Genomic DNA, 144,179 nt, shown 5'->3' with positions numbered 1-144,179 from the left:
ATTGAGGGATAAATATTGGCCAGGACACCAGGGAAAACTCCCCTGCTCTTCGTCGAAATAGCGCCATGGGATCTTTCAGGTTCACCTGAGAGCGCAAACAGGACCTCAGTTTAACATCTCATACAAAATACGGCACCTCCAACAATGCAGCACTCCCTCAGTACATCACAGGGAGTGCCAGCCTAGATTTTTGAACTCAAGCCTCTGGAATGGGATTTGAAACCCACAGAGGTGAGAGTATTACTCACTGAACAACAGCCTGACTGCAGAAGTTAGTTACAAGATCTGGTTTTAAAAACAGAATTGCTCAGTAAAATGAGTCCAATAATTTCCACTAGTCACTGGCAGTTTAAAAACCTATTGTGTAGTTGGGTTCGGATGTGCATTAAACTAATGTCATGAAGTTTGACTTACGTAGGTTTTAAGCCTCTGTCTTGTTTGTTGCCTTGAAAGTCTTTTTTATATATCTTCGCCTGTTATCTCCAAAAGTGTGGTGGCATTTCTTTGTAAATATTGCATTCTCATTGAGTTTTAAACTTCCCATTCGTTGTGTTATTAGATGTGTTTTTCCACTGACGTGTACTGCACTGGGAAAAGAGTGAGACACTGGAGGCGGGATAACCAAGACAGAAAGCAGGAAGGCTAAGGCAAAGGGGGAGATATAAAGAGGATGCAGTTGAGAAGAAAGAGTTATTCATCGCAAACCAAATAGATTGGAATTATTAATCAGCAATAGCTCTGCAAACAGAAGATCAGAATGAAGGGATGCTCGCATCCGATAGGAGTGGTGTAGAAATTACCACCCCCCCCATCATCACCACCCTCCTTCACCTATTCCCATTGCTTGTTGGTTGGGAGCTGTGAGTCAGGCTAACAAGCTGTCCATGTACGTCTTTGTTACAGTAACAACCCCAGGGTATGTTGAATGTGAAACCAGTGGGTGATCTTGGGTACGGCTAGTCATGGAAGAGAAAGAATTGTAAAAAAGCAGCAACAGATTGGGGCCTGGTCCTGGACCTGGATTAAACAATAATTTAATGGCAGATAGGTGAAAGGACTCCGTTACCAGCATGTGCTTCTCCCCTGCTCGATTTTCCTCTATGAGCTGGGCCCAGACAATCCAATACACTCAGACACCAGAAAGGGAAAATCTGCCCTGTGATCTGGTTCAGTTTCACGTTGGCTGAGTTGTGCTTCTGTGCGCCCACCTTGTTTCACATTTCCTGCCCTATCCTCAATCTCACTCAGCTTCACCGTCAGCTCCTCCCCCACTCTACCTCCAGCAACCTTGATCTTCAGAACTTTTATATTCATCGACCTTTCATGTCCTCTATGGTGTCATTGAATAAGTGGATGGTCTGCATCAACTGGACATTGCTTTCTCCTTCAGCGACCCCTCGGCACAGCACTTAAGTGAATCACATTATGAACTTACACTCACTGGGGTCGATTTTGTGGGTCCTCGCCTGGTATTACTGGGGCGGTGATGGCTTCAGAAAGTGGTCGGTAGCCTTACCACCCCATTTAGCACTGGCAATGCAGCTAGCTCCATTTTGACCTGCAAGATCCCACTAAAGATGAACGACTAGTTAATCTGTTTTTTTTTGTTGAAGGGGGAATGTTGGCCAGGGCACCAGATGATCTCTTGAAAATGCTGGGGAAACCTTAACTGTGGACTGACTAGCCATGAGATGATCATCACTGCACCTGATTCTGGGCAGGTCCAACACCCAAACACCTCAAGAGGGGTTACTCAGTAATCATCAGCATCAGAAACGTTGTCCAATTCTTTCTCTCCTCCTTGGCCTGGGACGCTGAGGCCAATTTTAAGACAGCTTCCCCCAGTGGATGTCAACCGCGGTCCTTTGTGATGCGTATGGCTCAAAAGCCCACCATGTTAGTAAATTACATAGTGTGTTCTGTCCAACAAAATGTTTGAATCATAGGGCAGGTGATTTGAAATGGCCTTGTCACAAATTCCCTGAGCCTCTAAATTACTCGTGTGCGGGGTGGTGTGAACAGATTCAATAGTAACTTTCAACAGGGAATTGGATATATACCTGAAAAGGAAAAAAATTGCAGGGCAATGGGGAAAAAGCAGGGGACTGGGACTAATTGAATAGCTTTTTCAAGGTGGAATCTTCCTGATTCTAGGGAGGCGGGTTTGAAGGTGGGACCAGGAGGAAAGTCTGAAATATTAGCGTTGGATCAGCAGGCCGGTGCGTTCCTGCCTCCAGGTGTTCTTCACGGAGGCGGGTCATCATTGGTAGAGGCTACCCACCCAGCAGTGGCAGGAAGCCAACCTGCATAATTAACTATATAATAAAAACAAGAAATGCTGGAAATACTCAGTAGGTCTGGCAGCATCTGTGGAGAGAGAAGCAGAGTTAACGTTTCGGGTCAGTGACCCTTCTTCAGAACTAGCAGATATTAGAAATGTGAAAGGTTATAAGCAAGTAAAGCAGGGGTGGGGCAAGAGATAGCAAAGGAGAAGGTGTAGATAGGACAAGGTCACAGAGAATAACCGACCAGAAGGTCGTGGAGCAAAGGCAAACAATATGTTAATGGTGTGTTGAAAGACAAAGCATTAGTACAGATAGGGTGTTAATGGACTGAAAATTGAACAGCCGCAAGTACAAACATGAAAAAAAAGTGGGTAGGCAAACTGAACAAACTAAGATAGTCCCCTCTGACAGTGGCAGCGCCCACCTCTGCCAGTGAGGGTGCCATCCTTCCAAGGCTGCAGGCCCTCTGATTGGAACTGCAGTCTCAGGAACCCGCCCACTGTCCTTAATTGGACGGTGGGCCCAGAGGCAGCCAAGAGACAGTGTGGGGTCCAGACTGGGAAATGGTCCCGACCTTTGATTATTTCTTAAAGTGCACAGGATTCTGCCCTCAAAGATTCGGCACAGGCACGATGGACCAAATGGCCTCCATCTATACTGTAAGGTTGTAAGACCCTACGGAAATATGTTTACCACTTAGTTCAGCCTTATTGAAGTTTGATTCACTTTCAAGTGGTTGATTAGTATCATGATTCTGTTCTGTGGATGCATATCTATGTCTTCAATTGAGAATTTACTATTTCCTGAGCAGGACAGTTGGTTATTTTTGGTGGAGGAATATTCAATCTGTGTAGAGATAGTATTGAACCAGCTCGGTTTCTCATTTCCTGTGTCCACGTCTCATATCAGACAGACCCTCGAGCCAAATTTTCATGACCACAGGTGCATGTGCACATTTGGACGCCATGTGGAAGAGGTCCTGGCCTGGATCCATGTGTGAAATTAGAATTTTCAGGTTGAGTGTATGGAAATAGCATATTAAGGCACTCCAGCCAAGGCAATGATATGTGTAGACAGATGGGTCAAATTATTCCATGAACAACCTTCCCTTGTAATTTAGCATTCCCGCTGCAGTAGTTTTTTATATTTATCTTAAAAAAAACAGTTCTTTAACTAGAATCCCTCACCTCCCCTCTCCTTAGCTGAGATCTTAACCCGGCGACGGGGATCGTGGTGACAGGCCAGAAGGTGAGGCGAGACTCCGCCTCAGCCGTCTGTTGGACCCCCCGTGGAATTCCACAGCGGGCATCCAATTAACTGCCTGCTGTTGGGGACACCGCCCCTTTAAGGGACAAACTCCCGCCTCCAGAGGAGCCGGCCAATCGAACTCAGCAGTATCAGCAGCACCACCAGAGTGGTGGCCACTGCCGGTATTGCGGGTGGCCTGCAGTGGACAAGATGTCGGAGACCCTGGGACACAGGTAAGTGGGGTCGGTGTTGCTGTGGCCAGTCAAGCAGGCCCCAGCAAGGGTACTGGGGGTTGGCGAGGCCAGAGGGAGTCTTTCTGGAGGGGTGCCCATCGCGGCTGAGGGCGCCTTCCAGGGGCCATGGATTGTCCCCAGAGGAGGGATTTTCCCCCCACTCCGAGCCCACTAGGAAGCCGCCAGGTCTCACCTGGTGGTGTCTCCACGTGGTGACAGGCCTCTCTGACTTCAGTAAAATCAGACCAGAGGTGGGAGGCTGCCCTTAAGTAGCCATTAATTGGCTACAAGGGCCTCAATTGGCCTGGGGTGAGAAGATTGTCCTCAGCCTGGACAGAATGGCAAGTGGGCAGGCCAACATCAGGCACACAGTCTGACGCCACCCCTTGCCATTTTGTGTGCCCCCCACTTCCGTCCCTGTCTCTAAGGACAGGATAAAATCCTACCCTTTATCTGTGTAACCTCCTCCAGCTCTACAAATCTCTGAGATCTCTGCACTCCCCCAATTCTGGCCTCTTGTGCATCCATGATTTTCCTTACTTCACTGTTGGTGGCTGTGCCTTCAGCTGCCTGAGCCCTAAACTCTGGAATTCCCTCCCTAAACCTCTCCACCTCTCCACCCTTCTCACCTCCTTTACAACGCTCTTTAAAATCTACTTCTTTGACCAAGCTTCTGGTCACTTATCCTAATGTCTCCTTATGAAACTTGATGTCAAATTTTGTTTGATAATGCTCCTGCGAAGCATCTTCGGACATTTTACTACATTAAGACGTGCTATGTAAATACAAGTTGTTGTTGTGCACTGGACTGTTCGTTTGCCTCCAGTTGGAAAGTGCTGGGTTAAGACATTCACTCCAAAAGTTATACACATAAATTAGGACACTGCTCCGCTGGAGTACACATGGAACCTGCATTGTTGGAGGCGCCAGCTTCACATGAGGTGTTAAATTGAGGGCCTATCTACCTGTTCTGGTGGTTCAGTGGATGGTAGAGAACAGGGAGTTCTCCAGATGTCCTGGCCAACATTCCTCCCTCAATCAACACCACAAAAATGAAATGGCTATTCATCTCACTGATGACTGGTGGCTGTAATGTATTTGTTTAATATGTTAATGACATAATGAGGCAAATAAACACTTCCTTGAAGTGACCATGCTTGGTCTCCATTTTCTCTGCTCGTACCACCTGAATATATTGCAGAAAATAGTGACGAGGATGTGATCAAAGTCTGTAAATATAGGCAGCAAACAGCAACAGGGAATGCGGTGAACATGATCAATCAGCTCCCAGTGACCTACCTGCTCGGATAGCGTAGATTTTGGCTGGGACTGTGCGAAGCCTGAGCCTCAAACTGTCTCCTGAGTTGAATGGGATGCTGCAGGGTCCTAATATGCATTGGATTCAAATTGCTCATTTGGGTAAGAGAATATTTTCAACCACCGACTAGCCTGGTTTTAGGTATCACTGTTACGGACAGGCGCAGTAAAGTGTTTACTGGCTTACTGTGAATTTGGAAATGGGTCAATATGACTGTGCCCATGGGATATATCGGAAGGCGAGGAACATATGAGAGGGCTTTTTTTTTTTTAGAATTAGAATTAGAACATTACAGCGCAGTACAGGCCCTTCGGCCCTCGATGTTGCGCTGACCTGTGAAACCATCTGACCTACACTATTCCATTTTCATCCATATGTCTATCCAATGACCACTTAAATGCCCTTAAAGTTGGCGAGTCTACTACTGTTGCAGGCAGGGCGTTCCACGCCCCTACTACTCTCTGCGTAAAGAAACTACCTCTGACATCTGTCCTATATCTTTCACCCCTCAACTTAAAGCTATGTCCCCTCGTGTTTGCCATCATCATCCGAGGAAAACGACTCTCACTATCCACCCTATCTAACCCTCTGATTATCTTGTATGTCTCTATTAAGTCACCTCTCCTCCTCCTTCTCTCTAACGAAAACAACCCCAAGTCCCTCAGCCTTTCCTCGTAAGACCTTCCCTCCATACCAGGCAACATCCTAGTAAATCTCCTCTGCACCCTTTCCAAAGCTTGCACATCCTTCCTATAATGCGGTGACCAGAACTGCACGCAATACTCAAGGTGCGGCCTCACCAGAGTTTTGTACAGCTGCATCATGACCTCGTGGCTCCGAAACTCGATCCCCCTACTAATAAAAGCTAACACACCATATGCCTTCTTAACAGACCTATTAACCTGGGTAGCAACTTTCAGGGATTTGTGTACCTGGACACCAAGATCTCTCTCACACAAAAACAAGAAATGCTGGATTCACTCAGCAGGTCTGGCAGCATCTGTGGAAAGAGAAGCAGAGTTAACGTTTCGGGTCAGTGACCCTTCTTCGGAACCAAGATCTCTCTGCTCATCTACACTACCAAGAATCTTCCCATTAGCCCAGTACTCTGCATTGCTGTTACTCCTTCCAAAGTGAATCACCTCACACTTCTCCGCATTAAACTCCATTTGCCATCTCTCAGCCCAGCTCTGCAGCCTATCTATGTCCCTCTGTACCCTACAACACCCTTCGACACTATCCACAACTCCACCGACCTTTGTGTCATCCGCAAATTTACTAACCCACCCTTCTACACCCTCATCCAGGTCATTTATAAAAATGACAAACAGCAGTGGCCCCAAAACAGAACCTTGCGGTACACCACTAGTAACTAAACTCCAGGATGAACATTTGCCATCAACCACCACCCTCTGTCTTCTTTCAGCTAGCCAATTTCTGATCCAAAGCTCTAAATCACCTTCAACCCCATATTTCCGTATTTTCTGCAATAGCCTACCATGGGGAACCTTATCAAACGCCTTACTGAAATCCATATACACCACATCCACGGCTTTACCCTCATCCACTTGTTTGGTCACCTTCTCGAAAATCTCAATAAGGTTTGTGAGGCACGAACCTGGCCCAGGGGACTTATCTATTTTCACACTTTCCAAAATTGCTAACACCTCCTCCTTGTGAATCTCAATCCCATCTAGCCTAGTAGGCTGTATCTCAGTAATCTCTTCGACAACATTTTCTTTCTCTACTGTAAATACTGACGAAAAATATTCATTTAACGCTTCCCCTATCTCCTCTGATTCCACACACAACTTCCCACTACTATCCTTGATTGGCCCTAATCTAACTCTAGTCATTCTTTTATTCCTGATATACCTATAGAAAGCCTTAGGGTTTTCCCTGATCCTATCCGCCAATGACTTCTCGTGTCCTCTCCTTGCTCTTCTTAGCCCTCCCTTTAGATCCTTCCTGGCTAGCTTGTAACTCTCAAGCGCCCTAACTGAGCCTTCACGTCTCATCCTAACATAAGCCGCCTTCTTCCTTTTGACAAGCGCTTCAACTTCTTTAGTAAACCACGGCTCCCTCGCTCGACAACTTCCTCCCTGCCTGACAGGTACATACTTATCAAGGACACGCAGTAGCTGCTCCTTGAATAAGCTCCACATTTCGTTTGTGCCCATCCCCTGCAGTTTCCTTCCCCATCCTACACATCCTAAATCTTGCCTAATCGCGTCATAATTTCCTTTCCCCCAGCTATAATTCTTGCCCTGCGGTATATACCTGTCCCTGCCCATCGCTAAGGTAAACCTAACCGAATTGTGATCACTATCTTGAGAAGCATTCAGTTCATTTATTGAAAGAATGGACATATTTTTCAGAGCTAACAACATTTTGGAACTTGAAGGTGAAAGTGAAGAGGCCCAGACTCAGAATAAGACAATTCTTGAGTGCAAGAAAGCAATTTTGCTAACCGACATTGACCTGGAAGTGTATGGCACACTAACAAACCTTCTTGCCCCCTACAAGGCGAAAGATGTGCCATTCAAAACAATCATCACCAAGTTGGAGAAACATTTCAAGCCTAAGCCACTAGAGATAGTGTAAAGCTACAAATTTGGAACCAGATATTAGAAAAGAATTGAAACGGTTGGCACTGAAGAATTTATCATTACATTACAACTTTGGTACATTCTTGGACTGTGCATCATGAGACAGATTAGTGAGTGGATTGGTGGACAAAAGAATCCAATCAAAGTTACTAAGAACACAAAGTCTTACATTTAAGACAGGGTGTGAGATTGCTTTTTCTAAAGAGAAGGCATGGAAGAATGCTTGGGAATTTCGTCCTCTGCCAGTGACTAATACAGCATCTGTCCACTGTCAGAAATCTTCAGCCAAGCCTAAAGTGGAGAGACCTAGTCAGAAGGGTGCTGGTGATAGCGTTTTCCTGTATCGTTATGCTGTAAGGGCAACCACAAGTCACGAGCATGTCAGTACAGAAATACCAAGTGCTTTAATTGTCAAAACCCTCCATGGCCTCGCCCCTCCCTATCTCTGTAATCTCCTCCAGCTCCACAACCCTCCGAGATCTCTGCGCTCCTCTAATTCTGGCCTTTTGTGCATCTCCAGGAACATATGAGAGGGCTTGAGAACCATTCAGTTCGGATATTGAAAGAATGGGCTTGTATTTCAGAGCTAACAACATTTTGGAACTTGAAGGTGAAAGTGAAGAGGCCCAGACTCAGAATAAGACAATTCTTCAGTGCAAGAAAGCAATTTTGCTAACGGACATTGACCCGGAAGTGTATGGCACAGTATCAAACCTTCTTGCCCCCAACAAGCCAAAAGATGTGCCATTCAAAACAATCATCACCAAATTGGAGAAACATTTCAACCCTAAGCCACAGAGATAGTGTAAAGCTACAAATTTGGAACAAAAAATCAAAAAAGTAGTGAAACAAATTTTAAACGCTCGACCATTGGTGGCTGTGCCTTCAGTTGGTCCCAAGCTCTGGAATTCCCTCCCTAAACCTCTCCGCCTCTACACCTCACTTTCCTCCTTTAAGACATGCCTTAAAACCTACCTGTTTAATCAAGCTTTTGGTCATCTGACCTAATATCTCCTTTTGTGGTTTGGTGTCATACTTAGTTTTATAATGCTCCTGTGAAGTGCCTTGGGATGTTTTATTATGTTAAAGGTGCTATATAAATGTAAGTTGTTGTTGTTGTTGCTCAAAAGAAAGGCCATATTGCGACTGCTTGCTGAGCAAAGGCCAAAGCAGGAAAAGGGAACTCATTCCAGTGGAATGGTAAGCAGTGATATTACAAGGGTGCAGTTCACAATCTTGAAGTGAATCCAGAGTAAGCGAAGAGGAGCTCGGGTTGTACAGTATTTATGCCACTGGCAATCACTCAAATGTCAGACACTTTTGTACAAAGGTATTTGTAAATCAACAGTAAATCAACAAGCGCATCGATACGACTGCGGATTGCTTCATTATGAATAGAGATATGTTCAAGAGCAAATTCAATGACTAACCTTTAACTGAGAGCACAGTTCAGTTGAAAACCTACTCTGGTGAGGTGTTAGAAAAGTGTGGACAAATGGAGTGCAATGTCTAATATAAGGGAAAGTCCCTTAAGTTACCCATTGTTGTCACAAGATATGTCAACAAGCCAACATTAATGGGCAAAAACTGGCTTTGCAAGCTAAAGCTACACCGGAAGCATGTTTTCCAAGTTGAGATGATCAAGAAACTTGATATTGAACAGCTGCAGCAACATTTTCAAGGACGGTATTGAAGGCATAATAGGTGTGAAAGTGCACATCCAAATTAGGCCTGATGCAAAACCAGTATATTGCAAGGCTCGGCCGGTTCCTTACGCTTTCAAAACCCAGGTTGAAGAGGAACTAAAGAAGCTAAGAGAAATTGTGTGCTAGTGAAAACTGATCACAGTGAGTGGGCAACCCCAATTGTTGTAGTGCCCAAGTCAGACAAAACCGTAAGACTGTGCAGGGGCTACAAAGTCACAATCAACCAGGCAGTGGATGATGAGCAATATCCACAAGCGATCTCTCAAGATTTGTATGCAGAATTTTTTTTTAAAAAGTTCATTCATGGGATGTAAGGCACGCTGGCCAGGCCAGCATTTATTGCCCATCCCTAATTGCTCTTGCGAAGGTGGTGGTGAGCTGCCTTCTTGAACCGCTGCAGTCCATTTGGGGTAGGTATACCAACAGTGCTGTTAGGATTTTGACCCAGCAACAGTGAAGGAACGGCGATATAGTTCCAAGTCAGGATGGTGTGTGACTTGGAGGGGAACTTGTAGGTGGTAGTGTTCCCATGTATTTGCTGTCCTTGTCCTTCTAGTTGGTAGAGGTCGCAAGTTAGGAAGGTGCTGTCTAAGGAGCCTTGGTGCATTGCTGCAGTGCATCTTGTAGATGGTACACACTGCTGCCAGTGTGCGTCGGTGGTGGAAGGAGTGAATGTTTGTAGATGGGGTGCCAATCAAGCGGGCTGCTTTGTCCTGTATGGTGTCGAGCTTCTTAAGTGTTGTTGGAGCTGCACCCATCCAGACAAGTGGACAGTATTCCATCACACTCCTGACTTGTGCCTTATTGATGGTGGACAGGCTTTGGGGGTTCAAGAGGTGAGTTACTTGCCTCAGGAGTCTTAGCCTCTGACCTGCTCTTGTAGCCACGGTATTTATATGGCTACTCCAGTTCAGTTTCTGGTCAATGGTAGCCCCTAGGATGTTGATAGTGGGGGATTCAGCGATGGTAATGCTGTTGAATGTCAAGGGGAGATGGTTAGATTCTCTCTTGTTGGAGATGATCATTGCCTGGCACTTGTGTGGCACGAACGTTACTTGCCACTTATCAGCCCAAGCCTGGATATTGTCCAGGTCTTGTTGCATTTCGACACGGACTGCTTCAGTATCTGAGGAGTGACGAATGGTGCTGAACATTGTGCAATCATCAGCGAACATCCCCACTTCGGAACTTATGATTGAAGGAAGGTCATTGATGAAGCAGCTGAAGATGGTTGGGCCTAGGACACTACCCTGAGGAACTCCTGCAGTGATGTCCTGGAGCTGAGATTATTGACCTCCAACAACCACAACCATCTTCCTTTGTGCTAGATATGACTCCAGCCAGCGGAGGGTTTTCCCCCTGATTCCCATTGACCTCAGTTTTGCTCGGGCTCCTTGATGCCATATTTGGTCAAATGCTGCCTTGATGTCAAGGGCAGTCACTCTCATCTCATCTCTTGAGTTCAGCTCTTTTGTCCATGTTTGAACCAAGGCTGTAATGAGGTCAGGAGCTGAGTGGCCCTGGCGGAACCCAAACTGAGCGTCACTGAGCAGGTTATTGCTAAGCAAGTGCCGCTTGATGGCACTGTTGATGACACCTTCCATCACTTTACTGATGATTGAGAGTAGGCTGATGGGGCGGTAATTGGCCGGGTTGAACTTGTCCTGCTTTTTGTGTACAGGACATACCTGGGCAATTTTCCACATTGCTGGGTAGATGCCAGTGTTGTAGCTGTACTGGAACAGCTTGGCTAGGGGCGCGGCAAGTTCTGGAGCACAGGTCTTCAGTACTATTGCCGGAATATTGTCAGGGCCCATAACTTTTGCAGTATCCAGTGCCTTCAGTCGTTTCATGATATCATGCGGAATGAATCGAATTGGCTGAAGTCTGGCATCTGTGATGCTGGGGACTTCAGGAGGAGGCCAAGATGGATCATCAACACGGCACTTCTGGCTGAAGATTGTTGCAAATGCTTCAGCTTTATCTTTCGCACTGATGTGCTGGGCTCCCCCATCATTGAGAATGGGGATATTTGTGGAGCCGCTTCCTCCAGTTCGTTGTTTAATAGTCCACCACCATTCACGGCTGGATGTGGCAGGACTGCAGAGCTTCGATCTGATCTGTTGTTATGGGATCGCTTAGCTCTGTCTATCGCATGCTGCTTACGCAGTTTGGCACGCAGATAGTCCTGTGTTGTAGCTTCACCAGGTTGACACCTCATTTTGAGGTATGCCTGGTGCTGCTCCTGGCATGCCCTCCTGCACTCTTCATTGAACCAGGGTTGGTCTCCTGGCTTGATGGTAATGGTAGAGTGGGGGATATGCCGGGCCATGAGCTTACAGATTGTGGTTCAGTCCAATTCTGCTGCTGCTGATGGCCCACAGCGCCTCATGGATGCCCAGTTTTGCATTGCTAGATCTGTTTGAAATCTATCTCATTTAGCACGGTGATAGTGCCACACAACACGACGGGGGGTATGCTCAATGTGAAGGCGGGTCTTCGTCTCCACAGGGACTGTGCGGTGGTCACTCCTACCAATACAGTCATGGACAGAAGCATCTGCAGCAGGCAGATTGGTGAGGACAAGGTCAAGTATGTTTTTCCCTCGTGTTGATTCTCCCACCACCTGCCGCAGACCCAGTCTAGCAGCTATGTCCTTTAGGAGTCGGCCAGCTCGTTCAGTAGTGGTGCTACCGAGCCACTCTTGGTGATGGACATTGAAGTCCCCCACCCAGAGTACATTTTGTGCCCTTGCCACCCTCAGTGCTTTCTCCAAATGGTGTTCAACATGGTGGCGTACTGAGTCATCAGCTGAGGGAGGGCAGTAGGTGGTAATCAGTAGGAGGTTACCTTGCCCATGTTTGACCTGATGCCATGAGACTTCATGGGGTCCAGAGTCGATGTTGAGGACTCCCAGGGCAACTCCCTCCCTACCGTATACCACTGTCCCGCCACCTCTGGTGGGTCTGTCCTGCCGGTGGGATAGGACTTACCCGGGGATGGTGATGGCAGTGTCTGGGATGTTGTCTGTAAGGTATGATTCCGTGAGTATGACTATGTCAGGCTGTTGCTTGACTAGTCTGTGGGACAGCTCTCCCAACTTTGGCACAAGCCCCCAGATGTTAGTAAGGAGGACTTTGCAGGGTCGACAGGGCTGGGTCTGCCGTTGTTGTGTCCGGTGCCTAAGTCGATGTTGGGTGGTCCGTCCGGTTTCATTCCTTTTTATTGATTTTGTAGCGGGATCCAAGCTATTCACAAAGTTGGATTTATCCCATGCTATGCACAGCTCAATGTGGATTGAGAGAGTCAGCAATATCTCATGATGAACACGCACATGGGGTTATACTCGTACACAGAGCTATCCTATGGTGTGAAGTCTTCTCCAAAACCTTCCAAACTACATTGGATAAGATTTTGCAAGGAGTGCCGCATTGCTTGTGCAATCAGGATGATGTGTTGATCGTGACTGCCACAGAGGAATAGAAAATCTAGTGTTGGATGAAGTGTTAAAAAGGCTCAGTGATCACCATGTGAAGTTGACATGGTGTAGCTTGGCCTAAAGATCATGTTAAAAGGACTACAGACAGTGAAAGAGAAGATAGAGACAATAGTTAATGCCCCAAAGCCAAAAGATGTATCTGAGCTTTGATCTTTTCCAGGCATGGGCCAATACTACTCACGAGTCCTGCCTGAGCTTGCAACGGTGTTAGCTCTGTTACATGAGTTGCTGAAGAAAGATGTGAAATGGGAATGGTCTAAATCACAACAAGATGCTTATGATGCATGTAAGAGAAGCTTGACCAGTGATGCATTACTCATCCATTTTGACATAAATCATGACCTGAAGCTAGCATCTGATGCTTCAAACCGTGGAATTGGTTCAGTGAGCAGTCATGTCACAGATGACGGTCAAGAGAAGCCCATAGCATTCACGTCACGTACCCTGGGCAAGGGTGAACGCCAACTATGCTCAGATAGAAATGATAGTACTTGGAATCATCTTCAGAATCAAAAAGCTTCACCAGTTTTTGTTGGGTAGAAACCTTAGGCTTGTAGCAGATCACAAACCCCTAGTAGTTATTCTGGGACCAAAGTACCGACAATGGCAGTGTCAAGGATCCAGTGGTGGGCCATACATCTCTCACAGTACAACTGCAACATCGAATATTGCCATTCGAAAGAGAATGCTGTCACTGATGCACTGTTGTGTTTGCTGCATGAGAACTCAGAAGTAGGCAGTGTAGGTGCAAGCCTCACAATAGGAGTAATAAATGATAACTTTCCAATCAATGCAACTGAAATTGCAGCTGAAACCCAGAAAGACTCAGTGTTGAAAAGAGTCGATGAGCAGACATTGAATGGATGGACAGAATTTGACCAGTGTACAGAAGAGGAACTGAAACTATTCCACAATCGTCACAATGAGTTGTCAAGTGAACAGGGCTGCATTAAGTTGGGTCACAAAGTCATGGTACCTAGTTCTTTGAGAGATAGGATTCTGGCAGAACTCCATACTGAACACACAGGAATAGCCAGCGTGAAATCCATAGCAAGAGGTTTTGTTTATTGACCCGGTCTAGACAGCTATCTAAAATCATTGGTTAGCAAATGTACTATCTGCCAAAACTGTGGAAACAAGCCTCCTATAACTTCTTTGCAATAGTGACCATGACTGATGTGACCATTTCAAAGAGTTCATGTAGACTTTTGTGAGAAGGAAAATGATAATTTCTTAGTCCTCATCGATAGCCACTCGAAGTGGATCAAAGTCAAACACATGGGTCAAAACACCAATGCTCAATGGACAACAGATGAGTTATGGTCTATTTTTGGTTGTCATGGTTTACCAGAGGAGCTTGTCTCATAGAAATATAGAAAATAGGAGCAGGAGTAGGCCATTCGGCCCTTCGAGGCTGCTCCGCCATTCATTATGATCATGGCTGATCATCCAACTCAGTAGCCTGTTCTGGCTTTCGCCCCATACCCTTTGGTCCCTTTAGACCCAAGAGCTATATCTAACTCCTTTTTGAAAACATTCAATGTTTTGGCCTCAACTGCTTTCTGTGGTAGAGAATTCCACAGGCTCACCACTCTCTGGGTGAAGATATTTCTCCTCATCTCAGTCCTGAAAGGTTTACCCTGTTTCCTTAGAATATGACCCCTGGTTCTGGACTCCCCCACCATCGGGAACATCTTTCCTGCATCTACCCTGTCAAGTCCTGTTAGAATTTTATAGGTTTCTCTGAGATCCCCCCTCACTCTTCTGAACTCCAGCGAATATAATCCTAACCGACTCAATCTTTCCTCATACATCAGTCCCGCCATCCCAGGAATCAGTCTGGTAAACCTTCGCTGCAATCCCTCTATAAGCAAGAACATCCTTCCTCAGATAAGGAGACCAAAACTGTACACAATATTCCAGGTGTGGCCTCACCCTGTATAATTGCAGTAAGACACCCCTGCTTCTGTACTTGAATCCTCTCGCTATGAAGGCAAACATACCATTTGCTTTTTTTACCACCTGTTGCACCTGCATACTTACCTTCAGCAACTGGTATACGAGAACACCCATTTCTTGCTGCATATTCCCCTCTCTCAGTTTATAGCCGTTCAGATAATAATCTGCCTTCCTGTTTTTGCTACCAAAGTGGATAACCTCACATTTATCCACATTATACTGCATCTGCCATGCATTAGCCCACTCACTCAACTCGTCCAAATCACCCTGAAGCCTTTCTGCATCCTCCTCACAACTCACCCTCCCACCCAGTTTTGTGTCATCTGCAAATTTGGAGATATTACATTTAGTTCCCTCATCTAAACCATTAATGTATATTGTGAATATCTGGGGTCCTAGCACCAATCCCTGTGGTACCCCACTAGTCACTGCCTGCCATTCAGAAAAAGACCCATTTATCCCTACTCTTTGTTTCCTGTCTGCCAACCAATTTTCTATCCAGCGCAACACACTACCCCCAATCCCATGCGCTTTAATTTTACATGCTAATCTCTTATGTGGGACTTTGTTGAAAGCCTTCTGAAAGTCCAAATAAACCACATCCACTGGTTCCCCAGCATCAACTCTACTAGTCACATCCTCGAAGAATTCTAATAGATTTGTCAAGCATGATTTCCCTTTCGTAAATCCTGTCCGATTCTACCACGGTTCTCTAAGTGCTCTGCTATAAAATCTTTGGTAATGGACTCTAGAATTTTCCCCACTACCAACGTCAGGCTGACAGGTCTATAATCCCCTATTTTCTCTCTACCTCCCTTTTTAAATAGTGGGGTTACATTAGCTACCCTCCAATCTGTAGGAACTGTTCCAGAGTCTATAGAATCTTGGAAGATGACCACCAATGCATCCACTATTTCTAGGGCCACTTCCCTAAGTACTCTGGGATGCATACCATCAGGCCCTGGAGATTTATCGGCCTTCAATCCCATCAATTTCCCCAACACCATTTCTCTACTAATACTGATTTCTTTCAGTTCCTCTCTCTCACTAAGCCTGTGTTGCCCAACATTTCTGATATGATATTTGTGTCCTCCTTTGTGAAGACAGAACCAAAGTATGCATTTAGTTGGTCAGCCATTTCTTTATTTCCCATAGTAAATTCCCCTGTTTCTGACTGTAAGGGACCTACATTTGTCTTTACCAATCTTTTTCTCTTCACATACCTATAGAAACTTTTACAGTCAGTTTTTATGTTCCCCGCAAGCTTGCTCCCGTACTCTATTTTCGCCTTCTTAATCAATCCCTTGGTCCTCCTTTGCTGAATTCTAAACTGCTCCCAATCCTCAGGTCTGTTGTTTTTCCTGGCAAATTTATATGCCTCTTCCTTGGATCTAATGCTGTCTCTAATTTCCCTTGTAAGCCATGGTTTGTCTACCAGATAATGATCCTCAATCTCATGCTGCTCTGTTCCAAAATTTAATGAAGCAAAACATTATCAAGCATACCCTCACTCCTCCTTACCATCCCGCATCAAATGCAGCAGCTGAAAAATCCATGAGGATAGTTAAAGAAGCACTCAAGAAACAAGTGCTGTTTGGTGTTCAAGGTTCGGTATGAAACAGTGGCTGGCTAATTTCCTGCTGAAGTATAGATCAATGCACACTCCACGACAGGGTTTACAACTCCTTGATGAGGAGAAAGTTAAAGACACGTTTGAGTCTGGTTCTACCAAACTTGACTGCTAAAGTTGAACACAAACTCTTCAGTCAAAAATGTCAGTATGACACAAACAAGAGAGAGCGCAGTTTCAGGCAAAATGAGCCTGTTTGTATTTTGAGTCCCCCTCACAGGTTAAACAAGCGGGATGTGGGAAATGCAATAGAAATGTGTGGACCCAAAAGATACTTGTTTGAAATTGATGGAAAGGTGAGCAATGTTCATATAGATGCATGATCCCAGCAAAGAATGAACCAAAACCAAGCAGCTCAAAACCTGACTCTACACCAAAACCTGTAAGATCAGAAAGACTTTGTGAACCAGTTATTAAACTTGATTTGTAGATATAGTTCTTTGCATAGAAACAAAAAGAAAAATACTTTTCTCTTGAAAGAGGAGGCAATGCAATTTATTTGCATATTATGCTAATGACGTAATGATGTAAATAAACACTTCCTTGATCTGGCCATGCTTGGTGTCCATTTTCTCTGCTAGTGCTACCCGAATATATTACAGTGATATTGCTGCATGCCAAGTTGCAGCTCCCTTGGCTTACACAGAAAAAGTGACAAAGTAATCCATTATTTGTGAAATGCTTTAAGATGTTTCTGAGATAGTATTGCACCCTTTATCAATGCAACCCTTTCCTTTTTTCCCGATAAGGTTACGAATAAACAACCAGATACAAACATGAGGTTTTGGTTGATGGAGATCAATCATCTCAGCCCCAAAATATTGCTGGAGTGACTTCGGGCAGTGTCCTAGACTCAACTATTTTCAGCTGCTTCATCAATGATCTCCCCTCCATCATAAAGTCAGAAGTAAAGCTGTTCGCTGATGTTTACATACTGTTTGGCTCAATTCATAATTCCTAAGATATTGAAGCAGTCTGTGTCCACATGCAGCAAGACCTGGACAACACTCAGGCATGGGTTGATAGCTGGCAAGTAACATTCGTGCCACACAATTGCCAGGCAATAACGATCTCCAACAAGAGAGAGCCTAACCCCTTCTCCTTGACATTCAATAGCATGACCATTGCCAAATCAACATCTTGGACCGGAAACTCTTGACCAGCCACATAAATGCTGTGGCTGCCACAACAGGACAAAATCTGGGAATTCTGTGGCAGGTGGCTCATCGCTTGACTTCCCAAATCATCTCCACAAGGCACAAGTCAGAAGTGTGATGGAATGCTCCCCTCATGCAACGGCATTCAAGAAACTCAACACCATCCACAACAAAGCAGTGCTCCTGATCAGCATACCATTCACCAGCTTAAGCATACACACTCTTCACAAGAGGCACACTGTGGCTACATTGTGAAATATCTAAGATGCACTACAGCAATTTGCCAAGACTTCTTCATCACCAGCAAGTCCCCCTTCAACTTACTGCCTGAAAGGGTAGTTAAGGCAGAAACCCTCAACTCATTAAAAAGGAGTCTGGATATGCACCTCAAGTGCTGTAATCTGCAGGGCTACAGACCAAATACTAGAAGTTGGGATTAGAATGGGTGGATCGTTTTTTGGCCAGCACATACACAATGGGCCAAGTGGCCTCTTTTATTTATTTAGAGATACAGCACTGAAACAGGCCCTTTGGCCCACCGAGTCTGTGCCGACCAGCAACCACCCATTTATACTAATCCTACATTTATCCCATATTCCCTACCACATCCCCACCATTCTCCTACCACCTACCTACACTAGGGGCAATTTACAATGGCCAATTTACCTATCAACCTGCAAGTCTTTGGCTGTGGGAGGAAACTGGAGCACCCGACAGAAACCCACGCAGTCACAGGGAGAACTTGCAAACTCCGCACAAGCAGGAGCCAGAACTGAACCCAGGTTACTGGAGCTGTGAGGCTGCAGTGCTAACCACTGTGTCGCTGTACTTTCTGTGCCTTAAACTTTCTATGATTCTAACTTAATGCTCCATCCCGACTTGGACATATATCACCATTCCTTCATTGTCACTGGGTCAAAATCCTGGAACTCATTATCCAACAAGATATATCAATCATCCACTACCTTAAACATTCACTCCCTCCACCACCAGCACACAGTGGCAGCAATATGTATCATCTACAAGATGCACTGCAGCAACTCACCAAGCCTCCTTCGACAGCATCTTCCAAACTCCTTCTACTGCCTAGACTTCTACCACCTAGAGGACAAGGGCAGCAGATGCATGGGAACACCACCACCTGCAAGTTCCCCTGCAAGTCACGCACCATCCTGACTCTGAACTATATCGCTGTTCCTTCACTGGCGCTGGATCAAAATCCTGGAACTCCCTCTCCAACAGCACTGTGGGTGTACCTACACCACATGGACTGCAGCTGTTCAAGATGGCAGCTCACCACCACCTTCTCAAGGACAACTAGGGATGGTAATATATGTCAGACTTGCTTGTGACACCCATTGCCCAAGAAAAAAAAGAGATGGAGGGGGATAACAGTTATTTGAGACAGGCAAGGCCTAGGTGAAGTTTAAATGGAGTTGGGATACAGATTAGCCATGATCTAATTGAATGGTGGAACAGACTTGAGTTGCTGAAGGGCCTCCTCCTGTTCCTAATATTCCTATATTCCTAAGAAAATAACTCCAAGTTTCTACTTCCTATAGAGAGCCTCCAACAACAAGAGCATGTGTTGGAAATTCGACATCCAAGATATCTCATCCATTAAATTTGGTGGATGGAAAGTTAAAGAAAGCCTGCCCTAGAATTTCCGATGAGCTCCCAGTGAATGAAATTCTCCACCTCGAGCGCAATCCTGAACATTTACCCCCAGCTACTAGTAAGACACAACAGTCTTCCTGCATCCAGGCAAAGGAATGTTCATGCCTCTTTCTGCAGGTAAGGTAATATCTCGGTCCATTGTGAATGGGGAGTAGGCAATCAGACAGAGTATAACTGAACTCATCGGCTCAGTAAACACGTACTGAACGAAAGTCACTTTACAGATGTGCACTGTTGGAAATATCCTGCTACATTGTTAAAACTGGTAAAACTGCTGATCATTGTAAAGTTCCTGTAAAATGGTCAAACTGTGCCAAGACATATTTGGGCCAGTCTAATTGAGTGTGTTTAGTATTCAATGAGCGTGAGCCTGGCAACAGCATCATTAAATGAATATTGTTAAACTAGCAGTCACTGTGAGGACCAGAACATCTGTGTGGGGACTACCTTGTTTTTAAGTGGACTTGGATCTGCTGTCTTGTATTTTTTTTTATTGTTTTCTGGATGTGGATGATGCAGATTTATTCCTCATTGCTAGTTGCCCTGAGAAGGTGATCATGGGCCTTCTCCTTGAACCACTGCAGTCTTTATGGTGATGGTGCTCCCACAATAGGTGGGGAATCCCAGGATTGATGATGTACTTCCAAACCAGAATAGTGAGTGATTTGGATGGGAACTTAGACATTGTTGGTCTTGTCTTTCTTGATGGCAGAGGTCATGGGGCTGGGAGGTGGTGTAATGCATTTTTTCTTAATTGCCATAGATTTAATACAAGTAAGTGAGATCGCTCTATCAGCGCACTTTACCAGGAAAGAAACGTTAATTGTGTGTTCCGATTGTTACTCGTCTAGTTCTCTGCCTTTTAAATAGCTTAACCTCTCAGGTAGAGGTAAAAGATCCCATGCCACTATTTGAGGAAGAATAGGGGAGTTCTGCTCTGTGTCCTTGCCAACATTTATCCCTCAACCAAAACCTAAAACATTTATGGGATCTTGCTGTGCACACATTGGCTGCTGCTCTTCCTATGTTACAAGAGACCACACTTCAAAAGTACTTAATTGGCTGTGAAGCACTTTGGAACATCCTGAGGTTGTGAAAGGCACTATATAAATGTGGGCAGGCTGTGGCATAGTGGCAGTATCACTGGACTAGTAATCCAGAGCCCCAGGCAATGCTCTGGAGATATGGCTTCAAATCCCACCATGGCAGATGGTGAAATTTGAACTCAATTAATAAATCTGGAATTAAAAGCTAGTCTAATGGCGACCATTGTCGATTGTTCACTAATGTCCTTTTGGGAAGGAAATCTGCTGTTCTCACCTGTCTGACCTACATGTGTCTCCAGACCCACAGCAATGTGGTTGACTCTTAAATGCCCTCTGAAATGGCCTAGTAAGCCATTCAATTCAAGGGCAATTAGGGATGGTCAACAAATGCTGGCCTAGTTATCAATGCCCATGTCCCATAAAAGAATAAATAAAAATCTAAGTTCTTTATCTTTTTAAGGTTAACATGCTGCCTTTTTATTTGAATGGTCAGATGCCTCAATATGTTACAGATGGTGGCTTATGACAGACTTCATTTAGATTCCATTAGCTGATTCTCTTTCCTCTTCCAGACAATCATGTCTGGTCTGTAGTCACGACACTGAAATCTCCAGCTGTAGATCTTTGACCTTGTTTTCAGGTTCTGGCTGGCTCCACGGATTATTGTACATCTGTGATTAATAAGCAACACATTCTTAACCACACTTCAATTTCAAGCCAGGCAAATGTTTGAATTCTAGCTTGTTCTGCATTCATTAATACTTTCATTTTGGGTCCCTATTCATAACAGGAATGCTATTATGCTGGAAATGTAATTTGCCTTGCTATACATTTAATGAAAATACTAAACCTTTTACACAGTTTATGCAAGATCTTCGAAGTAGAGCTGTTGCATTTGCTTGCCTATGGCAGATTAGATACTAATGTTAGAGATTATGCTTCATGTTTAACATATTGTCAAGACTGGTTTTCACACTATGAGTACTGATAAGTAAGAAGATCAATGACCCAAATCCACTTACTCTTTTACAGTCCATTTATTGTCAAGTGTTTGCACTACACTGAAATTTGAACATCTTCGCTGTGGAAGAAAAGGGTTTGTGGTTGTCACAGCTCAGTTCTGACTGAAAACATTTGCTTCACAGACGGTTTCCCCCTTTATTATCCAGGCAATCGTCTCAAGCAGTATGTGAGATTTTATCGAGCATGAATTCAAAGCAAAGAGAACAAGAGGGGAAGGCAGCACAAAACAGAAACCACTGTTAAAGAACCACTTATGATTATGTGGCAGTGCTGCTGGAAGCTGAAAGGAGGCAAAGGACACTGAGGAGGAAGTGTACTTCGTGTGTCTTTGAGGTTCAATGGGTGGCAACATTTCACAGGTCAGAAACCTTGGTCCTCCAATGGATCTATTTGTTCTCACAAAGTGAGGTAGTGCCGATACTGGAAATCTGAAATAAATTCAGAACAGTGCAGGAAACACACAACAGGTCAGATAGCCTCCACGGAGAGTGACAGATAGGGTTAATGTTTCAGGTCGATGACCTTTCACATGACCTGGAACGTTAACTCTACCGGACTCTGTCCACAGTTGCTATTTGCTGTCAACTCTTTTTCAGAATGTGAAGAATTTACAGACAGCTGTGAAGTTGCCTTTCAGTAAGCCCATACTGTCCATTACTTGTTAGATATAGTAAAACCAATCAGAGCAGAACATGCATATCATAGCACCTTAACAAGCAGGAAGTTACCCTGTGGATCCTGTTAAGAAGCAATCATTTCACCAATATCAATGTGCTGGAGATCAGGAAAAGCTTATAGAGATTCAGAAAGAAAAGCACAAACATAATAGAGGTCTTTAAAATTATGAAAGGGTTTGATAGGCTAGACGTGGAGAAGATATTTCCACATGTCGGGGGAAGACCAAAACTCGGGGCCATAAATATTAGATAGTCACTAATAAATCTAATAGGGAATTCAGGAGAAACTTCTTTACCCAGAGATTGGTTAAAATATGGAACTTGCTCCCAAGGAGGAGTAGTTGAGGCGAATAGTGGAGATGCATTCAAGGAGTAGTTAAATAAGTACATGAGGGGAAAGGAATAGAATGATATGATGATAGGGCAAGATGAAGTAGGGTGGAAGGAGTCTCATGTAGGGCATAGACACTGGCATGGACCAGTTGGGCCGAATGGCCTGTTTCACTTCTGTAAACCCTATGTAATTCAGTTGACGGGCATGGCGAATCACTGATGACCAACGGAGGTTGCCCATGGAATTCTTTGGTCTTGAACATCTGAAGTGAGTGACAGAATTGAAAGGGATGAATTTGCCGGTGATTTCAACAAGTGTACTTCATACCTTATATTTTTCCATGCAGCTTCGGAGTGTAGCTTCCATACAGGATTTGACCTTCTGCGTGCCTAATGACATCTGTGTTGCACTAAGCGCACATCATTAACACTTGCGACTCACACATTGTACCTGTACGGAGACCAAATCTTATTTAACCTTATGTTCAATTCAACTAGACTGTCCAGACTTCAAAGCACACCTCCATCACACACTGCATCACATTACACTTTTCACTACTGCACCAGAGGTTCAGTTTCCTGTCACTGTAATCTCCTCCAGCCTTGTAGCCTCCGAGATATCTGCACTCTGTTGTGTCAATACACCTTTAAGAGGTGTGGCTACAAGATCATGTTAGTCATGTAAGAGCTATGATATTCTGAGTGTTAAGCAGTCTTGAAGATACACCTGTACAGTCAACACTTCCATGTGTAGCTGCTTTCTCAGTATTCAATAAAGAACCCACAATATTGCATTACTGATCCCACCTGGAGTGGTCAGTCTTTGTGTGCAATCTATAGTAGCACAGAGGTTCAAGGAACACGCAACACACTTCTCTAATTTTGGCTTTTTGAGCATCCCTGATTTTAACTGCTCCACCATTGGTGGCCATGCCTTCATCTGCCAAGGCCCTAAGCTCTGGAATTTCCTCCCTAAACCTCTCTGCTTCTCTACCTCATTTTTCTCCTCTAAGACACTCCTTAACACCTACCTCTTTGACCAAGCTTTTGGTCATCTGCCCTAATATCTCCTTATGTGCCTCAGTGTCAAATTTTGTCTTCTAACACTTCTGTGAAATGCATTGAGATGTTTTATTATGGTAAAGGCACTATATAAATACAATTTGTTATTGTTGTTGAGTCACCTGCACCTTGACAAACTAGTGAGCCACCAGCACAGGAGCACTCATGGAGCATGAGAGAAGTAGAACTAGCTAAAGGTGGTTTGGAGAGTGGTTGCCGAGATCCTAGCTCGGAAACTAAAAATGAGCTCCTTCAGGTGAGATGTTAACCCAAGGCCTCATCTGCCTGTTTAGGTGGATATTAATGATCCAACGAAACCAAACAAAGAAGATGGAGGAATTCTCCTGGTATCCTGGACCACCTTCTTCTCTCAACAAGCAACGATAAAAACCGGGATTTGATTTTTCTGCTCAAGTCTCTGGAGTGGGACTATGAGCCTACAGCTGTCTGCCTCAGAGATGAGAGTGTTATCCTCTGAGAAAAGGCTCTTAACACATTAAAGGGAGCAGAGGAGTAGAGACACTTAGGAATTCGGGTACCAAGTATTTAAAAGTGATAAAGTTGATTAAGTGGCAAGTTGATAAAGCTGTTTAAAAAAAAAAGCATTTGGGATTCTAGTTTTATAAATAAGGATATTGAGTAAAAAAGAAGCAATTTTTACCGGGTACAAATCATTGGTTAGGTTGCAGTTATGATACAGAGGAAAAAGCTCCCTAGGCCTTTGATTTCAGCATAAATGCTGGAATCAGCCCATCAGGAACCAATCTTGTAGACTTTGCTGGACTTTCTGGGTTCAGGGAGGGATTCCCTCATCTACATAATGCTGACGAGCACCTGAGCCACTAACAGCACATCTTGGATGCCAATGTCTGATATGACCTCCTTTTTCCTCAACCGAGGATTTCCCCCCACTGTGGTTGACAGGGCCCTCAACCGTGTCCGACCCATTCCCCGCACCTCTACCCTCACCCCTTCCCCTCCCTCCCAGAACCGTGACAGGGTTCCCCTTGTCCTCACTTTTCATCCCACCACCCTCCATATCCAAAGGATGATCCTCCGCCATTTTCGCCACCTCCAGCGTGATGCCACTACCAGTCGCATCTTCCCCTCCCTTCCCCTGTCAGCATTCCAAAGGGATTGTTCCCTCCGCGACACCCTGGTCCACTCCTCCATTACCCCCACCACCTCGTCCCCATCCCAGGGCACCTTCCCCTGCAATCGCAGGAGGTGTAATACCTGCCCATTTACCTCCCCTCTCCTCACTATCCCAGGCCCCAAACACTCCTTTCATTTGAAGCAGCGATTTACTTGAACTTCTTTCAATGTAGTATACTGTATTCGCTGCTCACAGTGTGGTCTCCTCTACATTGGGGAGACCAAGCGCAGACTGGGTGACCGCTTTGCGGAACATCTCCGCTCAGTCCGCAAGCAGGACCCTGAGCTTCTGGTTGCTTGCCATTTCAACACTCCCCCCCTGCTCTCATGCTCACATCTCTGTCCTGGGATTGCTGCAGTGTTCCAGTGAACATCAACGCAAGCTCGAGGAACAGCATCTCATCTACCGATTAGGCACACTACAGCCTGCCGGACTGAACATTGAGTTCAATAATTTCAGAGCATGACAGCCCCCCATTTTACTTTCATTTTTAGTTATTTTTTCTTCCTTTTTTTTACATTCCTTTTTACATTTTTTACTATCTTTTTTTGCATTTATTTCATTTCATCTTAGTTTGTTCAGTTTGCTTACCCACTGTTTTTTTCAGGTTTTTTTTCAGGTTTGCACTTGCTGCTGTTCAATATTCAGTGTATTCACACCTAATCTGTACTAATGCTTTGTCTTTCAACACATCATTAACATATTGTTTTCCTTTGCTCCGTGACCTTTTGGTCAGCTATGTGGCCTGGTCCAATCTGCACCTTCTCCTTTGTTATCTCTTGCCCCACCCCCACCTCACTTGCTTATAATCTGTGACTTTTCTAATATTTGTCAGTTCCGAAGAAGGGTCACTGACCCGAAACGTTAACTCTGCTTCTCTTTCCACAGATGCTGCCAGACCTGCTGAGTGATTCCAGCATTTCTTGTTTTTGTTTTGGATGCCAACTAGTCTGGAGAGGCCCCAAAATGTGGTGACGCTTGGCTGACCTTGGGGCGGAGGATTACCAACCCTCCCCAGGATATCTCTGGAGTCTCCAGGAATTAAAGATTGATCTCTAGGACACTGTTGTGAGCAACTCGGAAGAAAAATCACATGGGCATTAAAAAATGTTTTTTGTTTTCTTTGAATACTTTTGTTTATTAGTTATAAAAATGTTGAAAATGGGAAATAATTTACAGTCAAGAATCATGTTCACTTTCCAATTGGCGTGGAAAGGTGGTGCATCAGAAGAATAGATGTGTGGGGTGGCCAATGATGGGAGAGCAGGGGTGGAGAAGTTGGAGGTCAGAGGCCATGCAATGAAACCTCCAGGAAAACATCCAACCAGAGTTGGCAATGCTAGATAGGGGGAGAAGACTGGACCAGCCTACAACAAAAAGCTTCTTTCAGTGTAACTCTCGTATCCTTTTCTTTGAGTGTCCAGTTCATGACTCTGAACCAGATAGGTCCCATTTGCACCCCCTCCAGCTGGGGTACACCTCTCACCAGACCAGGCAGCTCTGACTGATGTGGCAGGCCAATGATGAGGAAACTTTAAGGTACACCCTCTGACACAGGTGACCTGGTTTGGAAGAGGCTCTGTCACAAACAAGGTCCTGTGGAAACTGGCAAAGATCAAGAGCCAGCCACTCCAAGATGCAGCCAAAATCCCCAGGCATTCCCCCAAACTCCCACTGGATTTATGGTGGAGTGGTGACGGAAAGGCCTGCGAAAATTCAGCACCCTTGTATCCAGTTTTGGACAGCCGATTTTAGGGGTCAGCTGCATAGAATTTTCCTCATTGCCTTTCAGTGGGCTGGTAATTGCCAAGGTGTAGCACATGGCGGAAAATCAGACAGGGAGGACCATGTGCTCATAACAAAGTCTAACCAATGAAGAATCGGAAGAGTAATGTCATGAGTTTCTTTGTGTTATTTTAAGCAATACAATGAGGTACATGGATTACAGTTCCTTGAAGATCTCTAGAAGGTTCATGAACAGCTAAACTAATATATACAGTACAGAGCAAGCTATATACAGAAACTTCTGTCCAGGGTGTTGCAGTGCAGAGAGACTATGGCTTGTAGTCCTACTTCCTGGTACTTAGCTCATTAGCATACTGAGTTCTTAATGGGACATCACTCTTAAAATGATCATACAACATCTCCTTTCTTTCCAAAGATAAGTCTTGTACGCCACAAATAAAAACACATAAAATTGGACAATATCAAAATTATTTATACAAGGATAGAAATTATGAAATTTATGAGTGCAGAAACTTAAGAGTCCATATATTGTTTCGGTGGTTTGACAACTCTTCCAGATCTGGTTATGGTATAACCTTCTGGGGATGTGGATTTCACCCTTGGCTGTTTTTGATTTGCAGACATGCTGTCAAGTGTTGGTTATTGTCCTGTTGTTCCGTCACACCCTCATCGTCGGAGTGTGTTTGTTTGAGTTTGCTGTGCGCAACTGGAGTATTGAACACTTCCCTTAATTGGCTTCAGTTCCTCAACACTGCTCCATTAGATGTTGCAACCTCATAAGATCTAGGCTCACTGCATACTATGGATACCTCTGTGGGTAACCGTGTTCTCATTGTGGGGTGTATGACCCTGACCTTTTGCCCTACGTGTAGTTGAGGTAGTTCCGCCCCTGCATGTCGGTCATACACCATCTTCATTCTTCCTTGTTGCTCGAGCAGTGTCTCCTGCATTTCGGACAATTTAGACAAATGATGGCTTGGCAGATTCGTTCACGCTTCTCTGCCAAATATGATCTCTGCTGGTGACGGTAAGTCCATATCCATAGCTCTGTGGTGGAACATGGCAACACAAAAATCTTGTTTTGTTGTCCTACACTTCAGGCTAAGCGATTTAACTGTGTGAACCATTTGCTCGGCAAGACTGTTAGATCCATGTGATGAGGACGTCACATGGTTCGCGTCCCACTTGGCACACATATCTCTGAAAGGTCTGCTCATATACTGTGGCCCATTGTCAGAAATGATTTCTTCAGGTGCGCCAAACAGTCTGAATATGGCACTCAATGTGTCTGTGGCAACCGCGCTTGTCTTTTACCTGTCTGACAATTGGAAATTTGGAGAAATAATCGGTGACTAAGATAAAGTCATCTCTGTTCATGGTAAATAGATCTGTAGCGATTTGGACCAAGGGACTGAGGGAATCTCGTGAGGGTGTAGAGGTTCTTAACGTTGTTGTGGTTGGAGGCTCTGGCATGCCTCGCGCATCCTCACTAACTTTTTGATGTCACCGTTGATCCCTGGCCAATAAACAGTGTCTCGTGCCAGTTGTTACCCATATGGCCTTAGTGAAGTTGTGACACGATGTCCTGTTGGAGAGCTTTGGGCGCAATCACTTATTTTCCTTTGAAGGTTACACCTCTCACGATACCGTGTTCATCTCTATAAGGCCAAAAGCATCTGAGGGTTTCTGGCACCTCTTTTATCAGATCAGGCCATGCTTCTATGATGACTCTCCACAGTGCCTTCAGTTGTGGGTCATTGGCTGTTTCTGATTGCAATTGGTCACATTTGTGTTGAGCAAAATGCAATAAATTGATTTTGAGCACATCTTCCACATTAATGTCAATGCTGTCTACTTGTAGATCCAGCTGGACTTCTTCATTCTTGTTTGGCTTTGGCAATCTGTTCAGCATGTCCGAGTACCCAGTTTGTAGCAGACGTCAAAGTCGTACTCCTGTACTTTCACTAAAAGTCATGTAGTCGAGGTGGTGTGCTTCTCAATGGTATATGCCAGATCATCTCCAGTGGTTTGTGGTCAGTTTCCACAGTGAACTGTTTACTGAACAGGTAGGTTTGGAACCTTGTGATCCCAAACACCAGAGCAAGTGTTTCACACTCTATGTTTGAGTAATTGGACTGTGCTGTGGAGAAACATTTGGATCCGAATGGAATTGGTTTGCTATCCTGCAAGATGCACTTCTAACCCTTTCTATGAGGCGTTGACTTCCAGAATTGTCTTCTTCCTCGGATCGTATTACTGCAGGGTACAGGTTTCTGCTGATAATGCTTGTTTGAGAGACTCAAACATATGCTGATGGCCCTCCTGCCATACATATGTACGTCTTTCTTTAAGTGCTCTCTCAGTGATGATGCTTTGTCAGAAGAATTTGGAATGTATGGTGCCAAGAAGTTGAAAAATCCAAGATACATCTGTAGATCTTTGTCTTGTGGAGTAGCCTTCCATGTTCGACTTTGCTTGGGTCAGGACGGATTCCGCAACCAGAATAGATGGAGCCAAAGAAATTGATCTGACTTACATTTACCTGGCACTTCTTGCTGTTAAAAATGAGCCCTTCGCAATAGTTTTGATATTGTCCATTGCCGCAATATCATCGGCAATGTATATACATCCAGGCATGTTTTCTATAATTCTGTCCATATGTTGCTGAAACAGATCTTGATTGACAGATATGCCGGTAGTCTCTGGAAGCAATATCTTCCAAATGGTGTCCTGAAGGTGGTGACTTCTTGAGATTCCTTAGCTAGGTGTACCGAACAATATCCAAGTTTAGCATCCAACTTGGAGAAGAATTTGGCTCCTGTGAACTTGGGATTCAGTTCCTCTAATGTTGGAATCTTGTGGGGCATTGCTTTAGGGAAATGTTTAGATGCCATGGATCGAGACATACCCTGATTGCTCCATCCTTCTTTAGTGCGCACGTGATTGAGCTACATCAGTCTTTGTGATGATGCACACGACGGATGATGCCGTTGCATTCCATGTCATCTAACTCGCGCTTAAGCTATTCTTGTCCGTGCATGCTGCATTTTCTGGAAGGGTCGATTGATGGAATTGCATCCTTTCTGAGGTGCAGTACGGCATTGCCTTTGAAATCTCCTATGGCGTCAAACCTGTCCTGGTATATTTGTTGAAGGTCCTGGACTGACTCAATATGGGTTCTCTTGGTCTCTTCTGCTGTAATGGGTACCTTGGTGATCTCATGGACAGTCACAATGTTGAGGTCCTTACACACTGGTAGTCCTGCCACTGTTGGTCCGCTTGTATCTACTAAGTGAAATATTTGTGGCTTTCCATGTCAACTTGCCATAGCTGCATTGCATTGTTAGTGTGCCACTGCAAGGAATAGCAACCTATTATATGAGTTAACTTTGCATTTGTCAGATGTATCATTAATTTCCAATGACCCCAGTACATATCCTTCAGGATTCAGACTGGTAGGATATTTGCATTTGCTCCAGTGTCAATCTTAGTCCTGAGTGTGTTTTTGCCAACCTTTTTTGGGCACATGATAATAAAAGTAGCAAAAGCTTCGTGTTGCTTGACTTCATCAACACAATGTGTCAGGTTCACAATGTGAAATGCCTGCTCGTCTTCTCACTCTACTCTGAGTCTTGTCTCAGGTCTATTTCACTGTGGACTTCGTGTATCAGATTGCATTTCCACAGATCTCTGGCACTCTCCCTGCTGCTGTTGCCATGTTGCTGCACCTGTCATATTTGTTTGTGTCCTATTGTGACTTCTGGCTGTGTCTTTGCAGCCAGATTTCTTGCATAGGCGGACCAAGTGTCCTTTTGCACTGCACGCCTTGCACAGATCTTGAAATGGAGGACAACTTTGCAGTAAGTAGGACAAACCATACTTAACACACAGCTTGCTTGCATTTTGTGACCTAGTTACTGTGCTGATACCATTGGCTACACCTAGTGCTTTCAGATGCTGTTGTCCAGCTGTAATGGCTTTGTATTTCCTGCACCTTCTAGCAGTGCATCAATGCTGTGACCTTTCTTTTTACCCAAGAGGTCTTTTTGAATCATTTTAATAGGTGTTGAGACAATCACCAGCTCCATTATTCGCTCCAACAGATCAGTTTCTGAAAAATCACATTTGTTGCCCCTACTATGGCATCTATTGCTGAATTGATTGATTGATTCCTGTGGCTGTTGCCTGTAGGACATCAATTCCAGGCGATGAATTCTAAAATGCACTCTTACGCAAGCTGATCTTCTAGCACTTTCCATATCTTTGCGGGATCTTTCTGGTCCTCTTTAGATAAGCCAGAGGTATTGATTCTGTATAACCCCTCATTTCCAACTGCTATCAGTATTTTCACAGCCTGCTTCTCTGGTTCTGCAACCGCTTGATCTATGAAGCACAACTGCATTCTTTGTTTCAAAAGTTTGAACTTGGATAGGATATCAGTGGCCTTCCAGTTCATGCTGGGAAATTTGGTATCCATCCTTCTGCTATTCTTTTGCTTTCGGCTTTGTATTTAACTTTGTTCAGTTCTGTGTATGCTTTCAGCATAGTGATTTCTATTTGTGACTTAAAACCTGTTTTAAAACTTATTCTATTAACTCTGCACTGTTCCTCCTTTAAGAAATTCTTTTTTTCAGGCAGGCTGCTTTGACAGAGTGTAACAGGTGTATGACAGTGTTCACTGTTTCATTGCTCTTTCAGCACTTGTCTTGTATGTTTACACAGCTGTTCGATAGGCAGTTCAAAGATTTTCCCCTTTCCTTTATTTGCCAGAGCTTATTTATCTTCTTCATGCTTGACTGGTTTAATAATTCTTTTTCAGCTTGCCTGCTTTAATGGAGACTTTGCTGTGTTTGGGGGCTTTTCTGTTCTTTTTTTTATATCGGACTTTGTTTTTTTTTCAGTTTGCGCACTGTTCAGGGTTTCTCCCCCTTTTTTTCCACTGGCTCACACGGAGCTGTTAGAATTTTTTTTAAAACTCTTTGAAGGCTTTTTTAACTGGAATTTCCTGATCGTCAGCACAATGACTCACCTGATTGCTTGCTTTTCAGCCATGCTTCCATTCTATGGAGCTTTTCTCAGCCTTCTAAGGTATGTAGCTTTCTTTTGCTGTTTTCAGGTACTTGTTTGAAAGTTTCTTCACTTGTTTGCTGTTTTACCCGTGGTCTTCAAGATTATATCTTGTCTTTTTACCACCACTGCCACCATATCATGAGTTTCTTTGTTATCTTAAACAACACAATGAGGTACGTGGATTCCAGTTCCTTGAAGATCTCTAGAAGATTTATTAACAGCTAAACTAATGCATACAATACAGAGTAAACTATATACAGAACCTTTTGTCCAGGGTGTTGCTGTGCAGAGTAACCATGGCTTCTAGTCACTTGGCTACATCCTGGTTCATAGCTCATTAGCATACTGAGTTCTTAACATAGTATACTGAATTTCGGGACAAATCAAGAGTCACCTGGACAAATGCAAGTTAATTAAGGAAAGCCAGCATGTATTTTTAAAGGGAAAATCATGTTTATTTTTATTTTTTATTTAGAGATACAGCTGGAGTTTTTTGAGGAGGTAACAGAGAGAGTTGATGAGGGCAATGCTGTTGATGTGGTGCACATGGACTTTCAAAAGGCGTTTGATATAGTGCCACACAACAGATTTGTAAGAAAAGTTATAGCTCATGGAATAAAAGGGGCAGTAGCAACATGGTTACAAAATTGGCTGAGTGACAGGAAACAAAGAGTAGTGGTTAATGAATGTCTATCAGGCTGGAGGAAGGTTTGTAGTGGAGTTTCCCAGGAATTAGCGTTGGGACCCTTGCTTTTCCTGACATATATTAATGACCTAGACCTTGGTGTACAGGGCACAATTACAAAGTTTCCAGATGATACAAAACTTGGAAGCATTGTGAACTGTGGGGAAGACAGTGTAGAACTTCAAAAGGACATAGACAAGTTGGTGGAATGGGCAGACATGTGGCAGATGAAGTTCAATGCAGAGAAATGTGAAGTGATTCATTTTGGTAGGAAGAACATGGAGAGACAATATAAAATAAAGGGTACAATTCTAAAGGGGGTTCAGGAGCAGAGGGACCTGGGTGTGTATGTGCATAAATCATTGAAGGTGGCAGGACAGGTTGAGAGAGCGGTTAATAAAGCACACATGTGTCCTCTGCCTTATTAATAGGGGCATAGGGAACAAGAGGAAGGAAGTTATGTTGAACTTGTATGAGACACTAGGTTGGCCTCAGCAGGAGTGTCCAGTTCTGGGCGCCGCACTTTAGGAAAGACGTGAGGGCATTGGAGAGAATACAGAAAACATTCACGAGAATGGTTCCAGGGATGAGGAATTTCAGTTATGAAGATAGATTGGAGAAGTTAGGACTGTTTTCCTTGGAGAAGAGAAGGCTGAGAGGAGATTTGATAGAGGTATTCAAAATCATGAGGTGTCTGGACAGAGTAGATAGAGCGAAACTGTTCCCACTCGTGAAAGGACCGAGAACAAGAGGGCACAGATTTAAAATATTTGGTAAGAGAAGCAAAAGTGACATGAGGAAGAACTTTTTTGCGCAGCGAGTGGTTAAGGTCTGGAATGTGCTGCCTGAGAACATGGTGGAGGCAGGTTCAATGGAGACATTCAAAAGGGAATTAGACTGTTATATGGAAAGGAGGACTGTGCAGGGTTACGGGGAGAAGGCGAGGGAATGGAACTGAGGGAATTGCTCTTTCAGAGAGCCAGTGCAGACATGATGGGCCAAATGGCCTCCTTCTGCATTGTAACGATTCTGTGATTAAAGGGACATCACTCTTAAGCGATCATACAACAAGGGAAGACCTCACACTGTACGTAGGGCTGGAGAAGTTCACCAGAGGAAGCAAAGAGCAAGTGTGTGGACAAACTCATAGACAAGGCCAAGAATTTTGAACTTGATGCATTGGGAAGAGGAAACCAATTGACATTTGCAAGATCGGGGTGATAAGAGAATGGAAAGGCACAACAAACACAGATCCCTGATCTAAATAACAGAGAATAATTTCCTCTGTGCACAGCAAAATCATGAATGTTTCCTTTAGAAATAAAATTTTGTTACATACTATACAAAGGGAATCTGCCCTCCATGTGTTAATAATTAAACCCCCTTCAATGATGTATCTCGAGATGGTTGCACTTACAATCCACCATTAAATCAGGCCCAAAGTATTTTACTGAACTGTGTTTAAAAGTTAGAAGATAAATCCAACTCTTTTTGGTAATTAATTTTGTTAACTATGTAAACTGCTGTCCCTAATACAAGCAGGTAGTGCTCTCTGCTGGCAGTTTATGCACAATCGACATAGGCTCTGTGGAATCTATGTAATAAGAGAAATACCCTCACTGAATGGACTACAAACACCCACTGAATTCCATTCCAATCAATGGCCATGTAACAGGCATGACCTTCCACTCCCGAGATATTCCAACTCATTCTTGATGGAACCCTAATTTTTTTAACAGTAAGTTTCGCAGTTGAAGTTATCCTGTTTGGAATTGTCTGAATTGTCTTACTTGTTACGTATCGGTAGCAATCTACCAGCCACAGCTATAATCTGCCCTCCTGCACTATTGACACTTTTTTTTTATGTGCGCTTTTTAAAAAAAATCTCCTTTCTCTCCTTCCGTAAGTGTTTAATTTAGGGTTGAGATTATGCTGGTTTGAAAAAGCTTTGACATTTCCAGTCTCTAAGAACATTTACTCGATTCTAAATCTACATCTTCCTGCAGAAAAATACTGATGAACAAGGCACAAAAAGATGGTGGGGAATAAAATAGGACAGTTCAATCTAAGAGTAAATATTTCAGTATTTTCTATTAGGTGCAGTAGAAATCATATTAGTTTAATCATACAATAGGCAGCGTGTATGTTGATGTATAAAAGTCATGCTGCTAGCATAATTTTAATGCTACATGTGATGTATCCACAACAGATGATAAATACTATTTTTACCACAAACTGTATTTGAATTGAATTCTATTTGATCTAAATTACTCCCTGAAACATGTAGGCTTAACATGTCAAACGCAGTAGTCAATTTCACATCCTGCAAAAGATCTCTGGCAGTAGTGGATTTATGTTTCCAGGACATTTTGAAGTCTCATTGCTGCTTTTTAAAAAGTTATTACTGGTGTAGCCGTTCCTTCTCTGTCACTGGGTCAAAATCCTGGAACTCCCTGCCTAACAGCACTGTGGGTGTACCTACCCCACATGGACTGCAGCGGTCAAGAAGGCAGCTCACCACCACCTTCTCAAGGGCAATTAGGGATGAGCAATAAATGCTGGTCCAACCAGCAACACCCACATCCCATGAACGAATAAAAAAGAAGCTCTTCTCTGCTATGTAAACTGAATGGCGTGAGTGTTAACAATGCAGCAGAATTCCAGTCTCCATTCCTGCCTATTTATAAACAGAATTTCTGATCTAAATCATTTCCGAGTGCTGCATTGTTCCGGAGCTGGACCTCTTTATGCTGAACCTTTGAAGATCTGGAATGTTTTAGTGTTTCAAATTTCAGGTTTTCTTCTGTCCAAATGACATAAAAGAATATTTCTTGGTCTTGCTTTTTATCTGCGATCTGCAACTCCAGCTCCAAGATTTCTCTGCAGATCGATAAGAGGCTATCTTTTAGTCTGTCGCCTCCTCCAGCCATACAAACCTCCAAGATCTAAACACTCCTCCAATTCTGACCCCCTGCTCATCTCCAATTTCCATCGCTCCACTATTGATGGCCATCCCATCAGCTGTCTAGGCCTTAAGCTCTGGAATTCTCTCCAAAAGCTCTACACTTCTCTACTTCTCTCTCCTCCTTTAAGACATTCCTGAAAATTTAACTCATTAACAAAGGTCACTTGCCCTAATATCTCCTTATGTGGCTCAGTGTCAATTTCTGTTTGAAAATACCCTTTTTTTATTTATTCGTTCATGGGATGTGGGTGTTGGTGGCGAGGCCAGCATTTATTGCCCATCCTTAATTGCCCTTGAGAAGATGGTGGTGAGCAACATTCTTGACCCGCTGCAGTCCTTGGGGTATAGGTACACCAACAGTACTGTTAGGAAGGGAGTTCCAGGATTTTGATCCAGTGACAGTGAAGTAACGGCGATATAGTTCCAAGGCAGGATGGTGTGTGGCTTGGAGGGGAACATGTAAGTGGTGTTGTTCCCATGCATTTGCTGCCCTTGTCCTTCTAGGTGGTAGAGTTTGCAGGTTTGGAAGGTGCTATCGAAGGAGCCTTGGTGAGTTGCTGCAGTGCATCTTGTAGATGGTACACACTGCTGCCACTCTGCGTCAGTGGTGAAGGGAATGAATGTTGAAGGTAGTGGGTGGAGTGCCAATCAAGTGGGCTGCTTTGTCCTGGATGGTGTTGAGCTTCTTGAGTGTTGTTGGAGCTGCACCCATCCAGGAAAGTGAAGAGTATTTCATCACACTCCTGACTTGTGCCTTGTAGATGGTGGGCAGGCTTTGGGAGTCAGGAGGTGAGTTACTCGTTGCAGGATTCCTAGCCTCTGACCAGCTCTTGTAGCCATGATATTTATATGGGTACTCCAGTTCAGTTTCTGGTGAATGGTAACCCCTAAGATGTTGATAGTGGGGGATTCAGCGATCGTGATGCCATTGAATGTCAAGGGGAGATGGTTAGATTCTCTGCCATTGCCTGTCACGTGCGGCGCGAATGTCACTTGGCATTTATCAGACCAAGCCTGAATGTTGCTCAGGTCTTGCTGCATCTGGACTCAGGCTGCTTCAGTATCTGAGGAGTCACAAATGGTGCTGAACATTGTGCAATCATCAGCAAATATCCCCATTTCTGACCTTATGATGGAGGGAAGGTCACTGATGAAACATCGGAAGATGATTGGGCCTAGGACACTACTCTGAGGAACTCCTGCAGTGATGTTCTGGGACTGAGATGATTGGCCTCCAACGACTACAACCATCTTCCTTTATGCTAGGTATGATTCCAACCAGCAGAGAGTTTCCCCCGATTCCTGTGAAGTGCCTTGGAACATTTTACAAAATTAAAGGCGCTATAATAATGCATGCTGTTGATGAAACTAGCTGTCTTGAAAGAGGCATGGGAAAATGGTGTCCACTGTTACCCATTCTCTTCAGTGTCATGGTCAGTGCTGTGTTGAATGACTTCAACAGGGGCACACTAGGCACCTCTGATCGAGGTGTTTCTCAAAGTATAGTGATGCTCCTTTTTCTTTGAAGATGGTATAGTGTGATTGGTGGGATCAGCTGGGGATCTATTGTGTTCTACTCAGCATTTTAGACAATGGGTTAATCTGTGAGATATGGTGGTGGGCATACCATCAAAAAGCAGTACTAGGACATTGTAAGACTCAGAAGGAGATTTCAGAAGCACTGACTGAATGGTACACAAAGTATCCACTCCAATTATTGATTCAGATTGACATTTGGATGTCTCTGGAAAGGCCAGAATTTATTGCCCATCCCGAGTCGCCCTTAAGAGGGCAGTAATGTGCTGCCTTCTTGAACCACTGAAGTCCATATGGTGAAGGTGCTCCAACAATGCTGTTAGGTAGAGTTCCTAGATTTTGACCCAAAAAACCTTACATCTATATAGCATCTTTCATAACCTTAGGATGCTCCAAAGTGCTTTACAGCCAAAGATGTACCTTTGAAGTGTGATAACTGTTGTAATGTAGAAAATGTGTCAGCCAATTTGCACACAGCAAGGTTCCACAAACAGCGATGTGATAGTGAACAGATAATCTTTTTTTAGTGACATTGATTGAGCGATAAATATTGGCCAGAACACAGGGGATAACTTCACTTCTCTTCTTCATAATAGGGGCACTGATCCTGGTTTCAAAGCTTGTTTTCTTTCTGAGGCAGACCCTAACTGAAAGGGAAACTAAAACTGAAACAGAAACTGAAACTGAAACTAAAACTTCATGTTTTGGGGAAACTAAGTCTGGTTGGAACCAGATAAAAGGGACTCAGAGACATTCAAGCTCAGATCATGCAGTGACCTGGAGTGCGGCAGACTAAAGAAAGTGAAGGCTGGATCCAGGAGCTGTTTCCGTTACTCAAAGTAACTGATTAATCAAACTTGGCCATACAGTGCATAGGGTTGTCACTGAAGGTCTCGGGTAAAGATAATATTGCCATCAAGACAGTCGTGAGTAGAGCTGAGGAGGTTCTGGAGATGTGCACCATTTTGGGTGATGAGAGTACACGTGGAGTTCAGGTTGACAGGGAATTGCTATCGGATGAGAATCGGTGGCTGCATCTTGGAAGACAGGAGCTGGAGTTCTACCTGAAGAAGTTCAGAGCTTTGAAGATCATTGTGGCTGTAGTTGGTGCCATATATGCTGAGTGGACTGCCCAGTAAATCTATGAGATTTATCTTTGTTGTATCTGATAGTTAATGTGTAATTTGTAATATATATATTTGACTGTGATTTGTCTGTTAATTCATGTTTAATTTATGTTGATTTTGGTTTGATTGTTAAAGTAAAATTTATAAAATGAAATCTTGTCCATTTGTTTTATTTTTGTTAGTGTCGTTTGGTAAATTCAGTTCTTTTGGTTTGTTGATCTCCACGGGGATCAAAGCAATAGTGCCATGGGACCTTTTACATCGAGCTTACTTCTGTTTAATGCTTCATCTGAAAGATATCACCTCCAACAATGCAGCATTCCCTCAGTACTGCAATGGAGTGTCAACCTAGATTTTTGCACTCTGTAGATTGGTTTTGGAAACTCTTAAATATGACATTGGCTTTCTTCACCCAGATGACATAAAAACCAGTGGATGAGAAATTGCAGAAATGGCAGCAGAGCTTTGTTAATAGGATCTCAAGTGAAAATTGGATAGAGTTGTTCTTACATGTCTCACATAATTAAATGTTGTCTTTCCTTGTTAAATATATTGAGGATAAAATATTGCTGTTAACCTGTTGTTAATAGTCCACCAATACATAGCTTAGCCAGTCACTCAGCAATGTACCTCATCCTCCGATTAGGCACGCTACAGTCTTGTGGACTCAATATTAAATTCAATTATTTCAGACCATGAGCCCATTTATTTATTTATTCTTTTATTATTTATTTTTTAACCATGTGCTAGTCTTAAACTTGTTTTTCAGGTTTTTGCTTTCAAACAGAGCTGTTCATTATTCTGCCATTAACATTCTCTCTGGACAAATGCTTTGTCATTTACTACAACTATTTGACACTCCATTTGCCTTTTATTCCATGACATCTTTGTCATTTAAACTCTCCTGCCCTCTGGCCTATCACAGACCTTCCCTATTGTTCTTCTTCCCTCTCCCCTTTCCCTGTTTTCATTTGCTCAAAGATTGTTACATTTCTAAACTTCACCAGTTCTGTCAGAGGTCACAGACCTGAAAGTTGGGCTGGATTTTACGTTGGGCGGACGGGTGCTGGACACTGACATAAAAGTCGGTGGCGAACCCGCTTCCGCCTAGCCCAGGGATCCGTCCCGCATTTTACTGGTCCCTGGGCTTTATTTGTTCCTAGGCGGGACTTCCACCCGCTTGAGGGAGAAAGTCCTGACTCACTGAGCTGCCGGCCAATCATCAGGCCAGCAGCCCTTCATCCCCGAAGCGCCACTGGGAGCGGTGGCCATTGCTGGGACTGCAGCCCAGCCGAGGACATGGAAGCCAGGACTGCAGGTAAGATTGGGCTGCCTTGCCGGGGTAACCGGTCGGGCCCCGGAAAGGCCAGGGTGGCCGTTTGGGGGGAAGGGGTCGTCTTGGGTCCTGGGGGTGGTTGGGGAAGTGGGGGCGGCCCTCAATCAGGCACCCTGTGCCCGATTGTCGGGACACTCCCCGCCGCCCCCCCCCCCCCCCCCCCCCACCAGGTTGCGGAGAGGCCGACAACTCTCACCGGGCGGCCTTTCCTGGCTCCAGGATGCCCGCTTGCCACAGGTAAAATCCCCATGGAGGTGGGCAAAGGCCGTTAAGTGGCTGTTAAGTGGCCACTTAAGGGCCTTGATTAGCCTGGGGTCGGCAGCCCTTTTTCTGCCCCCACCACCCCCCACCCTTCGTAAAGTAACTGCTTAAAGTAAGATCATTGATTTCTTACAGCAGAGCAGGTTACAGGGAGATGTAACAGATGTGTTCAAAATTATGAAGGGTTTTGCTAGAGTAAATAAGGAGAAACTGTTTCATCTGGCAGGAGGGTCAGTAACCACAGAGTTAAGATAATTTGCAAAAATGCTAGATAGGATATGAGGCATTTTTTTAATGCCGTGAGTTGTTATCATTTGCAACTGACTACCTGAAAGTGTGGTGGAAGCAGACTCAATAGTCACTTTGAAAGGGAAATTGATAGGTACTTAAAAATACAAACTGTTCAGGGCTATAGAGAAAGATCAGGGGGAGTGGGACTAATTGGATAGCTCTTTCGAAGCGCCAGCACAGACACGATGGGCCGAATGGCCTCCTTGTGTAACTGCATGATTCTACAAGAGAACAACCCCAGGTGCATGCGTCACAATTTTACACCGTGACATAACAATGTGTTTGTGACATTCTGGTGTCTTTATGACACGTTGCCAGTTGATACTGTAGTTTGTGACGTGACCAATTGTTTTGCAGAGTTAGTGATGGCATTGTTTCTCTTGCTCCTGATGTTTAGAGAAGATATATTGCACCTTTAAACTGTATAACAAATGATTTATAGCAGGGGTATCTAAACTATATCCTGTGGCTAGTGAATAGTTAGCCCTCTATAACTTACTCAGTTCAGTTCTATGTGAGCTTTTATTTTTTTATTCGCTAGTTTGTTCTGTTTGAATTTTGTTTGCTGCGGGTTTCGGAAAAGGATGAACAAAACGGTGATAAAGGAGGTATGAAATATCAACCCTCTCTGATTTATTTATGTTCCATTCTTTAATCTGGTTTCTCTATCTTTCTTTTCTCCTTTAAGATGCACCTTAAAACCTAACTCTTTGACCAAGTTTATAGTCACCTGTTTTAATCGTTCCTCAGCTCAGTGTCAGTTTTTGTCTGATGACATTCCTGAGAAGCACCTTGTGACATTGTACTACATTAAATGTGCTATATAAATGCAGATTGTTGTTGTTTGCACCATGTTTTATAATAAGGACATTGTCCTGACCCACTTCTGGCACGAAGAAGTTATATGTTTCACAGATTGCATGCTTTTTTTCTAGAATCCATGGGATGAACAAATGTAATGAGATTCTTTTTGGTAAACTTCAAAGCATGAGAGTTTTGTACAAAATGTAAAGCCAGAGTTTTAAGGGTCAAATTTCCAACTGGGAGTGGGGTGGAACTCCAGTGTGACTCCGGTGTGACTCCGGTGTGACTCCGGTGTGACTCCGGTGGGCAGACTCCAATTTGGAGTGGAATCTGGATCTATCAGGTTTTCCCCCCATGGAAGCATCCCGACAAGTTGAGCCCTAGGCTGGGAGAGAGGGTGGTTCTTATATCTCAGACTGACTTTGGGAATGTACCTTGGGGCAATTCTGGGCTTTTGCAGGGATTCCACCCAGCTTGCTCCAGATAATCCTAATGTCTGCTGAGAGTAGGGAATACTGTTCCCTGTTTTCCACTCACCTCAAAACATGCTTCGGGGTGGTGGAGTGTCCCTTATCTGAGTGACAAGGTGCCACTCTGACTGTCATCTCCTCAGCAGGTTACACATTTCTGTTACGCTGCACACAGTACACGCTCACACAGTGAATACACACTTTTTACACACCCATACATGGTAAACATCCCCACTTTTTAACTCACTCACACAGTATATGTTCAAGTACAGTACAACCATATATGGTACACACTCGTGTAAAGTACTCACTCACCCAACACACACACGCATACACAGAACACACTTCAGTACACATGAAAAATTATTTGGAAGAGTTTTTCCAGATTCCCTATTATTTGTTTAATTTGTCACACTTTACCTGAGTGCAATAATGCAGTGGTGAATTGAGGCAACTTCTTTGACACTTCACTAGTGAAAATGACTTGATAATGTGTAGCACATGCTAATTCTGTGTAACCACTTAACCAGTCACTTATTAGCATAAACTGAGATATATAACTCACAACTGAAATCAGGCAGGCGATAACTCAACCTAACCTCAGTTTAACGCCTGGGTTTCACCCGCACGTTGCCCACTCAAGATTCCTGCCCAACACCAGCGGGAAGAATCAGCTGTCCCATAGGTGTCAGTACTGGGAGGTGAGAGGCCACCCCCAGGGAGTGAAGGAACGGTTTATGACTCTCGGGTAAATCGGGTCGGGGGATGCTTAAACATTGCTTCCGAGAGGAGCAGGGGTTCCTCATGGGCTCAGAAGCAAGGAACAAAACGAGTGAATAGAACTATCTTTTCCGGCCTCATGAGGTCTCATCACCTCTTGGGTTGAAATGGCATTTGGGCCTGATTACATCATTGGAGCCAGATCTACATACTTAAAGATGGATTTTTCTGGTTGCTGGTGGATGTTCCTCCCGACTGTTCAATGAAGTGGTTCAAAATGGTAGCTGGCGGTGCATCCCACAGACAATTTTGACTGTCTCAGTGGGTAGGGTTAAAATGACCCTTATAGTGCTTGACCTTCCTGTCGACAGGGAGTGGCTTTAGGCTTTGGAGTTGGCGCTTGAGGGAAAAAAAGACACACAAAAATTGCATTTCTATAGCGCCTTTCACAACCTCACAAACCTTACAACCAATGAAGTACTTTAGAAGTGTAGCCACTGTTGTAACGTCGGAAACGTGGCAGCCAATCTGCACACAGTAAGATCCCACAAACAGTAACGTGATAATGACCAGATAATCTGTTTCCGTGATGTTGGTTGAGGGATAAGTATTGGGAGATCTCCCCTTCTCTTCAGATAGTGGTATGGGATCTTTTACGTGCACTTGAGAGGGCAGCTGGGGCCCCGGTTTAACGTCCCATGGGAAAAACGACACCTCTGACAATGCAGCACTCTCTCAGTGCTACACTGGAGTGTCAGTCTGGATTTTTGTGCTCAAGTCTCTGAAGTGAGTGGATTTGGGAGGGAGGTGGGATGACACCTTGTAAGATGCACATAGTTTCTGAGGTCAAAGCTGTGAAACCCACAATATGTATTTTAGTTGCACTGAGTTGCCTCTGTGTAAAGCAGTTATCTCAAATCTCCCATACACATTGGAATTACACAGCTTGCACGCCTTCTCACCACTGGAGCCTGCCTTTGGCTTGACGGTAGTGCTTCCGCCACTGGGTCAGAAGATATATGGTTCAACTCGTGCCCCAGACAATCTGGGCCAGTGGAGATGGTAAGTCTGGCTCAGAATTCTGACTTGACCATCCAGCAGGATACACACATCTGGTTTGGGTGAGTGCACCACCCCATATACTATGGGTTGTGGGTGCCCAGAAAACCATCCCCACTATGGCCAGGTATGAAGATGGTTATGTGTTCATGTTGCAGACTGTTAGTCAGCCCATGAATCCTTTTAAGTGGAGGAGTGTGTACGTATAACAGAGGAACTCAACAGCATACTCGCAACATGGTGAGTGTAACATAACCAACATAAATAGAAAGTTCACAGATCTGGACTTGGGTTGAGCTGCTAGAAGCAGGCAAAGAATACAACCAAGAAGAGTTAATTTTTGCATCAAAGACAGTTTGTGGTGAGAACGACCAAAGATCCTTCTAGATTTTGTCCTTTTTTTCAGATTTAGACTTAAAAGAGCTGTAGAATTCAACTGGAGAACCCTCAGCAGAAAAATAAGACTTTCAATTGTCTGGCCAAGAATGAGTGTCACATCCAACACTTGCCAGAGGAAATGAGTTTGCAAAAAAATGCCCCCAGCACACACGAGGGTCATTGTGCAAGAACATCAGAGAGCACAGAATGTGTGGTTTTGATAAAGGTTTATTTGTGATGGCTTTGGCCCAGGAATGAGGTCTTATTTCTTTTGGCTGAGAGGTTATTGTGTTGGAGTTCTAAGTAGAGAAGAACAAAATGAGTGGTATCGTCACCTTTGACCCTCCTTGGCAATGTCAAAAGATGTACACTTGTCAAAATATTATTCTGAAGTATCAGCACTGTGAATGGATTTATAATGTTACACCACACACAAGTATTCACAAATTCTTTTCTCTCAGAGGGTCATGGGTCTTTGGAACTCTCTTCCTCAAATGGCAGTGGAAGCAGAATCTTTAAATATTTTTAAGGTAGATAGATTCTTGATAAGCAAGGGGGTGAAAGGTTATCGAGGGTAGGCGGGAATGTGGAGTCGAGGTTACAATCATATCAGCCATGATCTTATTGAACAGCAAAACAGGCTCGAGGGGCCGAGTGGCCTACTCCTGCTCCTAATTCATATGTTCGTATGTATGTAGGTAAAAGGAGGAACTTCAGAGATTACTGCTCCATGCCTAAAAGAAATACTTGGGTAAAGTTTGCCAAAGGGAAGCAGATATAACTGCTGTTCATATTTATTTATCTGTTCCAATTTATTGAATTGGGAATGATTTTGTTTCCATTTAGAGATAGGACAGTGTCTCATACACTGAAACTTCAAACATTGCAATGGTTAGCAATGATGCTGAGCTATACCAGTAATGAATATGTTGTCATGTTCATGTCCAACTCCTTAGTCCATGGAGCCAACTTGTACCTTTTGGGTAAAGAGCCTGTTGTAGAGTAATGGACGGAAGAATATCCTAACTTATTACTGCATTCATTAATAAAGCTTCATATTGTCATAGCTTGATAATATGTGGAGTGACGAAAGGCCAATCAGCAATGAGCTCTGCTCCATCCATGTACCAATATTTGATCACAGACTTCCCTCACACACTATCCATCGATCCTTCAGATCGTGCTGTTAATAGCTCTCGAAACCACAATTTCCCCTTCACAACAAAGATGTATCCATCTCATTTTTAAAGATGTTAATTGACCCCATATCTCTGGGAGTTAGTTCCACACAATTCACGATCATGTGGGGAGAAAGGTCTAACCTTGTTCAGTTTGTGTACCTGTGTCCTCCTAGTCTGATGTTCAATATCCAGGATAAATATGCTGATAGGGTTGGGTGGGAGGAGGCTTGCGGGGAGCTCTTTGGGCTAAATAGCCTGTTTCTGTGCTGCACGTTCTATGTAATTCTAAGTATATATCGTGCTGACTTCAATTTCATCTGTAACTTTCATTATAGTAAAGACACGAATGAAGAATGAAGTTTCCTCTCAACTAGAGCCTCTCTTCATGGCTTTGAGTTGGATTTTCCTCTGGTGTCAAATTCACCGACTTAATGATGGAAAATGAAGAGAAATTGGATGGGAAGGCCTATTGCTACAGTCCTGCCTCTATCAACGAGGCAGTAAAATGTTTCCCTCCCCTGCCCCAGGAATCCTGGCATCCTGATCCTTGCATGTCCCACTGCATTAAAATAGTGGACCAGTGTAAGGGTAGGGCCATTTTCCCTCTCTCTTCCTTTTGTTGAACCCGCTAATCCCAGAGACCGGTGGAGGAGAGGTGGCAGTAGGGTATTGGCAGGAAGTGTGATAAGGACCGGAATTTTACGTTTTGGCGGTGGCCCCACCCACTGGCTTAAAAGTTGGGGAAGAGCCTGCCTCCGCCGGGCCTGGAAGCCGCGCAGCTATTTGTCGTGACCCAGACCTTTAATTGGCCTTGGTTAGGACTTCAGCCTTTCTAAGGCAGGAAGTCCCACCTCCAAGAGGGCCAGCAGCTCTTCAGTCCCAGCAATGCCACTGGGAGTGGTGGCCACCGCTGGGACTGCACCCAGCAAGAAGAGGACAATAGACGTCGCCCTTCAGGAAGGCAAGTGGGGTTCGGGCCTCACTGGGGGCAATCAGCTAGGCCCTGGCGAGGGTAGTTGGAGTCAGAGAGTAGGGCGGGGGGTAGTTTTAGAGGGAGCAGCCCATGCTGCTGGGGGACCCTCCATGCGGCATAGGGCGCCTGATCAGGAGGGCAACCCCAACCTGCAAGGAGGCCACCTGGTTTTACTGGAGGGAGGTACTTAAGTGGTAATTAATTGGCTACTTAAGGGCCTCAATTGGCTTGGGGTGGGCAGGTCATTTGACACCTCCCCCACTGCTGGTAAAATAGCAGAGGGTGGGTAGGCGATGGGCATGGCGCCCCCACCCCCCGAGCCTCCCACTCGATTTTACACACCCGCTCCGCCTCTCAGCCTGCCCCTGGGGATGGGTGGGGGAATAAAATTCCAGCCAAGGACCTTTTTGAAGGGAGGCAGCCTAGTATTGGGGCCCATCTTCTGCCCCATGTCCTTTACCATGTATAGGATCCAGCTGAGGCCTTGTGAAATTTCAGCTAAGGTCTTTAGGGGCACTTCTGTGCAATTTTATTCCCCCTATGACAGGCGGCAAAAGGGTCATAGGGGGATAAATCAGTAAAAGGGTCAAACCTGGGCCTAATCCACCACGAAAGCGCCTACATCTGGTTTAAGTGTGACAGAATCGGGGACATCTGAGTAAAAAGACCTGGAGAGGCGCATCAGTGATTATAATATTTAAATGAGGCTCTGCGCCTCAATATTGGGAGCCATTTAAATTGAACGACTACATGCCGGATTTCAATGGGCTCAGGAATCCCAGCAACTACTGGGAGGTAGGAGCTAGCGGATTTAACAGTTGAGTGCTTTTCCAGCACTGCTGGTGGGCTAGGGAAAGGTCGAGTCTTTCCCCTCAGTCCTACAAGCAAATCGTCTGCCATGATCTCACCACTCGTAATCTCTTCCCCCACTGCGATTGGCCAACTGCCACTCCTGCATTCTCTCCTCTCATGATCAACCATCCCCTCCCCACGTCTCTCCCCATGCGATTGGCCCTCCACCTCCTCTACAATCTCTCCTTCCCTCCTCACTGCCACACCCCGAGGCCCCCATTCCTCCACCATGTTCCAATCTTCAATTATTGGTAACCACGCCCAGCAGCAACCTTCTACCTCAGGTTATCCCACACAGCAGCCAGGCGGCCTCTCAATCTGGCCGGAAGGGAAACTGAGCAAAAAAAAATTTGTGGATGATAACCTGCGCTTAAAGTCAGCAGGATCCCTGTATTATTGGAATTTCCAGATTTTCTGACAAATATTGGGGCCAATGTTATTGTTAATGCATTGTGCATCAGTGTGTATATTACATATTGCCTGACTTTTATTATGTTTTTTTGATTAATTATCCCAATCACTTTGAACTTTTAAAACCCAGCAGTAGTAAAATGCCTCAGAAGTTACATTTTGTAGGCTCGTTATGGAATTTTTGGCTATGCATCCACAATTCCGACAGGTATACAGGTCCAAAATCAGTTGACAAACAGTTAAAGCATGACAAATGTCCACACCATCCATGTAGTGGGACACGTCCACCTGCCCAGAGGATGCTAAATGTAAAATGTGAGCAGCTGTTTAAGAATCCCTCTGAAGAACACCTCTAGGCTTGATTATTCCAACACGCTCCTGGCTGGTCTCCCACATCCTGCCCTCCATAAATTTGAGGTCATCCAAAACTCTGCTGTCCATGTCTTAACTCGCACCAAGTCCCATTCACCCATCCCCCGCTGTGCTCGCTGACCTACATTGGCTCCCAGTCAAGAAACATGAAAATTCTCATCCTTGTTTTCCAACCCCTTCATGGCCTCACTCCTCCCTATCTCTGTAATCTCCTCCAGCCCCATAACCATCCGAGATATCTGCATTCCTCCAATTCTGGCAACTTGAGCATCCCCGATTGTAATTGCTCCACCATTGGTGGCCATTCTTTCAGTTGCCTAGGCCCCTAGCTCTGGAATTCCCTCCCTAAACCTCTCTGCCTCTCCACCTCACTTTCCTCCTTTAAGACACTCCTTAAAACCTACCTCTTTGACCAAGTTATTGGTTATCTGACCTGATATCTCCTTATGAGGCTCCGTGTTGCATTTTATTTAGTTTATTTAGAGATACAGCACTGAAACAGGCCTTTCGGCCCACCGAGTCTGTGCCGACCATCAACCACCCATTTATACTAATCCTACACTAATCCCATATTCCTACCACATCCCCATCTGTCCCTATATTTCCCTACCACCTACCTGTACTGGGGGCAATATATAATGGCCAACTTACCTATCAACCTGCAAGTCTTTGGCATGTGGGAGGAAACCGGAGCACCCGGAGGAAACCCACGCAGACACAGTGAGAACTTGCAAACTCCACTTTTTGTTTTATAACGCTCCTGTGAAGCGCCTTTGAATGTTTTATTATGTTGAAGGTGCGATATAAATATAAGTGGTTGTTGTTAAAAATGAATCAAAGGAAACCAGGACTGGAGCTTACAATATATTTTGTATAGTTCTCACTTTAACCAGGTGAGCATCAACATGCTGCTTGTGATACATACAGTTTGCAAAGAATGGAAGAGCCACATACTTCAAACAATCAAACCGCGTCTCCCCCTCCCCCCCACAAAGGCTTTCACCGTGAAACAGGGACAAAAAGCATTTACAAGGAATGCTCAACAAATTTGGCTGAAATTTTCACCTAGAAACATGACCAATGTGAGATTTAGCAATAAATCACCCTCAGACAGTGGACAAGGAATGAGAAGCCACAGAGTGTGGCTGACAGGTCATCTTAGCGATGGATAATAAATTACTGACTGATGGGGTTGGGGGTGAATGCAGTCGGCCCATGTAACACACATACGCCTGCAGGCGTTATGGACTAAGTGTACGGTTGGGAAATGAAGCTCGCTGATATGCTTGTTTCTATAATTATTCAGGAGTAATGAAGATATTTTAGTAGCACCTTTTTTTGTTTGAAGTCAGCTATGGTCAGCTGTAGGCTGACACCTACTAGCAGTTCTTGGGATGTTTTTAGTTTTAAACTGTACAAGAGGTACTCAGCACTTCAGGCAACATTTCCTTCCCAAAGACTTGGGAAGGTTTTACTTGAAGTTACCAAGCTGGATGGCTGCCCGGTTCATGGCACAGCGGAATGTAATTGGCTGAATCTCCCAGTATGGGACAGGGTTGTTAAAGAGGCTTATCCCTGAGTACAGGTTCTTCTTTGCGTAGTAATCGAATCCGCAGAAGTCATTAACGCCCACGGCCGAGATATGATTGTTATGGAGGTAAACCACCTGCAGGCAACAGGGAAAATAAAAAAGTGTTGGCAACAACCGCAGCAATCAGTGATCAGAAACAAAGATTTGCATTTATGTAGCGTCTTTCAAAACCTCTGGATGCCCCAAAGTGCTCTGCAGCCAATGAAGTACTTTTTTCGTGAAGCGCTGTTGCAATATAGGAAACATGGCAGCTAATTTGTGCATCCAGACTCCCACAAAAGAGCAATGAGATGATGATAATGAAATCTGATTTTAGTGATGTTGATTGAGGGATAAATATTGGCCAGGGCACCGAGGGTCCTTTGACAGCACTTTCCAAACCTGCGACCTCTACCTCCTAGAAGGACAAGGGCAGCACCTAAAAGTTCCCCTCCAAGTCACACACCATCCTGACTTGGAACTATATCACCGTTCCTTCACTGTCGCTGGGTCAAAATCCTGGAACTCCCTTCCTAACAGCACTGTGGGTGTATCTACCCCAAATGGACTGCAGCGGTTCAAGAAGGCGGCTCACCACCACCTTCTCAAGGGCAATTAGGAAAGGGCAATAAATGCTGGCCTGGCCAGCGATGCCCACATCCCATGAATGAATAAGAAAAAAAACTCCCCTGCTCTCCTTCGAAATAGTGCCATGGGATCTTTTACGTCCACCTGCGAGGTTTAATGTTTCATCTGTAAGGCAGCGCTCCCTCAGTACTGGCATTGGAATGTCAGCCTAGATTGCGTGCTCAAGTCTCTGGAATGGGACTCAAAACCAACAACGTTCTGACTCGTGGAATGGTAAGCCATTTAGCCCATCATGTCTGAGCTGGCTCTCTGCAAGAGCAACTCAGCTGGTCCCACTACCCCGCCCTTTCCTTGTTGCCCTGAAATTTTTTTATTTTCAGGTGTTTATCCTTTTGAAAGACACAATTGAATCTGCCTCCACCATACTCTCGGGCCGTGCATTCCAGATCCCAACAACTCACTGCGTAAAAATGCTTTTCCTCATGTAGGGGAGATAGTGGCGTAGTAGTAATGCCATTAGATTAGTAATCCAGAAGCCCAGGCTAATGCCCTAATTGACCCTTTTGCCAAAAACTGTTTCTCCCTATCTACTCTGTTTAGACCTACCATGATTTTGAACACCGCTATCAAATCTCCTCTCAACCTTCTCTTCCCTAAGGAGAGCAACCCCAGCTTCTCAAAATGGAGACGTGTGACCAGTGGTGTTCCACAGGGATTCGTGCTGGGACCACTGTTGTTTGTGATATACATAAATGATTTGGAGGAAAGTATAGGTGGTCTGATTAGCAAGTTTGCAGACGACACTAAGATTGGTGGAGTAGCAGATAGTGAAGGGGACTGTCAGAGAATACAGCAGAATATAGATAGATTGGAGAGTTGGGCAGAGAAATGGCAGATGGAGTTCGATCAGGGCAAATGCGAGGTGATGCATTTTGGAAGATCCAATTCAAGAGTGAACTATACAGTAAATGGAAAAGTCCTGGGGAAAATTGATGTACAGAGAGATTTGGGTGTTCAGGTCCATTGTTCCCTGAAGGTGGCAACGCAGGTAAATAGAGTGGTCAAGAAGGCATACGGCATGCTTTCCTTCATCGGACGGGGTATTGAGTACAAGAGTTGGCAGGTCATGTTACAGTTGTATAAGACTTTGGTTCGGCCACATTTGGAATACTGCGTGCAGTTCTGGTCGCCACATTACCAAAAGGATGTAGATGCTTTGGAGAGGGTGCAGAGGAGGTTCACCAGGATGTTGCCTGGTATGGAGGGCACTAGCTATGGAGAGAGGTTGAGTAGATTAGGATTATTTTCATTAGAAAGACGGAGGTTGAGGGGGGACCTGATTGAGGTGTACAAAATCATGAGAGGAAGAGACAGGGTGGATAGCAAGAAGCTTTTTCCCAGAGTGGGGGATTCAATTACTAGGGGTCATGAGTTCAAAGTGAGAGGGGAAAAGTTTAGGGGGGATATGCGTGGAAAGTTCTTTACACAGAGGGTGGTGGGTGCCTGGAATGCGTTGCCAGCGGAGGTGGTAGACGTGGGCACGATAGCGTCTTTTAAGATGTATCTAGACAGATACATGAATGGGCAGGAAGCAAAGAGATACAGACCCTTAGAAAATAGGCGACAGGTTTAGATAGAGGATCTAGATCGGCGCAGGTTTGGAAGGCCGAAGGGCCTGTTCCTGTGCTGTAATTTTCTTTGTTCTTTGTTCTGTTCTCCAATCTATCCAAATAAACTGAAGTCCCTCATCCCTGGAACTATTCTCGTAAATCTTTTCTGCACTCTCTAAAATCACAGCCTTCCTGAAACGTGGAGCCCAGAATTGGACACAATGGGGAGAACTTTACCTCCTCATCCATGGCAGGTTTGGAGGCAGGAAGAGCATAAAATCAGGTAGGATGGAGGTGTGGACCCTGCCTCCACCAAAATTAAGTCCAGGGCAGGAAGGCCTATGAATGGCCTTCCTGTCCCACTACCAGTTGAGGCCCTTAACTGGGCAATTAATGCCCAATTAAGGGCCTCATCCCAACGCCGCCACAATTCGCCATGCGGCCGGCAGCCATCTCGCTATAAGGGAAGTACAACCAAAAGACCTTGCAGGCTTCTTCCTTGCTGTTGGTGGTGGGGGGGGGGGGTGGGGGTCCCTTGTAAAAAGGCACTTAGTGCCTGAACGAGGAACCCAGCATCGGGGAAGGAGGACCTGCTGAATGCCATTCCCCTGCCCTTGCTAATGACCACCTCCCTCATGAGCTCCACCCTGCGAAAACCCTCCTGTCCTGACCTATCTGTGGCCTGGATCCAGCGAAGCTCCTGGATCTCGGTAGGTGCACCTCCAGCAGCAGCCACTGCCTCCATGGTGGTGCCGCTCAGTGGAAGAGCTGCAAGGCCTCTGATTGGCCAGCAGCTTTCCAAGGGCGGGACTTCCATCGCTGGGGTACTTCATCCCACGGGACGCCTGCCACTGTCCACTGAAGTGCCTAAGTAGCACTAGATTCGGTGGGCCTCCCACAGAAGAGGCGACCTGGGGTCTTGGCGTCGCCTTTTCCAGACATCGAGACTCCCGTCACCAGCATAAAATCCCCGGCCAATGCTTCAGTTGAGGCTCTCAAAGAAGAGAATGTGCTGTCCACTCAGTGATGGCTGACACCGAGGGTGGAGAAATAATCGGAAACTTCACAGGTGAAGATCTTTCAAGATCCTGTATCACCATGGTACTTTGAGATTTTCAATTCATTTTAAGGAATATAGAAATAAAAAAGCTGGTATCAGCAAAAGCAACCATGAAGCTGCCAGATTATCACAAGAGCCCAACTGTCCTTTAGGGAAGAAAACCCACTGTCCTTACCCAGTCTGCCCTTTATGTGGCTCCATAGCAAAGTCTTTGACTTGTAACTACCCCTTGAAATGGCCTAGCAAATCACTCAGTTGTATTGGAGGAACAACTCAGGATAGGCAATAAATCCCTACCATATCTCGGAATCACAGAATAGTTACAGCACAGAAGGACACTATTTGGCCCGTCATGTCTGTGCTGGCTCGTTGAAAGAGCAATTTACCTTGTGCCACTCTCTGGCCTTCTCCCCGTAGCTCTGCATTGGAACAATCTAATTCCCTCTTGAATGCCTCGATTGAATCTGCCTCCACCACATTCTGAGGGAGTGCATTCCAGATCCCAACTGCTCACTACATGAAAAAGTTTTTATTTTTGTTGCCATTGCTTCTTCTGTCACTTGCCTTAAATCTGCGCCCTATGGTTCTCAATCCCTCCATCAATGGGAACAGTTTTTCCTATCTACTCTGTCCAGACCCCTCATGATTTTGAACACCTCTATCAAATCTCCTCTCAATTTTCTCTTCTCCAACGAAAACAGTCTCAACTTCTCCAATCTATTCACATAACTGAAGTATATAAATGAAGTATATAAAGAAAATGCTTTTAATGTACCTTCTAAAAATTATGTTCGGTCCATAAAATAGCCAGATTGAACACAGGGCCATTAATATACATATATTACATTTGAGAACGCGTTCACCTACATACCTGGATGTATCGAAGGTCTGCCAAGCCAGCTGGTACTTTGAGGAGTGCATTGTTGTCCAAGTGGAGTTCTCTCAGGTATGGTGAGTCATCCAGTGTCCCATTGTCTACAGTGACAATCTCATTGAAACTCAAGCCCAGTCTGCAATGGTGGGAGTGAATTAGAACACTATTGTCCACAAAAGCTCACCAGATGATAACTAACGGGTGAATTTCATTAATAACAAGAACAGAAAATGCCGGAAACACACAGCGGGTTAGACAGCAATCTGTGAAGATAGAAACGGAGTTAATGTTTCAGGTCAATGACCTTTTGTAAGGTCAAGAATCTTTATGACCTCCAAAGGTAATCAACTTGAAACACTAACTCTGTTTGTCTCTCTACAGAAGCTGCCTGACCTAGAGTCATAGGACTGGAATTTTAGTCCCCGATGGGGGCAGGCATGGAGGTCGGTGGGCGCGAAAATTTGGCTGGCGGGCATGTTTTCCGCAATGTTCCATCCCAGGCCATTTTTCCAAGAGGGGGTGGGGGTGGCAGGGCTACCTGTCTCCAAACGTTGGGTAGCCCATTGAGCCCGTTAAAGACCTATTAATTTTCCAATCGGCATCCGGGCCCTCAGAGGCATCAGAGACTGGGCCAGCTGTCTGGAGGCAGCCGCTCGGTGCCATCGGGGGAGGGGTGTGCACCAGGCAGGCTTTGAGGCCTTCCTCACCTGCCTGTCTTCAGCTGCAGCTACAGGCCGCCCTGTGGAAGGGTTCCCTCCATACTTGTGGCCTGGCTGCTGAGGGTATTTTTCAGTTAAAAATTTAAAAAGTTGGAGGACGCCTCCATCTTGGGGCACCCTCTCTCTTTCTTTTACCTGAAAAGACAGCCTGCTGCTTCTTCAGGGTGGGAAGGCCTCCTATTGGTCCACCAGCTTCAAGATCCCATCCTTCATCCTTAATTGAATGGTGAGCTTGCCCTCTGACACTAATTGGCCAATCCAGGGAAAGTCACTGGCAGGTGACTGTCCCCGGTTCAGGATTCTGATACCACCCACCACCACCTCCCTCCCTCCCCATTTGACCCCAACCCAAAGGGAAAAGTCCTGCCCATAGAGTCATAGTCATTATGGCACAAAGGAGGCTATTCAGCCGATCGACTCCATGCTAGTTCCCTGCAAAGCAATTCGGTCAGTCCGACTCCCCGGCTCTCTCCCTGTAGCCCTGAAAGTTTATTTCCCTCAAGTGCCCATGCAATTTCCTTTTGAAATCATTGATCGTCTCCACTTCCACCACCCTGAGGCAGCGAGATCCAGGTCATTATCACTCGCTGTACAAAAACAATCTTCCTCAGATCCCTGCTGCATCTCTTGCCCAAACCTTAAATCTGCTGACTATTTTCAGCATTTTCTGTTTTTATTTCAGATTTCCAGCATCCGCAGTATTTTGCTTTTCTACTGGTGATTTTCATTCATGCCTCCTCGCAGTGGCAAGCTTGGGATGTGCTGAGAACAATATGCCATGATTTCCTGGTAGTGCATTCTTGGCTGGCAAGGTTTCCTCACTGGCAGAGTGAGTTGAGAAAATGGACTCTGTGCACACATTATCGGTTGAATGGCATCGTTCTGTGCCATTGACTGTACCATGGAGTTTCGGGCATTCAAATGTAAATTAACCCTCATTAAATATTACAGTACTAATGCCAAAAGTGTCATTCAGTATCAAGCTGATTACTCACTTATTATATGTCGCACACTGGCAGTTCATGGATGTCAAAGCACAGCTCATGCTAAGAAATCCCACTTTGTAAAATTAACACCCTGATAAAGAATTAATGTATGTATATCATAGATTGATTTCAAAGCGGTAAACTAATCTGAGGGCAAGGATGGTAGGATTTGCAACTTGCTCCATTAACTGATCCCAAATGCTGGTGAAAAATATTGAGAAGATTTGAAGAGCGGACAAAAATCTTCAAGTCGATTGACTGGGGCACAGGATGTGATGTGTGATGGCGCAGGACATGGACATGTGATGGATGAACAGGATTTTTTTTTAATGGGAGGGAATTCTGGCCAAGTAGTAATTGAAATTTGTAAAGGATTGAGCCTCAAAGGTGTCAAATCCACAAATTAAAGGAACTCAGCCATTGACCTCCAGCAGGGTTAAAGGAGTTAAGGGGACAGGCTAGCAGGAATGGGTCTTTGGGTCAAACCAGGAGAGTACACAACATCTTACATTAAAACAGCACTGGTCACGTAGTGAAATGTCCCACGGCGCTTCATGGGAGCATTATCAAACAAAATTTGACATTGAGCCACAAAAGGAGGTATTAGGGTAGGTAACCAAAAGCTTGGTCAAAGAGGTAGGTTTTAAGGACCATCTTAAAGAAGGAAAGAGAGGTGGAGAGGTTTTTTTACTCTTTCATGGGATGTGCGTTTGTTGCCCATCCCTAGTTGCCCTTGACAACTGGGTGGCTTGCTAGGCCATTTCAGAGGGCAGTTAAGAGTCAATCACATTGCTGTGGGTCTGGAGTCACAGGTAAGGACAGCAGATGTCCTTCGGACATTAGTGAACCAGATGGGTTTTTACGACAATCACAGAATCGTTACAATGCAGAAGAAGGCCATTCGGCCCATCGTGTCCACACTGGCTCTCTGAAAGAGAAATTCCTTCAGTTCCATTCCCCCACCTCCCTGTAACCTTGCACATTCTTCACTCATGAGAGGGGAAGGCATGATAGCAGTCGATTGATGACAGTTTCATGGCACTATTACTGAGACTAGATTTCAATTCCAGATTTTTTGTTATTAATTAATTGAACTTATTAATTAATTGAATTCAAATTCCACCAGCTGCCATGAATCCATGTCCTCAGGGAATTGGCCTGGGTCTCTGGTTTACTAGTTCTGTGACATTACCACAAAGCCACCGTCCCCCAAGGTTTAGGATGGGGATTTAGGGCCTAGGTGGTGCAATTAAAATTGGGCATAGGCTAGAGGCCAGAATTGGAGCAGTATAGAGATCTGGGAGGGTTGTAGGGCTGGAGGAGGATATAGACACAGAGGGCAGAATTTTCACTTCAGGGATGGGAAAAATGAATCAGGGCTGTTTCTGGGTCCCAAACTCACCCCCGGTGGGGGGTGGAATACAGTCGCTCTGAGATTTTGACCGGAGTGCCCCCTTAATTGGCATGGAGACAGGTTCCTTGTCCAATTAAGTGTGGCAGGTGGGATATTGAAGCAGGAGGCCCAATCAGAGGCCTTCCAGCTTGAGAGGAGCAGCTGGCTGCAATGGATGGTAAGCAAGTGAGAGGGCGGATCAACATGGAGGTGACTTTTACTAATTTTTTAAAAATTCAAATAAAGAACAGAAAAAGCAACCAGGCCACCATTGTGGGGGGTGCAGGGGATTCCTGCCTCCAGGCTGTTGTTCTACCCCCTATTGCATCAGGAAACTGGAGACTGACTGGAAAATCCCAGTTGGTCTCCATTACTTACCCTGAACAAGGCTCTGAAGGAACCTAATTGGCTGCCCATCTTCTGCCTCCCCTAAAATGGTGAGCATCAGGAACAGGGTCAAGCAACTGGGCATGCCAGTTGGCAGCGGAATTTTTGGGCACCATCCACCTCCTTTCCTGACCTTGGCAGGACCCAAAATTCTGCTCAGGATGACTGTCAGACAACAAACTTCAGTTTCCATTTACCTGACCAAGTTGTGCAGCCCCTTCAGCGAATTAGCTTTCATGCGAGTGATCTTGTTGCCATTGAGATGTATTTCAGACAAAGAACTCGGGAGATCTAGTGTAGCAGGTGGGGAGGAAAAGGGAAAGAAATTAGCCAAAATGAGTCACGTAAGAGTTAGGATAAACCACTGGGGCTAATGGCTCATTTATAACCTTTCCCCTAAAATATTACAGGAAGTAGCGGTTCCACATCCTGCACTCCCAGCAAGGAGCAGTGCTTTCACTGTAAACACAGCTGGAAAATGTCCAGATTGCAAACTTACCCTTTGTACATTTAAGGAATGGCATTATCAATTGGCTACAACACTGGGATCTCCCCAGCAATGTGGAAAGTTGCCCAGGTATGTCCTGTACACAAAAAGCAGGACAAGTCCAACCCGATCAATTATCGCCCCATCAGTCTACTCTCAGTCATCAGTAAGTGATGGAAGGTGTCATCGATAGTGCCATCAAGCAGCACTTTCTTAGCAATAACCTGCTCAATGACGCTCAGTTTGGGTTCCACCAGGGCCACTCAGCTCCTGACCTCATTACAGCCTTGGTTCAAACATGGACAAAAGAGCTGAACTCAAGAGGTGAGATGAGAGTGACTGCCCTTGACATCAAGGCAGTATTTGACTGAGTATGGCATCAAGGAGCCCTAGTAAAACTGAGGTCAATTAGAATCAGGGGGAAAACGCTCTGCTGGTTGGAGTCATATCTAGCGCAAAGGAAGATGGCTGTCGTTCTTGGAAGTCAATTATCTCAGCTCCAGGAGATCACTGCAGGAGTTCCTCAGGGTAGTGTCCTAGGCCCAACCATCTTCAGCTGCTTCATCACTGACCTTGACTCCATCATAGGGTCAGAAATGGGGATGTTCGCTGATGATTGCACAATGCTCAGCACCATTCGTGACTCCTCAGATACTGAAGCAGTCCGTGTAGAAAATGCAGCAAGGCCTGGACAATATCCAGGCTTGGGCTGATAAGTGGCAAGTAAAATCTGTGCCACACAAGTGCCAGGCGATGACCGTCTCCAAGAGAGAATCTAACAATGTCCCCTTGCCATTCAATGGCATTACCATTGCTGAATCCCCAACTATCAACATCCTAGGGCTTACCATTGACCAGAAACTGAACTGGAGTAGCCATATAAATACCGTGGCTACAAGAGCAGGTCAGAGGCTAGGAATCCTGAGGCGAGTAACTCACCTCCTGACTCCCCAAAGCCTGTCCACCATCTACAAGGCACAAGTCAGGAGTTTGATGGAATACTCTCCATGTGCCTGGACGGATGCAGCTCCAACAACACTCAAGAAGCTCAGCACCATCCAGACAAAGCAGCCCACTTGATTGGCACCCCATCCACAAACATTCACTCCCTCCACCACTGCGCACAGTGGCAGCAGTGTGCACCATCTACAAGATGCACTGCAACAACTCCTCAGACAGCACCTTCCAAACCCACGACCTCTACCACCTAGAAGGACAAAGGTAGCAAATGCATGGGAGCACCACCACCTGCAAGTTCCCCTCCACATCACACACCATCCTGACTTGGAACTATATCACCGTTCCTTCATTGTCGCTGGGTCAAAATCCTGTAACTTGCTTCCTAACAGCACTGTCGGTGTACCTACCCCACATGGACTGCAGCGGTTCAAGAAGGCAGCTCACCACCACCTTCTCAATGGCAATTAGGGATGGCCTAGCAAGTGATGCCCACAACCCATGAATGAATTTAAAAAAAAGAAATTTGTTATCTCTGCACCTATCACTCCGTGCAAACAAATTGCTGAAGAATTAGTGCAAACAACATACACCACCAGTTGGATCAGAAGAAAAAGAATTGCATTTATCTAGCACTGTTCACGACCACTGCATGTCCCAAAGCACTTTGTGGCCAATAAAGTGTTTTTTTGAAGTGTAGTCACTGTTGTAATTTAGCAGCCAATTTGCGCACTGCAAGATCCCACAGACAGTAATGTGATATTCACCAATGATGTTGGTTGATGGATAATATTGGCCAGGACACCAGGGAGAACACCCTGGTCTTCTTCAAAATAGTACTATGGGATCTTTTACATCCACGCGCAAGGCCTCAGTTTAACATTTCATCTGAAAGGCAGCACATCCGACAGAGCAGCACACCCTCAGTACGACACTGGAGTGCCAGCCTGGATTATGTGCCCAAGTCTCTGGAGTGGGTCTTGAACCCACAAAATTCATACTCAGGAGGCAAGTGTGCTACCCACTGAGCTACATTGACACCTCCCACCCTCCAACACCCACTATACTTTTATTAGGTGTCAGAAGTGTCATGAACGCATGCTATGCCGAATGATGATTTTTTTTAATCCATTGGTTGGAAACCTAAATTAAACTTTAAACAACAGGGGAAAAAAAACTGATAAAAGGTGACTGCTAGCAGCTAAAATGGCCACCACAATTTGCATCAAAATACCCTACATTCCAATGTATCGCGGTGGAGACGTAAGGTCAGGTAAATCCTCAACCAGAACAATGGCCTGGGAATTTTGAATGGGCTACCTATCCTGTCCTCATTTAGAAGACAGTAAAGGCAATCTTGGAACATTGACACTGGTGGAGACAGACCACTCAAAAGGCAATCACTGGAACAATGGGACCCTGAGAGAGATTGGAATTCTTAGCCATGAACTCATTAAGTTGCAAGAGAGATTACACTGGGCCATTATGTGGCAGACCCATGATCTGCGTGTTAAGCTAGCTGCTCTCTTTCTCTCTGCAGGCAGAAAAGCAACTGAGACTGACCAGTAAGGACCCAAGAGGGGTCCCTCCCTCTCTCTCTCTCTCTCTCTCTTTCTCTCTCTCCAGACCACTTTGCAAGTTCGAACCCTGCCTGCTGGCTGCAACCATCCAAACCTATCATTGCTGCAGACAGAGATCCAGTGGAGAAAACCATCTGCATCACTGTCTCCAAGAAAATCCTGAACCAGCCAGGACCACCGAGTTCATCTGGAAGACAACAGAGTTACCAAACTCCACAGACTGTATATTTTTTATTCATTCAGACTCTAATCCAACCAACCTATTCTTCTCCACTCTGTAACCTATTTGTGTGTGTGAATCTCGTGTGTGTGTTTGTGTGAAAGTTGGAGTGTAGTTTATTATTTTACTTTGATCATTTTTAAGTGCAATAAAGCTAAAATCTTTCTTGTTTAAACTCATAAAAACCTGTCTGATTGGTTCTTTTATGATCAAAGCACGTAAATGGTTAAACATTCACTGAAATGGTAAGCACATCCACCTTTTAAAAGATATAAACCCTGTCACGGTCAAAAAGGAGGACAAGAGGGGAGCCTTTCGACCCCTCCTCACCTGCTTGTAACAAAAGGAACCCTGAATTAAAGTCTTTAAGAGGAGGAAATGTTGCTACTTTAATGTGTAAAGCTTTGTGTGTGATTAAATCTGTTGGCTAAATTCTGGGAGTGGATGGCAGTCAGATTAGTAAACATGAATCAACAAAAGATATTGCATGTTTGTTTTGTAACTTCCCTGTGAGAGTGGAATGGTCAGCCTGCGGGACTGCACAGTTAAAAGCTCCTTTGCTCTGTTCCCCTTTGGGTTGCTAACCTTCCAGATTGATCTAGAGCCTGCAGGAATTAAAGATTAATCTCCAGGACGCCCGGGAGAAAAAGCATGGGGGTAGAAAATAAATTGTGTTTTCTCATTTTCTTTGAACACTTTTGTTTATTAGCTGTTTATTAGTTATAACCAAAAAGTGTGGGTGCGAGAACACAGCCCTGTTTCACACCACTCAGGATAGGAAAGGGCTCTGATGAGGAGCCACCATGTTGAATTGTGCCTTTCATATTGTCATGGAATGAGGTGATGATACTTAGTAGCTTTGGTGGACATCCGATCTTTTCTAGTAGTCTGAAGAGACCACCTCTGCTGACGAGGTCAAAGGCTTTGGTGAGATCAATGAAAGCAATGTAGAGGGGCATCTGTTGTTCACGGCATTTCTCCTGTATCTGACGAAGGGAGAACAGCATGTCAATAGTCGATCTCTCTGCACGAAAGCCACACTGTGCCTCAGGGTAGACGCGCTCGGCCAGCTTCTGGAGCCTGTTCAGAGCGACTCGAGCAAAGACTTTCCCCACTATGCTGAGCAGGGAGATTCCACGGTAGTTGTTGCAGTCACCGCGGTCACCTTTGTTTTTATAGAGGGTGATGATGTTGGCATCGCGCATGTCCTGGGGTACTGCTCCCTCGTCCCAGCACAGGCATAGCAGTTCATGTAGTGCTGAGAGTATAGCAGGCTTGGCACTCTTGATTATTTCAGGGGTAATGCTGTCCTTCCCAGGGGCTTTTCCGCTGGCTAGGGAATCAATGGCATCACTGAGTTCCGATTTGGTTGGCTGTATGTCCAGCTCATCCATGACTGGTAGAGGCTGGGCTGCATTGAGGGCAGTCTCAGTGACAGCATTCTCCCTGGAGTACAGTTCTAGGTAGTGCTCAACCCAGCAGTCCATCTGTTTGCGTTGGTCAGTGATTATGTCCCCCGATTTAGATTTGAGGGGGGTGATCTTCTTGATGGTTGGCCCAAGAGCTCTCTTCATGCCATCATACATTCCTCTGATGTTTCTGGTGTCTGAGGCCAGCTGAATATGACTGCATAGGTGTTGCCAGTAGTCGTTTGCGCAACGCCTAGCTGTTCTTTGTGCAGTACTTCTGGCTGCTTTAAGTGCTGCGGATGTTAAATCGCTGGGGGCTTTCTTGTAGTTCAAAAGTGCAATGCGCTTAGCGGCTATGACAGGTTCCAGCTCTTCATTATGAGATTGAAACCAGTCTGCATTTGGGATTTTCTTCTCCCTGCTGCTTTCACATGCGTTCAAATCCTCTGAAGAAGGAATTTTCCTCCACACAAGATCAGGGGGCAGGTTGTTCAACCTTGCCCGTCTAAGAGCGAAGTCCAAAGTACGGAAAGTCCTCATCAGAGAACTCCTCTTTGCTGACGATGCTGCTTTAACATCTCACACTGAAGAATGCCTGCAGAGTCTCATCGACAGGTTTGCGTCTGCCTGCAATGAATTTGGCCTAACCATCAGCCTCAAGAAAACGAACATCATGGGGCAGGATGTCAGAAATGCTCCATCCATCAATGTTGGCGACCACGCTCTGGAAGTGGTTCAAGAGTTCACCTACCTAGGCTCAACTATCACCAGTAACCTGTCTCTAGATGCAGAAATCAACAAGCGCATGGGTAAGGCTTCCACTGCTATGTCCAGACTGGCCAAGAGAGTGTGGGAAAATGGCGCACTGACACGGAACACAAAAGTCCGAGTGTATCAGGCCTGTGTCCTCAGTACCTTGCTCTACGGCAGCGAGGCCTGGACAACGTATGCCAGCCAGGAGCGACGTCTCAATTCATTCCATCTTCGCTGCCTTCGGAGAATACTTGGCATCAGGTGGCAGGACTATATCTCCAACACAGAAGTCCTTGAAGCGGCCAACACCCCCAGCTTATACACACTACTGAGTCAGCGGCGCTTGAGATGGCTTGGCCATGTGAGCCGCATGGAAGATGGCAGGATCCCCAAAGACACATTGTACAGCGAGCTCGCCACTGGTATCAGACCCACCGGCCGTCCATGTCTCCGTTATAAAGACGTCTGCAAACGCGACATGAAATCGTGTGACATTGATCACAAGTCGTGGGAGTCAGTTGCCAGCATTCGCCAGAGCTGGCGGGCAGCCATAAAGACAGGGCTAAATTGTGGCGAGTCGAAGAGACTTAGTAGTTGGCAGGAAAAAAGACAGAGGCGCAAGGGGAGAGCCAACTGTGCAACAGCCCCAACAAACAAATTTCTCTGCAGCACCTGTGGAAGAGCCTGTCACTCCAGAATTGGCCTTTATAGCCACTCCAGGCGCTGCTTCACAAACCACTGACCACCTCCAGGCGCGTATCCATTGTCTCTCGAGATAAGGAGGCCCAAAAGAAAGTTATAACCAATTTCAGTTGTGGTGGGGGAAGGCTGTTTGACTGATCAAAGATCGTCCAATCGTGTAACCAAGATTCTGTTTGCTTTGCAATTGGTTGTGTGAAGGTGGAGATGGTGAGGATGGATGTTGGATGACCAATGACGAGAGGGTGGGGCGAGAACAGGATGATAGGAGGTCATGTGATGAAACCTCCAGGAATATGTCCAACCAGAGTTGGCAACCCCAGTTCCTCTGTACATACTGCTTTCAGACTGTGGAGACACCCAGATGGAGAGAAAGAAGAATTAAGATTAAAAAGGTATGAAAGATTGTGAGGGTATTTCACCATAATCCACAGAGCATGAGCATAAATGGCACTGATTATCTTGTACAATCAACATCTTTCACATCTGGACCTGGAGTTCCTCATTGGGCGCAACCTGAAATTACACCCAAAGCTGTGTTCATTTTGCTGATGTCAAGGGTTATAGCCAAGTATCAAAAACAACTTGTATTTATATAGTGCCTTTAATGTACAAAAACATCCCAAAAACCTTCACAGGAGTGTTATCAAACAGAATTTGACACTGAGCCACATAAGGATATATTAGGGCAGGTGACCAAAAGCCTAGTCAAAGGAGCTAGGTTTTAAGGAGTGGCTTAAAGGAGGAGAGAGCAATAGAGAGACGGAGAGGTTTAGGAGGGAATTCTAGAACTTAGAGCCAAGGCACCTGAAGGCATGGCCCCCAATGGTGGAGCAATTAAAATCATAAATGCTCAAGATGCCAGAATAGAGGAGCACAGAGATCTTGGAAGGTTTTGGGGCTGGAGGAGGTTATAGAGACTGGGGGGGGGGTGGGGGGCAAGATCCTCGTGGGATTTGAAAACAAGAATGAGAATTTTAAAATCAAGTCATTGCTGTACTGCGAGCCAGTGTAGGTCAGTGAGTGCAGGGGCTGGTAGGGGTGGTGCTGGGGAGGGCAGGGTGAATGGGGCTTGCTGCGAGTTAGAGTTTTGAATGATCCCAAATTTATGGAAGGTACAAGGTGGGAGGTCAGTCAGGTGAACATTGGAATCGTCGAGACTGGAGGTAACAAAATTTATGGAGGAGAGTTTTAGCAGCAGATGAGCTGAGCCAGAGACGGAGTCGGGTGATGTTACAGAAGTGAAAATTGGTGGTCTTGGTGATGGAGAGGATATGGGGTCAGAAGAGCAGCTCAGGGTCAAAGAGGATAGCAAGATTGTGAATAGTTAATCAGCGGGTCCCAAGGAAATGTCAAATCCAGGCCATATATTCCTTCTTTAAGTCTTAAATTTTAAGTTTCAACTCATTTCACCATTCTTCCTACCCACTGACACAGTGTATTTAAAATGTGCAAATGGGGAAAGTTTTCAATGTCACTTGTACTTGCACCTTATAAATCCATTCAGTGTGCTGAATTCTGATCCCGAGGTCAGCCTGAATTCCAGCTCAGGAACCTGGAAGCAGCCATGGTGGGACGTCAGTCGCAATCTTCCTGGAGGTGGCCAATTAAGAAGCCGTCTCTGGGAGCCCTGTCCAATTAAGGAGAGTGGGCAGGCCAGGGAGGAGGAGGTCCAATAGGAGGGCCCGCAGTGATGTTCGGCCAGCAGCCCCTCTGGGAAAGGTGGGCAATGCTGAGGCAGGCAGGAGACTGCGAAATGGAGGCTCTCTCTACAACACTGGGAAAAATTAAAAAGCATACATGGCCACAGTTGTCAGGTTACTATTGAAGAGGGGGAGCTGCTGCACAGAATGGATTATGGCCTCGGCTGTGACTGTCGCATCCCAGCAGGTCCTTGCTGGGGTAAGTGAGAGGAGACATCAATGACCCCCCCTGCCCCCGGGCCAGCTGCCAGTTAAATAACGGGCTCCAGCCTCAGCCGGGGGCCCATCCACAGTCGGGAAGATCCCGGTGACAGTGGCATCTCTTCCACAATTGGCTCATTGGGTCTAACTGGCTAACCGCTGCTGCTGGGAGGCTAGTCTCTGCTGCGTTGATCCTGCCTCCGGCAAGATAGCTCGGAGATAGGAACACGTCGAGAAGCTGACCCAGCCCGCTATTTTACAACTTTGTTTCTGGTCCCGCCTGCTAATGTGCCTCGGTAGGACCAGGAAAATTCAGCGCAAAGAAACAGAAAATACAAACTCCAGTAAGGATCATTTTCTTAAAATACTGAAAAAAATGCAATTAAAAGACCAGAAAAATTATTTTATTTTCAGCCAGGCCTGACAGTCTGGTCTCAAAGTTGAGTCACCTTCCCTTCTCCCACTGACTAAGCATGATTGGGGGATGTTTGTAATGAGAGATGGGGATGTGTGGCCAGCTTTGTGCGTGAAACGTAGTTCAGATGGAGGTCTTGCTGGACGGTCATGAAAGTTCGCAGAGACTTGGCTCATACCATAGTTCATTTAGACCAGAGCTCGGTCATTTTTTACACCGTGTAAATGGTTTGCATCTGTCTAATTTGGGAATATCTGAGTGCAAATGCAAAGGAAAATCTAGGCCCTGAGAAAATATTATCTACAATCTTGAAGTAATATCTACAGCAAATCTGTTCCTAGTGTTGCTTACGCTGGCACCAACCTGTATCGAAGGGGTTCTTTCCCGACTTTGCGCTGTCGGCAGGTCGCTGGAATCTCGGATCCGAGCAAGCACGCAACTTTCATAAAAGTAATTTAAATGGCGAGAGAAAAGTGTGCAGTTCAATCCCACATTTCTCATTAGGGAGTTTGAAGTCCGAAATTATGCCTTTAACTGTGCACAAAATGTGAACCTGAAGAATGTAAGGCTACAAACAGATACGAGCATACAAAGTTGAGGCAGGAGTAGGCTATTCGGCCCTTTGAACCTGTTCTGCCATTCTATAAGATCATGGCTGATCTGTTTGTGGACTCAACTCCACTTTCCTGCCTACCCCCGATACCCTTGTTTGTCAAGAATCTATCTACCTCTGCCTTAAAAACATTCAATGAACCTGCCTCCACCGCTCTCTGGGGAAGACAGTTCCATGGACTCACGACCGTCTGAGAGAAAAAATTTCTCCTCATCTCTGTCTTAAATGGGAGATCCCTTATTTTTAAAACTGTACCCCCTAGTTTTATTCTCTCCAAAGGGGAAACATCCTTTCAACATCCACCCTGTCAAGTCCCCTCAGGATCTTATCTGTTTCAAAAAGATCACCTCTCATTCTTCTAAACTCCAATAAATACAGACCCAACTTTTCCTCATAAGATAACCCTCTCATCCCAGGAATCAGTCGAGTGAACCTTCTCTGAACTGCTTCCAATGCAATTATGTCCTTTCTTAAATAAGGAGACCAAAACTGTATACAATACTCTAGATGTGGTCTCACCAATGCCCTGTACAACTGTAGCAGAACATATCTACTTTAATTTTCCATTCCACTTGCAATAAACGACAACAATGCATTTGCCTTCTTTATCACTTACTGTACCTGCATACTAACTTTTTGTGATTCATGTACTAGGATACCAAGATGCCTCTGCATCTCAGAGTTCCTCAATCTCTCTCCATTTAAATAATATGTTGTTTTTCTATTCTTCCGGCCAAAGTGGACAAGTTCACACTTTCTCACATTATACTCCATCTGCCAAATCTTTGCCCGCTCACTTAATCTATCTATATCCCTTTGCAGACTCCTTATGTCCTCTTTGTAACTTAAATGACTTGTCAATGCCAGCAGGTGCTCATTAACATGCTCAAGAATCATTTCTCTGCCCAGAACTTCTATTGAGATGTTAACCATTTAAAATAAGCGCCCGCTAAAATAGTAAATTGATGAATGCACCAGAATGTGTATTAGTTATCTGTCCAATAATACTAGCAGAAGTAATCCCATTTACTAATAGTTACCTTCTTTAAGCGACAATGAGCTTCATTTTGTGGAGGAGGCGGCGCTACTGGCACTGGGCCAAAACAGCGGGGGAATCCCTGCCTTAGCCTTTTCACACCCCTGCCCCACCCCCCGGCGTGATCCTCCGTTGTTCTAGAGCAAGGTTTCCTGCATCAGGATCTCTGACCCTTTAAAGACGCCGATCCTTTTGCAAGAGCTGCCGGCCAATGACAGGCCAGCAGCTCAGTAGCATTGGCAGTGCCACGGGGAGCAGTGGCCACTGCCAGTATTCCAGAAGTCTTGGACCCAGGCCCAGTGCTGGAGATCCGGACCTCAGGTAAGTGAGGTGGAGTCGCCAGGGCCATTCCGGAAGGCCCCGGCAAGGGGGGTGGTTGGGGATTGGTCATAAAGTCCAGGAGGAGGGGGTCCTGGGAGGTAAAGGACAGCTACCCAACCCGAACCCGACGATATGTGTCGGGTTCAGGTTGGGTCAGGTCGGACACGCTCTATCACAGGTAAGTGGCTCCAATGTTAATTTACTTTTTGGACTAGAAAGGTGGTTTTGTTACAGTTATTTTAAGCTTGTGCAAATCAGCAACAAAGTGAAAAATGGAAGGTACGTCAACGATGGTCGGGTTGGGTCGGGCGTGGGAAAAAAATGGAAGGACTTTGGCCGGGTCGGGCTCGGGTCAGATGTGGTTCTGTCGGGCTCGGGTCGGGTTTTTTTTTGCCATCCCAAGCAGGCCTTTACTGGGAGGTGCCTTGTTTCCTGGGCAGGGCCACCCATGGGCCACAGAGTGCCCACGGAGGAGGGAACACCCCCCTCCCCCCCAAAGCCCCTAGGGAGGGTGCCGCATTTTACAAGGTGCCCTCCCTGAATGGCAGAGGTGCCCCTCCGCCCCTCACCCCAAGTGGTGGTTAAATCCGAGCAGCGGGGGGACGAGCCTGTCGTCGATTTATCCCATCCCGGGAAAATCGCCTGGCGACCAGGCGGCAAAGGGCTGTCTGCCCCCCCCCCACACCACCACCCATCACGATTCTATGGGCCCCCCCCTCGCCTCCAAACCCCACCTCAGAGTAGCCCATTAAATCCAGCCCAATTTTTCACAATTGTAAACTAAATCATAATCATACAGCAGCAAAGGAGGCTATTCGGCCCATTGTGCCCATGTCAGCTCTTTGAAAGAGCTATCCAATTAATCCCACTCCCCTGCTCTTTCCCCATATTCCTGATTACAACAACTCGCTACATAAAAATAAATTCTCCTTATCCCCTTCTCTCGCTCTTTTGCCAATTATTTGAAATGTGTCCTTTGGTTACTGACACTGCTGTCTTTGGAAACAGTTTCTCCTTATTGACTCTATCAAAGCTCTTCAGAATTTTGAACACCTCTATTAAATCTCCCCTTAACTTTCCCGGCTCTAAGGAGAACAATTCCAGATTCTCTAGTCATTTTGATTGAATAGGAATTTTGGCAAATTAATAAGGAATTAATTAATAGATAACAGACACAATTACTTCCAAACAAGCTCAGTGCAGTACTGGCGAGACGCACAGATCCTGCCATGCTCAATAAATGGGCTCCTTTGCCAATCCGAAGCGGTCCAAATGTTGCATTTGGTCATTACCTTTAGGTATAGCCGTGAGGGCTGCATCTGAAAGTCGAATGAAGGAAAGCTTTTTCAATCCATGAAAAGCACCACCATCGATACCTGAATTTTTCAGAGGGTTGCTGCCCATTTCTGTTGGGGGTGAGGGTGAAAGAATTGAAAGGAAAAGTTAGAATCATACAATCTTACAGCACAGGAGGCCGCCATTTGGCCCATCGTGTCTGTGCCAGCTCTTTGACAGAATTAATCCCACTCCTCTGCTCTTTCCCCGTAGTGTTGCAAGTTTTTTCCTTTCTCTCGGATATATCCAACTCCCTTTTGAAATTTTCCATTTAATCTGCTTTCAGCCAGCGCAGTCCAGTTATATAATTTAGTTGAAATATCAGAAGGTTCTGTGTTTGTGCCTTGGTGAAGATGAAACAACATCAAAGACACAATGAACCAGAGAATCGTAACGAGCTTAACTAACTAATGTAGGAACAACGGGCTGAATTTTTAGGTTGCAAGAGGGGCAGGCACAGAGGCGGAAAGGCACAGTATTTCACACTGCCAGCCGGTATGCTGGTTCCTTGGCTCCATCTCACTCATGGGCCACTTTCCCAGAGGCAGGATGGGGGGAGGTGGCATGGCTACCCGTCTGTAATCAGCGGGTAGCCATGTAACTAATTAAAGGCCTGTTAAGGCCGAGTGTCAGAGGCCAGAGACGGCCTGGAACAGTGCAGCTGCCGGCAGGCAGACCGGGAGGCCAACGCTCCCAGCACTCTCGGCAGCCCTCTCTGCCTGCCAGGCTTCAGCTGCAACCACACGCAGCCCTGTGGAGGGGCTCCACCTCCCCCCACAACAATAGTGACCCGGCTGCTTGATCTTTGTTTTTCATCCTAAATTTAAATTCAAAAAATTTGGAGAGAGGGTGCCTCCACCTTTGGGCGCCTTCTTCCTCACCTACCTGCCATTGCATCCTGCTGCTCGCCTCCTATTTGCCCTCCAGCCTCAAGAGCCTGCCCACCATCCTAATTGGACAGTGGGCCCACCCTCTGGCATTGATTGGCCAGTTTGGGGGAAATCACAGGTGAGTGACTCTTCCCCTCACCCGCAGGGCTTCTGACCCCCATTTGAGGCTGACAGCGGGGTCTTGAAGCCTGCAGGAAAAAATCCTGCTCATAGGAACAGGAGGAGGCCATTCAGCCCCTCAAACCTGTTCCGCCATTCAATTAGTTCATAGCTGATTTATATCTTAATTGAACCCACCCACCCACCAAGGTTCTGTAACCCTTAATACCCTTACCTCACAAAAATCTATCAATCTCCGTTTTCAAATTTTCAATTGATCCCCAGTCTCAACAGTATTTTATAGGAGAGAGTTCCAGATTTCCACTACCCTTTGTGTGAAGAAGTGTTTCCTGACATCACCCCTGAATGGCCTAGCTCTAATTTGAAGGATATGGTCCCTTGTTCTGAACTCCCCCCCTGCAGAGGATGTAGTTTGTCTCTATCTACCCTATCAACTTTATCATCCTCAACACAAGTGCAGCAAAATACCAGGCAGTACAATGCAATACACAATATGTGGGCCATGCACAACAAAGAAAGTTAGAGGGATCTTTGCTGTGCTCAATATTACACTCATGTACTAGAGGAAAGATGTAGTTACTGAAGGGGAAGCCCAGTGGCGGCTAATCACTGAACTTAGAAAGCGGAGTTATGTGGAAGGCTTGTCTACTAAGGGCCTTTGCTCTGGAGAGGAGGAGAATGAAACTGGACGTGATAGAGGTTTTTAAAGATTTCCACTGGTATGGACATTTTTCGATCCAGGAAAGTTCTTCTGCCAACCAGGTAGTGAGATCAGGATGGGTTCGAGCAGGACAACAGGAAAATTTATGGCAATGATTCCCTGCCTTTAAGATCAGACTCCCCGGGTTCACCTTCCTCTTTGGGGCTTGTTCTCACTGTATCCAAACTCCCATCCCTTTAAAATTGGGGCCAGCATAGCAGGACTGTGCTTTCATTCGGTTTACCTTCATAGAGTGCCAATGAGAGAGACTCGGAATACGTGGGGAGACAGAGGATGAAAGTGACAATACTACTTCCAAGCATTTTCATTTTCAGGAAAAAAAAAATTAGCATTGTAAACCTGAAAGCAACGACAGCAAATGATCTTTGTGCAAAATCCAATATCTGCTTTCATTTGCACTGAACTCAAGTTTTTGCAACAGATTGTCCCAGAGAGGGGCCCCTTTAGCATATTTTAAATGGATTCATAATACAACTGAATTGGAAAGCAACTGACTTGATAGCAATGCTTCCAAACTACAATATGTGAGGCTCCAATTGGACAGTGGCTCACCCACTGGGAATGTCCATTGGGAGATCTGAAGCGGGTTCTCCCATGCTTTTCAATCTACAGACGCGAAGAATAAAAAGCAGGAAGCGTTTGCCAGAATCCCTGATCTGCAATCCTCAGACGGGTGAGAATTCATTGCGGGAGCACTAACTCTAAGATTAACCCCCTATCCCCCTTCAATCATTATCCCGGGAAGCGTCAACTGAAGAGAATAAAATCAGTGCCAATGAAAGAAGAGGGAAGTTTGCAGAATTAGCTTAGCGTTTTGTTCGACCTCAGTGCAGGATGCAGGTAGTTGGGGAGGTGGTGAGTTATACCTAAGGCGTACACCTGCGACAGATTTTCAAAAGCATTCTTCTTCACTTTGGTGATTTCATTCTCGTGGATGCGAAGTTCGTGGAGGGACGAAGGCATGTTTGCTGGGATTTCGCTCAGTAGGTTCTTGGACAGATAAAGTCTTTGCAACTTCACCAGAGGCGCGAAGGCTTTGGGATGGATCGTGCCAATTTTGTTGTTAACCAGGATCAAGGCCTGGAAAAGAAGAAAAAAACAGCAAAATCAACCCAAGTGTATGAGCAGTGAACGCAAACTACTGCCGTTGCTGGAAATCTGAAACAGAAACTGAAAACATTGGAAATACTCAGCAGGTCGGGCAGCATCTGTGAAGAGAGAAACATAATTAACGGCTGGGATTTTCCCAGCACGGGGTGAGACCCAACGTCGGGATCATATATGGGGCCTGAGCCCATGGCGGCAATCTTCCCAGCGAAGGCCAATTAAGAGGGCGCTGCTGGGTCCGCCATCCAATTAAGGATGTGGGGCGCCGGCTCTCCATTCTGCCGGCTCAATCAGAGGGTCGGCAGCTCTGCAGCCTCAGCAACACCATTGAGAGAGGTGGCCGCTACTGAGGCTACAAGGAGAAAATGCCTCCATTTTGAGGTGCCCTCGACGGTATGGTAACAGATTTGTTCATGTGCCAGGGCCAGGCAGGAAGGCCTCCATGATTGGAGAGGTAACCCCTCCAGTGGAAGTGTGGGGGTGGCCATTACTGCCGATGGCTCCTTCCTCTGGAGCGGAGGAAACAAAGGCACCTCCGGGAAGCCACTGGGAGCTCACCTCAGTGCAGCTGGTGACCTCCCCACCCATCTGAGGGTGGGGGGTGGGGGTGTGGTGGAGGCACCCACACCGCTACTGACAAAATGGCTGTCAATTGGCCGTTTAATTATTTAAATTGGTCACCCACCTCCGGTTGGCGGGCAGACGGCCGAGCCGCTAAAATCACGGGCAACATTTCAGGTCGATGACCTTTCACAGGCCTGTTCTGATGAGAGGTCTTTGACCTGAAATGTTAATTCTGTTTCTCTCTCAACATATCATTTTATATGGCTTGCATAAAAATAGCATCTCCACCTTAAAGATCAAGGCCTGGGTGCCCAGTAAATTATAACCATGCCTTTGCTTTTCTATATTGAGTTCATACCTCAAACCCATCTTTGACCAAGGATTTGCGCATTAACTCCTAAACTTTTATAGAACTTTACTTAGACCACACAAGGCACTGTGCACAACTCTGGTCTCAATGTTACAAAGAGGATACAGAGGCACTAGTGAAGGTGCAAAAAAAGATTTACAAAGATGATACCAGAATTGAGAGATTTTAGCAACAGGCAGGACTGAACTGGCTGGGTCTCCTTTCTCTAGATAAGAAAAGGCTGAGGGGTGACTTGATAGAGGTCTTTAAAACTATGAAAGGGTTTGACACGGTAGATGTAGAGAAAATGTTTTCACTTGTGGGAGAGTGCAAAACTAAGGTAGTCACCAGTAAATCTGATAAAAGAATTCGAGAGAAACTTCTTTACCCAGAAAGTGGTTAGAATATAGAATGCACTACCATGCTTAGTAGTTGAAGTGAATAATATTGATACATTTGAGGGCAAGCTAGATAAGTACATAAGGGAGAAAGAAATAGAATGATATGCTGATCAGGTTAGAAGAGAAGGAGTGAGAGGGGGAGCCTCGGGAGTATAAATACCAGCACAGATCAGTTGGGCTGAGTGGCCTGTTTCTGTGCCGTCAAATTCTGTGCAATTCTTAAAAAAAAGCTTTCCTATTGCTCCTTAGCTGACTGCAATTGCCTGATCAGGATATTTCACAAGAAATATATGCTGCATCTCCCTTACGACAAGACTCTCTACCTCTGAGATGTGTCTTACGTCCGATAAACAATCAGCTGCTCTTCTCTTATCTCCACCTGAGACCGGGTACCATTAAGTGGAGAATCTCTGATTGAACTTGGAATGCTACTAACCCTAGAGGCTATTTTCTATCATTGCTAAACAGCAACAGCAGTAGAGATGGACTTGGAAAGTGAGAAAAAACTGGGCGATTAGACAAAACCACTATTTTGCCCTCATCTTCTACACTCGATAAAGTGTACTTACATTGAATATCTTTTGAAAGTAGTGACATAATTATCTTACCTCAGTAAGAGAACCTCGGCCTCTGCTATTCTATGATTCATCTAAGCCAGAAGGTTGTATGTTCAAGTAGGATGTAAGCACACAATCTCGGTTAACTTGACCATGGGAGTCTCGTCTCTCAGATGAAATGTTGACTAACAAGGGAGTCAAAGGGTATCAGGGGTAGGCGGAAAAGTGGAGTTGAGGCCACAATCAGATCAGTCATGATCTTATTAAATGGCGGAGCAGACACGAAGGAGCCGAATGGTCTACTCCTGCTGTTAATACATATGTTTGTATGCCCGTATCTGAACCCTCGTCTCTTCTCTCCAATGGATGTAAAGATCCCATGCTGCTATTCAAAGGAGAGGAGGGGAGTTCTCCTGTTGTCGTAGCTAACATTTGTCCTTCAGACATTCATCTGCTGATATGAACAAATTGGATGACCACCAGGCAAATTAGAAACAGAGAAACATAGAAAATAGGAGCAGGAGTAGGCCGTTCGGCCCTTCGAGCCTGCTCCGCCATTCATTATGATCATGGCTGATCATCCAACTCAGTAACCTGTTCCCGCTTTCCCCCCATATCCTTTGATCCCTTTTGCCCCAAGAGCTATATCTAACTCCTTCTTGAAAACATACAATGTTTTGGCCTCAACTGCTTTCTGTGGTAGCGAATTCCACAGGCTCACCACTCTCTGGGTGAAGAAATTTCTCCTCATCTCAGTCCTGAAAGCTTTACCCCGTATCCTTAGACTATGACCCTGGTTCTAGACTCCCCCACCATCGGGAACATCCTTCCTGCATCTACCCTGTCAAGTCCTGTTAGAATTTTATAGGTTTGTATGAGATCCCCCCTCACTCTTCTGAACTCCAGCGAATATAATCCTAACCGACTCAATCTCTCCTCATACGTCAGTCCTGCCATCCCAGGAATCAGTCTGGTAAACCTTCACTGCACTCCCTCTATAGCAAGAACATCCTTCCTCAGATAAGGAGACCAAAACTGCACACAATATTCCAGGTGTGGCCTCACCAAGGCCCTGTATAATTGCAGCAAGACATCCCTGCTCCTGTACTCGAATCCTCTCGCTATGAAGGCCAACATACCATTTGCCTTTTTTACTGCCTGTTGCACCTGGATGCTTACCTTCAGCGACTGGTGTATGAGAACACCCAGGTCTCGCTGCATATTCCCCTCTCTCAGTTTATAGCCGTTCAGATAATAATCTGCCTTCCTGTTTTTTCTACCAAAGTGGATAGCCTCACATTTATCCACATTATACTGCATCTCCCATGCATTAGCCCACTCACTCAACTTGTCCAAATCACCCTGAAGCCTCTCTGCCTCCTCCTCACAACTCACCCTCCCACACAGTTTTGTGTCATCTGCAAATTTGGAGATATTACATTTAGTTCCCTCATCTAAATCATTAATATATATTGTGAATAGTTGGGGTCCTAGCACTGATCCCTGCGGTACCCCACTAGTCACTGCCTGCCATTCGGAAAAAGACCCATTTATCCCTACTCTTTCTTTCCTGTCCGCCAACCAATTTTCTATCCATTGCAATACATTACCCCCAATCCCATGTGCTTTAATTTTACATGCTAATCTCTCATGTGGGACTTTGTCGAAAGCCTTCTGAAAGTCCAAATAAACCACATCCACTGTCTCCCCCTCATCACCTCGATTAGGTACATCCTTAAAGAATTCTAGTAGATTTGTCAAGCATGATTTCCCTTTCGTAAATTCATGCTGACTCTGCCCGATTCTACCACTGTTCTCCAATGCTCTGCTGTAAAATCTCGTATAATGGACTCTAGAATTTTCCCCACTACTGACGTCAGGCTGACTGGTCTATAATTCCCTGCGTTCTCTCTACCTCCCTTTTTAAATAGTGGGGTTACATTAGCTACCCTGCAATCTGTAGGAACAATTCCAGAGTCTATAGAATCTTGGAAGATGACCACCAATGCATCCACTATTTCTAGGGCCACTTCCTTAAGTACTCTGGGATGTGTACCATCAGGCCCTGGAGATTTATCGGCCTTCAATACCATCAATTTCCCCAAACACCATTTCTCTACTAATACTGATTTCCTTCAGTTCCTCCCTCTCACTAAACCCTGTGTTCCCCAACATTTCTGGTATGATATTTGTGTCCTCCTATGTGAAGACAGAACCAAATTCTGCATTTAGTTGGTCAGCCATTTCTTTGTTCCCCATAATAAATTCCCCTGTTTCTGACTGTTAGGGACCTACATATGTCTTCACCAATCTTTTTCTCTTCACGTACCTATACAAACTTTTACAGTCAGTTTTTATGTTCCCCGCAAGCTTACTGTGTATTTATTTGCTATTGATTTTACGTAATGATTGCTTACCTTGTTCAGGATTTCTCTTTTAGCTTCCTTCAGTATTCTGAGTGCCCCCGGAACCATTCATGACAGAGCATGGACAAGGGGCTGTATTTGCGGGCCCTTTGGAGTGTGGGAATGGAGGCCGATGGGTCCAAAAATACCGGTGCAGGCTTGTAAGCTGGTCTCCCGGTGCTGGCCATTTTTGCCGAGATGGGTTCAGGGTTGGGAGGGCTCCCTGCCCCCATGAGGTGGGTAGCTAATTAGGCTCATTAGCAGCCTATTTTAGGGCAGTTAAAGATCAGATCAGATCAGAGATACAGCACTGAAACAGGCCCTTCGGCCCACCGAGTCTGTGCCGAACATCAACCACCCATTTATACTAATCCTACACTAATCCCATATTCCTACCAAACATCCCCACCTGTCCCTATATTTCCCTACCACCTACCTATACTAGTGACAATTTATAATGGCCAATTTACCTATCAACCTGCAAGTCTTTTGGCTTGTGGGAGGAAACCGGAGCACCCGGAGAAAACCCACGCAGACACAGGGAGAACTTGCAAACTCCACACAGGCAGTACCCGGAATCGAACCCGGGTCCCTGGAGCTGTGAGGCTGTGGTGCTAACCACTGCGCCACTGATGCGGTGGGGGGGCAGTTTAACTGCCTGGAGGCGGGCACCCAGCAGTAGGGCAGGGGCCCAGTTCTCCAGGCAGGCATTTAGGCCCTCCCTGCCTGCCTAGGTGCGGGTACAGCCAAAGGATACCCTGTAGAGGGATTCCCTCCCCCCATCACCACCCCTCCAAACCACTAACCCCTCCCCCCAGTTGGCCTGGCTGTTGAATCTGTTTTTTATTTAAAGTTTTAAAAAAGTTGGTGAGAGGGTGCCTCCATGATGAAGCACCCTCTCAGTTACTTACCCGCTACTACAGTCTGCTGCTGCTCTCAAGCTGTAAGCCCTCTGATTGGCCCTCTAGTTTCAACAGCACACCTGCTGCCCTTAATTGGACAGGGAACCCATCTCCATGGCAATTAAGGGGTGACTCTGTGAAAATCCTGAAGAGTGATTGCTTTCCCCCAGGGGAAGGTTCGGGACCCAGAAACAATTCCCACTCCTGTTTCCCGCCCCCAGAGGCAAAATCCAGCCCAAGCAATCTGTTCCCAGGCCTTTTCTGATCCTGTATTGTGAACGAGCTACAAGGAGATTTGGGTTAACTGGTCCTCTGAATCTCCTTCCCTCCATTTCACTGGGGCGCCACCTCACATCTGCCCAACATGTCCCTGCATGAGCTGGCTGAGATAAGAAACTCAATATGTGAGCAACTATAAAAGGATTATGAGGCAAAGGTTTGCTCCTTTTGCTGTTTACACTGAAATCATGAGCAAAAAGAACACATTTACGACTCACAGTGAAATTGCCTCTGGCCCTCCAAATACGTGTTTTTTTTTGAAGAACACAGTTTAATGTTGGCCTAAAGGAATCCTGGATCTTTCATCCTGTACTTTTCTTCTTAACTGAGCTAAACCTCTAATTCAAACAAAGCCTGGATTAGTACAAGAGAGCAGATTACAGACTAGCAGCTTTCTACCCAATACCTATAAACAGTTTTTTGAACTTTGCTGGTATAATCTTTATGAACCCACAAAGGAAACCAATTAGTGTAGTCTCATTTGAGTTTTATTAGGAGCACCATGGTGCTGCAAGTAATTTAGAAAAATTACAGACGTGAATTTGTTGTTTTATGACTGTGTCCTGGCAGGAGGTTATGTTCAACAGTAATAGAGTCATATAGTCATTACACAGGGAAAGAGAACATTCGGCCCATCGATTCCAAGCCAGCTCTCTTTACAGCAATCCAATCAGTCCCATTCCACTGCTCTATCTCCATAGTTTATTTCCCTCAAGTGCCCATCCAATTTTCTTTTGAAATCATTGATTGTCTCTGCTTCCACCACCCTCGGAGGAAAGAGTTCCAGGTCATTAACACTCATTGTGTAAAAACATTCTTCCTCACAAGCATCCCCCCCTCCCCCACCCCCCACATCTGTAGCTCAAAACCTTCAATCTATGTCCCCTAGTCCATGTATGATCAGCTAATTGGCAACAGTTTTTCTTTGTCTCCCTTGTCTAAACCTGTCATAATCTTGTACACCTCTATCAAATCTCCCCTCAATCTCCTTTGCTCCAGGGAAAACAACCCCAGCTTTTCCAACCTAACCTTGTAGCTAAAGTCTCCCATCCCTGGAAAACCATTCTGGTAAATCTCCTCTGCACCTGCTCAAAGACCCTCATATCTTTCCTAAAGCATGATGACCAGAACAGGCTTCGCATTCTTATTCTGTTAGAGCACACTACTCTTAAAAAGGAAGAAGGACTTGCATTTCTATAGCACCTTTTGCAACCACCAGAAGTCTCAAAGCACTTTACAGCTATTGAAGTGTAGTCACTGTTGTAATGTAGGAAATGTGGCAGCCAATTTGCACACAGTAAGCTCCTACTAACAGCATTTGTTTTTATTCTTTCATGGGATGTGGGTGTCACTGGCAAGACCAGCATTTGTTACCCATCCCTAACTGCCCTTGACAACTGAGTGTCTTGCTAGGTCATTTCAGAGGGCAGTTAAGAGTCAACCACATTGCTGTGGGTCTGTAATCACATGTAGGCCAGACCAGGTAAGGGCAGCAGACTTCCTTCCCTAAAGGGACATTAGTGAACCAGATGGGTTTTTACAACAATCAATGATAGTTTCACTGAGACAAGCTTTTTTAATAATTAATTGAATTTAATTCCACCAGCTGCCATGGTGCGATTTGAACCTGTGTCCCCAGAGCTTTAGCCTTGTTCGCTGGCTTGCTAGTTTAGTGACATTACCGCTATGCCACTGTCTCCTCCATGATAATGGCCAGATAATCTCTTTATGTGATGTTGAATTACAGATAAGTATTGGCTAGGACACCAGGGATAACTCCCCTACCCTTCTTCGAAATAGTCCCATTGGATCTTTTACATCCATTTGAGGGCTAGATGGGGCCTCAGTTTAGTGTCTCATCTGGAAGACAGCGCCTCCAACAGTGCAGGACTCCCTCAGTAATGCACTGGAGTGCCAGCTCTGATTTTCCTGCTCAAGTCATGGAGTGGAACTTGACACTACAAACACCTGACTGAGAGACAGGAGACACACATTCAATTTTTGTTGTGGTGGTTGTTTTATTTTAGATTGAAATAATATGGAACGTTGACTTTAATAAAGGCCTGGACATCTCATTCGAAAGACAGATATTTAAGGAAATATGAATTAATTTTTCTCAGGAATTGCTCGTGTGGTCATTATAAACAGATCTGGAACACAACATTCTCGAGTAGCTTTAAATGTTCTCACCTCTGGTCTGCAATGTTCAAAGAAAGATGCCCAATGTCAAGCAGGCTTTGAAATGGGTACATCAGATATTGAAGATATTTGGAACAGCTGATAGAGGGCTTGTGTTGTCAGAAGAAGTGCTTGCATTTGACAGAAAACGTCTGGCTTTGGCAAATATAGGATTGCCAACCATTTACGATTGCCCTGGAATCTTCAGGAACTGAAGATTATTCTCTTGGACACAGCTGTGAGCAAAACCCGGGAGAAAGGTCATTGGGGCATTTTTAAAAAGTGTTTTTTCCCCCTTTTTAACACTTTTGTTTATTAGTTATAAAATTATTGGAGATGGACGGGGGATCTATTTGACTGGGCAGGCGTTTGGAGGCAGGTGCTCACGTGATGAAACCTCTAGGAATACGTCCAGAGTCGGTAACCCTTGGAGACATGCATAAACACGAACTAATCCAATTACCTTACTCGTGCCCTTGGTACTTCATCTGCAGCCCTGCAAATCATGTGTCTTTTGACCTAATTAATCTTTAATGAATTAATTAATCTAGAGGACAGATAATTAAGAGATAAATTGGAGCCATTTAAGAACATAAGAAAGAAGAACAGGAGTAGGCCATTTTTCCCCTCGAGCCTGTTCTGCCAGGATCAAGGCTGATCTTCTACCTCAACTTCACTTTCCTGCCCTCTCCCTATATCCCTTAATTCCCTTAGTGCCCAAAAATCTATTGGCCTCTGCCTAAAACTCAATGACTGAGCATACACAGATATCTGGGGTAAAGAATTCTAAATCTGTACAACCCTTTGAGTGAAGACATTTCTCCTCATCTCAGTCCTAACCCTTACCCTGGGACTATGACCCCTAGTTCTAGCATTCCCAACAGGGGGCAAATGGCCTCAGCATCTAGACTGTCAAGCCCTCTAAGAATTTTATATTTTTCAATTTAGCATTCTTCGTAACGCCAAGGTACATAAGCCCATTTGGTCTTGACTCTTGATTGCTTTTCTGGTTTGAATTGCAGGTGGCTGCATGTTATGTAAGCAGCAGAGGTTCTGGTATCAGGCTTTAGCAGTTTGCGTCCATTACAAATATTGTCACTCCAAAAGGACGTGTTCTGCCTAATTCTGCAGACCATTTGCAATAACAACGGCACCCAACTTACTCAATTTATATGTGCAGGCAGCGACTTGACAAGAGGTTGGGGCAGGGAAGGGATGACAGAAACGATTTAACTGGAAGTGGCAGCTTAAAGACAAGTGGCTACATGCGGGGGGAAAAAATTTGGCAAAGAATCCAAAGGGAAGCAAAGCAAGCATGGAGGTCAGAAAGTAAAGCATGTATGTAAATGATGCAATGGGGCAGCAGCTATTTGATGGCCGGTGCACCAAAGTTGATGTTACACGAAACGAATGAGAAAAGGGTTGGCCTGGTTGGCATTTCATGGTACTCTTATCACAAGGCAGCAGACAGAATGTGGCAGCCAGTCTCAGCACCATGTCTAGTACTTGCAAAACCTAGGGACAGATGCAGGAGTAGGATTACCAACTCTGGCTGGGTATATTTCTGGAGGTTTCATCACTTGACTTCCTGCCTCAAACTGCCTTGTTCCCACACTCCTGCCATTGGTCCATCCTCCAGATGCAATACCTCCCTACAGCCAACTGGAAATGGCACATTGGATTCAACTTAGTCAATATTTTAATAGTTAAAATGTTCAAAGAAATTAATAAAACCTTCCCTCACCGATTGGAAAGTGAATAGGCTCTTCATTAACTGACTGGATGATTCTTGACTGTCAATCAAACAGCAGTTTTTCCCTTCTCCTATATTGTTTTTAACTAATAAACTAAGGTGCTCAAAGAAAATTTTACTAAAAGCACAATTTTGTTTAATGTTCCTACGATTTTCCTCCTGGATTATCCTAGAGATTGGTCTTTGATTCCTGGAGACTCCAGGTCAATTCTGGAGGATTGGCAACCCTCTGCAGAAGAAGACATACTGTAAGGAAACTGTCAAGGTAACCTATAGTAGCAGCTAAATAGCCCAGGTTTCACTGGTCAAGCCAGTCTACGTTTATTGCTCTTTCCTTGCTTATCATGCATGCCCAGTATCCAATGTAACAAACAATCAAGCTGCCACTTACAATCAAATCTTCAAAGAGTGCAGTGAAATAATTCTAATGCAACGTCACCGCATGCTGACCCACAGGATAGCCTAAGGGTTGGCCACATTTTGAGCATGATGTATGTATCCCTTCAACTTCCACTAGACTTGATAGCATCTTACAGCATGGAAGGCCATAAGGCCCATCGGGCCTGTACTGGCTTTCAATGAGCTATCAAATTAGTCCCACTTCTATGCTTAAGTGAGAGGATGACACCTAACACAAGAACTAGAGGATGGCCCAGAAATTACACTGGCTTGGAGGAGGCCACCCTGCGTTCAAGAGAATGGAGGGAGAGGGAAAGGGAGTTAGTGCCTTGCAATGTGAGCTCTGTTTGAAGGTGTCTCGTGCCCATGTTCTAACATTGTTCTTTTCCTATCATTGTAAGACCAGTAGAACCTCGAAGTCCACCATAAGATAATAACCCTTCAAAATCCCCAGCATCCCTCTCACCAATTTTTGCCTGAAACCTGTTAGGGAACGTGAGGAGGATATCTGTGGGTGGAACATTCCACTTTGGCGGGGGGGGGGGGGGGGGGGGTAAAAAGTCCAGTAGTGAATTGCCCCTCTGTTATTTACCGTATTGCATATTCCAATCCATTGCCATCAATGGAAAGTCACGGGCTGGAGGGGAGCAGAGTCGGATGCATAATAGGCAGTAGATCAGCTTTCATTTACATCCCTGCCAATGTTAAAAGCTCACCCTTAGGGTTGGAATATTCCTCTCCCCCATACTTAACAGCACTGCGGGTGTGCCTACACCACATGGACTGCAGCGGTTCATGAAGGCAGCTCACCACCACCTTCTCAAGGGCAATAAATGCCGGCTATGCTAGTGATGCCCACATTCCTTGAATGGATTTTTAGCCAAGACTGGGTCAGGATAACAGGTTTCCTTTGCTGAAGGACATCAGTAAACTAAGATTTTTTTTTACAATAAACCAACAGCTTCATAGATCACTTTTACAGATACCAGCATTATATTGCCAATTCTTTAAAACTAAATTAAAATCCTGAACTATCATGGCGGGATTTGAATTTTACCATGATTATTTGTCTAGGCCTCTGCATTACTCACCCAAATACATAACCACTACACTCCCGTACCCTACATAATGAAATGAAAAGGGATGCAATGAGAACATTCCTAAACAATGACAAGTTGAGGCAAGTTTGACTTTTTTAGCTAATCGATAATCATCACACGAACACTCAAAACCTAAATGCCCCCTTTTAAAGAGGCACAAATATGAGTTCCAAATGATGACAAAATTCACTTAAAAATTTAAATTATAATTTTGTACCCTTTGTCCTCAATGCATTCCAGTCCTTTAGGGCCCACCAATTAAGGAAGGCCTCAATCATAATGGGGGACCCAACATGCTCCCCCTTTAGCGGTATCTAAGCTTGGACATAATCATGAAAGAGAGGGATTGAACATCTCCATTAGAATTAGAATTAGAACATTACAGCGCAGTACAGGCCCTTCGGCCCTCGATGTTGCGCCGACCTGTGAAACCATTTGACCTACACTATTCCATTTTCATCCATATGTCTATCCAATGACCACTTAAATGCCCTTAAAGTTGGCGAGTCTACTACTGTTGCAGGCAGGGCATTCCACGCCCCTACTACTCTCTGAATAAAGAAACTACCTCTAACATCTGTCCTATATCTATCACCCCTCAACTTAAAGCTATGTCCCCTCGTGTTTGCCATCACCACCCGAGGAAAAAGACTCTCACTATCTACCCTATCTAACCCTCTGATTATCTTATATGTCTCTATTAAGTCACCTCTCCTCCTCCTTCTCTCCAACGAAAACAACCTCAAGTCCCTCAGCCTTTCCTCGTAAGACCTTCCCTCCATACCAGGCAACATCCTAGTAAGTCTCCTCTGCACCCTTTCCAAAGCTTCCACATCCTTCCTATAATGCGGTGACCAGAACTGCACGCAATACTCCAGGTGCGGTCTCACCAGAGTTTTGTACAGCTGCAGCATGACCTCGTGGCTCCGAAACTCGATCCCCCTACTAATAAAAGCTAACACACCATATGCCTTCTTAACAGCCCTATTAACCTGGGTAGCAACTTTCAGGGATTTATGTACCTGGACACCAAGATCTCTCTGTTCATCTACACTATCAAGAATCTTCCCATTAGCCCAGTACTCTGCATTCCTGTTACTCCTTCCAAAGTGAATCACCTCACACTTTTCCGCATTAAACTCCATTTGCCATCTCTCAGCCCAGCTCTGCAGCCTATCTATGTCCCTCTGTACCGTACAACATCCTTCGGCACTATCCACAACTCCACCGACCTTCGTGTCATCCGCAAATTTACTAACCCACCCTTCTACACCCTCATCCAGGTCATTTATAAAAATGACAAACAGCAGTGGCCCCAAAACAGATCCTTGCGGTACACCACTAGTAACTAAACTCCAGGGTGAACATTTGCCATCAACCACCACCCTCTGTCTTCTTTCAGCTAGCCAATTTCTGATCCAAAGCTCTAAATCACCTTCAACCCCATACTTCCATATTTTCTGCAATAGTCTACCGTGGGGAACCTTATCAAATGCCTTACTGAAATCCATATACACCATGTCCACGGCTTTACCCTCATCCACCTGTTTGGTCACCTTCTCGAAAAACTCAATAAGGTTTGTGAGGCACGACCTACCCGTCACAAAACCGTGCTGACTATCGCTAATGAACTTATTCTTTTCAAGATGATTATAAATCCTGTCTCTTATAACCTTTTCCAACATTTTACTCACAACCGAAGTAAGGCTCACAGGTCTATAATTACCAGGGCTGTCTCTACTCCCCTTCTTGAACAAGGGGACAACATTTGCTATCCTCCAGTCTTCCGGCACTATTCCTGTCGACAATGACGACATAAAGATCAAGAACAAAGGCTCTGCAATCTCCTCCCTGGCTTCCCAGAGAATCCTAGGATAAATCCTATCTGGCCCAGGGGACTTATCTATTTTCACACTTTCCAAAATTGCTAACAACTCCTCCTTGTGAACCTCAATCCCATCTAGCCTAGTAGTCTGAATCTTAGTATTCTCCTCCACAACATTTTCTTTCTCTACTGTAAATACTGATGAAAAATATTCATTTAACGCTTCCCCTATCTCCTCTGATTCCACACACAACTTCCCACTACTATCCTTGATTGGCCCTAATCTAACTCTAGTCATTCTTTTATTCCTGATATACCTATAGAAAGCCTTAGGGTTTTCCTTGATCCTATCCGCCAATGACTTCTCATGTCCTCTCCTTGCTCTTCTTAGCTCTCCCTTTAGATCCTTCCTAGCTAGCTTGTAACTCTCAAGCGCCCTAACTGAGCCTTCACGTCTCATCCTAACATAAGCCTTCTTCTTCCTTTTGACAAGCGCTTCAACTTCTTTAGTAAACCACGGCTCCCTCGCTCGACAACTTCCTCCCTGCCTGACAGGTACATACTTATCAAGGACACGCAGTAGCTGCTTCTTGAATAAGCTCCACATTTCGATTGTGCCCATCCCCTGCAGTTTCCTTCCCCATCCTACGCATCCTAAATCTTGCCTAATCGCATCATAATTTCCTTTCCCCCAGCTATAATTTTTGCCCTGCGGTATATACCTGTCCCTGCCCATAGCTAAGGTAAACCTAACCGACTGTACTCCATTGACAACATTGACTGTACTCTGCCTGGACCTGGCCATGATCACCTTGGCCAGGCCCAAGAGCAGACCTACATTAGTTCCTCCAGCCTGCCCGCTCCCCTCTGTACCAGTTGGCCAGGATCAGGGGCGTGGAGACTGAAATGCAACCAGTAATAGAGAAGCAGCCCTCTCAAGTAATGGAAGAAGGGCTGCATTGAGGCAAGTTCAAGGTGAAGGTTGAGACCACAACACTGCTACTGACCAAGACATGTCAAGAGGCAATTCTGTACATGGGTGATGGCCTCAGAAATAAAAGCTGCAAATCAATATCGAAAGGTAGCTTACATGAAGGTTCCTTAGGTTCTTGAAGTCATTTTCTTTTAACTCTGTGATCTTGTTGTTCTGCAAGTCAAGTAGTGTGGTATCTTTGGGAATGTTCTCTGGCACTGTGGACAGACCTGTTTCAGAAGAAGGATTGAAAGGCGTCACTTTTAAGGGTTTTCACATCACTTTGTAAACTTGTGTCAGCCTTGGCTCAAGTGGGAGACTCTTACCTCTAAAACTACGAGTTGTGGGTTCAAGCACTTAATCTGGGCTAACATTGAATGAAGTATTGTTTTGAAGTGTAGACGCTGTTGTAATGCAGGAAACGCAGCTGCCAATTGCGCACAGCCAACACCCACAAACAGCAATGTGATAATGACCAGTTAATCTGCTTTTACTTTAGTGTTGTTGGTTCAGGGATAAATATTGACGGGACACCGGAGAGAACTTTCATGCTCTTTTTCGAAACAGTGGCATGGAATCTCTTAACGTCCACCCGAAAGCGGATGTGTCCTCAGTTTAACATCTCACTCAAAAGACACCATCTTTAACAATGCACAAAGGGCGGAGCTATGTAAATGAGCAGCAGAGGCTTCCGGCGGAATTATCTAGGATGTGATGCAAATTACGGAGGAAATTAATGCTGGCCGATGTTTCAGAGTAAAATTCACGTAAATCAGCCACGAGTAAGAAACGTCACTCTGACACCGAAATTACATTGAAAGGTTACAGGAAATTCCAGGCCATACATTGAGGGAAGGAAACCAATATTTATTCAATGATATGAAAGGCAAAACCAGCAAAGCAATAAATTACAGCCTGTGGCATTCTAACTCTGTAGCTCCAATTTTCTCCACGTCTGACTTCAGGATCCACGTCTCTGGAATCAGTTGATTTATTTTAGGTGCAGGCAAGCAAATGCTCTTACTGCTGAGCATTATCTGCCTTGTAATCTGCTGCCCTATAGAACTGGGAATGAACATTAGTTTGAATGCTGCTATGAGGGTACTTACACCATGATACTTTCGTTCTTGCATATATTACTTAAAACATTGTTCAGTTGCAGAACCCAAAGAGCACAGCTCCCAACCCCCCCTCGACATTTTCTTCCCTCTTAATGACTCAGAACAGGCAAAGCACGTATCCAGAGCATAATGATCCACTTATGACAATGTGTAATTCACTTAATGTTATACAGATGCCTGGACAACATAGCCCCAGGATTGAAAGTCAAGTAGATTAATGACAAACAAATTTAATTTAATTAAAGACATGAAACAACGATAAAAGAAATGTGTCTGATGATTTACATACAATTTTACAGCAGCGAAACAGGCCATTTGGCCGAACTAGTCTATGCTAGTTTTATGCTCCACATGAGCCACCTCCCACTCTTCTTCATCTAACCTCATCAGCATGTCCTTCTCTTCCTTTTTCCCTCATGTACGTATTCAGCTTCCCCTTAAATGTGTTAGGAGTGGAGAAGTCAGCTCTATGGCAAGCAGTAAACAGTCTCCATCAAAGCATCCTAGTCTCAGTGCTTTCTTCACAAACAGGCTTGGAAGTATCTCTGACAAAGTGCATCTATTAAATTTGCCTCAACTACTCCATGTGATAGCGAATTCTACATTCTAACCACTCTATGTAAAGAAGTTTCTCCTGAATTCCTCATTGCATTTATTAGTGACCATCACACATTTACGGCCCCTAGTTTTGGACTCCCTCACAAGTGGAAACATCTCTATGACCTTATCAAACCCCTTCACAAGTTTAAAGGTCTCAGTCATCTCTTTTCCAGAGAAAAGAGCCTCAGCTTGTTTAGATTTAATTATCTCAAATTGTCCACAATTTGTAACAAACATAGGGTGGGAACTTGCTGACACATTCACACAAAATGATTGAGGGAAGCTTTCAGTTCTGATATGAAGAGATTCCTGTATGTCCAGTTACTCGGAGATGGCTGACTTGGAATAAATTTTACTTTCAATAAAAGACCAAAATAATCAACCTTTGCAAATAGGAGCATGACAGTAATACCACAATTAGTTTTGGCATCTGCATTTCCCTCATTCTACCTTTAACCAAGAGAGAGCAGTTTGTGTGATGAGAAATGAAAAGGCTCGCATTAGTACAGGAAGTTCTTAGTTGACACAAGCTGAAGCCGCATCACATTTCCCCATCAGGAGAGGAGTCAAGTTCTGACCCATGTCACTCAAAGTTGAATCAAATGGGGGTTTTGAACTTCAGAAGGTCTTTCAAGGAAAATGGGGAAAGATTGTTTTTACTGGTTGTAACTCGGTAACCAGGGGGTTAATGATTGAGGATTATCACTCCTCCAATTCTGGCCTCTTGCGCATCCTCATTTTTCTTTGCTCAACCATTGGCAGCTGTGCTTTCAGCTGCCTGGGCTCTAAGCTCTGGAATTCCTTCCAAAAATCTCTGTCTTTCGACCTCACTCTCCTCCTTTAAGACACTTCTTAAAACCTACCTCTATGACCAAGCTTTTGATCACCTTTCCTAATATCTCCATATGTGGCTCGGTGTCAAATTTTGTTTGATAACGCTCCTTGATAACGTTTGATAATGCCTTGGGACATTTCACTACATTAAATGTGCTACTTAATACCAGTAGTTGTTGTTGTTGAAGACGGGAAAGAGGAAGCTAGAACATTTTTTTCTGCACTGGGGGTTATTCAAACATGTTAATGATCTTAAAATAACACACAGAAAGGAATTATTGTAAAGTTAAAGGAATCGATATGGGAATGCCCCTTGGCTCACTGAACTCAACCATCCATAGACCATAGAGACCATAGACCATAGAGAGATACAGCACTGAAACAGGCCCTTCGGTCCACCGAGTCTGTGCCAACCAACAACCACCCATTTACACTAATCCTACATTAATCCCATATTCCCTAGCATATCCCCACCATTCTCCTACCACCCACCTACCTACACTAGGGGCAATTTACAATGGCCAATTTACCTATCAACCTGCAAGTCTTTGGCTGTGGGAGGAAACCGGAGCACCTGGCGGAAACCCACGCAGTCACAGGGAGAACTTGCAAACTCCGCACAGGCAGTACCCAGAACTGAACCCGAGTCACTGGAGCTGTGAGGCTGCGGTGCTAACCACTCTACAGTCCATACAGACCTTTTTCCACTCCCATCGCAATGCCTGCCCACCCCTCGAGGGTTAGACATTCCATGGAGGATGGTCCACTCTCCTGCTGTGACTCTGATAAGAGGTTGGCAGTGACCCTGGTGAAATGGCAGAGGCAGAAATGTACGCTGAGTTTGAGGTGGGAGAAGTCCTGCAGAAAGCCTCTCCTCGTGTTGCTTTTTCCGAAAGCTTACAGCGGAAAACATTGCCCGGAATTCTCAGAGCTGCTCCCACTCCACTGGAAGAAGAAGAAACATCTTGCATTGCTGTAGCACCTTTCACAACCTCAGGATGTCCCAAATATAGCCAATGAAATACTTTTGAAATGTAGTCACTGTTGTAATTTAGGAAGCACGGCAGCTAATTTGCGCACAGCAAGCTCCCATGGACAGCAATGTGATAATGACCCAGATCATCTGTTTTTTAGTGACGCTGGTTGAGGGATAAATATCGGCCAGGAAACCGGGAAAACTCCCCTGCTCTTCTTCAAAATAGTGGCCATGAGGGATTCAACATCCACCTGAGGGGGCAGGCTTTAATGTCTCATGCAAAAGACAGAACCTCCGACAGTGCAGCACTCCCTTGAACTCACAACCTCCTGACTCAGAGGCAAGAGAGTGCTACCCACTGAGGCACAACCACGAAACCCAGTTTGCAAATACGGGCATATGACATCTTTAAAGAAGGAAATAGCTGTTTAAAAATAAGTTTATAGGAAAAGGGGCAGGGAAATGGGATTCGATTTGATAGCCTCAGTTGAGGGCCTGAATTATACCAGCGCTCCGCACTCCGCACTCCGCCCTCCGCAGTAGCGTGCTGCGAAGACGGCAGCCTTCCGACCCGGAAGCGTGCCGCAGAGTCCCTGCAATATTACCCGCGGGGCCTGATTTAAATGGAGGGGGGCGGAGCAGCCGCCCCCGATGACATAGAGGGGGCAGCCGCTGAGTCCCTGGCAACGGCGTCCGGCGCCACCGTGCAGACCCTGGCACCATTTCTAAAGAGCTTGAAGCCCTTCAGGAGACATTTACATTTTTAAAGTGACACGGTTTCAATACAATTAAAATAAAATTTTATTAAAACTTCAAATCCCATCTCCCACCCTCCCCCACAAAGTATAAATAATTAGTTTTATGCCCCATCCCCTGCAAAAAAGTGAGTTCTCATTCACGACCTTTCCTCCCCCCCGAATTTTATTCCCTTTGACCCCAAACCCCTTCCCACCAACCCCACAGCCAATAAGGATTGTTTTTTCCGCTCCCCCCCCTTCCCCCTCCCCACCAGTGTCTCGTCTCGGAACTAAGGCGTGCAAGTTGCGGCCAGCGGCCATGAAATCGTCGTGCGACGGCTGCCGGCACCAGGTAAGTTCATTTGCATGTTAAGTGAGTTCATTTCAATATTTTAATGAAGGCCCCGCGGGGCCTCACCGAGACCTCGCTGCCGCCGCTAATATTCAGTGGGGCCTTCTCGGCGTTGTGGGTCGTGGCGGGTCGCTCCCATAAGCATTTTACGGACCTCCCCACCACGATGCCGAGGGGCTGGTAAAATCCAGCCCGAGGTGTGAGTTGAAGGATGTATATTTTCACTGAGGGCATGACAGTGAGACACCATTAATTGTCAACTTTAATGACAGCACTTAATCCTTTCATCAGTAATCTACCCATAACTGGCTTTCGATAAAATTTCTGCAGATTAGCTTTGAACTATTTAGTGAAATTCTCTGACAGGCAGGTGGCGGGTGATCTGTAAAACTCCTTGTACCTTTTTTTTTGTGTAGGCAGATCAAAATGACTCAAGTCAAAGCCTCTCATAAAAGGAATGAAAAGAATTTTTTTTTAAAACAAATCTATGATTGTTAAATTTGAAAACAGTTTAACAACCACAAAATGCTTTTCTTTTATATCATGACTTTAGGTTTGTTTAAGAAGCATTCAAAGTTAGGCTAAACATCCTGTGTTTTGCTGTGGTGATATTTAAAGCTGTATCCCTGAATTGAATTTTACAGATCACTGTTACATTTTCCTCTTCATAAAAATACATGTTATCCAGTGATCACAGGCTAAAGGATTTCTCCCTGCCTTATATCAGGAATTAGTATTGAGAGATATACACTGAAACAGACTTAAAATACTATTGAAATATGTGGGCTGTGGGGGGAAGGGTATGTAAAACTTGCATTAACCAGACCCAGCAAGGAACTGAATTGATTTTAAGTGTATCAGACAGTTCATTTAGACTGGAGCCTGCAGACATAGTCTGGTCTCGGCAATTAAAACTGTCGGATTCAGTGGAGTGAATCTGATGGTTTAAAAGCTGCCAGGCAGCTCCACTGGGTTTGGGGGAATATCTGTCTGATGTGCCTGTGACCTATGTGGATAAATGTAATGTTAGGGCTAGGCAGGAGCCTGCAGATGGAAAGGGGGAATGCTGATTGAAGGTTGGGAAAGAGAGTGTGGGTTTATACTGGGCATGTGTCTAAATTGGTTCCCAAGATTGATTTTGTCAAGTCAGTGCCAATTCTGAAGCAAACAGGCAGTTCATAGATTCATACAGCACAGAAGGAGGCCTTTCAGCCCATCGTACCTGTGTCAGCTCTTTGAAAAAGCTATCCCATTAGTCCCAGTCCCCTGGCTATTTCCTCACAAATTGGCTGCCGCATTTCACAACATTACACCAGCGACTGCACTGGGGGAGTACTTCATGGGTTGTAAAGTGCTTTGGGGTGTCTAGAGATCGTGAAGGCGCTATACAAATGCTTCACCTCCATAGCCCTGCAAAGATTTCCTTTTCAAGTATTCATCCAATTCCCTTTATGAAAATGAATATTGAATCTGCTTCCACCGCCCTTTCAGGCAGTGCATTCCAGATCATAACAACTCACAGTGTAAAAATAATTCTCCTCATCTCCCCCAGTTCTTTTTGCCAATTATCTTAAATCTGTGTCCTCTGTTTACCAACTCTCCTGCAGTAGAGACAGTTTATCCCTGTCTACTCTTATCAAAACCCCTCATCATTTGATTCTAATGTTGTTTGCAATGGGAAATGGAATTTCTTTCCATCCTGAAACCTGAACTTCTTCATTGCAATGAAGAGCAAGACTGAGATGGCGTTTAGTAAAGGCCTCGCCATTGTGGACCAACCCATCATGAGAATGCAAGTATTAGGTAAACAGAGAGCCTACCAACTGGAACCCATCAAAATCGAGATAAACTTCTCTCTTAAAGAGAATCAGAATCTATTGCTCCATTAAGTTAACAATTTACACCGACACTGTTGTCAAAAAGATTTACTGTGTATCTGTGACTTGAATGTCCCGTTGTAAAACTCCAAATATGTATCTCTTAGATTATTCCCCTCATACCCATATTCCTGATTAAAAAGCCTCAAACAGTGCCATGTACCACACACTAACTTAATTTATGCGCAGTTATTTTATTTAAAATCTCAGACATGTAAACCTGTGCAGTACAACTTGCATTTATATAGCGCATAGTAAGCATAGTAAAACCTCCCAATGTCCTTCACAGGAGTGTTATCAGACAAAGTTTGACAGTGAACTACATAAGAAGATAGTAGGACAGGTGACCAAAAGCTTAGTCAAAGAGGTAGGTTTTAAGGAGCGTCTTAAAGGAAGAGAGAGAGGTGATGAGGTTCAGGGAGGGAATTTCAGAGCTTAGGGTCTAAGCAGCTGAAGGCACAGCCACCAATGGTGGAGGGATTAAAATTGGGATGCTAAGAGGCCAGAATTGGAGGAGTGCAGATATCCCGGAGGTTTTCAGGACTGGGGGAAATTACAGAGATAAGGAGGGGCAAGGCCATGGAGGTATTTGAACAAGAGGATGAGAATTTTAAAATCAAGTCGTTGCTAGACTGGGAGCCAGTGTTGGTCAGCGAACTCAGGGGTGATGTGTGGATGCGACCCTGATGCGATTTAGGGTACGAGCAGCAGAGGTTTGGATGAGCTCAAGTTTATGGAGGGCGGAAGATGTGAGGCTGGCCAAGAAAGCATTGGAATAGCCAAGTCTAGAGATGATAAAGGAATGAGTGAAGGTTTCAGCAGCAGATGGACTGAGACATGGGGTAGACACGGCTGATATTACCAAGCGGTCTTGAAAACAGAGAGGATATGGTATCGGTCAAACAACATTTGAGCCAAATATGTCTTGAGTCTATTACCCACTTCTGTGACTGCCTTCAACTCCTCATTAAAGTTTACGCTTTACTTTTCTCTATGCAGCTGAATATTCATTGACAACATGATAGCAGGCAAAGCATTTACTACTGCTTGGACAGAATGATCAAGTTTTGTAAAATTAAAGTTTAAATAATACAGTATTGCTGTTGGTTATGTTCTCCCTTCACTCACAAAGAGAGTATTCGGTGGACAAAAGCCAATTTGCACACGGCAAGCTCCCACAAACAGCAATGTGATAATGACCAGATAATCTGTTATTTTTAATGATGTTGATTGAGGGATAAATATTAGACAGAAAACTGGGGATAGCAACCCTGCTCTTCTTTGAAATAATTCCATGGGATCTTTAATGTTCACCTTACAGAGCAGACGGGGCCTCGGTTTAATTTGTATCATCTGAAAGGACAGCACCTCCAACAGTGCAGCACTCCCTCAGTACTGCACTGGAGTGTCCGCCCAGAATTTTGTGCTGTGGTGGGAAGTGAGCCCACAATATTCTAACTCAGAGGCGAGAGTGCTACCAATTGAGCCTGGCTGACACCTGCTAAAAATAAATCCCAAGGCCTCGCACACAAGCATAAGGAAAAAATGGAGACTGAGCCAAAGAAGGAAATATTAAGGAGGGGGGAGGCGGTTGCCTAAAATCTTGGTCAAAGAGTTGGTTTAAAACAAGATCTAAAAGGAGGAGAGGGAGAAAGGTCAAAGAGAGAATGCCAGTGTGTGAGGCCTAGGCAGCTGAAGGCACAGTCGCCAATAGTGGAGCAAAGAGAGGGGGCAATCCACAAGAGGCTAGAGCCAAAGGAATGGGAAGGAGGGGGCTGTAGATCTGGAAGAGAATTGCCAGAGAGTGATTTAAACACAATGGGAATTTTAAGTCTGAAGTGTTGAGGGAACATGAGCCATTGTCGAGCAATGAGAATTCTGGATGAGCTGATGTTTACAGAGGGTGAAGGATGGGAGGTCAACCAGGGGAGCATCAGACTAGTCAAGTCTGGAGGTCACAAAGACTAAACAAATAATGAAACAAGTAATATAATCCTATTAGTTCACAGTACAATTGCGCACAGTGCACTATGGCACTGGACCATGGAAAATTATTATTACAAATTATTTTTTTAAGGAGCGTTATCAGGCAAAATTTGACATTGAGCCACATAAAGAGATATTAGAACAGGTGATGGAGGAGAGAGAGTAAAGAGACAGAAAGGTTTGGGGAGGGAATTTCACAGTTTAGATCCTAGGCAACTGTACGGACGGCTGCTAATAGTGGAGCGAAGGAAATTGGGGATGCACAAGAGGCCAAAATTGTAGGGCTGTAGGACTGGAGGAGGTTACAGTGACCCTTAGAAAACAAAATTATCAGCATAGATGGAGGCCGTTCAGCCCATTATATCTGTGTCAGCTCTTTGATGGAGCAATCCAAAATGTAATCCCATTACCCTACTCCCTTCCCATAGCCCTGTATCTTCTTCTGCTTCAAATATTTGTCCACTTTTTCCATAAAAGGTACAATGATCTTTTCTTCAACCACTTCCTGGGGCAAAGCTTTCAATACTCCAACTAGACTCTTTGCAAAGATATTTCTTCTGCACCCCCATCCCCCAACTACTTCAACTTTATTTAATCTACTCTTAAATTCTGCTGCTCTAATGGGAATATTCCCATTAACTCAAGGCTCTCCTGGTAACTATCGTCTCTCATTGCTGGCTTCAGCCTAGGAAATCTACTCGGTATGTTGTCTTTGGTTTTAATGCCCATTCCATAATGGGCACCTGAATATGCACACAATATTCTAACTGACATTGACATTGAGCCACATAAAGAGATATTAGAACAGGTGATGGAGGAGAGAGAGTAAAGAGACAGAAAGGTTTGGGGAGGGAATTTCACAGTTTAGATCCTAGGCAACTGTACGCACGGCTGCTAATAGTGGAGCTCTTTGCAAAGAGCCGCATGGAAGATGGCAGGATCCTCAAAGACACATTGTACAGCGAGCTCGCCACTGGTATCAGACCCACCGGCCGTCCATGTCTCCGTTATAAAGACGTCTGCAAACGCGACATGAAATCGTGTGACATTGATCACAAGTCGTGGGAGTCAGTTGCCAGCATTCGCCAGAGCTGGCGGGCAGCCATAAAGACAGGGCTAAATTGTGGCGAGTCGAAGAGACTTTGTAGTTGGCAGGAAAAAAGACAGAGGCGCAAGGGGAGAGCCAACTGTGCAACAGCCCCAACAAACAAATTTCTCTGCAGCACCTGTGGAAGAGCCTGTCACTCCAGAATTGGCCTTTATAGCCACTCCAGGCGCTGCTTCACAAACCACTGACCACCTCCAGGCGCGTATCCATTGTCTCTCGAGATAAGGAGGCCCAAAAGATTCTAACTGGGCCCTAACCAATGTTTTGTAAGCATTTACAATTAATTCCATATGAATATCCTAAATTTATTGTATTTTCTCATTATCAATTTGCAAGATACTTTATTCTCTTTAGAAGCTGTAAAAGCAGAACGTTATGAGGTAGGATATGCACATCTACCTCAAGATACTTTGGATGGCCTGTTCCTTGAGGAAAAAAAAAACTATGGGGGGAGATTTAATCTAACTCATTGAGTGGGAGTCCTATAGGTTTATGTGGCATGCTGGCTTTACAACCCGCCCAATATTGCTCTGCATTGACTTCAATGCAGAGTCAAAACTGGATTGGGTATAAAACCAGTGTTGCACCCGATCCTGTCAGTTTCCCAATGGTGGGGGTTAGGGGTTCAAATTGCTCCCTCATTGTTTATGTGCATGTGCAATGCTACAGAATCCTGTTCATGGTCAACACTACTTAGGCAGGCACTATGCCTAATGCCATGCCAAAAAGATACTTGAACAGTCTCAGTAGCCAAATTAAACTCTGGGTCAATTTTACCTGCTGCCATTAGGCAGGACAGAGACAGGCTGGTGAAATAAGGCAAGTAGCAGATCCAATTTAATGCAGAGAAGTGTGAAGTGATACATTTTGATAGTAAGAACGAGGAAAGGAAATATAAAATAAAGGATACAATCCTAAAGGGGGTACAGGAGCAGAGGAATCTGTGCACATATCATTGAAGGTGGCAGGGCAGATTGAGAAAGTGGTTAATAAGGCAAATGAGATCCTGGGCTTTATAAATTGAGGGAAGTTAGTGTGAACCTTTATAAAACACTGATTCGTCCTCAGCTGGAGTATTGTGTCCGGTTTTGAGCACCACAATTTAGGAAAGATGTAAAGGCTTTGGAGAGGATGCAGAAAAGATTTATGAGAATGGTTCAGAGGATGAGAGACTTCAGTTCTGTGGATAGATTTGAGAAGCTGGTGCTGTTTTCCTTGGAGAAGAGAAGGTTGAGAGGACATTTAATGGAGGTGTTCAAAATCATGAGGGGTCTAGACAGAGTAGATGGAGAGAGACTGCTCCCACTGGCAGAAGGGTCGAGAACCAGGAGGACACTGATTTAAGGTGATTGGCAAAAGAATCAGAGGCGACACGAGGAATAACCTTTTTCATGCAGCACATGGTTCGGATCTGGAATGCACTGCCTGAGAGTATGGTGGAGGCAGATTCAATCATGATTTTTTAAAAAGAATTGGATAATTATCCGAAGAGAAAAAATTCGTAGGGCTACAGGGAAAGGGCAGGCTGTGGAGTGGGACTAGCTGAGTAGCTATTACAGAGAGCCAGCATGACATGATGGGCTGAATAGCCTCCTTCTGGGCTGTAACCATACTATGATTCTATGGTATGATGGATCTCAGTGGGTTTAGCCGCCCATTTAACACCGCACCGAGATATCCCCTTAAAGGGAAGGTTGTAAAAGCGGTGGGCGATTTGCTACCTGCTGTTTCCTGCCCGAGTTGGTGGGGTGAAACAGTTCAAATGGACTCTGTTGTGCCAACTTAGGACATGGTCAAAAAATGAGATGAATGCCTGCTCTGTGCTGGTAGTGAAGGGACTTTGGAGACTTTCAATCCAGTTCTTAGAGGACGTGAGGCCCACATCACAAGAACTGTTCCTAATTTCAGTAACCAACTGACAATCACAGAATGAAGTCACTTGCAATATTTGGAAAAAGTTACAATGATCTAGTGGAGAGTGGTCTTCTGAGGTTGTGTCTGAGGTTGTTTGGCAGGATGGAGAAAGCTTCATTCTCCATCTGGCAATACTGCTCGTAATGTGCTTGATGTTTTCATTGGGTAACTTAAATGAGGAAAGGGTTTTTTTCCACTTACTCATATCCGTCACAACAACGAGCACAAGAAAATATCACATCACCATCTTGGAAAGAACTTACTTTTGAAAGTGGAAAGATCCAGGAATGAGTGCCTTGTCCAAGAGTTCTGGTGAATGCATTCTCACCAAAAGTGATGTGCCAAGAGAACATCAGAAAGCAATGAAACAAGAGCTCACAGGCAAAATAATTTCCTGCACATCTGATATTTTAGACTCAATAGAGTAATGGAACTAGAACTGCAAGATGTTGCTTGAATTAATTCTTAAACTATTTGCCAGGTTGATTTCTGCCATCTATTTCCACACTCCAGCATTTCAACATTGATTCTGACCAAGAGACTAAGGATATGTGCTCGAAAACCAAACTGGTATTCTGCATTTCAAGTAAACGTGCCTATTTGTGTGAATTCTTTTGATTGATTATCTCCTGTACTTACATTTGGCTCTGAAACCCTCTTTGTGTCTTGTAGGTCAGTTTGGTGTTAGGAACAAATATACCTGACGTACAGGGGTACAATTTTAATGGGATCGATGAGTTGGGGACTCAATGTGAGCAGCGTACTCGGGAGTTCTGAAGGAAGCAATGCCTGGTAGATTTTAACTTTTTGAAATTGATCTCCTGCCAGAGAGGGAATGACCTCACGGCCTGCAGGCAGGAACGGGAATTGGGTTGTTAGTAGACTCTTCCAGGAATAAGCTAAGTTCTTCGGAGGAGCGGGAATGTCAGTGTAGGAAGGGCTGGGGTAGGGGGGACCCAGCAATTTCATCCGAGGCCTGGACAAGGACTTCTCCAGAAGGATAACGAAATTTAACTTAGCTTGGCCTCTTCTGGTCACGGTGCTGCCTCCCGCCAAGTTTCTCTAGTGGGCTTGACACTATTGTGGTTCTGATGAAGGGTCATTGACCTGAAACGTCTGCTTCTCTCTCCACAGATGCTGCCAAACCTGCTGAGTATTTCTAGCACTTTCTGTTTTCACATTGACACTATGTGGGCCTCCCTTACTCCCCAACCTCCCACTCCAGCCCATAGCCCCCTCCAACCTCCAAATACTCCTCCACCCCACCCCAACCTTCCCCACCCCACCATCCCAACCTCCCCGTTTACCCCCCATCCCACTTTACACCATCTTCTCCCATCCCCCCACCTCACCCCATGCCACCTCACCCTAACATGGTTTAAATGGTGCTGTCTGGGCCTGATATTAACTCCTCTTACTCACTCTTCCAGTGGGGCAGGGGAAGACATTAAAAGTAACTCCATGGAATGGCCATGGTGTGGGCAGTCTGGTTCTTCCCTGGCAGCTGATGGGCTGAATGGCCTGCTCCAGTGCGGCACAACTCTATGATCCTTAATTACAACGGTGACTGCACTTCACAAGTAGTTCATTGGCTGCAAATCACTTTGGAACACCCTGAAAATGTAGGGATGTGCTATATAAATCCAAATCTTTGTTTCTCCATAAACACTTCATCAAATGGCACTTTGTTTTAATTTACCCAAGCCACCTACCTATCTTTTTCAAAAACAACTTTGTAAGTCTGCATTGAAGCTAACTATCGAAACCTCTGAATTATGGACTAATTTTGCGTTTTTTGTTCTTGCATGGACTCAACATGCATTCCTACCATGCACAATACTGTTCCAGAAATTAAATAAAAACATAGTGTATGAAGAGGACCTCACAATTTCTTATAAACCACGTTGTTCAAAAAGAGAAAAAGATATTCAAAGAATGTTTTTCGGGTATTGGGATGTGCTTGACACTGCCCATGACCTGGTGGTACTAAGAAGGGTTTTGTTCAACAGCATTGTTATGGCAATAAATAATTGTGAAATTGAGCTCCATAATGCTGGCTGATTTGACGCACATCTTTCAAATTTGGATTGCGCAGATCCAGTGAACACCTGTGCGAACCATTCATGCATTCTGCAGAGGAACACTCACCCCCTACTACTGCTAGTTAAAGGGCCAGCCATCCAACTCGAGAGTGAGGTGCCTTTGACTTACTTCTGCTGTGGACCAGTTTGTGGAAGTGCTGTGGCTTGTTTATGGGAGGTCTGTTGGTGACCTGGTGGATCCAATAAGGAAGGCAGAGGATTTGGTCACTCAAGTCTGCACGAGGGACGGGGGCTGTAGTTACAGTGCCTCTGGGTCTGCAACACGACCTGAAGAGGGAGGAGGAGGAGGGCCCTCCACAGAAAGCCCTACACAGCGTGAGATTTCCGGGAACACCACTCCCACATCCACATCACCCAGGATGCCTGAGGTGACACAGATTCAACAAGATGGTGATCACTGAACTGTGATGCCTCCTTCAACTCCTGGAGTCTCACACCAGGGTGAGGGCAGTGCTGCCAGTGGACATAAACGTCGCAGTCGCATTCAACTTTTATGCGACTGGATCATTCCAGTGGCAGCGGGTTACATATCCAACATCTCCCTGTATGCCATCCATCGCTGCATTTGGGAGCTGACAGAGATCCTGTATGTGAAGAAAGGTGATTACATCGTGTTCTCTCTAAATCTTTGACTGTATGTATGAGGCTCTGCCAGTCCCCCATGACAATGGGGAGAGGTACAAGAACTGCAAGGGCTACCACTCCATCGATTTGTAGTTGGTGTGTGACCATAATGTCCCCGAATGCCTGCTATCCTGGCAGCAGCTACAATGCCTTCACTCTGAGACACTGCGCTGATCTTCGGGTCTCCAGGGGAATCAGAGGGTGGCTGCTCAGAAGCAAAGGCACATGACTGATGATCCCCTCCATCTGCCACCCGACCACACGATGACAGCAGGTATAAAATCGAGAGCCACGGAGCCACCAGTAACATCATGGAGCAGACCATCGGCGTGTTGAAGCCTCCAGTCCTCCAGTACACATCAGAGCAGGTGTTCAAGTTTGTGGTGGCCTGTGAGTCCTCCACATCATCACCATCATGAGGATCCAACCATTGTCACCAGGAATCTGGAGGCCACCTCAGGAGGAAAGTGAGGATGAGGAAGAGGTGAAGGCAGGAAGGATCCATCCAGGACACCTTCGCTGCAGACGGACTGTCCGACAGCAGATGCTTAGACTCCGCTTCCCTTGGGAGAACCTTCCTTCAATATTCCCCACCTCACCATCCAATGGGAGGTCCCATCACAGCCAAGATACTACAATAAAAGCCACCAACAGTAACCTTACCATAACACCTGTATCCAAAAACACTTCCACTAACACAAACAGAAATTAATTATTTACCCTTGTGTATTTTCTTTGTGCCTGTGTTGCGAGTGCTTTTACCTGTCCCCTGCTTCTACACAGTGCTAACCCAGTAGTTGCAGCATGGCTGGTGGAAGGCTGCTGGTATTCACTGGAAGAGACTGCAGACAACCTTGAGGATGCCCTCAAGCAACTCTGTGTTGTGGTATGCCTTTAAGGGGTGTTCTAAGAACTGCTGTGCATCACCAGACAGGATGTGATGTATATATTCAGGTAATTATCAGGCAGAAGATAGCAGCAGTCTTAGGGACCAGACGGGTTAATTAACCTCCCAGATATTGTTTATATCGTTTCATCTCTTCAAATAAATGAAACCACCTAACTGCGTTACCAATCCTCTTTGTGTGTTGGTGTGTTTGCATAAAGTAGAAAACACAATATGGTGGCAACTGCTGCTGTTTGAGGATTTGAATTGAAGATTTTGCAGAACTTGCAACACTGAACCCCTCCACACGCTACAGAATTCCAGTGTGTGGAAGATGAAGACCTAAAAAGTGCATCTGCAGTACTTGCGGCAGCATGGAAGTCTCTTTGTAAGTGATTCTGCAACAGTGTAGGAATCCAGTACAAAGCAGAGCCGCGTGGTCGGGACAACACACCTTGCTTCAACAGGCAGGCATCCGGTAAAACAACTACAAATCAGGGGAGCATAAGTCTGAGTCCAATTGCTGCTGCAGCTTGCGCAGGAACAATTGCTAGAGAACCGACTCTGGGACGTGTGGCGCTGGGCAGGACTCCATTAACAAGAGCAACTACTTCTCCCATGAGCCACCAGATTGGGAGAACTGGGGCAGGGGGGAGTGGGTGGCAATGATCAAACGTTCATGACAGGGCCAGGCAAAGGAGTCCGTCAAGTCACAACCTCCAACAGCTTGAAGAAGGCTGAAAAAGACCTTCATGGCCATTAGACAATTTCACACCAAAACACAGCTTTGTGGGCGGGGCCTATCAAAAGCACAGGACAGCAGCAACACCGCTATTGATCCTAAGTCCAATGACAGGGTGTGGCCATCCAAGGAACTGCAAGCCAGTGGTGCCACAGAATTTAAGCCCTGAAGAACTGTGCAAGCTTGATTTTTTGCTCCTGCCACAGATATCATTGAAACTCCTACAAATACTGACAGGGTGACTACCATATCTGAATTGGAAGGCGATGGATGTCCTTACTGAATTCAATTTGTTCAGACAATGGATGGTACTATGTTTTCTGGACCTGGCTGTCTCCGAAAAAGACAGACAAGCCATCAAAGTAAAAATAGCCATACGAAACGAAGATCTCCACAGACTGAACACATCAGGACTGTTGAAAGATGACCTCAAAGGCCCAAGAAAATATGGTCTACATTAGAAGACCAGTTAAGAGTTAACTTAATTTACGCATACACCTTCTCGAATTTATGCCTTTCAGACAGCAACCCAAGGAGATGATAGGTCAGTTTGTAAGCCTCTGCAGAATAAGGGGCATGACTTCCACTTTTCAGAGGCAGAACTGACTGATAGAATCATCGAGCTTGTGATAGCTTCTACCCCTATTGAAACATATCAAAGGGATCTTTCGGAACAACCCAAAGCTTACAGCTTGGAAGTGTTGCTCAAAAGCGAATGCACATATGAAACAATCCCCATGGGTTGACAGAGTTTATAGGCTTTGTGCACTACATCCACCATTGGCAGCGTAGTCAATTCAAACTAACTGGTAAGACATGCAGGCGGTGCGGCTCATACATGTACCCAGAAATTGTCCAGCTTTCCACAACATATGCAAGGCATGTGGCACCAAGGACACTGGAAGTGCCAATGCAGGAAGCCAAAGCCAGAACACGTGGCTCGACACCCGGACAGGACACAGTCGGCTGTAAGATATTACAGGATTCCAGGAAACAAAGGGAGTGTACCAGATAGCACAAATAGTAAATCCACGAAATGACCAGCCAGAATGCATGGTTGGATGATGAGGATGACCAGAACATTAACACACACAGTGAGAAGGCATTCGATATGGTCAACATCACAGAATGCATTGACCCTGTTGTACCATCCGAAGCCTTTGCCACTATTCACATTGTTTGCCCACAGAAACCTGGGAAACATACTCTGTGGACAAAAATCGATACAGGTGCGAGCGTGAACATTCTTCTGCTTCACATACTGAATAGCATGTGCCCGCAGAAGTGGAAAGTGACAGATCAACCAAACACTCACAGCCTACAGCATCTTGGAGATTCCGTCCCTGGGATCCATCACACTTGAATGTTGCTATAACAACTCACTGTGGTCATCCCAGATAATCTGTATTGTGGACACCACAAGTCCAGCAATTACAGGCCCACTGGTGTGCAGGGACCTGATCTTGGTTACCAATCATAGCATCAACACGACAGTGGTAAAGACGACAGACCACAAGGACAACCCTATCACCTCCGTAGCCGACCTAACATCGTTGTACCCAGATAGGTTCGACAGGACTGGAAATTTCAAAGGTGATGCAGTATTGCATATACATGCAGACGCTATTCCTTCCATCAATCCTCCGCGTTAATGTAGCATCCATATCCAGAGTAAGCTGAAAGGAGAATTGGATAAGATGGATAGAGATGGCATAATCTGTAAAATTCAGCACCACACCGATTGGTGTAGCCCAATCACATGTGTCATCAAAAAAGATGGCTCTATACAAGTTTTTTTAGACCCAAGGTGTCGGACAGCGGCACTGCAACGATGCCCACATAAAATTCCCACTCTTGAGAAACTAAATCTCAAGTTTGCAAATGCCAAATTTTTCTCTAAACTTGACAGTCAAAATGCATTCTGGTCAGTACATTTGGAAAAGACCTCTCAGCAGCTAACGACATTCCGCACTCTGTTCAGAAGATACTGTTTCCAACAATTATCATTTGGACTTTCCATAAGCCAAGATTCTTTTCCAACTACACATGGATCGTATCACGTGTGAAATTCCAGGATGCATCTGTATAGCAGATGACATCGCTGTTGTTGGCCAAACAAAACAGGAGCACGATCGAAATTTGCACCTCCCAATGGAAGCAGCATATCGTGAGGGACTTGTGTTCAATAGCCAAAAATGCAACATTAATGTACAGCAAATCAACTTTTTTGGGTTAATATGTTTAGATGTTGGCATCCGTCCTAATCCAAGAAAAACTGGAGGGCATTAGCGCAATGCCCAATCTGCGAGCTAAAAGTGATTTTTAACGTTGCTTAGGTTTGTTCAATTTTCTTTCGCCATACATACCGAATTTTGCACAGAAAGCCTCATGTCTTTGAGAACTTCTGGAAAAAGAAGTACCGCTTATCTGGCAGGAGGACCATCAACATACATTTGATGAGCTCAGAAAGTCATTGACCAAAGGACCATTAACACTTCAATTCTACGACAAAGCAGAGGAAACTACACCGAAAGGTTGATGTACCACAAAAAGGCCTTGGCCGTGCATCCTGCAAAAAGGGAAGCCGATCACTTTTGCTTCCAAGGGTTTATCAACGGTGCAAGCCAACTATCACTACAGCCTCACAGCTCCAGGGACCCGGGTTCAATTCTGGGTACTGCCTGTGTGGAGTTTGCAAGTTCTCCCTGTGTCTGCGTGGGTTTTCTCCGGGTGCTCCGGTTTCCTCCCACAAGCCAAAAGACTTGCAGATTGGTAGGTAAATTGGCCATTATAAATTGTCACTAGTATAGGTAGGTGGTAGGGAAATATAGGGACAGGTGGGGATGTTTGGTAGGAATATGGGATTAGTGTAGGATTAGTATAAATGGGTGGCTGATGGTCGGCACAGACTCGGTGGGCCGAAGGGCCTGTTTCAGTGCTGTATCTCTAATCTAATCTAATCTAATCTAAATATTGAACAGGAAACCTTAGCCTTGGTTTTTGGAACCCAACATTTCCACACATACCTATTTGAAAAACAGTTTATCATGGAAACTGACCACAAACCGCTCGAGATGATCTGGCATAAACCGTTAACTAGTGCACCACCCACATTTCAGTGCCTACTCATCGAAATATAAGGCTACACCTGTGATACGCTACAAGCTGGGTAGTTCCATGGTCACATCCAATACTTTACGTCATGTACCTAACCTGTCTAAAACTGCAGATATTTCCTTAGATCTGCAATTAGATCTTATCGACAATGAGATGGAAGACTTCTTACATATCGACCTCATGAGGTTCGGGCAGTATAAATGCCAGCAACTCCAAAAAGAAACGTCCAATGATCCCGTGTTGCAACAATTATGGAAGACCGTGATTGGAGGGTGGCCAGAATCCTTCCAGGATGTTCTGTTTCTGTGCTGTATGACTCTATGACTCTATGACTCTAGCAAGCAAGTCTTTATTCCAAAATCTCTTAGACCTGACATCCTACAACAATTACACCAAGCGCATATGGAGATAGATTGAACCAGGAGATTGGCTCGAGAAACAGTATACTGGCCAGGGATGAATCAAGACATTAAAACAGTCGTGAGGGAATGTGAGGCACACCAAGCCTACATGCCCAGTCACCACAAAGAACCATTCTTACCTCACTAAGTGCCCACACATCCATGAACCAGAATTGCAACTGATCTCTTCAGTATCCCTGGAGAGGATTTCTCGGTTGTGACTATTTTTTCGAAATTTTCCATTATCTGTCAGTTACACAACTCATCCAGCGCAGCCATTGCATACACACTGAGTGCAATCTTTAGCCTATTTGGGGCACCGCGAGAAGTTGTTTCAGGCAATGGACCCCAATATACTGGAAAACCATTCAAGGCGATGTGTGAAAAGTGGAGAGTTGACCATACCACACTATCCCAGGTCCAAAGGCATGTCGGAACATATTGTGTGTCTCATTAAGTCCTCAATTATAAAATGTCAGCAAACAAAACATGATTTGCATGTTGCAATTCCACACATTAGAGAGACACCACTCAGTGTAAACATTCCTTCACCAGCAGAACTATTGTTCAGCAAACAAGTGTGAACAACCCTTCCCAGTCATCATTCCTCAATCCTTCCAGGGATACCAGATGCGTTCATTGATAAACAGGGGAAGATGAAGGATGCACATGGCCAGCATGCAGGCAAAAGAATTACCCAACTTAAATATTGGACAAAAGATATGAAGACAACACCCAACTGATGAAACCTGGAATCCATCAGAAATTGATAGCATCTGTCCAGAACCACAATCACATGAAGTACAAACACCCAACAGCATGACATTGCAAAGAAACTGATGCCAAATCAGGGAAGTACCAAAACAAGAAAAAACAAATGACCCCATCGCAAGTGGAACACGATCTGAGACACAATCCAAAAGCACAACACTCCTACAACAACCAGAATTGTGAGAACACACAGTGATCTCAAACCAACTTCACAGTAACCAAGTCTGGGCGTATCAGCAAACCACCATTACGCTTCAGAGAGTCATAAGTTTATTATTTTGTATAATCATATATTTAAACATATCTTGATGGAATGTAAATAGTTCTGATCATTTAAGGATACAACTTTAAGTTCAAAAAAAGGGGGATGCTGTGATATACCTTGAAGCAGTGTGTCCAAGAACTGCTGTGCATCACCAGACAGGATGTGATGTCATGGAATTATCTGGCAGAAACTAGGAGATGTCCTAGAGACAAGGGGCTAGATTTTACCAGCCCCTCGGCATCATGGATCGTGGTGGGGAGGCCCATAAATACTTACGGGAGAGGCCTGCCTTGATCCACAATGCCAAGAAGGCCCTGCCGCGTATTACCAGAAGGGGAGGGACCTCAGTGCAGCGCACCGCCCCCCCCCGCCGCTCAGCAGCGGCACCCCAATTACCACATGTAAAGTGCTACTTACCTTTCCTGATTATGCATCCCGCTGCCTCTTGCTCTGCAGTTCTGTATTTTTCGTTGAACAGGCGGCCGTCACGTGTCGTCCCATTCACGAATATGGAAAGCCGATCGGACATCAGAAGTAGGAGTACTTGCTCACTGTGCAGATAAGTCTGGATGTACCAGGGTCTGAACTCTGCATACTGGAGGGGAGGTGGCAGGGGGGATGGGATTACAGGGGTCTGAACTCTACATTGTTGAAGGGAGGTGGGGGGGGTGGGGTGTGCAGGGAATAGGACTACTGGAGGCAAAGCTCTGCAGGCAAGAAGGGAGGTATTGCGTACCCTCCCTCTGTAAAGGGTGGCCGCTCTGCGCCATTGTTTGTTTGTGTGTGTGAAGGAGCAATGGCACTCAAGTCACCCTGAGTGTGGGGAAGGTGCCAGAAACAGTAAGAGTGTAAAGATTATCTGGCTGGTCGGGGCAAATCAATGCAGCTGGTAGAATCTTTATGTGGTCATACTGTGCCACTCTTAGTTTGAGACAGTTGATCCATGAAAGCCCCAGATGTACCTGTCAACAATGCCTGCTCTGTTAGGAGCCTGAGAATAAGTACAACTTTATTTATCACATGGAAATGGGTCTGTCTCATCCTAGATTGTGTGATCTTCTTCCCCTGAAGGTCCATATGTGCCTCAGGCAAAACCAAAAGGCAGGTGCAGTCCACCTAGAGGCCCCTGGTCATGAGCAGCAGCACCCAGGGGAGCTCGCCACTACAGATCGCCACACATCCACAGGCCCCACATGACATACCAGCAAATGTCAGAGCACCAGTGTCAGAGGCGACTGTGCATGTAGAGAGAGGCGGAGACACATCTCTGTGCCCTGCTCAATGATGACATGCAGCCCATAGGCTTTGGTGGACATCCTATGCCTGCGGTCCTCATAGTGACATTGGCTCTTAATCTTGACACCTATGCGGCATTTCAGGGGTCCACCGGAGACCTTTGTGGGGTCACACAGTCAGCAGTGCACCGCTGCATCAGGGAGGTCACCAATGCCCTGTACTGGAGGACCAGTGAACATGTCCGCTTCAGGACGGAGCCTCACAGCCAGGCCCAGAGGGCCATCGGTTTCGGCACCATTGCCAGATAACCAAAGGTGCAAGGGGTCATAGACTGCACCCACATGGCCATCAGGCCTCCTGCCAGGCTACCACCTGCAGACGGTACCATTAAAGGAATCCTCTCAATCTAGGTACAACTGGTATGTGATCACTGGAGATGCTTCATGCAAATCTGTGCCCAATTCTCAGGCAGCTGCCATGAGGTCTGGGTCCTGCGCCAGTCCCAGCTGCCACTGCTGTTCACTGAACTGGCTCAGATGGAGGCATGGCTTCTTGGAGACAAGGGATATGACTTGCAGACATGGCTCCCGACACCTGTGAGAGACCCTGTCACTGCTGCAGAGGAGAGATACAACGCCAGCCACTGAGCTACAAGAACTGTCACTGAGCAGGTGATTGGCATGCTGAAAATGTGCTCCCACTGCCCAGATAGATCGGGTGGTGCCCTGTACTATGAGACGCAAAGGGCAGCTCCTTTCTTTGCTGCTGTCTGTGCTCTGCACAACTACGCACCCAACAGGGGGCAGTCCTGGCCTGATGAGGCGAGACGTAAGCAGGAATCCTCCTCAAACTATGAGGACACTGAGAACTTACGACAGGAAAGGCGCATGGGAGGGCAGAGAGCATCCAGGTGCCGCCTGCGGGGCGAGAGCGAGCTAGGGATGCACGGCAGCGCCTAATTGATCAAAGGTTCTCCACGTCATAGGAACCACCATGAACTGTGCAAGCCACATAGCACCCTCGCTCACCTCTGTGCAGCAGTCCACACCCGCAACATCTTTGCGTCCACCATTACTGGCAGCAGCAGACTGAGCCATTGTCCATGTTACTGCATCCGTGGAGACGCACATGAGTAATACTGGCATGGCAATGATGTTATTCCATACACTGGCAGTTCTGAAAGGCCAATGATGTAATGGGAGGAGACACAAACGGTAAATGCTGCCACATTTCATTCACACAGTAAAAGCAACACACACGTTACTGAAGAAGATTTTGATTTCGGCCTTTCAACATTGTTGTGTCATCCATGCAGACCCATTTGTGTCACGGTGTTTTTTGGAAACGCCTGTGGATGCTCCTTTGTGGTGCCACTTCTGCACTAAATGCCTGACTGAAGGAAGTTTGCTGATTAGATGACCCTTTGGCTGTGGATACTTTTGGCGGTCGTACTCTGCGCGCATGAGACCAGGAGGGTCCCGGCTGGCTGGGGGAATGATTGTTCATCCTCTTCCGGCATTGGACCCTTTGACGCCGGATGTCCTCACAGCTACTTACCTCCTCTGCCACCTCCAGCCAGGCTGCCTTGGTCAGGCGGGAAGGCCTCCTCTTACCATCGCTGGGGAAAAGGACCTCCCGCCTTGCCTGCACAGCCTGGAGGAGAGTGTGCAGGGGGGGCATCGCTGAGCTGTGGGGCCACCCTCGAGCACCCCTCTGCCATCCTCGGCTTTGCTCTGCTCCTTTAAATGCAAAGGTGATTGCACAGTGTAACTGCTCTAACTTCTGACTGCAAGGTTTTTCTTGCACATGTTTGAAAACTAATGCAGGACTAGTGAGGAAATCTGTGCAGTTGTCCTGGTTTTTTATCTATGATAGATCGACACATGTTCATGTACACTTTGCTTCTGCAGCAGTTGATCATAATTATTAATATAATATTTCTAGTTTGCAATGCAGCTAGAATATAAACATGTTTTCCTGTTTCTTTACAAAGTACTTTTAGTTCCAGTTACATGTCTTTTCACATAACAGTTAGTCGAGAAATGAATACAGATTCCAAATGCATATTAATCTGCAGCTTTTCACAGTCAGATGATTACAAGTCCATAGTATGTAGATGTTCTTAAATATGCTTTTATTTCTGTTGTGTATTTGCCTTTTATGAAACAATTCAGTCTCACATTCTGGTATGTGCAAAATTAAGATTATTCACCCAGGTGCAACAAGCCTAAAAGAAGGAATGTTACACTTGAGTGGAAGAAGAGGATCTCAACTGCACACAACACTGGGATACAGCAGGGTAAGTATGTGGCAGCAAAGCAGAAAGTGCTGGGGAAACTCAGCAGGTCAGGCAGCATCTGTAGAGAGAGAAGCAGAGTTAACGTTCCAGGTCTGTGACCAAGTTCACAAACCTGAAAGTTAACTCTGCTTCTCTCTACACAGATGCTGCCAGACCTGCTGAGTTTCCCCAGCACTTTCTGCTTTGCTGCCAGATTGCTAGCATCCTCACTTTTCAATAGTGAGGTAAGTATTTACTTGGCAGCTGTCAGGAAGCAGGTGCTGGGGCGTTTTAAATAGAGTCCCAGCACCTGCTACACAGCTGAGCCAACATCCATCACGGCACTGGATGTCCCGCCTCTCATCACCATGTGATATGGGGGGGGGGGGGGCAGCCATCATGATGCTAATGAGCCCCCACGCTTAATATCGCAGGGGCTTAGTGACAGTGCATCCGCGTGGGATGCATGCCGTCATCAGAGTGTGACGCCACGAACTGCGGCGCACTCGTAAAATTCAGCCCCAGATATGTTAACAAGCCTCCCAGATATTGTTGTGTATAGTTTCATTTCTTCAAATAAAAGAACCCACCTGAGTTACAAATCCCCTTTGTGTAGTTGGTGTGCTTGCATAAAGTAGAAAACACAACACTTAAGGGCCCAGCTTTGGACTGCACCACTTCGGCATGGGTAACCCTATTCTGGGCTGGTCGGCTGAGAGGCAATAGGAAAGGCAGTGTCAGAGTGGCAGTGGTGGGAGCACAAATGCTGATATCCTGCTGCTCTCCATGGTGTCAATGCCACTCCCACGGGACAATGCCTCAGCAATCCTAACCACTCTCTGGGTAAAGAGGTTTTTACTGAATTCTTGTCTTATATTGATGGCCCTGGTTTTGGACTCCCTCACATGTGGAAACATCATAGGTACATATACATAGAGCAAGAGATGGCAGTGACACAAAGTCAAGACCAGGTAAAGAGTACCTTGTTTCCAAACCCTGACAAACATTCTTGAACCAGTTGAGTCTTGACACCAATCTAGCAGCTTTTGTAGTCATTTTTCTACAAATTGCCAGATTGTCTGGACTTGCCTGATTGGCATAGATACCTGCCCCCATTAGAGTAATGGCTTAATTACTAATGAATTTCCCATTTATTTCACCTTCAGTAGGCTTTCCAACAGAAGGCTCTCGGACCTATAGGTCAACCTAGGGAATGCAATACCATCGATAAGGGTAGCCAGATAAGTACTCAAGAGAGGAAGGAACGGAAGGCTAAGCTAATATGGTTGGATGAAGAGGGATGGAAGGAGGCTCGTACGGAATATAAATACCAGCATGGACCAGTTGGCCTGAAGGGCTTCTGTGTTGTAAGTTTCTGTGTAAAAATACTTGTTGCTTCCGTGCATTCATGAGTTTAGAGTGACATTACTCAATACAATTAGCAGCAAATTGTTGGTGTTAACCAACGTGGCATAGAAGCAGATAAAGTCCAGACACTGAATGTTGTATCAGTAAAATGAATTTGTAGGATTGAGAGAAATTGGGGTTGAATTTGAATTGCTATAATGGTGTGGTAATGGCTTGAAAATGTGGGAGTCAGTTATGGTCACAAAAAGTAAAATTGAAAGTCCAAAGTAAAAATGGCACGCTGTTCATTTTTATGTGACAAGGATTTGAATGGTGAATAAGGCTTGATAGATCAGCATGATGTATTTTCTGTAAAGTAGGACCACTGCTGCCAATTCCTTAAATGACAATGTGTTTCATTTCTACAAGGAACAGTTAGTCCTGTCTGTTGTTCCTTCCTATCCAGATAACACAGGCCTCTGTGGGATGCAATGTTAAGCAGAGCGCACAAGAAACTCTCAAACAGCTTAAGTGAGAGAAGCAGAGTTTGAAAGTTTATGAGATTGGGATTCAAAATGAGGCCTATCTCAGTGGCTGCCCAGACCTACAAATAGAACTACAGAACTGTCCAATTCTATGCAAGCTCGATAACAAATATCCTAAACCAACTAGAATGGTTACAGAACGGAAAGAGGCCATTCAGCCTGGTATCTCTATGCTGGCTCTCCTCAAGAACTACTCAGCTTTTCAGGCTCCCCTGCCTTTTCCCCGTAGCCCTGCAAATATTTTCTATTCAGATAATGATCCAATTCCCTTTTGAAAGCCATGATTGAATCTGCCTCCATCACACACTCAGGCAGTGCATTCCAGATCCTAATACACACTGCACATATGTCACCTTTGGTTCTTTTGCCAATCACCTTAAATCTGTGTTCTCCGGTTCTCAGCCCTTCCTCCAAGGGCAACAGTTTCTCGCTATCTACTCTAATGACCGCTAATGATTTTGAACACCTCCATAAAATCTCCTCTCAATCTTCTCTAAGGACAACAGCCTCAGCTTCTCCAATCTATCCTCGTAACTGAAGTCCCTCATCCATGGAACCATTCTTATAAATCTTTTCTGCATCCTCTCTAATGCCTTCACATCCTTCCTAAAGTGTAGTGCACAGAAATGGACGCAATACTCTAGTTGAGGCTGACCCAGTGTTTTATAAAAGGTTCACCATAACTTCTTTACTTTTATACTCTATGCGTTGATTTATGAAGCCCTCATCAACCCTCTCTGTTACCTCATCAAAAAACTCAATCAAATTAATTAAACACGATTTGTCTTTAACAAATCCATGGTGGCTTTCTGTGATTAATCCACATTTGTCTAAGCGTCTGTTGATTGTGTCCCAGCTTTTCTTTCTAAAAGCTTTCCCACCACTGAGGTTATACTGACTGGTCTGTGGTTGCTGGGCTTATCATAGTCATAGAGATACAGCACTGAAACAGGCCCTTCAGCCCACTGAGTCTGTGCCAACCAACAACCACCCATTTATACTAACCCTACAGTAATCCCATATTCCCTACCACCTACCTACACTAGGGGCAATTTATAATGGCCAATTTACCGAACAACCTGCAGGTCTTTAGCTGTGGGAGGAAACCAGAGCACCCGGCGAAAACCCACACGGTCACAGGGAGAACTTGCAAACTCCGCACAGGCAGTATCCAGAATCGAACCTGTGTCACTGGAGCTGTGAGGCTGCAGTGCTAACCACTGCGCCACTGTGCCGCCCTTATCCTTATACACCTTTTTGAACAAGGGTGTAACGTTTGCAATTCTACAGTCCTCTGGAACCACCCCTGTATCTAAGGAGGATTGGAAGATTATGACCAGTGCCTCTGCAATTTCCACCCTTACTTCCCTCAGTATCCTTGGATGCATCCGATCTGGTCCTGGTGATATATCAACTTTTAAGTACAGTCAGTCTTTCTCATGCCTCCTCTATCAATTCTTAGCCCATCCAGTGTCTCAACTACCTCCTTTTTCACTATGACTTTGGCAGCATCTTCTTCCTTGGTAAAGATAGATACAAAATACTCACTTAATACCTCATCTCTGCCCTCTGCCTATATACGTAAATCCCCTTTATGATCCCTAGTCAGCCAACTCCTCCTTTTACTATTTATATGCCTATAGAAGACTTTTGATTCCCTTTTATGTTAGCTGCGAGTCTCTTCCCATACTCTCTCTTTGCTTCTCTTATTTTGTTTTTCACTTCCCCGCTGAACTTTCTGTATTCAGCCTGGTTCTCTTGTATAATCAAACTGACATCTGTCATACACACCCTTTTTCTGCTTCATCTTACTCTCTATCTCTGTCATTGTTTGTTCTACCTTTCCTCCTCATGGGAATGTATCTCGACTGTACCCGAACCCTCTCCTCTTTAAAGTAAGCTCATTGTTCCATTACAGTTTTGCATGCCAATCATTGATTCCAACTTACCTGGGCCAGATCCATTCTCACCCCACTGAAATTAGCCCTCCACAATTAATTATTTTTACTATGGATGGCTGCTTGTCCTTTTCCAAAGCTAACTTAAACTTTATGATGCTATGATCACTGTTCCCCGAATGTTCCCTGACAGACACTTGATCCATATGACCAACCTCGTTTTCCAGAACCAGCTCCAGCAATGCTTCCTTTCTCGTTGGTCCGGAAACATACTGAATCTAGAAAATTCTCCTGAACAGACTTCAGAAACTCTTCCCCCTCTCTGTCCTTTACACTATTACTATTCCGGTCGATATTGGAATAATTAAAGTCCAACATTATAACTACTCTGGGTATCTTCTGAAAGCTATTCCATTTTAATTATGCCATGAAGCCTATAGGATCCATGCCATTCTTTGGGTAGAGCAGGGACACATGGATTTAAAAACCATCTTTTTGGTTAAAAAAAAGGCCCAAAGCACATCACAGTTTGGCATATGGAAAAGAGATGTCAAACTGAGGAAGGGGAAATTGAGAATTACAATAGATCTCATGAAGCCACATATCCCAGATTTACCATTCACCATCAGATATAATAGGACTCTATTGAGCATTTTCATAATGCTATATTTATTGGTCAGGATTATCATTGAACCATACAATCATACAGCTCAGAGGAGGCCATTCAGCCCATCATGCCTGTGCTGGCTCTTTGAAAGAGCTGCCCAATTAGTTCCACGCCCCCTGCTCGACCCCATAGCCCTGTAATTGTTTCCTTTTCAAGTATAAATCCAATTTCCTTTTGCAATTTATGCTACAATCTGCTGCCACCCTTTCAGGTAGTGCATTCCAGGTCAGAACAACCCGCTGCGTTAAAAATAATTAAAATAATTCTCCTCATTTCTCCACTGTTTCTTTTGCCAATTACCTTAAAAATATGTCCCTTTTTTTATTCATTCATGGGATGTGGGCATATTGCCCATCCCTTATTGCCCTTGAGAAGGTAGTGGTGAGCTGCCTTCTTGAACTGCTGCAGTCCTTGGTGTGTAGGTACCCCACAGTGCTGTTAGGAAGGGAGTTCGAGGATTTTGACATAGCGACAGTGAAGGAACGGTGATATAGTTCCAAGTTTCTCCTTATTTAGTCTACCAGAACCGTTCATCATTTTGAACAAAAACAACCTGCGAGAATAAAAAGGTCGTAAAGCATCCCAAGGAGCTTCACAAGACTGTTAAGTAAAACTGAACTACATAAGGAGACATTAGAACGGGTGACCAAAAACTTGATCAAAGAGGTAGGTTTTAAGAAGAGTCTTAAAGGACAAGCGGATGGAGAAGTTTAGAGAGTGAATTAGGGCCTAGGCAGCTGAAGGCATGGCCACCAATGGTAGGGCAATTAAAATCGGAGATGCACAATAGGCCAGAATAAGGTGAGCGCAGAAATTTCACAGGGTTGGAAGGCTGAAGGAGGTTATAGAGATAGGGAAGGGTGAGAAAATGGAACAATATGAAAACAAGGATGAGAATTTTACATGATTTATTCAACGTGAAGATAACACCTTCCAATGGGAAAGAGCAATCCCATAATTGAAGCAGTTTGAGATAACATGCCTTACCTAAGTCAGAGCACTGCACCACTTGCCGGTGGCACTGGCAACCAAATGGGCACATGGGCATTTCATCATCAGGGAGAAAAGCAGATCCTTCATCCTCCAGCATAAATTCGAGGAACTGTGTCTGATGAAATGGCTTGGCCCAGGATGCTGCCACCAGGAATGCCAGCGATACGATCACAAGCATGGTTGGCACAAGTAACACAGTGACTTAACCTAGGAGAAAACAAAAGAACACGGTGGTTATGACACATGGAATTACAACGAATATACAGCACAGAAAGAGACCATTCGGCCCTACTGGTTCATGCCAGTGTTTATGCTTCACACGAGCCTCCTTTCACCCTACTTCACCTAATTCCATCAACACATCCTTCTATTCCTTTTTCCCTCGTGCAGTTATCTAGCTTCTCCTTAAATGTTACCTTATGTAACTCATGTATCCTGTCACTCAAAGGTTGAGACAGCGTAATTCAGCACAGCAAAAATTGCAGGAGAGCTTTTGGGGAGTTGGGGGGTGGGTTGTGGTGACAGTGAAATCAGTCAAACTTTTGAGATCTGTCAATGGAGACATCTTCCGCTCCAGTCCCAGTCAGTTGCTCCCCTCAGCAGTAAGTGGAGTTTGATATGTTGTGGCCTTCAAAATGATGGGCTTCTGCTTCTGTCAGCTTGACCATGTGTTGCGTTTTAAAGACCAGCTGCTTACTATAACTCCCGGCTCTGCGGTCAGCTAACACTCCAATCCACTTTGCTCATTTGCACACTTGTTCAAAACTTTCAGCCAGTCCTGGTGAGCAGAGCTGAGTGAAAGAAAGAACTTGCACTTGTATAGCACCTTTCGCAACCTCAGGTTGTCCTAAAATGCTTTATAGCCAATTAAGTACTTTTGTGAAGTGCAGTCACTGTTGTAATGTAGGAAACATGGCTACTAATTTGTGCACCAGCAAACTCCCACAAACAAGATAACAACTGAAAATCTGTTTTTTTTAGTGATGTTGATTGAAGGTTAAATATAGGCCAGAACACCCCACTCTTCTTTGAAGACTGCAATGGGATTTCTTACATCCACCAGAGAGAGCAAAATGACCTCAGTTTAACTACTCATCCGAAAGATGGCAGCTCCGACAGTGCAACATTTCCTCAGTACTTCTCTGGAGTGCTGGCCTAGACTTTGTCCTCGGGTCTATGGGGTGGGACTTGAACCCATGGCCTGCTGATTCATTCCTGTTAACTGTACATCAACCCAGCTATAGATCTGCTCTGGCAACCAGCAGGTGGAGAAAATTGGACCCGCTGGCACTTTACAGCACACCACTATTTAATATTATAGGGAGAATCTTCCACGTTGCTGCCTCTTTACATAGGACCAAGTCCAAGAGGAGGGCAAATGGGAAAACTGCATATTTCCAGCTCATGATCTCCATCCAATATGTGCACCTGATGGATGTAGGTCTACATTCGAGCACCAGAGCAGACAATCTCCCCTTAAAGGTTAGTGAGGGCAGAAGACGCAAATTGGGGTATTTGTCACAGGACACATCACAATAACTCAATTGCTCTTAATAACATAATCCCTTTCAGACATCTCTTGCATCCTGTTTATAGATGGGAATACTTTCCTTCAATGGTAATAACAATGTGTTCCAAATATAATAATGGGAAAAGTATCTAGTTACTGTCTCAAGTGAACTGGCATAATTCTTTTAGCATGCTGATTAACCCAGAAGAAAAGTTATTTCGAAAAAGATGTTTGTGGAATCGGACATATACTTAGGAAGAAAGTATAACATTGGAAAACATCACTGAATTAGTGAGTATCTATTTCAGCACCTTCATTCAGATCTCCTAATCATAATTATGTCTCGTCAAATAGTCATTAGTCTGGTGTATTATTCTAAAACTGGAGCAGGTCAAGCTACCACCCTGTTAGCACACAGCAACTCTCCGTTACATTCAAGTAAATGTTGCTTAATAACATAAAGAATTCCACAGTTAGCCACGGCCTCACTCCCATGGCTGGCCGTTTCTTTTGAGCTGAATAAGTCATAACAAAAACAGAAAATGCTGGAAATACTCAGCAGGTCCGGCAGCATCTGTACAGAGAAAAACAGAGTTAATGTTTCAGGTCAATGATCTTTCATCAGACTGTTTCAGATTTTCAGCATCTGCAGTATTTTGCTTTTGTATTGTAAACACTAAATTTGTTGCTGGGTTTTTGCTGTATGTTTTGGGATATGGTAGTGAGTGAAAGTGTGCAAGAGCTTGATCAAACATGTTGGATGGCATCCTTAAGAGGATTTTAAATAGCTGGTATTGTTGCATTGTTCTCTGAATTTAAATTAAGACCAGAAACTTAACTGGATCAGAAATATAAATACCGTGGCTACAAGAGCAGGTCAGAGGCTAGGAATCCTGTAGCGAGTAACTCACCTCCCAAAAGCCAGTCCACCATCTACAAGGCACAAGTCAGGAGTGTGATTGAATACTCTCCACTTGCCTGGATGGGTGCAGCTCCAACAACACTCGAGAAGCTTGACACTATCCAAGACAAAGCAGCCCGCTTGATTGGCACCCCATCCACCACTTTAAATATTCACTCCCTCCACCTCCGGTGCACAGTGGCAGCAGTGTGTACCATCTACAAGATGCACTGCAGCAACTCGACAAGCCTCCTTCAACAGCACCTTCCAAACCCGTGACTTCCACACCTACAAAGACAGGAGCAGCAGATGTATGGGAACATCACCACTTGTAAGTTCCCCTCCAAGCCACACACTATCCTGACTTGGAATTATATTGCCATTCCTTTACTGTCACTGGGTCAAAATCCTGGAACTCTATCCCTAACAGCAGTTCAAAGAGACGGCTCACCACCTTCTCAAGGGCAATTAGGGATGGGCAATAAATGGTGGCCTCACCAGTTACACTCATATCCGAAGAATTAATTAAAAAAATTAATTGGATGTGGTGTTGCTGGCAAGGCCAGCATTTATTGGCCATCCTTAACCATCCTGTGGAAAATGATGGTGAACCACCTTCACAAAATACAACTGAATGTCTTGCTAGGCTATTTCAGAGGGCAGTTAAGAATGAACCACGTTGTTGTGGGTCTGGAATCACATGTAGTCCAGACCAGGTAAGGGCAGCAGATTCCTTTCTCTAAAGGGCATTAGTGAACCAGATGGGTTTTTACGACAATCTGGTAGTTTCATGGTCACTGTTACAGCTACTAGGTTTTTATTGCAGATTTATTTAATTAATTATTTGAATTAAATTCATCAATTGCCCTGTTGTGACTTGAACATGTCTCTGAATTATTAGTCCGGGCCTCTGGATTACTACAAAAGCAAAGTACTGCAGATGCTGTAAATCTGAATTAAAAACAGAAAGTGCTGGAAATACTCAGCCGGTCTGGCAGCATCTGTGGAGAGAGAGAAACAGAGTTACCGTTTCAGATTCATGACCTTTTGTCAGAACTGTCTTGAAGAAAGGTCATCGACCTGAAACGTTAACTCTGTTTCTTTCTCCATAGATGTTGCCAGACCTGCCGTGTATTTCCAGCTTTTTGCGGTTTTATCTCTGGATTAGTTGTCCAGTAACATAACCATTATACTATTGCACCTCTACATGTAATAATAAAATATTCAAAAAGAATGTTCTAGCAGCCAATAGTAAAAGCTCTGATTTTTATATCTAATCAATAGACAAATGACTTATTATCAAAATGCAAGTAGTGCAAATAGGCACACATCCATGAAGCTACATTTTCACTGTAGAATGAAAGACTTCATTTGTAATGCAAGTCTTTTAATCTCAGGACATCCCAAAGCATTTTACAACCAATGAAACATTTTTAAAGTACAGTCAATGTTGTAACGTTGGGAAATATGGCAACCAGTTTGCACACAGCAAGCTCCCACCAACAGAGATGACCAGATAATCTGTTTTTAGTCATCCATTGAGGGATAAATATTCCTCAAAGAGTGACATGGGATCTTTTACAATCATCCCAGAGAGCAGGGGGACCTCAGTTGTACATTTAATCTGAAAACATGGCTCCTCTGACAGGGCAGCATTCCCTCAGCACTGTGCCAGAAGCATCAGCCTAGATTTTGTGTTCAAGTCTCCGGAGCGGATATTAAACCTACAATCTGCTGTGTCCAAGGTGAGAGAGCTACTCACTGAGCCACAGCTGATGTGGAACCAGGCTCAGCTGACTGAATATTTGAAATATAAAGATTAATAAGATATTTTCCATACTACATACAAAGCAAATTTCACCCTTACAAAATGGTTTGCATTTATTGTAGCAGACATACTGCAGCGAGCAAACTGTAAAAAAAAATTAACCTGTAACATGTAAAGGTTGACAACAAATGACAGTTTTTTTATAACAAAGATTGTTACATAGCAAGGATTCTGAAGAGTTTGGATGTCTTTTGATGGGGGGGGGGGGGGGGGGTGGAATCTTGAATAAGTAATGCAGATAAAGGATTTTACAATATGTGAATCAAATCAGACATAGAGGGCTGATTTTTTTCAACAATGAAGCTGCAAGATGAGGAAGAGGTTGCCTCCATGTGAAGGTACCCTCGAAGACCAGGTAAATTTCTTTTGCATCAACCCAGGGACAGACAGGCATCCCTGGTGATTGGGGAAAGGGGGTGTGGATGTGGACAGCACCTTAGACACAGCAGGTCAATTGCCACTGGATAGCCATGCAGGAGGCCACTCCACCTCCAGGAACCCGCTGGGAGGCTGCCAGGGTTTACCTGACAGTTCCCCACGCAGTGGCAGGCCCTCCCAACACGGACAAAATGCCGGCGGGGCAGGAAGTGGCTCTTAATTGATCACTTAAGTGGCTCAATTGGCCGCCCACTGGACGGCCGCGCCGCTGAGGTTCCTGCCGCTGTTAATTGTTGGGCTGCCTTCCCAACATCTTCCCCCACCATATTACCAGCCCTCCCACCTCCCAGCCTGTCTCCAAAGGGCTGGTAAAAACCAGAATCATCAAGTCTTACAGCAGGAGGCCATTTGGCACATTACGCCTGTGCCAGGTCTTTGAAAGAGCTATTTTATCAGTCCCATACCCCTGCCCTGTTAATCTGTTAATTCTTTCCCTTTCATGTGTATATCCAATTCCCTTTTGAAATTTACTATTGAATCTGCTTCCACCACCATTCCAAAACACAACACGCTGCATGTGGATTTATTACACTTTTACTCAATGCTTTTCAGTTCCTGTACTAAATAGAGAACTAACGTACATAATTCGGCACTAATGATTAAATACAAACTGGTCATAGTTAGATAATGTTCAAGTTACAACAGTGACTACACTTCAAAAGTACTTCATTGGCTGTAAAGCGCTTGGGTCATCATGAGATTGTGAAAGGCGCGAAAGGAAGGAAATTTCTTTCTTTCTTTTCTGCATTTGCTGTTACCCAACAGTGCCAGGGAGTTTATAACATCCCCGTCAGAGTAGGCATTTTTTAAACAGACACATGAACTCCCCTGATGGTTGGGTAAATTTTGCTAACTCTTAGTCCTTCAACTTAAGATAATTGGTAGGAGCTGCATCCTGCTTGCTGAAGAAGTATCACTGACTGCACCTTTAGCAACAGGGTGCTATGGAGAGAGAGCAGGACGGTGGGTTTGGTTACGGATTGCCCTAGCATGCAGCCAGCTAGTGTATCTATAAATATGTCCATAAGCATTCAAAATTGCAGCTGGAGCATGATGTATCAGAGGAAGGGGACAAAGGAAAATGGATAAAATAAACAAACAGCATGGATAAGGAGGCTCAAATTACAAACATTAGGCATTAAATTTCAGTCCTCCAAATCTGCTAGGAGTCTAGGAGTTAGGAGTACTAACATGAACAAAGTTAGATGGAAGTGAAAATACACCATATTCAAACGCTGGTACTTTTATGTTATTCTATGCTCTGTTTTTCTGCTTAATTCTTAAGATATGACAAATTGCTTGTCAGATCCATGAAAATCCTACATGCCAAGTCTGTGACTGAGCTCCACCTCATCCTTCCTTTACTAATGCTCCACCAGACTCTCTGGCTCTTATTTCTACCATTCTCTTGGCTCCGAACATCTGTTTAAAATCCAGCTGTCCTGGCTTGCACCCCCACCCCGCGGGATACATTGAGGGCGAACACAGTAAAGAAATGAAGCAACCTACGGAGGCAAAATGAAAATCTGTTTGAATTGTTTTATATAAATTTGGAGGAAATATTTCTGCAAGTGTTAAATATTGTGTACGAAATGTCATCTTTTAGAATGTTTCTCAGTGTTATATGAGCTTCTGCTTACGTGCTATTGTAATAGAAATGGGCTCTGAAATTCATTGTGGGGGGGTGTGGGGGGGGGGGGAGGTGGGGTTGTTCTGCCGTTATCTCTCAGCCTAACCGCGATGGTGGATCATCATAAGCTTCTCGAGAAATGGCACTAAAGGCCTGAATTATGTCCGGGGCCCATCAGAAGCCCCTGTGGAATCTCAGGTCTTAGAAATTTATGTCCTTATTTGAAGCTAAAAATGTGTGAGGGTTGTCTTTTGAGGAAGTTGAATCCTACTGAGTAATCATATAACAAACTGACAGTCCGGATGATCACCTGATCTGGTTTTCAATCACCTTAGGGGGTGTGAAATGTTCCAGAAGTTTTTTTCTTCTTGGCCCCGGGTTTTTCTCTGGCTCTCTTTTTTTGTCTCTAGCAGGAGATGATATAGCTGGGGTTTGTGTTGGCGGGGGGGGGGGGGGGGGGGGCGAATGTGGGACTAGGATGCAGGACCAGGGGACAGGGGTAGGAAGTGCCTAGACTTGATGCTCCAATCATCACCAGTATGGGGCAGGCTTAATGGACCAGCTGGTCTTTTCCTGCCCATCAATTTCCATATGTACTTTGGGTTCTCTCCCGCCAAAGTGATGGCTTCAAAGATGGTGGACCCAGCAATAACAATTCCAGTGTGTTCCCATCAGTTCTTACTGTCAGCTGTGAACTTTCACTTGACTGCAATACTTCAGTAGCAACTTCTCCTCCTGACTCTAGACTGCAGTGCAAACTCCCACTCCTGACTTACAATTGGAGATGACGTGAAAGGTTGCATGCGGGGTCAAGAGTGTTGAACTCAGCAGTGAGGTTCAGGAGAGGGGAGTTGCTATTTAAATGCAATGAATTCATTTAACTCCGTTAATATATTGCTTGACATTGATCCACTAATGATCTAATTACATATTTTAAATATATATTTAATCACATATGAGACAGCCCCCAAAATTTCAACCTAAAAAATACTAGAATCTTCCATAGGACGGAGGTTAACATTGTTGAATGAGCAGAGTAACAGAAGACAGGAATGAAAGGTTGTAATGAGGCCACTAGCTGACATAAAGGCGAGAGCAATCTTGCAACGCTGACCCTCATCTTCTGCAGGATTAATGGAACCTTTGCCTTGAATTTAGACGTTGCCTTATTTGCGAGTATATACTGTAATTGCCAGATGACATGTGCTGAATTCATCCCATCAGTGCATTGTATTAACAAGTCACAAGAGAAGAATTCTCACATTATAAACATGGACAGATTGGGCACTAGCTGATTATTCTCTATGTCTCAAATCTCATCCTCCATAAAAACATGGATTGTGTCACAAAAATACTGAAGCATTAAAGAATGTCCTTCAATTTAATTTTAATACACATTACAGAGTAAGAAAGGCATGATTATGAAATGACTAACAGATAGTTTAATGCTTACTTTCTAGCCTGCATTTTTGATACATTTTGATATGAAAGTTGCCTGTCAATCAGAGATTAATATTCAAAGTTAAGTTGTGCTAGTCACTATTTAATTCAATTGTGACCTATGTTTATGAATAGACCCTAGTTAAATGCAGTTTAAGAGTAAAGAGTGTGCATTGGATGAGAGATTCATTGACATTAAAGGGCTCCTGCATAGGAACAGGAGGAGGCCATTCAGCCCCTCAAGCCTTTCCGCCATTCAATTAGATTATGACTGAACTCTGTGTTAACTCCATCTACCTGCCTTGGTTTTATAACACTTGAAGCCCAACAAAAATCCATCAATGTGAGTTTTAAATTTTTCAATTGCTTTTTGGGAGAGATTTCCCTTAACCTTTGTGTGAAGAAGTTCTTCCTGACATCTCCCCTGACCAGCCCAGCTCTTATTTTAAGGTTATGTCCTCTTGTTCTGGATTCGTCTACCAGAGGAAATAGTTTCTCTCAATTTACTCTATCAACTCCTTTAATCATCTTAAACACCTCAATTAGATAGCCTTTTAATCTGCAATACTCAGGAGAATACAAGCCTAGTCTATGCAGCCTATGCAGCAGATCAACCATGATCTCACTGCATGGCAGAACAGGCTCAAGGGGCTGAATGGCTTCCTCTCATCCTATTTTCCTAACCTGTCCTCATAATTTAACCCTTTTAGTCTATATCATTCTGGTGAATCTGCACTCCCCCCACCCCCCTTCTGCCCCCAAGGCCAATACATCTTTCCTGAGGTGAGGTGCCCAAAATTGAATATGGTATTCTAAAAGGGGTCTAACTAGAGCTTTGTACAACTGTGAAATAACATCCATGCCTTTGCATTTCAGCCCCCGGGAGATGAAGGAACACTCCATTACACTTTTGACTTTTGTTTTGTACTTGTTCTCTAGCTTTTAGTGATTTCTGACCTCGGGAACCGGAATCTGCACTGCTAGTAAATGTTGGCTCAGTAAAATCATTATTTATCCTCCAATCATCGGCAGTTGGAAAACACCATGTCCTCCAGATTGGCTCCTGATAAACTTAAAGAATGGAACTGCTGCAGCACAGTTATCATTGCTCATGCCTTTAGTAGCTGCCAGTCTGGGTGATAAACTTGGCTATTTTATTAGATTTGAGCCAAGAACTTGTTTCTAAAGTTTTCTTGATGTCCATCCCACTCTTTCACTTGGGATCTTGCCAGGCAATGGGAACATGTTGGTTATTTAGGGTGTAATATGTATAATAATGGCTGATCTCCCACATTCTATTCTTCGTAAACTTGAGGTCATCCAAAACTCTGCTGCCCGTGTCTTAACTCTCTTCAAGTCCCATTCCCCTATCACCCCTGTGCTCACTGACCTACACTGGCTCCCAATCAAGCAACATTTTGATTTAACGATTCTCATCCTTGTTTTCAAATCCCTCCATGGCCTCACCCCTCCCTATCTCTGTAACCTCCTCCAGCCCCACAGCCCTCCAAGATATCAGCACTCCTCTAATTGTGGCCTTTTGAGCATCCCCGATTTTAATCGCTCCACCACTGATGGCTGCACTTCCAGTTACCTAGGTCCCAAACTCTGCAATACCCTCCCTACACCTCTCCGCCTCTCCACTTCGCTTTCCTCCTTTAAGACACTCCTTAAAACCTACCTCTTTGACCAAGTTTTTGGTCATCTATTATTTCCTTTTGAAGCTCGGTGTCATACTTTGTTTTATACTGCTCCTGTGAAGCGCCTTGGATTGTTCTATTACATTAAAGGCGCTATATAAATATAAATTGTTGTTGTTGTAAAATACCACAAGTTCAGCTCAGCTGTGAAGTGGTCTAAGTTTTGTACCAATGCTAACCTAGACAGGGTTAAGGGCCTAAAGCGACTTCCTAAAGCAGCTCAGTCAGATTCTCTCCTCCAGTTGTAGTCTTGACTCTGGATTTAACTGGAAGTACAACAAAATGACAGCATCAGTTTTAAGTGAAAGCACCTCACTGTGTTTGCATTGTCTATTTCCCATATTATTGAACATATGGGGATTTTTACTGCAGTTCAGCAATGAGAACAGCAGTCGCAAGAGTTGTTAATATTGGCAGAATGCCAAGACATTACCCTGCTGTGCACTTTCCCTGTTTTCAAATCCCTCCATGGACTTGCCCCCTCACTAGCTCTGTAACCTAATCCAACCTTCTGAGATATCTGTGCTCCTCCAATTCCAGCCTCTTGAGCATCCCCAATTTTAATCACTTCACCATGGGCGGCGTGCCTTCAGCTGCCTGGGCCCCAAGCTCTGGAATTCCCTCCCTAAACCTCTCCGCCTCTCTACCTCTCTCTCCTCCTTTAAGACACTCCTTAAGACCTACTGTTGTGACCAAGCTTTTGATCACCTGTCCTAATATCTCGTGGTTTGGTATCAAATTGTGTTTGATAACACTCCTATGTAGTGCCTTAGGATGTTTTACTATATTAAAGGTGCTATATGTAAATACAGTTTGTTGTTTTCAATCGTTTAAAGAGGTACAAAATCTGCAACAATCTTTGAAATATCTACTTGTTGAGTGGGGAAACTTAAAACAACCAGTTGGGATTTCACTCATCTATTTAGCTGGATGTGCTTCAACAGTGGGGCTAGGCTCTTTGGCAGAGTGTCTATTCAACCTGACTTTTGTTTCATTTGCTGGTTCATTAACCAGTTCAGTGTTAATCGTGGTGGGAGCACCATGTGATCAAGTACAGGTAGGGATGCAACCCTCCAGGATAGCCCAGGAGTCTCCAGGAATTAAAGATTCATTGCCAGGACACTGCTGCGAGGAAAACCAGGGAGGAAAATCAGAGGGACATCAAAAAAAACACAGATTGTTTAATTTTCTTTGAAGTCTTTTGTTTACTAGTTATAAAATTATTGGACCTCGGATAAAAATTGCTGGTTGACTGACAGTCAAGAATCATCCAATCAGGTAATGAAGAGTCTGTGCGTTTTCCAATTAGCCGTGGGAAGGCGGAGCATGGTGATGTTGAGCATGTTGGGCAACCAATGGCAGGAATTGGGGCCAGGGCAGTTGGAGGTAAGAGGTCATGTGATGATACCTCTAGGAATATGTCCAGCCAGCATTCGTAACTTTAAGAAAAGGGACCACATGTGACTAAGCATCCGTCCAACCAACTAACTGGCATCAGGCTGCTAAACAGTCAATGGACTGCATTCACCAGCATTTTAGCTGAGCAGCATTGGACTCAGGAACAATATAAACCGATAAACAGCAAAAATAAGGAATCTTCCCCCTAATTCTCTCACACAGGAAATTGAAAGCTTGAGGTGTGGATAGTTAAAGAAATCATTGTGGGGGAGACCAAAACTAGGGGCCATAAATATAAGATTGTCACCAATACATCCAATAGGGAATTCAGGATAAATTTCCTTACCCAGAGTGATTAGAATGTGGAATTCACTACCACATGGAGTAACTGAAGTGAATAGTTTAGGCTGAATGGCCTGTTTTTGCGCTATAAATTCTATGTTAGGTAGAAAGAGGTCAGAACACATTTTTAAAAAATGTAATTAGAACTTTGAGCACCTTTGCACAAGCAACCCATTTTTAAAATTGAAATCATAATTTATTCTTTGTTTCCGATTTCAGAATTCAAAGGTTAATTATTAAAAAAAATAATTTAGCTTTAAGTGCCCATGCAATTATAAACCAGTCTTTAACAATTCAGGAGGACCATGTCTGTGAATTGGGACAGATAAATTGGTAAATTTGTTCATTTTCTTATTGTTTCCCACTCTGAAAGTGGATTAATATCCTCGATCAGTTAAGTGCATGATAAACTGCCCAAGAAGAAGCATTATTGCTGATTTTTAAAAATTCTTTTGCTGGCAAAGCCAGCATTTATTGCCCATCCCTAACTGCCCTTAAGGCAGTAGTGATCTGCCTCCTTGAACCATTGCAGTCCATGTGGGGTAGGTATACCCACAGTGCTGTTCGGAAGGGAGTTCCAGAATTTTGACCCAGCGACAGTGAAGGAAGGACGATATAGTTCCGATTAAAGGTTATGTGTGACTTGGGTGGGAACTTGCAGATGGTGGTGTTTTCATGCATCTGCTGCCCTTGTCCTTCTAGGTGTTGGAGTCGTGGGTTTGGAAAGTGCTGTCGAACAAGTCTTGGTGACTTGCTGCAGTGCATCTTGTAGATGGTGCACACTGCTGCCACTTTGCATCGGTGGTAAAGAGAGTGAATGGGGTGCCGATCAGGGCTGCTTTGTCCTGGATGGTGTCGAGCTTCTTGAGTGTTGCTGGAGCTGCACCCATCCAGGCAAGTGGAGAGTATTCCATCACACTCCTGACTATGGACAGGCTTTGGGAAGTCTGGAGCTGCATTACTCGCCACAGAATTCCCAGCTCCTGACCTGCTCTTGTAGCCACAGTATTTATATGGCTGGTCCAATTCAGTTTCTGGTTCATGGTAACCCCCAGGATGTTGATGGTGGGGGATGGTTAGATTCTCTCATGTTGGAGATGGTCATTACCTGTGGTGCAAATGTTACTTGTCACTTCTCAGCTCAAGCCTGGTGTTGTCCAGATTTTGCTGCATGTGGACATGGACTGTTTCAGTATCTGAGATCGCATATGATACTGGACATTATGCAATCATCAGTGAACATCCTCAATTCTGACTTTATGATGGAGGGAAGGTCATTGATGAAGCAGCTGAAGGTGGTTGGGCCTAGGACACTGTCCTGAGGAACTCCTGCAGTGAAGTCCTGGGACTGAGATGATTGACCTCCAACAACCACAACCATCGTCCTTTGTACTAGGTATGACTCCAACTAGTGGAGAATTTTACCCCTGATTCCCATTGACTTCAATTTTGCTCGGGCTCCTTGATGCCATACTCAGTCAAATGCTGCCTTGATGTCGAGGACCGTCACTCTAACCTTACCTCTTGAATTCAGCTCTTTTATCCATGTTTGTCCGAAACCTACAGATATCTTTTCTAGAGGGCAAAGTGGAGGGCAGCAGAAAGAGGGGTCTACCTAGATGTAGTTGGATGATGGACATCACAGAGCAGTTGCATACGAGCTATAGTGGATGCGTGAGGTTGGTGCAAGATAGACGAGCGTGACATGGCATGATAGCAGATCTCCTGGTAGGAGTAACTACAAGCAGCAGCAGCAGCAGGACCAAGGCTGTAATGAGGTCAGGAGCTGAGTGGCCCTGGCGGAACCCAAACTGAGCATCGGTAAGCAGGTTATTGCTAAGCAAGTGCCGCTTGATAGCACTGACAATGACCCCTTCCATCACTTTGCTGGTGATCAATGTAGACTGATAGGGCCGTAATTGGCCAGATGGGATTTGTCCTGCTTTTTGTGGACAGGACATACCTGGGCAATTTTCCACATTGCCGGGTAGATACCAGTGTTGCTGCACTGGAACAGCTTTGCTAGGGGTGTGGCAAGTTCTGGAGCAAGTCTTCAGTACTATTGCTGGAATGTTGTCAGGGCTCATTGCCGTTGTTGTATCCAGCACTTTAAGTCGTTTCTTGATATCATGTGGAGTGAATCGAATTGGCTGAAGACTGGCATCTGTGATGCTGGGGACCTCAGGAGGAGGCCGAGATGGATCATCCATGCAGATTTCTACCAGTTAAGGCCAATGAAGTGCCACAGGGCAAAAGCACCCAGAAGCAATTAGCATTTATGTTCCCTCTCATTAATATAAAGCCAAAAATAGTGGTGAGGATTTTAAAACCTCAGTGTCTAAAGGTGGGATCAACCTTTCCTCCCTTAAGTGCATGAGTGCTTCATGTGTATATCTCCTGCCAAGTTGGTGACATTATAGAATCAAAGAAGAGACTGATGTTTTACTGGGAACACTATCAGTGCCCATTTTGTAAGATAAAATGGTAGACGATACCAGGGAGGAATGGAAACAAGCAGGTCATTCAAGTTAAATTCATCTTCCTCCCGGATATGGGCAACTTACCTGTTGGCGACCAATAATTGACAACCAATCAAAATAAAAGTTAATTATTTGCTGAACATGTCTTCACACTGTGTATTTCAGGGGGTGAATGTACTTCCTTATGCTGGCTGATTCTATTAGCATAGTTCAGTATGGCTGTGCATCAGTTAGAATAAGGAAATAGTGGGTCAGGCTGCTACAGGTCATTGAGTACCAGTGCACATCATATGGAATAATAAAAGAAACAATTTGCATTTATATAGTGCCTTTTACAATCTTAGGACGTCCCAAACCATTTTACAACCAATGAAGTACTTTTTTGAAGTGAAGTCACTGTTGTAATGAAGGTAATGCGGCAGTGAATTTATGCACAGCAAGCTCCCACAGACAGCAATGTTATAATGACCATGATAATTTTTTTTAAAAATAACATTGATGAAAATGTCACACCCCTGTTCAAAAAAAAGAGAAGGATAAACCAGGGCAGTCAGTGGATGTTGATGGTAGGAAAACATTTGGAGACATTAATCTGGGACAAAATTAAGTGGCACTTGGAAAATTATGGGCTAATAAATGAAAGAGCATGGATTTGTTAAAGGCAAATCATGTTTGACTAACTTGATTGAGTTCTTTAATGAAGTAACAGAGAAGGTTGATAAGGATAGTGCGGTTGATGTTGTGTATATGGACTTTCAAAATTTGTTGAAGTACCACATAATAGACTTGTTACTAACACTGAAGCCCAGTGGCAGTGTGGATACAAAATTGGCTAAAGTACAGAAAGTACAGAGTAGTGGTTTTTCAGACTTTTTGGAAATGTGCAGTGGGGTTCCACAAGGCTTGGTATTAGGACCCACTGCTCTTTTTTATATCTATATAATGACCTGGACTTGGATGTAAGGGGCATAATTTCAAAGTTTGCAGATGACACAAAACTCAGAAATGTAGTAAACAATGAGGCGGATAGTGACATACTTCAGGGAGATAGGGACAGAGTGGTGAAATAGGCAGAAACATGGTAGCTGAAATTTAACACAAAGAAGTGTGAAAAAATCCATTTTGGTATCGATGCACAAGTCTTTGAAGATGGTATAACAAGCTAAGAAGGCTGTTAAAAGGCGTATGGAATCCTTAGATTTATAAATAGAGGCATAAAGTAAGAAAATTATGCCACATCTTTATAAAGCACTTGGTAGGCTGCAGTATTGTGTCTAATTCTAGGCACCACACTTTAGGAAGGATGTCAAGGCCTTGGTGAGGATGCAAATGAGATTTACTCGAATGGTCCCAGGGATGAAGGAATTCAGTTGCATGAAGAAACTGGAGAAGCTGGGGTTGATCTTCATAGAGCAGAAAAGGTTAAGGGGAGATTTGATAGCGGTGTTAAAAATACTGAAGGGTTTTGACAGAGTAAATAAGAAGGAACTGTTGACACAGATTTAAGGTGGTTGGCAAAAGAACCAGAGGCAACACGAGGAAGAAAAACTTTCCGCAGCAGGTTGTTGTGATCTGGAAATGCGCTGCCTGAAAGGGTGGTGGAAGCGGATTCAATAGTAACTTTCAAAAGGGAATTGGACATTTACAGAAAGGGGAAATATTTGCTGGGCTACTGGGAAAGAGCAGGGAAGTGGCACTAACTGGATGGCTCTTTGAAAGAGCAGGCATAGGCATAAAGTAAAGCATTGGTCTGAATGGCCTCCTGCTGTGCCATATCATTCTATAATGGAGGGATAAATATTGGCCAGGACATCAGCAAGAGCTACACTGCACTTCTTCAATATAGTGCAATGGGATCTTTTTTGTCCACCTGAAAGGGCAGCAAGGTGTCTGTTTAATGCCTCATCCAGAAGACTGCACCTGTGGCAGTGCAGCACTCCCTCAGCACTGCAGCTAAAATGACCCCCCCCCCCCACCACACCCCACCCCCCACAACCTTCTAATTCAGAGGCAAGAGAGTGGCCCACTGAGCCACAGCTGACACCAATAGGCAAATGAATTCCCACCTATGATCGCACACCCCATCACAACCATGCTGCTGACCCTGGGCCAAGTCATCGGCACACCTTCTCGCTCCAGTTCATGTACTACACAACAGACCAGGGCAAAAAGGGAAATGGAAATGAGTTTATAGAGGAATTCATTTATACCTCTTACAAGAGAAAAATCAGATGGGGCATCCTTTGTGTCACCTTGTCACAATTCCAATCAACCACCCTCTTCAGAGTCTAAACACTAGTTTTCTAGTACAACTGAACAAGAAGTTAAAGTAAGGATCCTAAAATGACTGTAATTATCCTTGTGCCAGCTCTAGGAGCTTATTTTCTCCACAAAAACACCACTTCCATCCAATGCAAAAGGGAACAGTTGGACATTATCTATGGGAACATGGCATCACCAGACGACAGTCAAGCCAATATGTGCTTCACTGCATTAACACATTTTGTCTTGATTTTATGAATGGATTTGGACACAATTCTAACACACTTACACTTGCTAGGAAGAGGGGGAAAAAATCCTTTCAGTAATACAGGTCCAAAAAACATTTGTGAAAGAAAATCACAATGATGGAACTGCTGAGCATCAAACAACACTGCACTCAAATACTTTGTGAACGTTCTTATTAAATTAGCACTTTGTACCATGTGATTGCTCACTCTTTAGAATTCTATGAGTAAAATTGCACAGTAATGATCAAACAGTACAGCAAGCCAGTATTCCGCAGTACTTACACACTCTGATCAACTTACTTTCACAAAGCAGTTTTATTTGACTAGACCCCAGGAGTGCTACCAGCAAAGAGCTACAAGGCCAGTTTTACTATATGCACCCTTCATGTGTTCATATTTTAAAGAGACAAATTCAACAATGCACAGTTACCCTCACAGCCGTTAAAACCCAGCGAGTGGATAAAACATTTCATTTAGGTTGCATTACATCACTGCATGTGAAAAAAAAACCCAGACCCGTTCTACACGATAAATGCAAGTAAGTTAGAAATAAATCATGCTGAAAGGGAAACAAAAAAGCTCTCAATTTATTTTACAGCCAAGCACACCTTGTTGTTGGGGGGTAAGTACCTCATTCAGCGCATGCAATCTGTCGAGGTAAAAAAAAAAAAATGCGAACAAGTCACTCAAATTCACAGAGGCTACCAACTTTCAGTTCAAAAAAAAATCACAATCAAAAGAACTTTTTGCAGCAAGATTGAATTGATCAATTTTGGACGCGAGCCATACCTTTTCAGTTGCTAAGATCCGTCCCTGTATATTTCTGAGATGTTCTGAGGGTGAGTTTGCACAGCCTGGGGAGAGGAGTACAGGTGTGCAAGGGGGAGGGAGTGTTCCTGTTCGCTGGAGGGATACAGCTGGTTTTAAAAAAAACCTCCTGCTCCTCTTAGCAAGCCTCTAGACTTGGTCCCATTAACTGCAGAGAACTTTAACTGACACACACACACATACCGGCAACTCCTAATCATATGGTAATGATATATCCCTTGTATCGGAGCCAAGATCACTTTATTAGCCTTTTGTTGGATTTCATCCTCAGTTTGGCTTGTGTTCCTTTGCTCGTGAACCGACATATATGTTCAGCCACACACCCACTAAGTCTGAACGTGTAATTTATCAAACATGTCATCGGCCGTGTTTGAGAAAATAAACTGCATTAATAGTTCTTTCCATGATTTTGAAAATAGCTATAATTTCTAAAAAGAAATAATAATAATTGGCATCAATTGAAAATGATTTATTTGGGGGAATGACAGCATTGAAGGTGAAGAATTTGCTCAATAGAAGTGAAGGGTTCTCTCAGAATCTCTCACAGCACTCAGTAAAATGTAAGTGTGTGAGTTTTTTTAAATAAATGCTTTTTGGGAGACCTGCCATTTAGTTGACAGAAGATGCCTGGCCATTTTTAGAATTATAAGAAGCCTGGCGTTAATTTGGGCTTCAAAGTGCTTTTGCACCAGAATAGGCCTCATTTAACAGCTGTACTTTCACTAAAGTGCATGGACCAGCACTTGTTTCCCCCTCATAAATAGATAATAATTAGAGAAATAAATAATTAGATAAGTTAGACAAGGAAAAACGGTTCCCTTTAATTAATGGTACAAGGGCTAGGGGACACAGTTTGAAAGTTTTGGGCAAGAGATGCAGGGCGAATATGAGGAAGCACTTTTTTTATGCAGTGGGTGGTTCTGATCTGGAACTCTTTGCCCACAAGGGTGGTGGAAGCGGAGACGATTAATGACTTCAAGCAGAAGTTGGATGGACACTTGAGGGAGATAGACTTGCAGGGAATCGGACGGGGGAGTGGGACTGACTGGATAGCTCCATGGAGTGCTGGCATGGACTTTGATGGGCCGAATGACCTCCTTCTGTGCTGTGAATGGCTCTATGACTCTGTAAATTAAAATAAATTGCAAATGTTCAGCAGACCATCCATGTTACACCATAATATCCACTATAGAGTTATAACACAATTAATATTACTTTACAGTGAAACAATTATTGTTACAATCTTGTCGAAACATTTGCCCAGAAATTGCTGGAGTGGGGCATCTCGCAGTGAGTGTCATAAATTAGATTCTTATTGCGTCACCCTTCAGAGCAATTTTTTTGTGCTACAATTTGTTGGCAGTGTGAGTTGATTATGGGGCATCTCTGGACCTCCTAAAAGACAGATCCAATGGTCTCTCTCCTTAAACAATGAAATTTAAGATTGAGAAAGAGAGTGAAGGAACGACGCTGAAGGAATTAGGATGAATTAGGGTCAAATCAAGTACAGAATTAATAAAGAGAGGGAAAGAACGAGATCTGACGCAAGGTCATGGACCTGAAACATTAACTCTGTTTCTCTCTCCACAGATGCTGCCAGACCTGCTGAGTATTTCCAGCACTTTCTGTTTTATTTGAGGGAAAGGAAGAGTGGATTAAAGATGAGAGAAAAAAGTGACAGAAAGGAAAAGTAAATAAAAATTTAAGCTAACTCTAGGAACAATTTACTACCTGTTGGAATGAAACTCCATAATTGTTCCCTTTCTGGGCTGGGGAGGTTGGGTGGCATGTTGCGACCATAAATCTCATCATTAATTAGATCCTTACCATATGAAATTTCAAGCGTAACTTTCTGCGGGTGATATTAATTTGTATTGACATTGCAAATGCAGCCATTTCTTGACACTCACAGGGAGGTTAAAAGCTTTGCTGTCATTTTCACAGGACTAAGGGTCAAGTGGCTGAAATCATCCAGCAACTTGTGACAATTCCCAGACTCACGGTGTATCTCTTCCTCGCCTCAAGTTGCTCAGGGTTTCTTTTAACACACTAATAATGACGGGCTTTGTGAACTCATTGTAAATTTTCCACCAAATTCTGGACCATTCTTAAATCTCTGGTGAAATTACCAATTATGAAATGAAATATAAATATAATCATTTTCTTTTTTCAAACGCAGGACAGAAGCACAAACTGTCTTGAATTCTGCTGGGATTGTCACTCAGGCAGGCCCAAGGAGGTTCAGTGTGGGAAATGGAAAACATACCACAATTGCACAGTTTGTGGTACTGAGATTCAAAATGAAGGGAGATTTGCACTGACTGTATTATAGCTAACCTGGGTCTGAGGTACTTGACGCTGACTCTGGGTGCCTGAAATCAGAGGCTCACACAGTAGCGAAGGAAGACAGTTTTCAGTCTTTCCACCTTGTCTGTGCCGGGTCTTTGGAAGAGTCTCAAAGTGATTTTAGAGTGTCCCAAAGTGCCAAGAAAAACTGGTCCCTGTTGCAATGTTGGCAAATATAGCGGTCAATCTGCACAGCAAGATTCTACAAACTGAAGTGAGATAAATGTGCCAATAATCTGTTTTTGGTGGTGTCGGTTGAGGGATAAATGTGGGCCAGCACACCAGGAGAACTCCCCCATCATCCCCAATCTTCAGTTGTCTCCCAGCATTTAGATTCACCTGAGAGGGCTACACAGAGCCTCAATTTAATTTCTCGTCCAAAAGACAGCAAGTGCAACAGTGCAGCATTCCCTCGGTACTGCACTGAAGTTGCAGCCTGGAAATTGTGCTCAAGTCTCTGGAGTTGTAATGGAATCCACAGCCTTCAGACTTCAGATGCACAAGTCACGCCGCTAAGCTGCCTGCTGCATTTGCCTACTTAAAATTTCCTGCCCTTCAAAATGAATTAATTGTACAAAAGGCACTGTGGGACATCTTGAGTTCACAATAGGATGCTTTTCAGCACAAGTTCTTTTCAGCTGACTGATATCCATTTCCGCCTTTTGTGAAACCTCTTGGGATCTTTCACAATGTTAAATATGTTGGATAAGTGCAAGTTGTTTCTCCTGGACCAGTTTCAGTGTCTTAAAATGAACAGCAATATATGTTACTGGCAGGTGATTTGGTAACCAAAGTGTACAGATCGCAAAAAGAGCCAGAGGTAGGAAGAGGAGAATTCTTTTTATGCAGTGAGTTATGATGATCTGGAATGCACTGCCTGAAAGATTCAATAGTAATCTTCAAACAGGGAATTGAATAAATACTTAAAGGGAAGAAAGTTGTAGGGCTATGGAGAAAGAGCAAGGGGAGTAATGTTTCCACTAAGCTGTGCGGGCACATAGTCACATAGCAGCCTAAAAGGTACCGCGCAGGCCTTGTTATGTGATAAAATAAGGCATGTGCGTAGCTCCGCAAAAACATTTAAAGAGGTCACGCACTGGAAAAAGCAGGCTGTGTACAACATCCAAATTTTAAAAGGGAGCATTGAAAGGGGACTGGGACTAATTGGGTTGCTTTTCAGAAGGGTCAGCACAGGCACGATGGGTCAAGTGGCCTCCTTCTGTAATGGGTGATTCTATGATACAGAAAGATGTTCCGAAGCAGCTCCCTGGTGAACAGGACAGAGCAACAAAACAACTCACCTAAAAACACAAAGCAGGATTTCAACCGTCAGGTACATGGACTTACTGCACTCACCACACAGTTTTCTGTGTGTCATTAGCTCATTTACTTGGTTTAAATGGGATAATAATACCTGCCTAAAAACAGCATGCAGAAGAACAAAGTATGAGCAGGCTAAATGTTTGCTCCCAAACTTTACCAGTTGGAAACTACACTCCGCTTTGTTCTACACAAACTTTTTTCATGTAGAATTGAGACATTAAACATATTTCAACAGGCTCTTCACTGTGGAGCACCCAACAATTCCCTTCTATGCAACATGTCTCCCCGCCCAGGTCAAAATTCCAGTCAGGACCAGTAAAGACCTGTCAGTTGATCTAATGAGAAAATACCAATTGACATTTGAAGTATGAACAAAATCTTAATACTACTCCCTTTTCTAAAGCATTGCACAATGATGGATGTTAGCGTTGGAAATGTTTCTACTTTGAAAGAAAGATAGAAAGAACTTATAAAGCACCTCAGGACGTTCCAAAGCATTTACAGCCAAAGAAGTACTTTTTGAAGTGTAGTCACTGTAATGATCAGATAATCTGTTTTTTAGTGGTGATGATTGAAGGATAAATAATGGCCAGAACATTGGAAAGAAGCCCTCCCCCCATGCTTTTCTAGAAAATGATGCCATGGTATCTGTTACATCCTCCCGAGAGAGCTGACAGGGCATTTCATCTCATCTGAAAGACAGCACCTCCAACAGTGGAGTGTTTCCTCAGTACCGCACTTTAGATATTTTTGGCATCTGAGGGAGTGCCACACAGAGAGCTTGCTGTGCACTAATTGGCTGCCGTGTTTCCTACATTACAACAGCGACTAAACTTCAAAACCTACCTCATTGGCTGTAAAGTGCATTGGCACGTCCTGAAATTGTGAAAAGGTGTTAGATAAATACAAGCGCTTCCTTTCTTCCAAAAACAAAATGTCGGATTCCACATGTACGGTGATGACACCAGCTTTACTTCACCACCATCTCTCTTGACCTCTCCGCTGTTTCTAGACGGTCACACTGCTTGTTTGACATCCAGTACTAAATGAGCAGAAATTTCGTCCACAAAATAAAAAAAGTGTCTTCAGTCACACCAGGAACTTTACCAGTTGGAAATTACACTCCACTTAGTTCTGCACAAACATTTTTCATGTAAAATTGAGACATTAAACATATTTCAACAGGCCCGTCACTGTGGAGCACCCACCAATTCCCTTTTATGCAACATGTCACCCCGCCCAGGTCAAATTCCAGTCAGGACCAGTAAAGGAAGAAATAATGGCAGCTGTCAGAAAGGTACAGCGAAAATTATGGGGGATTTTAACCTACATATAGACTGGAAAAATCAGATGGGCAGAGGTAGCCTAGATGATGAGTACATAGATTGTTTTTGGGATAATTTCTTGGAACAGTACGTTCTGGAACCAACCAGAGAGCAGGCTATACTAGACCTGGTATTGTGCAACAAGATAGGATTAATTGATGACAGCATAGTTAAGGCACCCCTAGGCAGCAGCGAGCATAATTTGATTGAATTTTACATTCAGTTTGAGGGAGAGAAGAGTGGGTCCAAGACTAGTATTTTAAACTTAAATAAGGGAAATTATAAGAGTATGAAAACAGAGCTAGCTAAAGTGAACTGGCAAATTAGGTTAAGGGAAAGGTCAATAGAGATGCAGTGGCAGACATTTAAGGGGATATTTCAGAATACACAGAATAGATACATTTCAACGAGAAAGAAAAATTCCAGGAGTGGGTCCCGCCATCCGTGGTTAACTAAAACAGTTAAAGATAGTATCAAACTTAAAGAAAAAGCATATAATTGTGCAGAGATGGGAGGCAGGTCAGAAGTTTGGACACAATATAAAAAACAGCAAAGAATGACTAAAAGATTGATAAGGAAGGTAAACTTAGAGTACGAGAGAAAGCTAGCTAGAAATATAAAGACAGATAGTAAGAGCTTCTATAGATATTTTAAAAAGAGTTAACAAAGTGAACATTGGTCCTATAGAAAGTTAGGCTGGGGAATTAATAATGGACAATAAGGAGATGGCAGATGAATTGAACAGACATTTTGCATCAGTCTTCACTATTGAGGATACAAGTAACATCCCAGTATTAGCTGGGAGTCAGGAAATGGAAGGGAGGGAGGAACTCAAGAAAATTACAATCACCAGGCAAGTGGTACTGAACAAATTGTTAGAGCTGCGGGCTGAAAAGTCCCCGGGTCCTGATGGACTTCATCCTAGTGTGTTAAAAGAAGTGGCTAGCGAGATAGTTGATGCGTCAGTTTTAATTTTCCAAAATTCCCTAGATTCGGGGAAGGTTCCATTAGATTGGAAAGTAGCGAATGTAACTCCTTTATTCAAAAAAGGAGGCAGACGGAAAGCAGGAAACTACAGGCCAGTTAGCATAACATCTGTCATGGGGAAAATATTAGAAGCTATTATTAAAGACATTATAGCAGGGCATTTAGAAAAATTCAAGGTAATCAGGCAGAGTCAACCTGGTTTTGTGAAAGGGAAATCACGTTTAACCAATTTATTGGAGTTCTTTGAGGGAGTTACATGTGCTGTGGATAAAGGGGAACCGGTGGATGTATTGTACTTAGATTTCACATCAAAAGTTATTGCAGAAAATAAAAGCTCATGGTGTAGGGGTAACATTGGCATGGATAGAAGATTGTCGAGCTAACAGGAAACAGAGTCGGCATAAATGGGTCATTTTCTGGTTGGCAAGTTGTAACGAGTGGTGTGCCACAGGGATCTGTGCTGGGGCCTCAACTTTTTACAATTTATATAAATGACTTAGATGAAGGGACCGAAGGTATGGTTGCTAAATTTTCTGATGACACAAAGATAGGTAGGAAAGTAATTTGTGAAGAGGACTGCAAAGGGACATAGATAGGTTCAGTGAGTGGGCAAAGACCTGGCAAATGGAGTATAATGTGGGAAAGTGGGAAAAATTGTCCACTTTGGCAGGAGGAATAAAAAAGTAGCATATTATCTAAATGGTGAGAGATTGCAGAGCTCTGAGATGCAGAGGTTCTGGGTGTCCTAGTGCATGAATCACAAAAAGGTTACTATGCAGGTGCAGCATGTAATTAGGAAAGCTATTAGGAATGTTACGTTTATTGTGAGGGGAATTGAATACAAAAGGTTATCCTTCAGCTATACAGGGCATTGGTGAGACCACATCTGGAGTATTGTGTACAGTATGCGTCTCCTTGTTTAAGGAAGCATATAAATCCATTGGAGGCAGTACAGAGAAGGTTTACTAGACTAATACCTGGAATGGGTGAGCTGTCTTACAAAGAAAGATTGGACAGGCTGGGCTCGTATCTGCTGGAATTTAGAAGAGTAAGAGGCGACTTGCTTGAAACATATAAGATCCTGAGGGGTCTTGACAGGGTGGATGTGGAAAGGATGTTTCCCCTGTGGGAGAATCTAGAACTAGGGGGCCACTGTTTACAATAAGGGGTCGCCCATTTAAGAGAGAGATGAGGAGAAATTTTCTCTCTCAGAGGGTCGTGAGTCTTTGGAATTCTCTTCCTCAAAAGGCAGTGGAAGCAGAGTCTTTGAATATTTTTAAGGCAGAGGTAGATAGATTCTTGATAAGCAAGGGAGTGAAAAATTATCGGGGGTAGGTGGAAATGTGGAGTAATCAGTTCAGCCATGAACTTATTGAATGGCGGAGCAGGCTCGAGGGGCCGAGTGGCCTACTCCTGCTCCTAATTCGTATGTTCGTATGTAAACTCTGTTCCCTTGCCACCAGCTCCATGTTAAATTCCAGAAAGCTTGTTGTGGAAGGATGATGCTGGAGCCTATATTTACTCAGTTTCACATTTATTGTGCATAATAAAAGGATTACAAACATGTAACTCCTCACTCAAAAACCTCCACCAGTCTCAGGAAGCATCTGCTTATAAGTGCTCAAGTATGACCCCAATTAACACCCTCCACCTGCTTATAATTAAACAATTGACACACTTAATGGAGTAACACTCCATCCCTCTCCCAAACTGTTGGCAACCTTGGTGTCATATTTGACCACCGAGATGAGCTTTTGACCACATACCTGCACCATCACCTGCTACCCTACTTATACTTCTGCGACAATGCCCAACTCCACTCCTGCCTCCATTCATTGGCTGTTAAAACCCTCATCCATACCTTTGTTGCTTCTACATTTGATTATTCCAATGCACTCCTGGTCGGCCTCCCACTTTCTACCCTGCATAAATTTAAAATCATCCAAAACTCTACTGCCCATAGCCTAACTCGCACCAAGTCCCATCACCCATCTCCCCTGTGACTACTGATCTACATTGGCTCCCAGTTGAGTAATGCCTCAGTTTTAAAATTCTCATCCTTGTTTTCAAATCCCTCCATGGCCTGACCCCTCACCATCCCTGTAATCTCATCCAGGTCAACAATCCTCCAAGATATCTTCCCTCCTCCAATTCTGGTCTCTTGAGCAGCCCCGATTTTAATGACCCTAAGCTCTGGAATACCCTCCCTAAACCTCTCCACCTCTCTTTCTTCGTTTTAGACGTTCCTTAAAACCTACTTCTTTGACCAAGCTTTGGCAGCCTGTCCTAATCACTCCTTAGGTGTCATCTTTTGTTTGATATTGCTCCTGTGAAGCTCCTTGGGACGTTTTACAATGTTAAAGGTGCTGTGAGAATGCAAGTTGTTGTTGTTGCTGAGAAAGTTGAGGGGATTCGATTGAATAAATAAGGAGAAACTGTTTCCAGTAGCAGGAGGGTCAGTTACCATCTACAAGATGCACTGCAGCAACTCACCAAGCCTCCTTCAACAGCACCTTCCAAACCCGTGACTTCTACCACCTAGAAGGGTAGCAGACACATGGGAACACCACCTCCTGCAAGTTCCCCTCAATGAAACACACCATCCTGACTTGGAATTATATCACCGTTCCTTCACTGTTGCTGGGTCAAAATCCTGGAACTCCCTCCCTAACAGCACTGTGGGTGTACCTACCCCACATAGACTGCAGTGGTTCAAGAAGGCAGCTCACCACCACCTTCTCAAGGGCGATTAGGGATGGGCAACAAATGCTGGCAATGCTCACATCCGTGAAAGAATAAAAAAAATACAGATTTAAGATGATTGGCAAAGGAACCAGAAGGGAGAGGAGGAGAATTTATTTTTACACAGTGAGTTGTTGTGATCTGAAAAGCACTGCCTGAAAGGGCAGTGGATGGAGATTCAACAGTAACTTTCAAAAGGGCATTAGATATATACTTGAAGGGGAAAACATTGCAAGGGCTACGGGGAAAGAACAAGGGGAAAGAACAAGGGGATGTGGAACTAATTGGATAGCTCTTTCAAAGAGCCGGCACAGATTCGATGGGCCAAAGGATCTCCATCTGTGTTAGATGATTCCATAGATTCTAAAGTGCATGAAAACAGTTAACAGTTTGAATATCCAGCTTTATGTCGAACAGCACAGAGAGATGAATATGTTTCCCCAGAACTCTCAAGAGAATCATGGAATGTTTCAGCATAGAAGGAGATAATTCGGCTCATTGCACCGAGCTGGTTCTCTGACAGAGCAACTTCCTGAATTCCATTCCCTGCGCATTCTGACATTGCTTTATAATTCTTTCTCTTCCAATACCAGTCCTGTTCCCCTTTAAAAGCTATTGTGGATTCTGTTTCCACCACTGTTTCTGGTCAGACAATCCACATCTGATGAACTGCTTGCATAAAAGAAAACATTCTTCTAACTTCTTTCATTCCTCTGGAGATGGTCTTAGTTGGTGACACATCGACCAAAAGTTACTCCCGATTTATCCGATTTTCTCATAACTTTGAACACCTGTCCTAGATTTCCAATAACCATCTTTAAAGAAAGAAACAACACGCTTGGGCCAGAGTTTGCTGAAGAATTAACAGCACGTGAATGGTGCACACTTTTTTTATTCGTTTGTGGGATGTGGGCGTCACTGGCCAGGCCAGCATTTATTACCCATCCCTAATTGCCCTTGAGGAGGTGGTGGTGAGCTGACTTCTTGAACCGCTGCAGTTCATGTGGGGTAGGTACACCGACAGTGCTGTTAGGAAGGGAGTTACAGGAATTTGACCCAGCGACAGTGAAGGAACGGTGATATAGTTCCATGTCAGTATGGCGTGTGACTTGAGGGGGGAGCTTGCAGGTGGTGGTGTTCCCATGCATCTGCTACCCTTGTCCTTCTAGGTGGTAGAGATCGTGCATTTGGAAGGTGTTGTCGAAGGAGCCTTGGTGCATTGCTGCAGTGCATCTTGTGGATAGTACACAATGCTGCCACTGTGCGTCGGTGGGGAAGGGAGTGAATGCTGAAGGTGGTAGATGGGGCGCCAATCAAATGGGCTGCTTTGTCCTGGATGGTTTCGAGCTTCTTGAGTGTTGTTGGAGCTGCACCCATCCAGGTAAGTGGAGAGAATTCCGTCACACTCCTGACTTGTGCCTTGCAGAGTGTGGACAGGCATTGGGGAGACAGGAGGTGAGTTACTCTCTGCAGAATTCCCAACCTCTGACCTGCTCTTGTAACCACAACATTTATGTGTCTGGTCCAGTTCAGTTTCTGATCAATGGTGACCCCCAGGATGTTGTGCATATTGATGCACAAATCGGGCAGTGATTAGTGGCAAGAAAGAGCTACCCTGTGAGTTGCAAATCGCCACAGGTTGCTAGACGATTTATGCCACTCCATTGTTAGCTTTGCAAAAACAGTATCTCGTCCTCAACCTCACTGTGATTTTCCTGCAGTTGCTGCATTTGCACGTTAATTATCCATTAAACTCACCACAGAAGGTTAAATCTAGTAGTTATCAGCTTAAATACCCTGTTAATGACATAATAATTGTTCTTGACTGCCACTCACCCTCTCCGGCCCAGAAAGTGAACAATTAACAGTCTCATTCCTTCAGGTTGTGTATTGATTTTAGAGATTTTCAAAATGTCAAATTTTCAATTTTCAATTTTTTCTTACTTTTCCTTTATGTCTCTTTTCTATCTTTCTCCTAATTGAATCTTTCTTTCCTTCTCTTCATTTCTCTTTCTTTACCTGATTTGACATCAAATTCACCCACTCGAATTCAACCACCTTCTCAGCCTGTTTCTTTCTCAATCCTCTACGCTCTCATTAGTTAAGGAGGTACACAATTTGTCCCATTGTTCACTCAGGTCCCAGATGCCCTGTTGCACTTGCCATGTCGTCATCAGTTCGCACATCCATCAACATTGTGGGCAAAACATATGAAAACCGAAGCATGCAATTGTAAATCCAACGAACAGGACGTGCAGCAAGATGGCCCACTCCAGAAAAATCTGGCCCTTGCATTGATGTCGGACATTTCATGACCTCCAGAGGTCCCAAATCACTTCAAAGCCATTGAAGTATTTTTGAAGTGTCGTCATAGTTGAAAATGGGGAAGTAAAATTACACACAGCAAGATCCCACATACATGACCAGATCATTTGTTTGAGAGATAAATGTTGGTCAGAGTACCTCCTTCTTCAAATAGTACCATGGGGTCATTCACATCCATTCAGGGGGAGGTGGTGGCGGAGTGGTATTGTCACTGGACTAGTAACCCAGAGACCCAGGGTACTGCTCTGGGGACATGGGTTCAAATCCCACCACTGCAGAAGGTAGAATTTGAATTCAATTAATAAATCTGGAATTAAAAAGTTAGTCTAATGATGGCCATGAAACTATTGTTGATTGTTGTAAAAAACCATTTCGTTCACTAATGTCCTTTAGGGAAGGAAATCTTCTGTCCTTACCTGGTCTGGCCTACATTGTGACTCCAGATCTGCAGCAATATGGTTGACTCTTACATGCCCTCAGAAATGGCCGAGAAAGCCACTCTGTTGTATCTAACTTCTACAAAGTCAATAAAAAGGAATGAAACCGGATGGTCCACCCGGCATCGACCTAGGCACCGGAAAAAACAACGGCAAACCCAGCCCTGTCAACCCTGCAAAGTCCTCCTTACTAACATCAGCGGGCTTGTGCCAAAGTTGGGAGAGCTGTCCCACAGACTAGTCAAGCAACAGCCTGACATAGTCATACCTGACTGACAATGTCCCAGACTCTGTCATCACCATCCCCAGGTACGTCCTGTCCCACCGGCAGGACAGACTCAGCAGAGGTGGCGGTACAGTGGTATACAGTAGGGAGGGAGTTGGCCTGGGAGTCCTCAACATCGACTCTGGACCCCATGAAGTCTCATTGCTTCAGGTCAAACGTGGACAAGGAAACCTCCTGCTGATTACCACCTACTGCCCTCCCTCAGCTGATGAGTCAGTACTCCTCCATGTTGTACAGCACTTGGAGGAAGCACTGAGGGTGGCGAGGGCACAGAATGTACTCTGGGTGGGGGACTTCAATGTCCTTCACCAAGAGTGGGTCGGTAGCATCACTACTGACCGAGCTGGCCGAGTCCTAAAGGACATATCTGCTGGGCTGGGTATGCAGTAGGTGGTGAGCGAACCAACAAGAGGGGAAAACATACTTGACCTCATCCTCACCAATCTGCCTGCCGCAGATGCATCTGTCCAAGACAGTATTGGTAGGAGTGACCACCGCACAAATAACCCCATCCTTAATGATGGGGGAGCCCAGCACATCAGTGCGAAAGATAAGGTTGAAGCATTTGCAACAATCTTCAGCCAAAAGTGCTGAGTTGATGATCCATATTGGCCTCCTCCTGAAGTCCCCAGCATTACAGATGCCAGACTTCAGCCAATTCGATTCACTCTGCATGATATCAAGAAATGACTGAAGGCACTGGATACTGCAAAGGCTACGGGCCCTGACAACATTCCGGCAATAGTACTGAAGACCTGTGCTCCAGAACTTGCCGCACGCCTCGCTAAGCTGTTCCAGTACAGCTACAACACTGGCATCTCCCCTGCAATGTGTAAAATTGCCCAGGTATGTCCTGTACACAAAAAGCAGGACAAGTCCAACCCGGCCAATTGCCGCCCCATCAGTCTACTCTCAATCGTCAGTAAAGTAATGGAAGGAGTCATCGAGAGTGCTATCAAGTGGCACTTGCTTAGCAATAACCTGCTAATTACAGCCTTGGTTCAAACATGGACAAAAGAGCCGAACCCAAGAGGTGAGGTGACAGTGACTGTCCTTGACATCAAGGCAGCATTTGACCGAGTATGGCATCAAGGAGCCCTTGCAAAACTGAGGTCAATGGGAATCAGGGGGAAACCCTCCGCTGCCTGGAGTCATACCTAGCGCAAAGGAAGATGGTTGTGGTTGTTGGGGGTCAATCATCTCAGCTCCAGGACATCACTGCAGGAGTTCCTCAGGGTAGTGTCCTAGGCCCAACCATCTTCAGCTGCTTCATCAATGACCTTCCTTCAATCATAAGGTCAGAAGTGGGGATGTTCGCTGATGATTGCACAATGTTCAGCACCATTCGTGATTCCTCAGATACTGAAGCAGTCCATGTAGAAATGCAGCAAGACCTGGACAATATCCAGGCTTGGGCTGATAAGTGGCAAGTAACATTCGCACCACGCAAGTGCCAGGCAGTGACCATCTCCAACAAGAGAGAATCTAACCATCTCCCCTTGACATTCAAGGCATTACCATCACTGAATCCCCCACTATCACCATCCTCGGGGCTACCATTGACCAGAAACTGAACTGGAGTAGCCATATATATACTGTGGCTACAAGCGCAGGTCAGAGGCTAGGAATCCTGCGGCGAGTAACTCACCTCCTGACTCCCCAAAGCCTTTCCACCATCTACAAGGTACAAGTCAGGAGTGTGATAGAATACTCTCCACTTGCCTGGATGGAT

The 144,179-nt window shown here is 44.6% G+C and overlaps 1 protein-coding gene across 1 annotated transcript; it reads right to left on the bottom strand.

Annotated features, from left to right (window-relative positions):
- Positions 1-47,715: 47,715 nt before the first annotated feature.
- LOC137379793 (decorin-like) lies at positions 47,716-130,878 on the bottom strand. The gene is made up of 8 exons (XM_068051174.1): positions 130,638-130,878; positions 113,666-113,878; positions 84,412-84,524; positions 70,369-70,582; positions 67,729-67,842; positions 56,240-56,333; positions 52,555-52,693; positions 47,716-48,521 (listed from the first exon to the last, which is right to left on the bottom strand). Exons 2-8 carry the CDS (start codon positions 113,847-113,849, stop codon positions 48,327-48,329), a joined length of 1,053 nt encoding a protein of 350 aa, XP_067907275.1. The 5' UTR covers positions 113,850-113,878; positions 130,638-130,878; the 3' UTR covers positions 47,716-48,326.
- Between the last annotated feature and the right edge of the window lie 13,301 nt (positions 130,879-144,179).

This window comes from Heterodontus francisci, chromosome 18, assembly GCF_036365525.1.
Source record: "Heterodontus francisci isolate sHetFra1 chromosome 18, sHetFra1.hap1, whole genome shotgun sequence".
NCBI lineage: Eukaryota > Metazoa > Chordata > Chondrichthyes > Heterodontiformes > Heterodontidae > Heterodontus > Heterodontus francisci.
The sequence above is the reverse complement of the archived record's forward strand: the minus strand, read 5'-3'. Positions and strand labels throughout refer to the sequence as shown.

What these genes read in the sequence shown, in the direction of transcription:
- LOC137379793 (XM_068051174.1), bottom strand. Translation starts at nt 113,849, where the DNA reads ATGCTTGTGATCGTATCGCTGGCATTCCTGGTGGCAGCATCCTGGGCC. An exon ending in GGTGCAGTGCTCTGACTTAG is followed by an intron (nt 84,525 to 113,665) that starts GTAAGGCATGTT and finishes CTTCTGAAACAG; the next exon opens with GTCTGTCCACAGTGCCAGAG. An exon ending in CCTCACGGCTATACCTAAAG is followed by an intron (nt 56,334 to 67,728) that starts GTAATGACCAAA and finishes CTGCTACACTAG; the next exon opens with ATCTCCCGAGTTCTTTGTCT.